Source organism: Coregonus lavaretus (genome assembly GCF_964263955.1).
Source record: "Coregonus lavaretus genome assembly, chromosome: 24".
Taxonomy (NCBI): domain Eukaryota; kingdom Metazoa; phylum Chordata; class Actinopteri; order Salmoniformes; family Salmonidae; genus Coregonus; species Coregonus lavaretus.
Window position 1 is genome coordinate 40,829,968 of NC_140011.1, and position 144,179 is coordinate 40,974,146.

Here is a 144,179-nt window from a genome sequence, read left to right on the forward strand (position 1 = left end):
CAGAATATGTAGTGGGGCGTTTGGGACGTCCCCAGTGGCTGCATTACAGGTGGAGATGGGGGATATGCCGTTGCAGATTAGGAGACAGCAGCTGGCAATTATTGGGTCAACCTACAGGGACATGGGGTGTCTCATCCTGCGAAAGGGATTTTACAGGCATGCTGGGAACATGAGCGAAGACAGAACACAAGCTTTGGGTGGATGGGTAATACCCAGGCGAAGGAGATGGGACTGTATGGAAGGGAGTTTAGTCCAACGGTAGTTATTCCTGTAAATCCACCATGGCTACTCCCGCCTCCAGTAGTTGAGCTAGAAATGTTGGAGAGATTACAGAAAGATAGGGAGGGTGTTGATCCAGCTGATTCATTTAAGAGACGTCTTGAAACTGTGTATCAGGATTTTGTGGCCATTTACACAGATGGTTCAAATGATCCAAGGACAGGATGTACTGGGTCAGCATTTGTAGTGCAGGAATGTGGGGTGGAAGTTAGGAAACGTATTACAGATCATCTGGCTGTATATACGGTGGAGCTGATGGCCATACTGTTGGCCTTGCAGTGGGTGGAGACAGCTAAGCCAGACAGAATAGTTATTTACTCGGACCCATGCGCAGTGTTAATGAGTCTCCAGTCCTTTAGCTCACGTAGCAGACAAGACCTGCTTTATGAAGTGCTACAAACCCATGGCAGGATTAAACAGATGGGTATTCAGATAAGATTTACTTGGGTTCCAGCCCATGTGGGGGTGGAGGGGAACGAGGCAGTAGATGAACAGGTTAAATAAGCACTTAGTAGTGGGGATGTTGATGTTGAAGTGTCAATGAGCAAGGCAGAGGCAAAAAGACTGATATATATATATATACAGTGATGGTGCAGAGATGGCAGGAGCAGTGGAATATAAATATTAAGGGAAGGCATTTATTTAAAGTACAGAGGAAAGTCGGGGAGGGGAGGACGGCAGGAAGGGACAGAAGAGAGGAGGCTATATTTACAAGATTAAGGGTGGGACACAGCCAGTTGAATAAGACACTAAGCGTGATAGGAAAGCATCAATCAGGAAAATGTGATTGTCTGGAAATAGACTGTGGAGCATGTATTGCTACAGTGTGGGCAGTATCAGAGGGAAAGAGAGAAGATGAGATTAAGTATGAGGGAGGAGGGGATACAGGAAATTAGTTTTAAAGAGTATATTGAGTAGAACGTCATTAGATATAGTATTACATATTTTGTCTTTTTTAAGAGAAACTGGGTTGGCAGGTAGGATTTAGTTTATCCCTGTCTCTGGCCCACACTCCAGTACGGTAGGTGGCGGTAATGCACCATAACGTTTGATGCCAACCGCCGATAAACCCCACTGAAGAACAGTCATCAGTTACTGTTGTTTGTTTCTATGCCAGACGCGGTTCTTGGTTTGTATCGGTCGTCGTTGTTATTAAACTCACTTACTGAACCTGCTTCTACGTTACAATAGGTCTAATATTGTAGCGAAGAGGGAAGTGAACCCGGGTCTTCGGCGTGAAAAGCAAACACCCTACATTTAGTAGACGCTCATATCCAGAGCGACTTCCAGGAGCAATTATGGTGAAGTGTGCTCAAGCGCACATCGACAGATTTTTCACCCAGTCGGCTCGGGGATTCGATCCAGCAACCTTTCAGTATTTGACCGTTAGGCACCCTACGCATCGCGCAAATAGGGTTATCCCACTTAACCTCCCGAGTGGTAGTTCAAAAACTACAGTTTAACAGACAACAGTTATCAGACTAAACCAAGTAGTGTCTAAGGCACTGCATCGCAGTGCTAACTGTGCCACTAGAGATCCTGGCCGCGACCGGGAGACCCATGGGGCGGCACACAATTGGCCCAGCGTCGTCCAGGGTAGGGGAGGGAATGGCCGGCAGGGATGTAGCTCAGTTGGTAGAGCATGGTGTTTGCAATGCCAGGGTTGTGGGTTCGATTCCCATGGGGGGCCAGTATGAAAAAAATAATATATATATATATTTAAAAAAGTATGTATGCACTCACTAAACTGTAAGTCGCTCTGCTAAATGACTAAAATGTAAATGTAGTTACAATTGTAACATGGCTCGTATAGCAAGGATCTACACTATATAACATTTAGCAGACGCTTTTAACCAAAGCCACTTTTAGTCATGTGTGCATAGATTTTACGTATGGGTGGCCCCAGCGGGAATGAAACCCACGACCTTTGGCGTTGCAATCGCCATGCTCTACCGACTGAGCCCTACAGGACACATATTTAGAAGAGGAATGATTAAGTTCTTTAACATTATACACACTTCAGAGTGTAGGCTTCTGGTCTACTAAGCCTACAAATTGAATTTTTAAAAGATGGTCACATATGGATCATTAGCAATTTTTTTTTTTTTTTTTGATGAAACATTGAATTTGGCCTTACTGCTATTAGCCCATAGAAACGCATTGAATAACACATTCATACAAAAGTTATGGATGGCACAGAACTAATTTCGCACTGCTTTGCTTTATCTTGGCCAGGTCGCAGTTGTAAATGAGAACTTGTTCTCAACTGGCTTACCTGGTTAAATAAAGGTTAAATTTAAAAAATCATTTGGAAGTCATCTGACCACTGAGGCTTAATGAAGATCCTGAGGCCACGCATTTCTGGGAAACGTCATAAGCCTATGTACAATGTAACAATGTAGACCAGGAGGAAGGAGGGTGAATATTTTCACCATTCCAACCCGAATATTTACACGTATAAACCCCGCCCGACATTTGACGCCTAGGCTACTCCACGCCCATTGTGTAGCAGAGATAGGGAAACAAAGCCAGCTGGTCTGCGCGTGCTCTGAGGTGGGTCGCCCTTTCAGTTTTGAGCGAATGCTGCAATCTATCCACGGTTTCTGGTTAGGGTAGGTTTTAATATTCACAGTGGGTACAGCATCAATTTAGAACATGTCTCCGGTGTTTTATTATCGTGCATGTAAACTTATTTTGACTGTAGGCTCTCTTTTTTTCTTTTTTTTTCCTACGTCATTTTGTTGCCCTTTTCTTGTTTTAACTTTAAATGTCAACCATTCACTTTTACGCAATGTTCGTCTGACAGTTTTTGCAAGGATGATGATGGCCTAACATATAGGTGGAATTTGTCTGTATTTGACTCCAGGAAAACAACAAATGCTGTGCCTCTTTCCCGCCACGCCGACCAAAACCTACAAACTGTAGAGTAAAGATGGAGGACCTTAGTCAGACGCTGGAGCTGAGCGAAGAAGAAGAAGAAGAAGAAGAAGTGGATCATGGAGATTTTACTTCCGTATTCCAAAGTAAGTGCCGATTAGGTTAGGTATTGTGTGTAATGGTGACATCCAGGATGATTCCTTCCTTGTCCTGTATTGATTAACTGATATAATCTGAACATTCTATCTAGGGCGGCAGGTAGCTTAGTGGTTAAGAGCGTTGTGCCAGTAACCGAAAGGTTGCTGGTTCTAATCCCCGAGCCGACTAGGTGAAAAATCTGTCGATGTGCCCTTAAGCAAGGCACTTAACCCTAATTGCTCCTGTAAGTGTTGATGATCACAAGTTTACTGGAGAACGGAGACCAAGTAGAGACTTTCGGACAAGGTGGATAATTGTATAATATGAGGCAGTTTATTCAGAGGTAAAGATATCTGTAAATAGCGTGCACGGACCCGTTCGTCAACCTCGTAGGGAGATATCTGAGAGCGAGCCCCTAAACATTGTGTGCTGACATTTTATACAATAAAATAAAGTAGGTTGATTCTAGTAGTTCTGATCTTCTGATTGGTCCTGATGAGTTGGTCGAGGTCACCTCCATTGCATTGGCTCTGAGTCGGGTTCTCTGTCTTCAGATGTTCAGCCTAAGAGAAGGGGTTTTTTGTGTGTGTGTGTGCTTAACAATGATGATGTGTGTGTGTGTGTGTGTGCGTGTGTGTGTATGTGTGTGTATGCCCTCAGAGCAATAACTCGTGAGTTGGGAGAACTGAGAGACCTATGGCGTGGGTGTTGTCCATAGCCACCTGCTGATAAGGCCGACAAGATAGAAGTCTTTGTGCATTGTATTAAATACAGAGGCCCAACACAAGATGGGTCATGCACAAGATTTTAGTCAGACCAAGCTACAACATTATATATTTACTACGACATAAGTCGCTCTGGATAAGAGCGTCTGCTAAATGACGTAGATGTAGACGTAGATGTAGACTATTCTGGAGTTCTGAAAGAAGAAGAGGAAATGTCGGAGTCTCCTCTGCCTGGTAAGTTTTAAAATTATCATTTAGGTGTAATGCAGTGTGAGATTTATTATTTTTTATAATTGATGGGATGACTAACTTAGAAAGAATGCATTCTGGACTGTGCTAATGTAGGTTGTGACACCTGGCAAGCTGTGATTGATGTGAAGAGCTGTTTTAGGGGGTAAAATTAGATAAGGATTTTGTCTCCAGATACTGGAATATGCTGGTTCTTTGTGATCTGTGAACCTTCCTTGGACGTAGGAATGGTGTCTAAGGGAGCTGGCTCTTCTCACTATGACAGGTTGTTATGATATGGACATATGCCTGGCAACAGGGGTGCATCAACGGATTGGCTGAGTAAGTCTAAACCACGCTCAAGTCTCCTCTGATTGGCCAGCAGAGAGGTGGGAAACTCTCTCTGTCAGAGTATTTGAGCAAGATCCTAGAACAATGGATTAGTTCTCTGGAGTGCCCTGCGAGGTATTTCAAAGAGCCCGTATATATATATACGAAACATCATATTTACCATTGAAGGTTTTTGCATTAATTAAAATAACTAGTATATCTTAGAAGTCGTGTTGACCTCTTTTGTTCCTAATACCAGATTTGAATTGACGCAACTTTGACAGCAGTAATACACAAATGTATCTACTGTACTGGACAGTCAGTCATATCACACATCTGCATGTGTTGCAAATCAAATGTTATTTGTCACATCACATTTCATATACCAAGATGGCGTAGCAGTGCGGTCGTGTTTTTTCTTCTTCTGTGTCCTTGTGTAAATAGCCAGTTTCTAGTTTTTTTTTGTATATTTTGTATATATTTCTCAATTTTACTTTTCATTCTTTAACTAAATATACTTTCCTGCAACCCGCCTCACCTAACGTGGAAAGGATTCTATTATTTCTTTATAACTTTTATCAAGATCCTTAAGTTGAAATTAGTCTAGCTGCAACCGAATGGCTACTTGCTATTAGCCACCGTTAGCCTCTTCACCATTGTCCGTGGCCTGCACTACTGTCAAATTGCGTCAATTCGAATCTGGTATAAGGAACAAAAGAGGTGAACACACGTCTTTTAAGATACACTAGTATTTTAATTAATGCAAACACTTGAATGGTAAATATGATGTTCGTATATACGGTGTCAAGTTGCGTCAATTCAAATCTGGTATTGGAACAAAAGAGGTCATTACACAGTATCCAAGTTAGTCTAGTATTTATTAATGCAAATGTTTAAATGGTAAGTATGAGAGTTCGTATACGGGCTCACTGAAATACCACGCAGGGCAGACAGAGAACTGAGCTTTTGTTATAAGTTCTTCTTTAAATACCCTGACAGAGATAGTTCCTGCTCTCTGCTGGGCCTGTCAGGATAGAGGCTAGGCGTGGTTTAAACTTACCCAACCTATCGTTGGCGCTCAGGCTGGTCCCAGCCCCTTGGCGCTCCACTGTTGTCAGGCGTTAGTAGTTTTCTGCAGCTTGTCTCAATAGTCGGCACCCATAGACACAGTTTCCTGTTCCTGAGATTTCAGTACTTTCCCACTCTAACTGTACTCTTTGTACATATGTCCTTGGGCAGTTCAACAAAGAGGCAGTGTTTGTGTGAGTGAGTCACAAGCCTTATCTCACCCTACCCCCTAACAGTTCCTCACATTAATCACAGCTTGTTATGTTAAACAATCTATATCAGTACAGCACAAACATATTATGTTTAATCATTAATGCTTTCTTATTAAGCTAACAGCACATCTAAAATATAAGAGAATAATTTCCCACAACGGGCCCACTGAAAAACCACGCAGGGCAGACAGAGAACTGAGCTATTGTTATAAGTTCTTCTTTAAATACTCTGACAGAGATAGTTCCCGCTCCCTGCTGGGCCTGTCAGAATAGAGGCTGGGTGTGGTTTAAACTTACCCAACCTATCGTTGGCGCTCAGGCTGGTCCCAGCCCCTTGGCGCTTCACTGTTGCCGGGCATTAGTTGTTATCTTTACAACTTGTCTCGAGTCAGCAACCTCAGACATAGTTTGTTCTTCTTCATTGTAGCAGTACACATGTCCTTGAGCAGTTTAACAAAGAGGCAGTGTGTGTGAGTCAAGTCTGTCTCAGCCTACCCCCTAACAGTTCCTCACATTAATCACAGCTTGTTATGTTAAAAAATCTATATGAGTACAGCACAAACCTATTATGTTTAATCATTAATGTATTCTTTCTAAGCTAGGCATCACATCTAGTTATAAGAAAATAGATCTCCACAATCCCCCTTTTGACACCCACTAGGGTGTCACTCATTAAAATACAATACAAACAAAAAAGAATCACACTTTTGTTAATAGGCAATAATGATAATAAAAAGGCCTTCAGTCCTTCCATCTACACCTAACTTGTATTAGCTTGGCTACCAGCCACCCAGGAACTTCAAACCTTCACATAAGGAAAGACAAACACAATAGTTAAAATGGATTTATAAAACATAAACAGGGAATTTTGATTCCCCCTTTAGACACCCACTAGGGTGTCACTCCACCACCTCACCAATAGCAAACCAAGGGTCATCCTCAGTCAGCTTCATCTCAGTGTCTGCATCTCCTTCTTGAGCCCCTAGGAGGGGCATCATACCAGCCGTATGCACGACATCTGTAACAGACTTTCTCAAGCAAGGAATTACACAGGCAGCACAGCACATTAATATTAGAAACACAACTACTAGGGTCAGAAATCCAGTAACCACCAGTGCAGCATACTTACCAAACCACTCCCCCAACCAGGAGAACAGTCCGTTTCCCTCCATTCCAGCCATGCTCTTCATTTCAGCTGATAGTTTATCTAAACCAACTAGGGCTTTAGAGAGACTCCCGTCAGGACTGGTATTGTTAGGGATAAACATACAACAATGGCTTACCATTCTATAGACACCACCCCTTTCTGCCTGATCTAGAGCCAACCTCTTTTTACTAAGTCATAAGAGTGAAATGGCGGATAATTGTTCAAAGATCCCTTTTGTTGCATCCCTAGTCTAGCCAATAAATCGTTGTTGGTCGTAATAGATATAATTAATCCAATCCACAATTTTGTTTGTCACCCATCAAAAGAACGTGGTAGTAAACCCTTCCCCTAATTGTTTCATAGCTCGGTATCCATCCGGTACCCCCCTTGGTATCACATCCATCTAAATAGGGCTATTCTCCTTCTTGTTAAAACTCCTCCTACATCCGTTTAATCCTTGGTTCCTGGTGACTAATTCTAACTAGCTGAACCAATAGAACCAGGGCGCACGTATCTAGCCACCCTTTTGGAATTCTCTGCCTTACACTGCCTTTCCTGGCACACGCCCACCACACATCGGTTACAGGGGCTGTAAGGTTAATTCTCTCCTGTGCTTCCGAACTTAAGTCCGTCACATTACTACTATCTCCAATTGATAATTGGTGATGTCTTTGTTTCTCTTTACCCCCACCATCTGGATGTTCAGTCCCCCTCGGTCTCATATCCCCATCCCCAAGTGTTTTTAAACACCTGAGTCTAGGAACAATCCGCCGTGAGGGCCGAACACGAATATAATAGGATTTTATAATCCCAAGTTGCTTATTGACATGTACCGCACCCGTTGGCTACGTCCCTAACCCTTATTTTGAATCTGACAGTCTGCCCTTCTCTGACTCCCATTTTGTAGGCCACTCGTCCTTGACAGTCAGTATGTCGGGTCGCTTCTCTTCTCTTTTACTTCTTAACAATGGTAAGGGCATAGCACAATTGGTGGTGGATCTTGACATATCAAGACCATTGCCGAGACTATGATGCAACTCAAGTTATCCATATTCCCAAAAACCGCCAACCCTCTCCTGTCCTCAGTCTTTCTGCTTGGTACTACCCCATACTCACACCCTGAGAACACACTACAGTGATGATAGGTCGGGGTAGGAGATCTTCGTTAACAGAGGTGATCCCCAGACCCTATTGGTCAAGTTCTTCTCTCTAACTCTGCATGTGTTCTTACCTTTTTGCAGTGGGTAACGTGGACCCAGGTTGCTCTTTCTGCTATTCTAATGGCAAAGGCAGTGACCAATATAACCTGATAGGGCCCTTCCCAACAGGCCTGCTTCCAGTTTTTCGTCTTTAGGGACTGGATGCTCACCAGTCACCTGGTTAGATAGTGGGTCACCTTCTCCTTTAGTTCACCTGTGGGGCACAAAACCTCTGACATACGGGTGTGGTTAATAAACTATCTTCACACATGTTCAGCTCTCAATTTCTATTTCTGACTGCATTCTCTTTCTAGACTGTATCCCAAAAAAAAATTTTAAAAGTATTTTGTCCTCTCCTTCGTATATATTTATTATTTAATCCTACCATCTCCTACCATCCCCCTTTTGACACATGTTTTGCCCATGTGTCAATATTACCACCTACCTAAACAATCACTTAGGTAATATTGGTAATTTATCATCCAATTGCCATCCCTTATTTATTTTTATTTGACTGTCCCTTGCTTCTTTATTGCTCCTCCCACTTCCTTTGTCTTTTATGGCGGCTAAATTCGACTTTCATTCAGTTCAGAATCAATAGTAATCCAATCAATCAATCCCTTATCTTGTAAAAACACTCATGTTTAGTTCAAACTCTGTTCTACCCCGGCTCTCCCGGGCTTGACCTGAAGACTGATGGTTGGACATGACAGGTCCATACTTAAATCTTTCAAACCTAACACAAACCCCCTAAATTTAACATAACAACCCTTTATAACCATCATATTAGGTGTGTTGTTTTTTATTTGAAAAACCCAATTTGAAAAACAAAAACCACAAATAGCCAGGCCCCACTTAATTTGGTAGCTCACTTTTATGACCTAAATACTGCCTAACTTCACTACTGCTCCCCCTAGCCCTGGGCAACATTCCAATGAGATAAGCTAATCTCTTTCTCCTGGTTATACATTTTGTTAACCTTCAATTACCATCAGTAATCTAAAGATGGTAGTACACACAAAACATGATACAGATATTCCCAGTCCTAACCCATCAATAATTGTTTGTATCAATCTAATTCCTCATAACTAATCCATAAAACCACTCAAAATTCCTCGAGTATACAATGATTATTTAATTGATTACCCTAAATCTGCTACATGTGATCTCATCTCAAATGATCCATTATCAATTATTTGATCGACCCCCTAGGAAAATCTGTCTCCCCTTCTATTGTTCCTGTTGAAGTGCTATGTCAATAGTAGCCAATTCAAACACCTCACAATTTGGATCAAAGGGTTCTACTCTTTCTCCCTCAAGGACTAGTCATGCCTTATCTTCCTCACGCTCAAAGCTGGGAAATAGACATCTGTTAGGCTTCTCTCTTTTCTTTCTTTCCTCCTCCCCTGGGTCTGCTTTGAAAATAGTTATGGCCTGTCTTACCACAGTATCTGCATGGGGCCTCACACTCTCTGGCGAAATGCCCTCCTTTGTTACAGTTGAAGCATCGACCTCCCCTGCTGTAGCCTTCACTTTTCCCTGCCTTTACCCGCTATTTCCCCAAGAGTGGCCATTAGGTACTCTGCTCCTTTCTGCTCTTTCTTGGCTCTGTCCTGTCTGTTATTCTGCTCATGATGGATTGCATGTCTCTCTGAGGCTACACAATTCAGTTATTTTCCCAACATACTCTCCGTGATCGGCCCATGGCAAAAGTGTCCTCTGGGCACCCCCTGAAACCCATTGCCCTCTAATGGCAGCCCAAACCTTACTATTCCTGTTTTGGGGTGGGTCATTCCTTCTACCGCTCTGGGTACGTCCTCTGTGTTCATGGCCTGTCTGCTAAATGGCATATTATTATTACTGTATACATCTAAGGTTGCTGGGGCCCCTTTCATTCCCCGCCAATAGATTAGGTAAGGCTATCAGTGGGTACTGGCCCCCTCCTACTCTCTCTCGCTCTCTCACTGCTTCTTCATGCTCTTCTCCCATATCTATATAGTGCCCTCTAGGAAGGGAGTTTGCTCTACTTCCTTGTTTCCTTTCCTTGCTCAAGTCTCGTATGGTTCTCTCCATTTCCTTCAGCTGTTTCGCGCCTCTTCTTACTTCCTCTTCCAATATTTTCACTTCCTTATTTCTTTCTTCTCTCTCTCTGTCCTCCCTTTACTGATTCTTCAGTTCTGTTTGGGTCAAACCCCCATCAAGCATCAGGCTTCCCCTGTCGCCGTCACCCGTCAGGCTCATACGACTTTCTTCTTCCTGTAATCTGGACATGTTCTCAACCCCGTCTCGTATAGCTCTTGCTGCTTCTAGCAGTGCCCCTACCTCCTGTCTCCGATCGCCCAGATCGCAAGCTCTCACCCATTTTTCTCCTTCTTCCTCTTCTGGTCGCTTATGATATTCGACTTTCCCCACAATATCCAGTGTTGGAGCCATTAGCTTTGGTGCCTCGTATGGGGGTGGAGACGTAGGCAGTTCTGGGTATAATCTTGGTGGCGGTTCCGTAGGAAACCTGGATCCTTCCTCCTTGTCCTGCTTCTCCTTATTGTTCTGTTTTTCTTCCCACATTTTCTTAAGTTTTCCCAACATTGCCAGTCCTATTCTTTCCTTCAGCCTTGCTTTTTCCATTGCTTCCTTGATTTTACCCCTTCTGGGTTCTCCTTCTTTCTTCCATTCCCCCTCTGTTTTCTGGGTTTTCCGCTTCAACGTTTCCAGTATTCTCCCTGGTTCGCCTCCTTCAGGCACTCCATCGGGGGATAGTATACAACCATCTTCTATCCATTCCTTATAGAGTTTCTCTCCTCGCCTGCTCCATTCCTTCCCGTCCTTTCCTCCATTAGTTTCAAGTGTGGATTTTAGAACCTTCAATATTCTTTCCGCTTCTCCACTGGTAGTCATGTTTTTCGTTTTAATTTGTAATATTCGTCCGTTATTTAATTATTTAAAGTACGTCTATCTATTTATTTAAATCAAATTATTCCCACCTAATTAGTTAAAGTCGGTGCATATTTATATTTCAACGATAAACCAAATTATTTCAGTCTAATTATTTAAAACCAGTATTATGCTATGTCAAACATCAAACGTTAAATTAAATAATAAACCAAATTGCTTCAACTTAATTATTTAACCAGTATTATGCTATGTCAAACATCAAACGTTACAGTTCAGTTATATCAGTTCAAACGTTTCAGTTTAGTCATACTCGTTATTCATTATTTTTACCTTTTTTATATTCCCAATTTACTATTACTCCTTCCAACCTCGCCTCCCCCTATCTACAAAATACTCAGCCGAACCTAGCCGTACCCTCGTAGTTACGGACCTCGCCGGTAGAACAATACTCTATGGTACCATGGTTTAACATCACATTCACCACAGGTTTGCATGTCACAATATGGTGCTTATCTACTCATAATAATTCGTATAATAATTCATAATTTAGTTCACTTACGTCAAACAGGTGTTTCACAAAATTAATTTGGATAAAGCCAATGTGCAGAACTTTAGTTATATAACAATAGGTGTCTGCTTACCTGTTTTTAGTTGTCCGGACTCTTTGTGAAACACACCGTCCAACGACAGCGATGTCCAATCAGCCGGACAATTCCCAGCAAAGTCCCTCTACCAGATCACGTCGGGGTCACCAATTGTCAAATTGCGTCAATTCAAATCTGGTATTGGAACAAAAGAGGTGAACACACGTCTTTTAAGATATACTAGTATTTTAATTAATGCAAACACTTGAATGGTAAATATGATGTTCGTATATACGGGCCCACTGAAAAACCACGCAGGGCAGACAGAGAACTGAGCTATTGTTATAAGTTCTTCTTTAAATACTCTGACAGAGATAGTTCCCGCTCCCTGCTGGGCCTGTCAGAATAGAGGCTGGGTGTGGTTTAAACTTACCCAACCTATCGTTGGCGCTCAGGCTGGTCCCAGTCCCTTGGCGCTTCACTGTTGCCGGGCATTAGTTGTTATCTTTACAACTTGTCTCGAGTCAGCAACCTCAGACATAGTTTGTTCTTCTTCATTGTAGCAGTACACATGTCCTTGAGCAGTTTAACAAAGAGGCAGTGTGTGTGTGTGTGTGTGAGTCACAAGTCTGTCTCAGCCTACCCCCTAACAGTTCCTCACATTAATCACAGCTTGTTATGTTAAACAATCTATATCAGTACAGCACAAACCTATTATGTTTAATCATTAATGTATTCTTTCTAAGCTAGGCATCACATCTAGTTATAAGAAAATAGATCCCCACACTACCCACCAGCCAGCTCTAGTTCTAGCCTGGACAATTCGTCGGCCAGTCTGCACAGCGTGCTATCGACCCAGAGCATATCGGATTTTCTGCCGGAATCACTGGACCCTAGCGCCGGATCATCCCAACCAGCTAGCTGCAACCTGTTGTTGGCTAATTACCATTGCCCCTTAGCAAGCACCAGTTAGCCTTGAGCTAGCCTCGAGCCAGGACCTTATGATCACTCAGCTGCACAGCTGATGCCTGCTGGACTGTTCCTATACACGGTACCCTGTCCTGTTTATTCTGTTTAGCCTCAGCCCAAACTTTATCGCCATTACCAGTTGTTGTCTTAGCTCTCTCTAATAACCTGTGATTGCTTTATGCCTCTCTCCCATGTCAATATGCCTTGCCTATTGCTGTTCCAGTTAGTTCTTATTATACAGTTTCATTGTAGAACCCCAAGTCCCTCTCAAACTGCCTCAAATAGTTCCTTTGTTCCACCCCCATACACGCGGAGACCGGCTCAATCGGTGCCTCCAGTGATGCTCTCTCTTTCATTGTTACCCAACGCTTAGGTTTACCTCAACTGTACTAATATCCTTCCATATCCTTTTCTGTACATAATGCCCTGAATCTTTTCTACAACGCCCGGAAATCTGCCCCCTTTATTCTCTGTACCCAACGCACTAGAAGACCAGTTCTTAAAGCCTTTAGCCGTATCCTTATTCTAGTCTCTCACTGTTGCCGTTTGCTACAGACCCCCCTCAGCCCCCAGCTGTGCCCTGGACACCATATGTGAATTGATTGCCCCCCATTTATCCTCAGAGTTCGTACTGCTTGGTGACCTAAATTGGGATATGCTTAACACCCCGGCCATCCTACAATCCAAACTAGATGCCCTCAATCTCACACAAATTATCAACGAACCTACCAGGTACAACCATAAATCCGTAAACATGGGTACCCTCATAGATATCATCCTGACTAACTTACCCTCTAAATACACTTCCGCTGTCTTCAACCAGGATCTCAGCGATCACTGCCTTATTGCCTGCGTCCGTAACGGGTCCGCGGTCAAACGACCACCCCTCATCACTGTCAAACGCTCCCTAAAACACTTTAGCGAGCAGGCCTTCCTAATTGACCTAGCCCAGGTATCCTAGATGGATATAGATCACATTCCGTCAGTAGAGGATGCCTGGTTGTTCTTTAAAAGTAATTTCCTCTGAATCTTAAATAAACATGCCCCATTCAAAAAATACAGAACTAAGAACAGATATAGCCCCTGGTTCTCCTCAGACTTGACTGCCCTTGACCAGCACAAAAACATCCTGTGGCGTACTGCATTAGCATCAAATAGCCCCCGCGATATGCAACTTTTCAGGGAAGTTAGGAACCAATATACACAAGCAGTTAGGAAAGCAAAAGCTAACTTTTTCAAACAGAAATTTGCATCCTGTAGCACTAACTCCAAAAAAGTTTTGGGACACTGTAAAGTCCATGGAGAATAAGAGCACTTCCTCCCAGCTGCCCACTGCACTGAGGCTAGGAAACACTATCACCACCGATAAATCTACAATAATCGAGAATTTCATCAAGCATTTTGCTACGACTGGCCATGCTTTCCACCTGGCTACCACTACCCCGGCCACCAGCTCTGCACCCTCCGCTGCAACTTGCCCATGCCCCCCCTGCTTCTCCTTCACACAAATTCAGACAGCTGATGTTCTGAAAGAGCTGCAAAATCTGGACCCCTACAAATCATCTGGGCTAGACAATCTGGACCCTTTCTTTCTAAAACTAGCAGCCAAAATTGTCGCAACCCCTATTACTAGCCTGTTCAACCTCTCTTTCGTAACGTCTGAGATCTCCAGAGATTGGAAAGCTGCCGCGGTCATCCCCCTCTTCAAAGGGGGTGACACTCTAGATCCAAACTGTTACAGACCTATATCCATCCTGCCCTGCCTTTCGAACGTTTTTGAAGGCTAAGTTAACAAACAGATCACCGACCATTTCGAATCCCACCGTACCTTCTCCGCTATGCAATCCGGTTTCCGAGCTGGTCATGGGTGCACTTCAGCCACGCTCAAGGTCCTAAACGATATTATAACCGCGATCGATAATAGACAGTACTGTGCAGCCGTCTTCATCGACCTGGCCAAGGCTTTCGACTCTGTCAACCACCGCATTCTTATTGGCAGACTAAATAGCCTTGGTTTCTCAAATGACTGCCTCGCCTGGTTCACCAACTACTTCTCTGATAGAGTTCAATGTGTCAAATCGGAGGGCCTGTTGTCTGGACCTATGGCAGTCTCTATGGGGGTGCCACAGGGTTCAATTCTTGGGCCGACTCTTTTCTCTGTGTATATCAATGATGTCGCTCTTGCTGCTGGTGACTCTCAGATCCACCTCTATGCAGACGACATTATTTTGTATACATCTGGCCCTTCATTGGACACTGTGTTAACAAACCTCCAAACGAGCTTCAATGCCATACAACACTCCTTCAGTAGCCTCCAACTGCTCTTAAACACTAGTAAAACTAAATGCATGCTCTTCAATCGAACGCTGCTGGCACCCGCCCACCCGACTAGAATCACTACTCTCGACGGGTCTGACCTAGAGTATGTGGACAACTACAAATACCTAGGTGTCTGGTTAGACTGTAAACTCCAGACTCACATTAAGAATCTCCAATCCAAAGTTAAATCTAGAATCGGCTTCCTATTTCGCAACAAAGCCTCCTTCACTCATGCTGCCAAACATGCCATCGTAAAACTGACTATCCTACCGATCCTTGACTTCGGCGATGTCATTGTCAAAATAGCCTCCAACACTCTACTCAGCAAATTGGATGTAGTCTATCACAGTGCCATCCGTTTTGTCTCCAAAGCCCCATACACTACCCACCACTGTGACCTGTACGCTCTTGTTGGCTGGTCCTCACTACATGTTCGTCGCCAAACCCACTGGCTCCAGGCCATCTATAAATCACTGCTAGGCAAATCCCCGCCTTATCTTAGCTCATTGGTCACCATAGCAACACCCACCTGTAGTATGCGCTCCAGCAGGTATATCTCACTGGTCATCCCCAAAGCCAACACCTCCTTTGGCCGCCATTCCTTCCAGTTCTCTGCTGCCAATGACTGGAACGAATTGCAAAAATCTCTGAAGCTGGAGACTCTTATCTCCCTCACTAACTTTAAACATCAGTTATCAGAGCACCTTACCAATCACTGCACCTGTACACAGCCCATCTGAAATTTGCCCACCCAACTACCTCATCCCTATATTGTTATTTATTTTGCTCATTTGCACCCCAGTATCTCTATTTGCACATCATCTCTTGCACATCTATCATTCCAGTGTAAATACTAATTGTAATTATTTTGCACTATAGCCTATTTATTGCCTTACCTCCATAACTTGCTACATTTGCACACACTGTATATATATATTTTCTGTTGTATTTTTGACTTTGTTTTGTTTTACCCCATATGTAACTCTGTGGTGTTGTTGTTTTTATCGCACTGCTTTGCTTTATCTTGGCCAGGTCACAGTTGTAAATGAGAACTTGTTCTCAACTGGCTTACCTGGTTAAATAAAGGTAAAATAAAATAAAAATTTGATTGGTCACATCACATATTTAGCAGGTGTTATTGCGGGTGTAGCGAAATGCTTGGTAACAAAATGGGTGTGGACTAACGGAAATGCTTACTTATGGGTAATTTTCTAACAATGCAGAGTTAAAGATTAAGAAAAAAAATATATATATATATATATATTCTTTTTTTAAAGTGACACAAATAATAAATACACAGTGAATACGAATAACGAGTAAAAATAACATGGTTATATACAGGGAGTACCTAGTCGATACCCATATGCAGGGGTACGAGGTAATTGAGGTAAATATGTACATGTAGTAGGGTTAAAGTAAACAGTAGCAGCAGCTGTATGTGGTGAGTGTGAATGACGTCGGTTTGCATGTGTGCACCTATTGTGTGTGTGTGTGTGGGCCAATGTAGTGCAGTGGATAATAATGTCCGGAACGGAGCAGATGGAATGGCATCAAACACCTGGAAACCATGTGTTTGACGTATTTGATACCGTTCCACTGATTCCGCTCCAGTCATTACCACAAGCCCGTTCTTCCCAATTCAAGTGCCATTAACCTCCTGTGATGGTGTGTGTGTGTGTGTGTTGGGGTGTCAGTGTAAGGGTTTGTGAGTGTGTGGCTAGAGTCTAGTGGGTATGCATAGAGTTAGTGCAAAAAAGCGTGAATGCAGGTAGCCATTTGATTAACTATTTAGAAGTCTTGTTTAGCAGTTTTATGGCTTGAGGGTAGAAGCTGTTCAGGGTCCCGTTGGTTCTAGACATGGTACACTGGTACCGCCTGCCATGCGGTAGCAGAGAGAATAGTCTATGGCTAGGGTGGATGGAGTGTTTGGCAAATCTTTGGTCCTTCCTCTGACCCTGCCTGTGTCGGCTCGGCCCTAATTGATGTGCTCTCTGTTACCTGGAGTTTCATGGCAACTGGTACAGGAACACAAGGAAAGCAAAGGACAACGCCCAAGGACTAGTCAGCCCTTCCCCCTCTGAGGGGCCAAAATGTATCTCTATGTTACAGTATCCAGATGACTGACTATTGTGATAGAATAATGCCATAGTATCCATGTTTGGTATGTGATTCTGACACTTGTTCACTGAGGACAACTCTGATGCATGATCTCTGTGAACTCAACATTTTGTGACGTTTTTGTTCGATGCTGTGACACCCTGTGGAGATTGGGACTCGGTATCGTTTGATTAGTCAATGGTGGATGGTTTTGGGTTGAAAGGTTACACCTTCAGATGTTATAAATGGAATGAAAAGCCTTTGTTCTCTCTTATCCTGTATCCAGTCCATGGAGGAAGGTTGATCAATTCTCATTTCCTAGGCTTCTAGGCATTTCTTTGTTCATGCTTTGTCTTGTAAGTTAACCTTAGGAGCTATATGCCTAGAAGTATGCCTTGTAATGCTTGTAACTTAAGCTTTATGCTTTGTATGTGAATCCATTCATTGTACAATGTTAATTAAATATCTGCCTTTTGATATGGACGATTCTCAGACCAATTCTTGCTAGTCAACATCAACTCATGACCTAATGCTTGTTTGTATATTTTAATTATCTTTATAGAGTCAGATAAAAAAAAAAAATTATAGGCTAATTGCTTAGTCTTATTACGAGTCACGTGATGAGTGTGTATAATATACTGTATACCACTACGTCTGCTATAGAGGATGTGTGGTGGTAGTCATTATTGTACTCTGTGGCACACTGTATACTCCCTCTTAATTAGTGTGGACCTTTTCTATATCTTCACTGAACTGAACATGCATATTGTTTGTGTTTAATCAAGCCCACATACAGTACAGTGTGCCTTCAGAAAGTATTCACACCCCTTTACTTATTTTACATTCTGTTGTGTTACAGCCTGAATTCAAAATGGATTAAATATTATTTTTTTCTCTCACCAACATACACACACTAACCTGTTTTTAGAATTTTTAGATTAGTTTTGGAAATTAAATACAGATGTCTCATTTACATACAGTGGGGAGAACAAGTATTTGATACACTGCCGATTTTGCAGGTTTTCCTACTTACAAAGCATGTAGAAGTCTGTAATTTTTATCATAGGTACACTTCAACTGTGAGAGACGGAATCTAAAACAAAAATCCAGAAAATCACATTGTATGATTTTTAAGTAATTACTTTGCATTTTATTGCATGACATAAGTATTTGATACATCAGAAAAGCAGAACTTAATATTTGGTACAGAAACTTTTGTTTGCAATTACAGAGATCATACATTTCCTGTAGGTCTTGACCAGGTTTGCACACACTGCAGCAGGGATTTTGGCCCACTCCTCCATACAGACCTTCTCCAGATCCTTCAGGTTTCGGGGCTGTCGCTGGGCAATACAGACTTTCAGCTCCTCCAAAGATTTTCTATTGGGTTCAGGTCTGGAGACTGGCTAGGCCACTCCAGGACCTTGAGATGCTTCTTACGGAGCCACTCCTTAGTTGCCCTGGCTGTGTGTTTGGGTCGTTGTCATGCTGGAAGACCCAGCCACGACCCATCTTCAATGCTCTTACTGAGGGATGGAGGTTGTTGGCCAAGATCTCGCGATACATGGCCCCATCCATCCTCCCCTCAATACGGTGCAGTCGTCCTGTCCCCTTTGCAGAAAAGCATCCCCAAAGAATGATGTTTCCACCGCCATGCTTCACGGTTGGGATGGTGTTCTTGGGGTTGTACTCATCCTTCTTCTTCCTCCAAACACGGCGAGTGGAGTTTAGACCAAAAAGCTATATTTTTGTCTCATTAGACCACATGACCTTCTCCCATTCCTCCTCTGGATCATCCAGATGGTCATTGGCAAACTTCAGACGGGCCTGGACATGCGCTGGCTTGAGCAGGGGGACCTTGCGTGCGCTGCAGGATTTTAATCCATGACGGCGTAGTGTGTTACTAATGGTTTTCTTTGAGACTGTGGTCCCAGCTCTCTTCAGGTCATTGACCAGGTCCTGCCGTGTAGTTCTGGGCTGATCCCTCACCTTCCTCATGATCATTGATGCCCCACGAGGTGAGATCTTGCATGGAGCCCCAGACCGAGGGTGATTGACCGTCATCTTGAACTTCTTCCATTTTCTAATAATTGCGCCAATAGTTGTTGCCTTCTCACCAAGCTGCTTGCCTATTGTCCTGTAGCCCATCCCAGCCTTGTGCAGGTCTACAATTTTATCCCTGATGTCCTTACACAGCTCTCTGGTCTTGGCCATTGTGGAGAGGTTGGAGTCTGTTTGATTGAGTGTGTGGACAGGTGTCTTTTATACAGGTAACGAGTTCAAACAGGTGCAGTTAATACAGGTAATGAGTGGAGAACAGGAGGGCTTCTTAAAGAAAAAATAACAGGTCTGTGAGAGCCGGAATTCTTACTGGTTGGTAGGTGATCAAATACTTATGTCATGCAATAAAATGCAAATTAATTACTTAAAAATCATACAATGTGATTTTCTGGATTTTTGTTTTCGATTCCGTCTCTCACAGTTGAAGTGTACCTATGATAAAAATTACAGACCTATACATGCTTTGTAAGTAGGAAAATCGGCAGTGTATCAAATACTTGTTCTCCCCACTGTAAGTATTCACACCCCTGAGTCAATACATGTTAGAATCACAGAATAGATGTTAGAATGGCAGCGATTACAGCTGTGAGTCTTTCTGGGTAAGTCTCTAAGAGCTTTCCATTTTTACATTTGCCCATTATTCTTTTCAAAATTCTTCAAGCTCTGTCAAATTGGTTGTTGATCATTGCTAGATAGCCATTTTTCAAGTCTTACCATAGTTTTGACTTATCTACTTAAATCTAACATTCAGGAACAGTCACTGTCTTCTTGGTAAGCAACTCCAGTATAGATTTGGACTTGTGTTTTAGGTTATTGTCATGCTAAAAGGGGAATTCATCTCCCAGTATCTGGTGGAAAGTAGACTGAACTAGGTTTTCCTCTAGGATGTTGCCTGTGTTTAGCTCCATTCCGTTAATTTTTTATCCTGAAAAACTAACCTATCTACCAATAGGTGCTATTCTTTGCAAGGCATTGGAAAACCTCCATGGTCTTTGGTTTAATCTGTTTGAAATGCACTGCTAGACTGAGGGACCTTACAATTATCTGTAAATCTGGGTTACAGAGATGAGGTACTCATTCAAAAATCATGTTAAACACTATTATTGCACACAGAGTGAGTAAATGCAACGTATTATGTGACTTGTTAAACAAATGTGCATTCCTGAAGTTATTTCGGCTTGCCATAACAAAGGGGTTGAATACTTATTTACTCAAGACATTTACAGCGTCTGTTTTAATTAATTTGTACAATTGTCTAAAAACATAATTCCACTTCGATATTATGGGGTATTGTTTGTAGGCCTGTGACATTTTTCTTCAATTTAATCTATTTTAAATTCAGGCTGTAACACAACAAAATGTAGAAAAATTAAAGGGTGTGAATACTTTCTGAAGGCACATGTAGTCAATGTATTAATATAACTACTGTATGTATCTCCAATGTGGATGGACTACAATCATTTTAGATGTACTGGAGGACTAGTTTCTCATATCATTTCCTCAAATATTTGATATCCAATTGTTTCAGGTATGTTGGGGGGGGGGGTGTAGTCAAGGAACGGTGGAGGGATTTCTGATAGACTGATAGATATGGAGGTTTTATTAAGTCTCTCTGTTTAACTAAACACTCTTTGTCTTCAGCAGGAGAGAGCCCAACCGCCACCTCTGACAGCGGGAAGAGTTGTTCTGCAGCAGGGAAGCCAGACCTTAACCAGACTAAACCAGAGAAACCATATGACTGCTCCCAGTGTGGAAAACGATTCTCACAACTATCAAACCTGAAATTACATTCCACAATTCATACAGGAGAGAAGCCTCATGTCTGTGATAAGTGTGGGAAGAGTTTCTCGAGACCACAATATCTGAAAACACATAAGACAATTCATACAGGAGAGAAACCACACATATGCTCTTTGTGTGGAAAGGGATTTTCCTTGAAACACCACCTAACATCTCACAATAGAGTTCATAGTTTGAAAAAACCTTGTGGTATTTTGGAGAAACCTTGCCACAGTCAAAGCAGTGGTAAAGACTTTACGTCATCTGGAAGCATAGTAGTGAAACCCTATTATTGCATACAATGCGGAAAATGCTTCTCTAATTCTGGAAACCTGAAATTGCATGAAAGAATACATACAGGAGAGAAGCCTTACGTCTGCCTGTGTGGCAAGGGTTTCTCACATTTAGGCAACATGAAACAACACCAGCGGGTGCATACTGGAGAGAAACCTTACCAATGCTCAGAGTGTGATAAGAGTTTTTCCCACCCCCAACACCTTAAAGCTCACCAGCTTATTCACAGTGTACACTCTCCTCCGCCTCCGCCTGCTAGTGTGTGCTCTGTGTGTAGCAAAGTGTTTTCACGGGTAGATCACATGAAGGAGCATTACCAACGTTTGCACTGTTCCGAGAAACCTCACTACTGCTCAGACTGCGGGAAAAGCTTCTCTTCAACTGGAGATTTAACAAGGCACCAGAGAGTTCACACTGGAGAAAAACCTTACGAATGCCCCCAGTGTGGAAAAAAAAGTGCCTTTTCATCGGATATGAAAAAACACATGCGGGTTCACACTGGAGAGAAACCTTTCCACTGCGCCAAGTGTGGGAGGGGTTTCTCTCAGTCAGGCGGCATAAAGCAACATCATTGCAGCACCATTTTAAAAAGGAAAATACACCAGAATGATGGACGGGCCAACTGCTTCTGACCAGAACATTGTCAGTCATTTTTTGTTTATTTACCCAACGATTCTACATGTTGAATCGGTGCAAACAGCCATCATTCGCCAGATCGGTGCAAACAGCCATCATTCGCCAGATCGGTGCAAACAGCCATCATTCGCCAGATCGGTGCAAACAGCCATCATTCGCCAGATCGGTGCAAACAGCCATCATTCGCCAGGCACCCAGCAGATGGTCACTATAACCCACCATGGTGACAGTAAGTCATAAGACGACCATACGCTGCTTTAACCGTTAATAGTCACGGTGTGACTGAGCCATAAAACCTTTCAATGTTCCAGCGCTTTGACTCTGGAAAGTGAGAGTTTCATTCAAAGTAGATCGTAGGTGCAACATTTTAAAAAGGTGCATAGTGAGGGAGAAGCCTCATAGCTGCTCCAACTGTCTTGTTTTCAATGACTAAAGGTTCACCAGCTCTCTCCCTCTAAGAACAGGAGCCTTCCCTTTACGTGCAGTGTGGAGAATGTTTCTCATGGCTATGCTTTGTATGCTGCCTCAAAAGGAATTTCTGGGGCAGTGTTGGAGGTTTTTTATTAATCATTGGGACTGATGATGATTATAAGAAATGGTTGCTCTTCGTCAGATTATTTTCCTTATAAATTAGCTGTTCTCACTTTGTTGCTTTGTGTGCTGTGTCAAAATGTATTTCTGGAGCAAGGTTTTACATCCCACTGGACACACACTGGTTGAATCAACGTTGAATTGATGTCTGTGATAAGGATTGTGATGATGATGAATGCTCTCATTCAGTTTTGTTTTCCTTCTAAATGAGATGCTACCTTAGGGAATAGGTATTAGGTTGATGATTATTAAATATTCTAACATTTGGGTAATTTAAGGTTAAATAAATGTAAGATGACATCATACATCTTATGTATATTTTTGATAAACTGTGTGGTTCGAGCCCTGAATGCTGATTGGATGACAGCCGTGATATCAGACCGTATACCATGGGTATGACAAAACATTTATTTTTACTGTTCTAATTACATTAGTAACCAGTTTATAATAGCAATAAGGCACCTCAGGGTTTGTGGTATATGGCCAATATACCACGGCTAAGGGCTGTATCCAGCCCTTAGCTGTGGTATATTGGCCATATACCACACCCTGTTGTGCTGAATTGCTTAGGTACACAATGATGTTAAATAAACCTGAATCTGAACTGAACAGAGCTTGCCAACCTGCCATGGAACCACAACCACATGGGGTTTATACAGTATAGCAAAAGCGATCATTTAGACCAGGGGTGTCAAACTCATTTTAGCTCAGGGGCCACATGGAGGAAAATCTATTCCCAAGTGGGCCGGACCGAAAAAATCATGGTATATATAACTTAAAAACAACAACTTCAGATTGTTTTCTTTGTTTTAATACGATCAACATACAACATAAAGCTGGAGCCTGAGGACAGTGTGTCCAAAATAGTACAAGCACAACATCACTATTAATCATAAAACACGTCAAGTTTATTTGAAAATTCTAAAGAAAAAGAACACACAAACACACAATGCCTCAGTGATTAACAGAACTGTTTCACAGATCACAGAACTATATCAGGGTGTCATTTCTCAGGCAGAAATGTAGATAAAAATAATGAAATCCTGTTCCCCAAACAAGTGCAAGAACCACAGAGTCAAGAATAGGTTAAATATACAAATAAAATAAATTAAAAACAATAGCACATCAACATAAAAACATATAAACATAAAGCTGGAGCCTGAGGACAGTGTCCAAAAGCACAACATCACTATTAATCATAAAACACCTCAAGTTATTTGAAAGTTCTGAGGACAAAGAACACACAAACACACAATGCCTCAGTGATTCACAGAAGTATATCACAGAACTATATCAGGGTGTCATTTCTCAGGCAGAAATGTAGATAAAAATAATGAAATCCTGTTCCCCAAACAAGTGCAAGAACCACAGAGTCAAGAATAGGTTAAATATACAAATAAAATAAAATCAATTAAAAACAATAGCACATCAACATAAAAACATATAAACATAAATCTGAAAGCGTTGCTCAAACTCCCGTAACAGTCCAGTTATTTTATCTTTGAACCGCTTCATGTCTGCAACATGTTGGGTCGCGCACACATTTTTCAGACAGGGGAAGTGAGCTGCATCACCACCGGCAAGTTGCGTCTCCCACAATAACAGCTTCAACTTGAAAGAACGTATGCTGTCATAATACTGCGTGACAACTTTGTTGCGCCCTTGCAGCTGTTTGTTCAAGTTATCCAGGTGCTCTGTAACATCCACCATAAATGCAAGGTCCGGCATCCATTCTGCGGAATGAAATTCTAACACTGGTTTGCCCTTTTCTTCCATGAACTGTTCAATTTCTTCTCGTATATCAAAGAAACGCCTCAGCACAGCACCTCGGCTTAACCATCTTACCTCAGTGTGGTCTTTCTCTCTGAGAAGGCTGTCAAACTGACGGTGATTCAGGCTTCTGGATCGGATGAAATTAACAGTTTGGATGACCACCTTCATGACGTTATCCATCTTTAATGACTTGCAACACAAAGCCTCCTGGTGCAAAATACAGTGAAAAGTCAAAAAATCACATCCTCCATTTGCAGATTGCACTTTCTCTCTGAACTTTGTCACAACGCCTGCTTTTCCCGATCATTGAGGGCGCACCATCTGTAGCCAGGCTGACAGCGCGGGACCAGTCCACTCCGACCCTGTCCAGCGCGCCGACGAGTGCGGTAAAAATATCAGCTGCTGTCGTTGTATCTGTCATCGGCACCAACTCCACGAACTCCTCGGTGACGGTCAATGTGTCATCAACTCCGCGGATGAAAAAATGGCCAGTTGTGCAACATCTGTAATGTCCGTGCTTTCATCAATTGCAACCGAAAACGCAATAAATGACTTTACTTTTTGCTTCAACTGGCTGTCCAAATCCACTGAAAGATCGGAAATCCTGTCTGCAACTCTGTTTCTTGTCAGGCTGATATTTGCAAAAGCCTGCCGCTTTTCAGGGCACACAATCTCCGCTGCCTTCATCATGCATGTTTTTACAAATTCACCCTCACTAAATGGTTTTGAAGCCACTGCGATTTCATTAGCAATGAGGTAGCTAGCTTACACTGCAGCGTCACTGATGTCTCGGCTGTGAGTAAACACAGACTGCTGTTTCTTCAGACCCGCCAACAGTTCATTCACCTTCTCTCATCTCCGCTGTCCTTGAAAGTTGTCATATTTGTCGGCATGAAGACTCACATAGTGGCGACGAAGGTTATATTCTTTCAGCACTGCAACATGCTCTGAACACACCAAACATACAGCTTTCCCATTCAATTCCGTGATTAAATAGGATGACCATTTTTCTTGGAACACTCTGCACTCTGCGTCCACTTTTCTCTTTTTTGACAGAGACATATTGGGGCAATGAGGGTGCCAAAGCACATAATGTTAAAAGTAGAAGCCGTAATAAATATCGCGGGCAAAACAAAGTAGCTCATTGGCTGCACGTGCTTGACCTACTTGCTCTGCCCCGGTATAAACAGTTTGCTTGCTTAACACAATTGCTATTGCGCCATCCAGTGGACGCAATTGGAACAGCAGTTTATTCTATTGAAAAATTGCAGCGCATTTTTATACTTAAAAAAAAAAAAAGTTGTATATTTTTTTATTTTTTTTTTTTTTTCAAAATCATCTCGCGGGCCGGATTAAACCCGTTTGCGGGCCTGATCCGTACGTTTGACACCCCTGATTTAGACAGTAGAAAGCCCCTGCTTTCTGGAATCCCTTGTCAGGGTGGTACATTTACATTTACGTCATTTAGCAGACGCTCTTATCCAGAGCGACTTACAAATTGGTGCATTCACCTTATAGCCAGTGGGATAACCACTTTACAATGTTTTTTTTTTTTTTGGGGGGGGTAGAAGGATGACTTTATCCTATCCCATGTATTCCTTAAATATATAAAGCTGTGACTGCTTTATATAACACCGATCAAGTGCTCGTCCCTGAGAGTTATTGATGTAGTGATGTCACCATCGTACATTCTAATAAATGGCACACGTCATAGTAAGCTGGAATTCCCACAATAGGCCTCTGTGTTGCGCGAGCGAGTGTCAAACTGAGGGGGGAGATTCTGAGTAAAACAACTTCTGCTAACACATTTATGCATTTATTTACGAGGTCGCTAACGTTACTTTGGCTTTCAAAGGTTGACCAAACCGATCTATCTAATATCAAAGACATTGGGGCACTATATGATAAGATGTATATATAATATATGTAATATAGAGTATATAGTATTTATTTTTTTCTCAGCCAAACAGACGAGAGTATCAATATCATCTAAATTCCCCACCTAGCAACATGGCACAAAAGTGTACACACATTTTATATGTACATTACTTGTGTTAGCATCCAAGTCAATTCAATTTCTATGAATGTCAATAAATAAATGTGTTAACTGTAAGTTACTTTGAAAGTGTCTGATAAATGACCATATTGTCATCTCAAAGTACTTTCACACAATGAAACCAAATATAGCCACTATAAACAGACATCATGCTAAAGTGCCAAAGCAACAGGTAACAGCAGTGAAAGGTGTCAAGGTACTCCCTTGTTGTATTGTATAAAGACACAGATCACTTCATAGGAGACAAACTTCTGATGCTGTGGCACAACAAGTTAGGCAGGCCCCGTGTAGCTCAGTTGGTAGAGCATGGCGCTTGCAACGCCAGGGTTGTGGGTTCGATTCCCACGGGGGGGGGCAGTATGAAAATGTATGCACTCACTAACTGTAAGTCGCTCTGGATAAGAGCGTCTGCTAAATGACTAAAATGTAAATGTTTGTCTGTTTATCATTGTACTCAAATGTCCCACTGTGAAAAAATGGGTTGAATCAACGTTGTTTCAAGAAATAAATAAATGTGATGATGTTGAATCAATGTGGAAAACTGATTGGATTCGTAAGAAGTCATCAACGTATGGGACGTTCTTCTTTTCCCACCCAACTTTTAACCTAAATCCAATAACATGGTGATATTTTTTGTTGAGTTCACGGTGAATTCACATTAGTTGACAACTCAACCAAATGTAAATTAAAACTAGATGTTGAAATGACATCGGTGCCCATTGGGTGGTGGTGTCCATTGGTGTAGTGCTGTTTTTTTTTTTGTTGATGAGGTTGGTGTTTGTTGTTAAGGGGAAACCAAGGACAGGAGCACTGGGTGGGGTCTGGCTGACAGCTCAGGTGCCCTTTGGAAGCACATATCGACTGATTGGAACAAATTTGGAAATGATACTTTGCTGCATTTGTAACATAAAAAAGCACCAATTAAAGCTTATTAAAGTTACTTTATTATATACATTTATATTATATTTAGCTGATATTTACAGTTTAAAGGGGCTCATATTCTAATTCTATTTAGGAAACGACGTTAATTTTTATCAAATCTAGAACATAATTGGACGTTTAAAAACCCGCCAAATAATAACCACAATAGTTTTTTGAGATGAAGGTTTTCTGAGCAAGGAGCAAAACGGAACGTTTCTGCAGATCCGTTCTATCTTCTGCTATGAGGCTAACGGGAAAAGGTCGTTTTCGATTTTCATTCATTATGTTTTGATTTTAGTGTCTGTGTCCTTGTTGTGTTTTTACTGTGTATTTAGTGGTGTTGTATGTATTGGTTGGTGCAATTAAATGTCCCCTTTGGGGGATTAATAAAGTACTATCTTAACAAAACATGAGGCATTAAACAGTTTTTCCCAATATAGTGGGCCAAAACCAGAGCTCACTACATTGCAGAAATAGGTTTTATGCTTTATAAGTCTGACTTTTTTTTTTTTTTCAAAATATGAAACAATAGAGCTGTTATTTATATATTTTTGATCAGTATAAAAACAAACTATTATATTATAATACAGTGCATTCGGAAAGTATTCAGACCCCTTCACTTTTTCCACATTTTGTTACGTTACAGCCTTATTGTAAAATTGACTTAAACAATTGTTTTCCTCATCAATCTACACACAATACCCCATAATGACAAAGCAAAAACAGGTTTTTAGACATTTTTGCTAATTTATAAAAAATAAAATGAAATAACAAGTATTCAGACCCTTTACTCAGTACTTTGTTGAAGCACCTTTTTTAGCGATTACAGCCTAGAGTCTTCTTGGGTATGACGCTACAAGCTTGGCACACCTGTATTTGGGGAGTTTCTCCCATTGTTCTCTGCAGATCCTCTCAAGCTCTGTCAGGTTGGATGGGGAGCGTCGCTGCACAGCTATTTTCAGGTCTCTCCAGAGATGTTCGATCGGGTTCAAGTCCGGGCTCTGGCTGGGCCACTCAAGGACATTCAGAGACTTATCCCGAAGCCACTCCTGCATTGTCTTGGCTTTGTGCTTAGGGTCGTTGTCCTGTTGGAAGGTGAACCTTCGCCCCAGTCTGAGGTCCTGAGCACTCTGGAGCAGGTTTTCATCAAGGATTTCTCTGTACTTTGCTCCGTTCATCTTTCCCTCGATCCTGACTAGTCTCCCAGTCCCTGCCACTGTTAAACATCCCCACAGCATGATGCAGCCACCACCATGCTTCACCGTAGGGATGGTGCCAGGTTCTTCCAGACGAGATGCTTGGCATTCAGGCCAAAGAGTTCGATCTTTGTTTCATCAGACCAGATAATCTTGTTTCTCATGGTCTGAGAGTCCTTTAGGTGCCTTTTGGCAAACTCCAAGCGGGCTGTCATGTGCCTTTTACTGAGGAGTGGCTTCCGTCTGGCCACTCTACCATGAAGGCCTGATTGGCGGAGTGCTACAGAGATGGTTGTCCTTCTGGAAGGTTCTCCCATCTCCACAGAGGAACTCTGGAGCTCTGTCAGAGTGACCATTGGGTTCTTGGTCACCTCCCTGACCAAGGCCCTTCTCCCCCGATTGCTCTGTTTGGCTTGTCGGCCAGCTCTAGGAAGAGTCTTGGTGGTTCCAAACTTCTTCCATTTAAGAATGATGGAGGCCACTGTGTTCTTGGGGACCTTCAATGCTACAGACATTTTTTGGTACCCTTCCCCAGATCTGTGCCTTGACCAGTGGCGGTTCTAGACACATTTTACTAGGGGGGCCAAGGAGGGGCCAGTGTTTAATCAGGGGGGCACACATAAAAAAACTGGCAACACATGATATTCAAAGATTATAAACTTTATTTTACTTTAAAATCATATGACATTTATTATAACACGTATGTTGTACAAGAGTGCAGATGCAAGAGAGATAGTGCCATAAAAATGAAAAATAAAAAAAGTACAGGGTACAAATACAGGGTTCATATTCAATGTGAACAAAACTCCAGGATACAACAAAGGGTACAACAATGTGCCATTTCCTATTTATGGAAGCCCCACTACTGTGGACAGTTGATTCCACATTTTGTTTTAAGAAAGAAAACTTTGAGTGATTTATAAACAAAACACACTACCCTGTATCCATTTAGGTAAAATAAACCAAATCAGAAAAGAAATTCAATTCAAAGAGGCTTTACTAGCATGACCATATTGACATACAGTATTGCTAAAGCACATAAACAGGGAAACGTGTTACACATTAACATCCAGTAGTCCAATAGGATGCAGACAATAAACATTAAGTTAACATTAGTTTAAAAGCAACAATCATGTCAACACAATGTAGCAATATGAACAACACTGATGGATATCAGCAACAACATGAAAACAAGAATATTACAGGTGTCTGTGTGTGTGTGTGTGTGTGTGTCTGTGTCTTTGTGTACTTCACTGTCAGTTGATGAGCAGGTGTACAAAAAAAGGCTTTACAACATATATGGGAAAGTCCATTTAGGACAGCACATTTCCACCATAGTTCACATTAGGAAAAAATGACAGCATGAATGCTCACTAAACAAACATATACTACATATACCTTTTTATACACATTTTTTTTCAGTAATTTTTTAAGAGTGAAAGGGAAGTAAGCAATCGCTCATCATAGGATCATACATATTTCAGTTACAATATTAGTTACAATATTAGTGTTAGTTAGATCATCATGTCAAAGCTGGACCTGCAAAGTCTGAACGACACAAGTGTGCAATGATTGGAGTGATTTTGTTTCTTTTTTTTCTTGCTTTGCTTGTTTTCAAAAGGAAAAATCATAGTTGGTAAAAAATAAAATAAACTTTCGTTGAAAGGTATCACACTGTATAATTTACAAATATCTAAAGAGGTTTAGTGGATGCCATAAAACATCTGTGGAGCTTGAAGATTTGTAGTACATAGATGTTTGGCAGAGATAATTCAAAAGAATAAAATAATAAACTCTATCTAACTTTTTTGTTTGCTGGGGCAAAAAATGACTTTATGTCCCTTCCTCGTTTCATGATAACTATTAGAAGAAGAAAAAACGTAGGGGCATGCATTACATTTTGTTACCTAACCATCCCTCCCTACTTAACACTGGCAGATAACCTGTTGATTACTTTACTAAAAATGTATTTGTTATCGCGATGCAACAGCCAAGACGGATGAAGTTACGTGGTTAACATCACAACATTGTGTAGACCTAGCAAGGATAGCCTACTAACATTTGGATATTTGCTTCTGCTTCGATGAGTTTGCTTAGATATGATTACATTTCTAAACAAATCGAGACCAGACATTTAAAAACTTGATTTGATTTATGTGTGAGGAACAAAAGGAACATGTAGGCTATGTGCAAGAACAACAAGTCACCTATGATATTAAATCGTTTTGCTTACCTTCGACCTTCGGGTGCGCCACTCTAATTTACCCGTGTAGAACGTTGCCGTGTAGAGCGTTGCATTAGTTCCGCTTTTGGCGCTCGCGTGTAAAATAGTTATAAATTCATAATTTTTTATTTGGTCAGCACGGGGGGGCCACAGGGGTGGCCAGGGACATTTCCAGGGAGGCACGGGCCTCCCCCGGCCTCCGTGTAAAACCGCCACTGGCCTTGACACAATCCTGTCTCGGAGCTCTACGGACAATTTCTTTGACGTCATGGCTTGGTTTTTGCTCTGACATGCACTGTCAACTGTGGAACCTTATTTAGACAGGTGTGTGACTTTCCAAATCATGTCCAATCAATTCAATTTACCACAGGTGGACTCCAATCAAGTGGTAGAACCATCTCAAGGATGGTCAATGGAAACAGGATGCACCTGAGCTCAATTTCGAGTCTCATAGCAAAGGGTCTGAATACTAATGTAAATAAGGTATTTAAAAAAAAAAAAAACTGTTTTCGCTTTGTCATTATGGGGTATTGTTTTTATTTGATCCATTTTAGAATAAGGCTGTAACGTAACAAAATGTAGAAAAAGTCAAGGGGTATGAATACTGTATCTGATAAACAGAGTCGCAGCAGTGTATATGATGATTGTATGTGAGTGGGTGTGCATGTGTGTAGAGTCAGTATATCTGTATATTATGTGTGTGTGAGAAAATGATGGAGTGAGTGTGTGTGTGTGTGTGTGTGTATTGGAATGTCTGTAGGGCCCTGTGAGTGTGCATAGAGACAGTGCAAAAATAAAACTCAGTCAACTCAGTCTGTGTAGCCATTTTGTTAGCTATTTAGTTAGGTATTTAGCAGTCTTATGGCTTGGGGATATAAGCTGTTCAGGAGCCTGTTGGTGTCAGACTTGATGCACTGGTACCGCTTGCCGTGCGGAAGCAGAGAGAACGGTCATCCTGGAGTCTTTAATGATTTCTCGGGCCTTCCTTTCACATCGCCTGATATAGTGGTCCTGGATGGCAGGGAGCTCGGCCCCAGTGATGTACTGGGCTGTCTTCACCACCCTCTGCAGCGCCATGTGATCGAGGGCGGTGCTGTTGCCAAAACAATCAGTGATGCAGCCAGTCAAGATGCTCTCAATGGTACAGCTGTATGCCAAACCTTTTCAACCACTTTTTCAACCTTCTTCATGACTGCGTGTGTGTGGACCGTTGTGTCGTCAGCAAACTTGATGATGGTGTTGAAGTCGTGCGTGGCCATGCAGTCGTGGGTGAACAGGGAGTACAGGAGGGGACTAAGCACACACCCCTGTGAGGCCCCAGTGTTGAGGGCCAGTGTAGCGGAGGTGATGTTGCCTACCCTCACCACCTGGGGTCGGCCCGTCAGGAAGTCCAGGATCCAGTTGCAGAGGAAGGTGTTCAGTCCCAGGGTCCTAAGCTTGGTGACGAGTTTGGCGGGGACATTGGTGTTGAACGCTGAACAGCATTCTCACATAGGTATTCCAGTTATCTAGGTGGGTGAGGGCAGTGTGGAGTGCAATTGAGATTGCGTCGTCTGTGGATCTGTTGGGGCAGTATGCAAATTGGAGTGGGTCTAGGGATGATGGAGTTGATGTGTGCCATAACCAGTCTCTCAAAGTACTTCATGATTACATATGTGAGTGCTACAGGGCGGTAGTCATTGTGGCTGAAGCCTCAGAGTTCATGGGAACAGGAATGATGGTGGTCATCTTAAAACCTGTGGGGATTACAGACTGGGACAAGGAGAGGTTGAAAAGGACAGTGAATACGCCTGCCAGCTGTTCTGCGCATGCTCTAAGAACGCGCCCTGGAATACCGTCGGGCCCCGCGGCCTTACAGGTGTTGAACTGATTAAAGACCTTACTCACATTGGCCTCGGAGAGCGAGATCACCCAATCCTCTCAGTCTGTGGCGGCCCTCACACCCGGCACGATGTTGTTATTGTCGAAGCATGCAAAAAATGCATTGAGTTCGTCTGGTAGAGCGGCATTGTTGGGCAGATCACGGTTGGGTCTTCCTTTGTAATCCCTAATGGACTGTAGCCCCTGCCACATGCGGCGTGCGTCGGAGCCTGTGTAATATGATTCCACCTTATTCCTATATTGTCTTTTTGCTCGTTTGATGACTCTGTGGAGGTCATAGCAGGACTTCTTGTACTTGTTCCTGTCCTCAGCCGTAACCGTAGTATACAATAGTCACGATAACAGCTGAAAACTCCCTCAGGAGGTAGAATGGTCAACATTTGACCATCAGGTATTCCTAGATGGGTGAACAATCGGTCGACACTTCCACTGCGCTCGAGTCAGCACACCAGTTGTTGTTGATGAAGAGGCAAACCCCTCCCCCTCTCTATTTCCCTGACTCCACTGTCCTGTCCGCATGGTGAATGGAGAATCCATCGAGTTGGATAGCCATGGGGGGTATCTTGTCCGAGAGCCATGTTTCAGAAAAGCAAAGAATATTGCATTTGAGAGTCCTGTTGGTAGCAAATCCGCGATGGGAGGTCATCCATCTTTGCCAGTAGAATGGAGGGAAGAGGTGGCCGGTTTTCCCTTTGCCTTAATCTCGCCATGATCCCCCCTCTCTTGCCTCTGTAACGCCAGCGTTTCCTCTTGGGTAGCCCAGAATTTACAGAAAGAGCCCAGGGCAGATGAGTCGAAGTCGTATTGATAAGTAAACATGAATAATCATATGTTGATATCACTGTCATTCTTATTGGCCTATAGCCATAAAGGCAGGCGTTAATTGGTATCCTCTGTAGCTCAACTGGTAGAGTATGGCGCTTGTAACGCCAAGGTAGTGGGTTCGATCCCCGGGACCACCCATACACAAAAAAAATGTATGCACGCATGACTGTAAGTCGCTTTGGATAAAAGCGTCTGCTAAATGGCATATTATTATTATTATTATTATTACTACTTCCTAGTGTTCTCTGCTTAGTTCTTCTTGTCTGTTGTGTGACCTGTTGTCATGTTGTCTGTACATTTTTATTGTATTTTTTAAGACCTATAAAGTGAACTGAAGAGGTGAACAAATCGTGGATTACAGTCTTTATTGGCCCATAGACTTCACTATGCCTACTAATTTGTGTAAACTATTCCTTTAGCTTAATTAGAGGAACTGGCCAGTGCTGCGTTTGTCGCCCTCTACTGGTAGTAGGTCTGGGTGCATGCAGTACATCTCGTTTCAGCACTAGGTCTGGGTGCATGCAGTACATCTCATTTCAGCACTAGGTCTGGGTGCAAGCAGTACATCTCATTTCAGCACTGGTCTGGAGCTGCGCGCAGCTGTCAAACCGAAGGAGGACAGATGATAGTTTGTAACGGAGTGACAGTTGTCCGTTGTGCCACTGACTGACCTAGTAGCCCACGGAATTTATGTCGGCCTGTTATCCGGTCTCACCCTGGATAGTTTAGAAACAGCAGTCTTGGAAAGCAAAGTGTATTGGCCCATATGGGCTATACATTTGGAAAATATATATATTTTAATAGGCTAAATAATTAATTCATGGCCATATCCTATCTGACAGTTTATAAGAAGACTATAGTTCACAATCATGGCAGGTCGTCTAAGTTTTAATGTACGCCGCTATCTCCCTCTATCTTCACGCGCTTGTGTGGCACAGCCTGGCCAGTGACCACCTGACTCCGGCGCGTGGTCGCAGCTCAACCTATAGCTCTGTCACCGGCGTGCGAGAGATAGCCAGACAGGGCCTTTCGAAAATAGACGGGACCGCTTTGATCCCTTTTCCCTATCACCTCCCTTCTCTCTCTGTCCCCCATTTCAGACCCCCTCCCTTCTCGCTCCTCTCGCCGCGTCATAGTTGTACCTCGCGCCCTCCGCGAAGTCCGCACCAAGTGTACAAAACTGGACCACAGAGAACCAGAAAAAAACACTCCAATAAGCACGGAGCGTTACCGAGAACAGAAAACTACCAAGGGAAGGGGGATAGGAGAATTCCGAGGGCGAACGACCGGTGGAGATACACAACAAATACCGAGCTGAGTGAGTTGCCTCAATTGACCTAAAGCAGCCGTGTTTTACTATCCTTAATAACCGTCGACGCCGCAGTTGAATGCTGCGACAGCTTCTTTTACCGCATTGCCAGTGTGTGCGTAATGCTGGGAAAGTCATTGATTGTGACATTGTGACCATTCTTTTTCTTCGCGGACAGTGTCGAGCTTTAAGTTGTGACTGCTGAACCAAATGGAGCACGTTGTGTAGGGCCAGAGGGAGGGGGGGAGTGCCCCCCCTTCTTTCCTTATAGGGGTAACACTATTAGGCTACTGTGGTAGGTTTCCAGATGTGTGCGTGCTTGCGCGTACGCGCATAAGGATTGTATGTATATGTGCGTACATATGTGTATTTGTGTTTATTCGCCAATATTCTTGTCATTGACAGATCAGGGAGATCTGTTTCATTGTACAATTTGGGACGGTTAGGCCCTCTCCCCAGAGCCCAAGAGGGGTAGGGGTTAGGGCTGGGGGTGGGAACGGACGGTTTGGCATGTCTATATTAGGAAAGTGACCGTGTCATTCTTCTGCTCTGTCTGGAGAGCCATGCCAGAACAGAGCAGAGAAAATAAGAGCTGAGGCCTATCACAACTACAGACAGACAGAGACACAGACAGAAAGAAAGACAGACAGACATACATTGAGACAGACAGACAGACAGACAGACAGGAGAGAGAGAGCTAGAGAGACACATACAGACAGTGAGACAGACACAGGCAGAACAATTTAATTTTAGAATAAGGCTGTAAAGTAACAAAATGTGGAAAAAGTCAACAGGTCTGAATACTTTCTGAATGCTGTGGCAAAATCATAAAGCACTTGGGTGAGCACATATCTAGCTGTTTTCTTGGAAACAGATTAAGCCTAATTCTGTAGTTCTGGATTTACAGGTACTTTCAATGGATTCAAGTCTTGGACTACTTTTTTGGCATCTACCTGATAGTAAGAGCTTAGTTGAAGGGCAGTTGTTCCTGGAAACTGTGGTTGATTGAGTCAATATCAGAACCATTATTACACCAAGGACTCATGATTGACAGGACTGGTTTGTTCATCCCCAGTAGTCCAGTATCATCAGGTGAAAAGAGACTGCACACTGCATTCTATGCTGCTCTGTGCGTTTATTTGCCAATGTTTCGGTCTCCAAAAAGGTCTCAATTTCCAAAAGTCCCCACAGCCAGGAGGTACTACAGAGAAACATAACTTGACTTTCTTCTCTGAACTGAGAGTTGTTTTACTACAGTATTTCATTTCACCTTTCAGAGAGATTGCTCAGGTCCTAATTCTCCTGGGCTCCTGTCTGCAGGGACAGATGGGTAATTTTGGATATGGGTTTTAGTGCCAGTCTATAACCTTTCTTCTGTATGTGTGTGTCCATGTATACATCCCCTTCATTTCCTTATATACAGAAAATATTCTGTTTATTATAGATATACATATGTCCTACATACTTAATTATATCTAGTATTAAGTTACATACAGACTACTGCAGCTGGCGTTTATATCTTGTCTTAATGCTTCATTCATTTCTCTTGTGGTCTGATCCCATATCTTCATCTGCTGTGTTTGTGTGTGTGCGTGTGTGTATATGTGAGTGCATGCGTGCATGTGTGGGTGTTTGTGTGGGACAATCGCACTATTTATATCTGTACTGATGGATCATCAGAGTTCTAGAATGTGTCTCCTGTGTTTTCACGGCTTACATTGTTCTGGCCCGTTGCCCAGGACAACAACATGACAACAGTACATCAGACACATAACAACTCAACTTGACTTTTGACACGTCCATCCTAGTATAACATTGTGTGTGTTTAGCAGAATGCCAAGAGGCATAGGTTGTCAATGGAAGAGGTGAGATCAGTCCCATGATTCACATGATTCAAGTTGGATTGATATTACCTCTCTTGGTCAATAAGTATTTCATGATTTATTTAATGATTGATAAATGTTTGATTGATTGACATTGCATATCTGTAACTGTCACTTCCTCATTCACTCACTTTTCCCTCCTTCACTCTTCCTCTTTCCATCTCTCTTACCCCCCACACCCCCCTCCTCGTCGCCCCTCTCACTCTTCCTCTTTCCATCTCTCTCTCCATCTATACCCCCTCCCTTCCTTGTCTCCGTAGCGATGAGTCGCAGCATCGTAAGACAGAGTAAGTTCCGGCACGTCTTCGGTCAGGCTGGGAAGACGGAGCAGGGCTACGATGACATACGCGTTTCCAAGGTGACGTGGGACAGCTCGTTCTGTGCCGTCAACCCAAAGTTCCTGGCCGTCATTGTGGAGTCCAGCGGGGGCGGAGCCTTCCTCGTCTTGCCCCTCTCTAAGGTCAGTCAGTCTGGGATTCAAACAACAACAAAGCAGGCACCCTGCCACTTCTTTTGGTAAACAGCTGAGGGATAGGGCTGGAGGTCAGTCAACCATTAAAGGGGTAATCTGCAGTTGCTACATCCATTTATGAACTTATAAATTAAATTATATATACCCATTGATTCTTGAAGAATTTAACATATAAATGCCTTATGAGCTTAGTTCAACTGTTGTACCCCATCAGAAGCTTGTTTGTAAACAAAGTAAATGTAAATAAAACACTATATAGCCTCAAAACATGGTTAAAACTATAATGTTGATATCATGGATGGTCTGTCCTTGCATCCATAGCTGTCTATGAATTTCAGCGTGATTACATTTCTCCAGCCCCATCCCTCAGCTTTTTACAGAACCAGGGGCGGGGTGTTGGCTTTGTTATTGTTTCAACTGCTGATTGCCGCTTTAAGGGATATCGGTTTTTGACCTTTACCTGTATTTTTTAACTTGTCCTGAAAGCAGTCCATGGGCCGATAGACCGTCATCCATGGTTCAGATTTGTTTCAGAAGCCACTACTAGTACTAACTTCATTTAATAGCCACTGCCAACCAAAGGGAAAACTCACCATGTAAAAAAATGTGGGACAAATTCAAATCAACAAAACACAATGCACCGACATCGCACTGTACTTTACTTTTAAAGGTAATTTATGCTTCAGACGATGTCGGTGTCATTGACAGCGAATGTGATCTCTGCTAAAGTCTGGGAAATGTCCTTTAAAAGTCAATTGCAGTGCGATGTAGGTTTGTTTGAATTCCAGCCTTGGTTTGAAGTTCCTTAGAGATGATTTAACTTAATATTTAGAACATGATGAGCTTTCTGTGCTGAGGGTTGGACAGTTGAACGGGACTGTGTTGGGAACAGCATTGATTGTGTGGATACAATTGAGGTCAATTCAAAAGTTTTGTATTCAGTCATTATTGTGTGAGAGTTCACTTCTAATCAGTGGCGTTTCGCAGGACCCCCCCCCCCCGCAAGGTCCAAGCAAGGCCCCCCGGCCCCCCTATGAGGCATAGAGAAAAATGTGAATTTTTATAGCTAATTTCATGCTATTTTACACATTTTGCCATGAGGCTGAGATAAAATACCCCCCCCCCCCTCCCCCCTCTAACTGCTCTCTACCCCCCCTCTACACCCATTCTACCCCCAAGTCTCAGGTTTCGTCCTTCTCTCTAGAGCCAGATTCACCAAGTGTTTTCTTTGTGCAACAGAGCAAAGTTCTGCACCAGTTTCTTTCCACAGGGAATAACACACATAAACAATAGATCAAAATAAAGAAAAAATATGTTAGAAGGAGATCATCTAGATAAGTATAGATTAACACAGTTCCATGTTTGTAGCTTATCTCACTCCCCTCTAAAAAACTAACAGGTTGAAACTTTGTACCTGGTGTGAACCAAACTTTTAGTCTGGCCTTTTTAGTACACTGCTCTCTCTTTAGGATACGCTGACTGACTGGAGACGATTGTTCCTACAACCAACTGAAAGCTCAGACTAACTAACCACCTGTTTAGTAAAACCTGCCAAGACAGATACTTAGAGGATTTATAAAGTTCTAGACTGCTAAGATAATAGTTGCCATTAGAGGTTAAGTTCGATTTTTATATCAGTGTTTGCCTTATGATAAAGGCAGCTTATTGTCTAAAAGTTAGCTAATTACAGTAATAGATTTATTGCATCGCAGCAATAGAGTTCCAAGCAAGCTGCCTTGTTATTCTTTTTGTGTTTGTAACAGGGAACGTATGGTGCCCTTCGTTGAGTGTATAGATGTCCTTGCTAGGGAAAGAATTCAGCTGTAACTCTTATGGTGGTGTTGAAGTTGTTGTTATCTGAGTTCTCCTGTGTGTCCCTGGAGGACAAAGCTCCCGAGGTGTTACTGTCGGTGCTGTACAGACCTTGCTCTCTTCTCAGTCTATCCTCACACAGCAAGGTGTTACCTGAAGCAGGGTTTCCATTCCTTCACTTAGACAGGGCAGGTCCTCCTGTCTAAAGGCGTCCGCATGCTTCCCAGCCGGAAGTGTTTGTGCATATATTACGACGACATTTTGTGCCGTTTTGGTTCGTTTTGGACTTCAGTGAGTCCAAAACGAACAGTTCGGCTGTTCGGACACGCAACAAGCCGAAGTTCAGAGCCGACGTCTACGCCCCTTTGTCGGTGATTGGTCAACAGTAGGGATTCATCAATAACGTCTTTGTTGTCAGTCAACGAGGGATGACTCATTTACATGCACATTTTTTCATTGAGAAATCCTGCACCAAACCTCTTAGTTAGATATAAAATTGCGTGACTAAGATCTCCTCTGCAAAAACGTCAAAATTAATGACAGCTTTCTTGAGTTATCTTAGATTAATTCGGACTATTTTGAGGAAGTGTATACTGGCTACGGCGTCTCAAAATGGACAAACAGTACTATTGCGTTCTTTTTCTAGTTTTTCAAGTGAAGGTCTTCTAAAGGAGGATGCCAGCACAGTTGTTTGGTTATCTTCCCCTAGCCTATTGGACGCCCCGCCTATGCTGTCGTCAATGTGAAAGTAACCCTTGCATAAACAGCACTCTCTCTGCTCTCTGCTGAGTTAAAGGCATGCAGGCAAGCAGCTTCTCTCCGAGCGATGCTCCGCATGGTCCTAAAGCCAGCCACCCGATACGCGAGACAGACGTTGCATTTCAATCGGGATTGGAATGATTTTATTCTACTTTCTTGTAGCCTACTTTTACATTTTTGGTCTTGAGCTAGGGTATGGAGACTGTCATCCCACTGGGCACAGAAGTCAGTTCAACGTATAGTTTTGATTTACATTTTGTTGAGTTGTCAGCTAACGTGAATTCAACGTTAAATCAACAAAACATTTCACCATGTCATTAGATGTAGGTTAAAAGTTGGGTGAAAAAAATACTAAGTTACCTTACGTTGATGACTTTTTTCAAATCCAATCAGTCACATTTTTTGGGTTGAAATGACATGGAAACAACGTTGGTTCAACCAGTTTTTGCCCAGTGGGGTACCCTGCTATACCCTGCTATACCCAACTGACACCCCTGATTCCTTGGGGGCCATCGGGCCTACAGATTCTCACAAGCGTTCGCTCTAAGCAGTGACCACTGAACAGGGTTTTGGGGCTGGGGAACATCACATTGATGCAGACATATTCTGGTCTCTGATACTGACAGTAAATCTGAACAACTGTCTGTCTATTAGTAACAGACAGAGCGAGAGCGAGAGAGAGAGAGAGAGAGAGAGAGAGAGAGAGACAGACAGAGAGACAGAGAGAGACAGAGACAGAGAGACTGCCGCTACCTCGCTCTCCAACCAAGGTGTATGAATTGAGGAGCGAATTGAAGTTGCTGAATGTCCTCTTCACTTCAGAGTGAGGAGAGTTATATATATTACAGGGCTGGACAGACAGAGGGAAAATGAGTGGGAAAGAAGGAGAGGGAGACATGGTTATACTGTATATTAGAGGGCTGGACAGACAGTGGGAAAAGGAGTGAGAGGGAGAGAGAGACATGGTTATACTGTATATTAGAGGGCTGGACAGACAGAGGGAAAAGGAGTGGGAGACAGGGAGAGAGAGACATGGTTATACTCTGGGGTACGATATCCTTAATAAAGATGAGCAAAAATGACTATAAAATAAATACAAATACTGAGTTGTATTGTATGCTATTTTCTATTGTTTTATTATATTATTTTATACTAATACATTTGCTCAGAGAAAGAGAATGTTTAACAAGTAATGTTTTTTTCTCAAAAAGGTAGGGGTCATAAATTGACACCCCTGTTTTCAATACCTTTCAATAACTCACCTTTCGAATACCACTGAGACTTTTTCTCAAATGTTTTATGAGTTGGAGAACACATTGGGAGGGATCTTAGACCATTCCTCCATACAGAATCCTTCCAGATCCTTTTCATATCCTTCGTTTGCACTTACGGACTGCACTCTTCAATTCAAACCACAGGTTTTCAATGGGTTTCAGGTCCAGAGACTGAGGCGGCCATTGCAAAATGTTGATTTTGTGGCCAACTAACCATTTCTTTGTGGATTTTGATGTGTGCTTGGGGTTATTGTCTTGCTGGAAGATTTACTTGTGGCCTAGTTTCAGCCTCCAGGCAGAGGCCACCAGGTTTTTGGCTAAAATGTCCTGGTACTGGGTAAAGTTTGTGATGTCGTTGACCATAACATCAAAGATCCACCACCATATTTTACAGAAGGTATGGGGTTATTTTCTGCTCATGCGTTCTCATTTTGACGCCAAAACCACCTCTGGTCAAAGAGCTATATTTTCATGTCATCCAACAAATGTAAACAGCTGGAGTTTGCTAAACGGCATTTGCACTTGGATTGGAACCGGTGCTTTGGTCAGATGACATGAAAATAGAGCTCTTTGGCCACGCAGACCAGTGGTGGGTTTGGTGTCGAAAGGATTACTTGTTAAACAAAATCTCTTTCTCTGGGAAATCGTATTGGTATAATATAATTTCCCCATTTTAGTTGAGGATACAATATAGCTCAGTAGTTGTATTATTTGATACAGTCTGTTTTCCTCATCTTTATCATTTCAGATCCCACTGTACATTAGAGGGCTGGCCAGTCAGTCAGTCTATATATATCTGTGCAGCTCTCTATCCACCCTGCACAGGGTCCCTGGCGAGCCAAAAGAAAAACTCCCCTTTCAACACCTCCTCACACTGCTATAAATACACACCTCAGGGGGGTAGGGTTTGTGTGTGTGTGTGTGTGATGGGGGTGAAGACACGTTGTTCACACTAACAGAAAAGGAAGCGGTAGAATAGCACAGGAAGTGACATCATTGGTCAGGAAAGCGTATGTTCTTGGCGTGTGTTTCAGGTATCAATAAAATAAAAACCACAAATGTAGTATGTGAAATTATGCATTGTGTAATTATGGTTTGAATTCCAGGTAGTCTTTATTGCAGTCCTGCTGTGCAGATTATCAGACGTTTAACATCTCAGGAACCACATCAATATTATATAGCAATCTTCTAAGATGGTGGGCATAACTTCAACATTTGTATTGCTGTTGCTAGAATGTAGAGTTTTCTAACTAGAGTGTACTATGTATATTGCAGTAATGTGATGCTGTGATGCCTGTCTGTCCTGTGTGATGTAGATGGGTCGTCTGGATAAGAACCACCCGTTGGTGACTGGCCATGCTGGGCCTGTCCTGGACATCGACTGGTGCCCTCACAACGACAACATCCTGGCATCCTGCTCAGAGGACACCACCGCCATGGTAAGGCTGGCAGCCTGTGTGTGTGTGTGTGTGAGTGTGTTATATTGCATATCATAGCTAAACATTATAATGTATCAACTGTCAGTGTTTTTAAGAACTGGCCCTGGACTGTTGTTCATCTAATGAGCTGTTAAACCAAGGTCCTGACTCTCTGTGGTCAGTATGGATCACATGGCTCTTGTCTCATGAGGAGTACTATAGTACTGTAGTGTAGGGGTGTTAGCCCCGGTGTTCTGCCTAAACCCCTTACGTGGCCTCACACTTATGACAAGGGGACTCAGTGGGAGAATAGAAAGGTGGGTGGTGTTGGAGGGATGGCATGTTAGGTGGATGGAGGGAGGTATAGGAGAGATGGGTAGGGGTGCAGGGGGGTGGGGTGCGGGCGGTCAAGAGGGGGGTGGCGGGGTTGGGTTGTTGGGGTAACGGCTGGTTGGTATTTATAAACATGTGTTAACACAGCTCCCCTGAATACCCCTCTGCCTCATCCACCAATCAGATGACAGAGCCTCTCAGGATGAGCAGGGATGAGATATCAAAGTTGTGTGTGCGTGTGTGTGCAAGGAATGTGGTTTATCAGACCTCCTAGTGCTACAGTCCACCAAGACCTTGCATCACAAGGGCAGCACAAGGACAAGTGTGTGTGTGTGCTTGTGTTCTGGGTTTTTCAAAGAGGGAACGTGTTGATGCAAACAAGGGATTTTGGCACATTTCATTTTGTGAATTTTCTCATACTTCAGAATTCACTATACGAAATAGTATGGAAAAAACATTCTATAAGATATAGTATTAGAATTAGGTCATAGCAATGTTCTTTGTGTCCCCATGTGTAATGTTATTTTGTGTCCCCATGTAGGTGTAACATTATGTGTCCCCCTTTAGGTGTGACATTGTATTGTGTCCCTGTGTAGGTGTAACAATAGAAATAGAATGAATTGAACGGGTGTCTCCATTCAAGTTAATGATTCAAGGGTTGACTGGCGGCCATTGTGAGTGTACCCATAGGAGCAAAGCAGGAAGTAAAAGCTACAGTTGGTTTAAGACATAGAGGATGATAGAGGCCTCTAGTGGCCAAACGTCCATTTTAGCGTGGGAAGAGTCATTGAGGGCTTCCACCATGCTTCCGCCATGGCATATATTATTATATTATATTATTAAAGTAGTCAAAGTAGTCAACTGGGTGGGGATTCCTATGGGTTGGAGCCTAAATGTTGCTGCCCATGCTGTCACAGACACTATAATGGCACAGATATAAAGACGAGTCCTCTGTCTATCTCTATGGTTGAAGATGACACAACGGGACCTCTCATCCAATGGGTTTTGAGAAAGAGGCGAGGAAGGAGGAGGGAAGATGTGAGGAGTATGCAATTGAGATTCTCCCCTTGTCATCTTCAAATATATTCTATCGCATGAGCCACGTCAGTTAGCATCATTTGAATGAACATTCTACATGACCATTTACATTTTTGCATCACAATACCAAGCAGCCATTGCGAGTGTACCCATGATACTTTATATAATGACGAGATGGTCTCCGCCTTGACAATGGGAGTCGTTGTCCCAAAGGCGGGGAGGCAGGTGGTCTGCTTATCGCTATATTCCCGCGTGGACACATTTTGACAGGAGTGGATCCTCTCGCTCTGCCTCTTCCTCTATGCCATGAGTCTACCCATACATAAATATAGATGTGGCATATCTCCATGAGCCTACCAGCCAAATTGCCAGGCTAAGCGGTTCCAAGCCCGTTCTAGTTATTCTATTTCTATGGGTGTAACATTGTAATGTGTCATCCTGTAGGTGTGTAATGTTATATTGTAAGGGTGCGTTCGTAAAGTTACTCTGGCTATCTACTCCGATTTCAGAGCACTCTTGTCTGAGTGTGCCAGAGCGCAGAATAACTGATGAATTTACGATCGCTCAACACCCGCTGAATATGGCCGGTGTCAGTAAACGTCGGCAAAAAAACGTAATGAAATTGTTGCCAGCAGCACAGTTAGTCACCAACGCACTGGATAACATGAAAACAGCCTAACCAGTTCTGCTAGGGCGAGAGTGAGGTTTTAAACTAATTTGTGTCTGGAAGTAGCTAGCCAACGTTAGCCAGTTAGCTTGGGTGCTGGAATGCCGTTGTGAGGTCAGAACGCTCGGATCAACCCTACTCCTCGGCCAGAGTGTCCAGTGTGCGCTCTGAACGCTCCAAGAGCGAAATGCTCTCAATTTACGAACGCCCAGAGCGCACTCTGAGCGCACTCTGGCACTCCAGATTGAATTTACGAACATTGTTTTGAACATTCGTTTTAGGACTGATGCCCGACTGAGTGTTCTGCTCAATGCATTGTCAATTGGCACTGATGAAGATTTCATCTAAAGTGCATTACAGTGGCTTGGAAATACAATTACATTTCTAAAGGAGACAAATAATTAGTAGGAAAACCTTTTGTCATTGTGATGTTGCCAGATTGATTTTAGATGCAGTGCAACGTTAGCTAGCTAGCTAAGATTGACGAGAGACCACCGGAATTTAGCTGAACATTGCACATTTTTGATGAACATTGCTAGCTAATGACAACATTGCAATCGGTCTAAAGTAAATTTGACAGCATGATAATGAGGGCAAAGTTGTTTCCTACTAAATATTTGCCTACTTTAGCAATGTCATTGTATTTCCAGGCGAAGCAGTCATTAGCCTCCGTTAGCCTCCGTTCAGAATGACTGGGCTCTACACGGCTTGAGAACGTTCATAACAATGGCATGACGCGACCGAGTGTCGGAGGTGCAACCTATAGGTGTAACGTTGTTTTGTGTCCCCCTCTAGGTGTAACATTATTTTGTGTCCCTCTATAGGTGTAATGTATTTTTGTGTCCCCCGTAGGTGTTAAGTTATATTGTGTCCCCCTTTTGGTGTTAAGTTATATTGTGTCCCCCTTTTGGTGTTAAGTTATATTGTGTCCCCCTGTAGGTGTTAAGTTATATTGTGTCCCCTTGTAGGTGTTAAGTTATATTGTGTCCCCCTGTAGGTGTTAAGTTATATTGTGTCCCCCTGTAGGTGTTAAGTTACATTGTGTCCCCCTGTAGGTGTTAAGTTATATTGTGTCCCCCTGTAGGTGTTAAGTTATATTGTGTCCCCCTGTAGGTGTTAAGTTATATTGTGTCCCCCTGTAGGTGTTAAGTTATATTGTGTCCCCCTGTAGGTGTTAAGTTACATTGTGTCCCCCTGTAGGTGTTAAGTTATATTGTGTCCCCTTGCAGGTGTGGCAGATCCCTGATCAGATGGGGACCCGGCCCATATCAGAGCCCATCGTGGTCCTGGAGGGACACTCCAAACGCGTCGGCATTGTCACCTGGCACCCCACTGCACGCAACATACTACTCACTGCAGGTACACGCACGCAGACGCGCACACAGACGCGCACACACACGCGCACACTCACGCACACACTCACTCACTCACTCACTCACGCACTCTCTCCCCCCCCAGGCAGTGATAACCTGATAATAATCTGGAACGTGGGAACTGGCGAGGCGCTCATCTCCATGGACGACCACCCAGACCTCATCTACAACGTCAGCTGGAACCGTAACGGCAGCCTGTTCTGCACCACCTGTAAGGACCGACGCCTCCGCGTATGTGACCCCCGCAAGAGAGAGGTGGTCGCGGTGAGTTGGTGAATGGAGGAAGAAATAAAGATGAGGGGGTAAGAGAGAGGTGGTCACGGAGAGGTCAAAGGTCACCGTTTCCCAGACCCAGTCTCTGTACTCAAAGTGAGTGATTCGTATTTAAAATGACGGCCATGCAAGAGGCCTCCAGTGTGGACGGGGGATAACAAATAAATAAAAACAGACAGAAGACAAGCAACAGCAAACAAACAGGGGATGTACGTGTGTGCAGGCATGTGTGTGTGTGAAGTAAAACAACATGCTTCCTTACATAAGGCAACGCAAACTAGTGACATCGGGTGACAATTATACTGAACAAAAAAATTAATGCAACAATTTCAAAGATTTTACTGAGATACAGTTCATATAAGGAAATCAGTCAATTGAAATAAATTCATTAGGCCCTAATCTATGGATTTGACATGACTGGGAATACAGATATGCATATGCAAGCTTCAAGTTCCTCGGTGTACACATCACTGACAATCTGAAATGGTCCACCCACACAGACAGTGTAGTGAAGAAGGTGCGACAGCGCCTCTTCAACCTCAGGAGGCTGAATAAATTTGTCTCGGCCCCTAAGACCATCACTAACTTTTACAGATGCACCATTGAGAGCATGCTGTCGGGCTGTATCACCGCCTAGTATGGCAACTGCACCGTCCTCAAACGCAGGGCTATCCAGAGGGTGGTGCGGTCAGCCCAACGCATCACCAGGAGCACACTGCCTGCCCTTCAGGACATCTACAGCACCCGGTGTCACAGGAAGGCCAAGAAAATAATCAAGGACTCAGCCACCTGAGCCACGGCCTGTTCACCACGCTATCATCCAGAAGGCGAGGTCAGTACAGGTGCCTCAAAGCTGGGACAGAGAGACTGAAAAACAGCTTCTATCTTAAGGCCATCAGACTGTTAAATAGCCATCACTAACCGGCCTCCACCCAGTACCCTGCCCTGAACTTTAGTCACTAGCCGGCTACCACCCGGTTACTCAACCCTGCACCTTAGAGGCTGCTGCCCTATGTACATAGACATGGAACACTGGTCACTTTAATAATGGAACACTGGTCACTTGAATAATGTTTACATACTGTTTTACCCACTTCATATGTATACAGTGCCTTGCAAAAGTATTCATCCCCCTTGGCGTTTTTCCTATTTTGTTGCGTTACAACCTGCAATTTAAATGTTTTTTTCTTTGGATTTCATGTAATGGACATACACAAAATAGTCCAAATTGGTGAAGTGAAATGAAAAAAATTACTTGTTTCAAAAAATTCGAACAAATAAATAACGGAAAAGTGATGCGTGCATATGTATTCACCCCCTTTGCTATGAAGCCCATAAATAAGATCTGGTGCAACCAATTACCTTCAGAAGTAACATAATTAGTTAAATAAAGTCCACCTGTGTGCAATCTAAGTGTCACATGATCTGAGTATATATACACCTGTTCTGAAAGGCCCCAGAGTCTGCAACACCACTAAGCAAGGGGCACCACCAAGCGACACCATGAAGACCAAGGAGCTCTCCAAACAGGTCAGGGACAAAGTTATGGAGAAGTACAGATCAGGGTTGGGTTATAAAAAAAATATCTGAAACTTTGAACATCCCATGGAGCACCATTACAAATCCATAATTAAAAAATGGAAAGAATATGGCACCACAACAAATCTGCTAAGAGAGGGCCGCCCACCAAAACTCATAGACCAGGCAAGGAGGGCATTAATCAGAGAGGCAACAAAGAGACCAAAGATAACCCTGAAGGAGCTGCAAAGCTCCACAGCAGAGATTGGAGTATCTGTCCATAGGACCACTTTAAGCCGTACACTCCACAGAGCTGGGCTTTACGGAAGAGTGGCCAGAAAAAATAAGAAAACACGTTTGGTGTTCGCCAAAAGACATGTGGGAGACTCCCCAAACATATGGAAGAAGGTACTCTGGTCAGATGAGACTAAAATTGAGCTTATTGACCACCAAGGAAAACGCTATGTCTGGCGCAAACCCAACACCTCTCATCACCCTGAGAACACCATCACCACAGTGAAGCATGGTGGTGGCAGCATCATGCTGTGGGGATGTTTTTCATCAGCAGGGACTGGGAAACTGGTCAGAATTGAAGGAATGATGGATGGCGCTAAATACAGGGAAATTCTTGAGGGAAACCTGTTTCAGTCTTCCAGAGGTTTGAGACTGGGACGGAGGTTCACCTTCCAGCAGGACAATGACCCTAAGCATACTGCTAAAGCAACACTCGAGTGGTTTAAGGGGAAACATTTAAATGTCTTGGAATGGCCTAGTCAAAGCCCAGACCTCAATCCAATTGAGAATCTGTGGTATGACTTAAAGATTGCTGTACACCAGAGGAACCCATCCAACTTGAAGGGGCTGGAGCAGTTTTGCCTTGAAGAATGGGCAAAAATCCCAGTGGCTAGATGTGCCAAGCTTATAGATACATACCCCAAGAGACTTGCAGCTGTAATTGCTGCAAAAGGTGGCTCTACAAAGTATTGACTTTGGGGGGGGTGAATAGTTATGCACGATCAAGTTCTGTTTTTTTGTCTTATTTCTTGTTTGTTTCACAATAAAAAATATTTTGCATCTTCAAAGTGGTAGGCATGTTGTGTAAATCAAATGATACAAAACCCCCCCAAATAATGTTTTATTCCAGGTTGTAAGGCAACAAAATATGAAAAATGCCAAGGGGGGTGAATACTTTCGCAAGCCACTGTATATACACTGTATATACTGTATTCTAGTCAAGTCCATCCCATTCAACTATTGCTGTATATACAGTGATCCCTCGCCACTTCGCGGTTCACTTATCGCGGATTCGCTATTTCGCGGATTTTCATAATGCATTTTTTTTTTTTTGGTGCATTGTGCTCTGCATTCTGATTCGCTAAAAACTCACTCCCGCTTCTTGTATCAAAACATGCTACGAATTGTGCTATCATTTTGTCGTCTCGTGCAGTTATGTGTACGTACATAAAACAGCTTGGCAAATTTACATTAAGTTGGCCAAATTATCTTGTAATTTCGAACATCTCCTAAACCCATAATGTCGACGAAACGGCCTGGACCGACAAAAGCACCTGCGGATGGGCCCAAACGGCGGAAGATGCTACCTATCTCAGATAAAGTTAAACTTCTGGACATGCTAAGGGAAGGTAAAAGCTATGCAGCCGTTGCTCGCCATTACGGAATCAATGAATCTTCCGTTCGTTACATAAAGAAGGAGGAAAAAAACATAAGGACGACAGCAGCAGTCAATGAGGAGGAAGGACTAACGCTTGGTCGCTTAGCAACCATGGTGCGAATGGCCACTGAACTTAAGCGAGTAGCTGAGGAATGGGACCCTTTGATGAGCCGTTCATTACAGTTCTCCAACGTAATCGATGGTGGCATGTCGGTGTACAAGGATCTTTTTGCAAAGAAGAAAAAAGAGCGACAACAGCTGCCTATCACTATGTTCTTCTCCCGAACAAACACACCTGCACCGCGGGCTTCAGAAGAAGAGAACACTGCAGAGCGCAGTCAGGATGCAGCGGCCCAGTCTGAAGAGCAGTGAAACGGCCTACACGTGAGTCACTGTATTTGTATACATGTAATAGTTGCTAATTGTAAAAAAAAAAAGTTTTCTATTTCGCGGATTTCACTTATCGCGGGTCATTTTCGGAACGTAACCCCCGCGATAAACGAGGGATTACTGTATACTATTCTATCCTACGTATTATTCAGATATACTACAAATTCTATCTATATACTGTCCATAACATCTATACATCCCATCACACACACACACAGTGGGGGGAAAAAGTATTTAGTCAGCCACCAATTGTGCAAGTTCTCCCACTTAAAAAGATGAGAGAGGCCTGTAATTTTCATCATAGGTACACGTCAACTATGACAGACAAATTGAGAATTTTTTTCTCCAGAAAATCACATTGTAGGATTTTTAATGAATTTATTTGCAAATTATGGTGGAAAATAAGTATTTGGTCACCTACAAACAAGCAAGATTTCTGGCTCTCACAGACCTGTAACTTCTTCTTTAAGAGGCTCCTCTGTCCTCCACTCGTTACCTGTATTAATGGCACCTGTTTGAACTTGTTATCAGTATAAAAGACACCTGTCCACAACCTCAAACAGTCACACTCCAAACTCCACTATGGCCAAGCCCAAAGAGCTGTCAAAGGACACCAGAAACAAAATTGTAGACCTGCACCAGGCTGGGAAGACTGAATCTGCAATAGGTAAGCAGCTTGGTTTGAAGAATTCAACTGTGGGAGCAATTATTAGGAAATGGATGACATACAAGACCACTGATAATCTCCCTCGATCTGGGGCTCCACGCAAGATCTCACCCCGTGGGGTCAAAATGATCACAAGAACGGTGAGCAAAAATCCCAGAACCACACGGGGGGACCTAGTGAATGACCTGCAGAGAGCTGGGACCAAAGTAACAAAGCCTACCATCAGTAACACACTACGCCGCCAGGGACTCAAATCCTGCAGTGCGAGACGTGTCCCCCTGCTTAAGCCAGTACATGTCCAGGCCCGTCTGAAGTTTGCTAGAGTGCATTTGGATGATCCAGAAGAGGATTGGGAGAATGTCATATGGTCAGATGAAACCAAAATATAACTTTTTGGTAAAAACTCAACTCGTCGTGTTTGGAGGACAAAGAATGCTGAGTTGCATCCAAAGAACACCATACCTACTGTGGAGCATGGGGGTGGAAACATCATGCTTTGGGGCTGTTTTTCTGCAAAGGGACCAGGACGACTGATCCGTGTAAAGGAAAGAATGAATGGGGCCATGTATCGTGAGATTTTGAGTGAAAACCTCCTTCCATCAGCAAGGGCATTGAAGATGAAACGTGGCTGGGTCTTTCAGCATGACAATGATCCCAAACACACCGCCCGGGCAACGAAGGAGTGGCTTCGTAAGAAGCATTTCAAGGTCCTGGAGTGGCCTAGACAGTCTCCAGATCTCAACCCCATAGAAAATCTTTGGAGGGAGTTGAAAGTCCGTGTTGCCCAGCGACAGCCCCAAAACATCACTGCTCTAGAGGAGATCTGCATGGAGGAATGGGCCAAAATAACAGCAAGTGTGTGAAAACCTTGTGAAGACTTACAGAAAAAGTTTGACCTGTGTCATTGCCAACAAAGGGTATATAACAAAGTATTGAGAAACTTTTGTTATTGACCAAATACTTATTTTCCACCATAATTTGCAAATAAATTCATTAAAAATCCTACAATGTGATTTTCGGGAAAAAATAATCTCTATATATATATATACAGTGGGGAGAACAAGTATTTGATAAACTGCCGATTTTGCAGGTTTTCCTACTTACAAAGCATGTAGAGGTCTGTAATTTTTATCATAGGTAAAAAAAAATCCAGAAAATCACATTGTATGATTTTCAAGTAATTAATTTGCATTTTATTGCATGACATAAGTATTTGATACATCAGAAAAGCAGAACTTAATATTTGGTACAGAAACCTTTGTTTGCAATTACAGAGATCATACGTTTCCTGTAGTTCTTGACCAGGTTTGCACACACTGCAGCAGGGATTTTGGCCCACTCCTCCATACAGACCTTCTCCAGATCCTTCAGGTTTCGGGGCTGTCGCTGGGCAATACGGACATTCAGCTCCCTCCAAAGATTTTCTATTGGGTTCAGGTCTGGAGACTGGCTAGGCCACTCCAGGACCTTGAGATGCTTCTTACGAAGCCTCTCCTTAGTTGCCCTGGCTGTGTGTTTTGGGTCGTTGTCATGCTGGAAGACCCAGCCACGACCCATCTTCAATGCTCTTACTGAGGGAAGGAGGTTGTTGGCCAAGATCTCGCGATACATGGCCCCATCCATCCTCCCCTCAATACGGTGCAATCGTCCTGTCCCCTTTGCAGAAAAGCATCCCCAAAGAATGATGTTTCCACCTCCATTCTTCACGGTTGGGATGGCGTTCTTGGGGTTGTACTCATCCTTCTTCTTCCTCCAAACACTGCGAGTGGAGTTTAGACCAAAAAGCTCTATTTTTGTCTCATCAGACCACATGACCTTCTCCCATTCCTCCTCTGGATCATCCAGATGGTCACTGGCAAACTTCAGACGGGCCTGGACATGCGCTGGTTTGAGCAGGGGGACCTTGCGTGCGCTGCAGGATTTTAATCCATGACGGCGTAGTGTGTTACTAATGATTTTCTTTGAGACTGTGGTCCCAGCTCTCTTCAGGTCATTGACCAGGTCCTGCCGTGTAGTTCTGGGCTGATCCCTCACCTTCCTCATGATCATTGATGCCCCACAAGGTGAGATCTTGCATGGAGTTCCAGACCGAGGGTGATTGACCGTCATCTTGAACTTCTTCCGTTTTCTAATAATTGCGCCAACAGTTGTTGCCTTCTCACCAAGCTTCTTGCCTATTGTCCTTTAGCCCATCCCAGCCTTGTGCAGGTCTACAATTTTATCCCTGATGTCCTTACACAGCTCTCTGGTATTGGCCATTGTGGAGAGGTTGGAGTCTGTTTGATTGAGTGTGTGGACAGGTGTCTTTTATACAGGTAACGAGTTCAAACAGGTGCAGTTAACACAGGTAATGAGTGGAGAACAGGAGGGCTTCTTAAAGAAAAACTAACAGGTCTGTGAGAGCCGGAATTCTTACTGGTTGGTAGGTGATCAAATACTTATGTCATGCAATAAAATGCAAATTAATTATTTAAAAATCATACAATGTGATTTTCTTGATTTTAGATTCCGTCTCTCACAGTTGAAGTGTACCTATGATAAAAATTACAGACCACTACATTCTTTGTAAGTAGGAAAACCTACAAAATCGGCAGTGTATCAAATACTTGTTCTCCCCACTGTATATATATACTAACGGTCAGAAGTTTTAGAACCACTACTCATTCAAGGGTTTTTCGTTATTTTTACAAATTTCTACATTGTAGAAAAATAGTGAGTGTAGTAACCAAAAAAGTGTTAAACAAATCATAATAGATTTGAGATTCTTCAAATAGCCACCCTTTGCCTTGATGACAGCTTTGCACACTCTTGGAATCCTCTCAACCAGCTTCATGAGGTAGTCACCTGGAATGCATTTCAATTATTAGGTTGCCTTCTTAAAAGTTAATTTGTGGAATTTCTATCCTTCTTAATGCGTTTGAGCCAATCAGTTGTGTTGTGGCAAGGTAGGGGGGTATACAGAAGATAGCCCTATTTGGTAAAAGACCAAGTCCGTATTATGGCAAGAACAGCTCAAATAAGCAAAGAGAAACGACAGTCCCATCATTACTTTAAGACATGAAGGTCAGTCAATACTGAACATTTCAAGAACTTTGAAAGTTTCTTTAAGTGCAGTCGCAAAAACCATCAAGCGCTATGATGAAACTGGCTCTCATGAGGACCGCCACAGGAATGGAGGACCCGGAGTTACCTCTGCTGCAGAGGATAAGTTCATTAGAGTTACCAGCATCAGAAATTGCAGCCCAAATAAATGCTTCACAGAGTTCGAGTAACAGACACATCTCAACATCAACTGTTCAGAGAGGACTGTGTGAATCAGGCCTTCATGGTCGAATTGCTGAAAAGAAACCACTACTAAAGGACACCAATAATAAGAAGAGACCTGCTTGGGCCAAGAAACACAAGCAATGGACATTAGACAGGTGGAAATTTGTCCTTTGGTCTGGAGTCCAAATTGGAGATTTTTGGTTCCAACCACCGTGTCTTTGTGAGATGCGGTGTGGGTGAACGGATGACTCTGCATATGTAGTTCCCACCGTAAAGCATGGAGGAGGAGGTGTTATGGTGTGGGGGTGCTTTGCTGGTGACACTGTCTATGATTTATTTAGAATTCAAGGCACACTTAACCAGCATGGCTACCACAGCATTCTGCAGCGATACGCCATCCCATCTGGTTTGGGCTTAGTGGGACTATCATTTGTTTTTCAACAGGACAATGACCCAACACACCTCCAGGCTGTGTAAGGGCTATTTAACCAAGAAGGAGAGTGATGGAGTGCTGCATCAGATGACCTGGCCTCCACAATCCCCTGACCTCAACCCAATTGGGATGAGTCGGAGCGCAGAGTGAAAGAAAAGCAGCCAACAACTGCTCATCATATGTGGGAACTCCTTCAAGACTGTTGGAAAAGCATTCCAGGTGAAGCTGGTTGAGAGAATGCCAAGAGTGTGCAAAGCTGTCATCAAGGCAAAGGGTGGATATTTGAAAAATCTCAAATATAAAATATATTTTGATTTGTTTATCACTTTTTTAGTTACTACATGATTCCATATGTGTTATTTCATAGTTTTGATGTCTTCACTATTATTCTACTATGTATAAAATAGTAAAAATAAAGAAAAACCCTTAAATGAGTAGGTGTGTCCAAACATTTGACTGGTACTGTATATATACAGTCATGGCCAAAATTGTTGGCACCCCTGAAATTTTTCCAGAAAATGAAGTATTTCTCACAGAAAAGTATTGAAATTACACATGTTTTGCTATGCACATGTTTATTTCCTTTGTGTGTATTGGAATAACACAAAACAAACAGGAAAAAAGCAAATTTGACATAATTTCACACAAAACTCAAAAAATGGGCCGGACAAAATGATTGGCACCCTTAACTTAATATTTAGTTGCACACCCTTTGGAAAAAATAACTGAAATCAGTCGCTTCCTATAACCATCAATAAGCTTCTTACACCTCTCACCCGGAATTTTGGACCACTCTTCTTTTGCAAACTGCTCCAGGTCTCTCATATTGGATGGGTGCCTTTTCCCAACAGCAATTTTAAGATCTCTCCACAGGTGTTCAATGGGATTAAGATCTGGACTCATTGCTGGCCACTTCAGAACTCTCCAGCGCTTTGTTGCCATCCATTTCTGGGTGCTTTTTGAAGTATGTTTGGGGTCATTGTCCTGCTGGAAGACCCATGATCTCGGACGCAAACCCAGCTTTCTGACACTGGGCCCTACATTGCGACCCAAAATCCTTTGGTAATCCTCAGATTTCATGATGCCTTGCACACAGTCAAGGCACCCAGTGCCAGAGGCAGCAAAACAACCCCAAAACATCTTTGAACCTCCACCATATTTGACTGTAGGTACTGTGTTCTTTTCTTTGAAGGCTTCATTACATTTTCGGTAAACAGTAGAACGATGTGCTTTACCAAAAAGCTCTATCTTGGTCTCATCTGTCCATAAGACGTTCTCCCAGAAGGAATTTGGCTTACTCATGTACATTTTGGCAAACTGTAGTCTTGCTTTTTTATGTCTCTGTGTCAGCAGTGGGGTCCTCCTGGGTCTCCTGCCATAGCGTTTCATTTCATTCAAATTTCGACGTATAGTTCGCGCTGACACTGATGCACCCTGAGCCTGCAGGACAGCTTGAATTTCTTTGGAACTTGTTTGGGGCTGCTTATCCACCATCCGGACTATCCTGCGTTGCAACCTTTCATCAATTTTTCTCTTCCGTCCACGTCCAGGGAGATTAGCTACAGTGCCATGGGTTGCAAACTTCTTGATCATGTTGCGCACTGTGGACAAAGGAACATCTAGATCTCTGGAGATGGACTTGTAACCTTGAGATTGTTGATATTTTTCCACAATTTTGGTTCTCAAGTCCTCAGACAGTTCTCTTTTCCTCTTTCTGTTCTCCATGCTTAGTGTGGCACACACAGAAACACAATGCAAAGACTGAGTCAACTTCTCTCCTTTTTATCTGCTTTCAGGTGTGATTTTTAGATTGCCCACACCTGTTACTTGCCCCAGGTGAGTTTAAAGGAGCATCACATGCTTGGAACAAACTTATTTATCCACAATTTTGAAAGGGTGCCAATAACTTTGTCCGGCCCATTTTTTTAGTTTTGTGTGAAATTATGTCAAATTTGCTTTTTTCCTTTTTTTTTTTGTGTTATTCCAATACACACAAAGGAAATAAACATGTGCATAGCAAAACATGTGTAATTTCAATACTTTTCTGTGAGAAATACTTCATTTTCTGGAAAAATTTCAGGGGTGCCAACAATTTTGGCCATGACTGTATATATACAAAAGTATGTGGACACCCCTTCAAATTAGTGGATTCGGCTATTTCAGCCACATCCATTGCTGACAGGTGTATAAAATCGAGCACACAGCCATGCAATCTCCATAGACAAACATTGGCAGTAGAATGGCCCTACAGAAAAGCTCAGTGACTTTCAACGTGGCACCGTCATAGGATTACACCTTTCCAACAAGTCAGTTCATCAAATGTCTTTCCTGCTAGAGCTGCCCCGGTCACCTGTAAGTGCTGTTATTGTAAAGTGCAAACATCTAGGAGCAACAACGGCTCAGCCGCGAAGTGGTAGGCCACATAAGCTCACAGAATGGGACCGCCGAGTGCTGAAGCACGTAGCGTGTAAAAACCGTCTGTCCTCGGTTGCAACACTCACTACCGAGTTGCAAACTGCCTCTGGGAGCAACGTCAGCACAAGAACTGTTCGTTTGGAGCTTCATGAAATGGGTTTCCATGGCCGAGCAGCCGCACACAAGCCTAAGTTCACCATGCTCAATGCCAAGCGTCGGCTGGACTGGTGTAAAGCTCGCCTCTGGTAGACTCTGGAGAAGTGGAAATGCGTTCTCTGGAGTGATGAATCACGCTTTGCCATCTGGCAGTCCGACGGACGAATCTGGGTTTGGCGGATGCCAGGAGAACGCTACCTGCCCAAATCCATAATGCCGACTGTAAAATTTGGTGGAGGAGGAATAATGGTCTGGGGCTGTTTTTCATGGTTCGGGCTAGGCCCCTTCGTTCCAGTGAAGGGAAATCTTAAAGCTACAGCATACAATGACATTCTAGACGATTCTGAGCTTCCAACTTTGTGGCAACAGTTTGGGAAGGCCGTTTCCTGTTTCAGCATGACAATGCCCCCGTGCACAAGCGAGGTCCATACAGAAATGGTTTGTCGAGATCGGTGTGGAAGAACTTGACTGGCCTGCACAGAGCCCTGACCTCTACCCCATCGAACACCTTTGGGATGAATTGGAATGCAGACTGCAAGCTAGGCCTAATTACCCAACATCTGTACCCGACATCACTAATGCTCGCTGCTGAATGGAAGCAAGTCCCCGCAGCAATGTTCCAACATCTAGTGGAAAGCCTTCCCAGAAGAGTGGAGGCTGTTATAGCAGCAAAGGGGGGACCAACTCCATATTAATGCCCATGTTTTTGGAATGAGATGTTCGACGAGCAGGTGCCCACATACTTTTGGTCATGTAGTGTATATATATATATTTATTTATACTCCGGACGCTGACATTGCTCGTCCTAATATTTTTATATTTCTTAATTCAATTATTTTACTTTTAGATTTGTGTGTATTGTTAGATATTACAGCACTGTTGGAACTAGGAACACAAGCATTTCTCTACACTGTCACGGATCCCCCCGGTACCATCACACCACCACCACCATGCTTGACCTTTGGTATGATGTTCTTACTGTGGAATGCAGAGTTTGGTTTTCGCCAGGCATTACTGGAACCATGTCGTCCAAAAAGTTATACTTTTGAATCATCTGTCCATAGAACGTTCTTCCAAGAGTCTTGATGATCATCCAGGTGCTTTTTGGCAAACTTGAGTCAACTTTTTGGACGAGATGGGTCCCATTATGCCTGGCGAAAACCAAACAATGCATTCCACAGTAAGAACATCATACCAAAGGTCAAGCATGGTGGTGGTGGTGTGATGGTTTGGGAATGCTTTGCTGCCTCAGGACCTGGACGACTTGCCTTAATAGAAGGAACCATGAATTCTGCTCTGTATCAGAGAATTCTACAGGAGAATGTCAGACCATCCGTCTGTGAGCTGAAGCTGAAGCGCAGCTGGGTCATGCAGCAAGACAATGATCCAAAACACACAATCAAGTCTACATGAAAATTGCTAAAAAGCAACAAATTGGAAGTTTCGGAATGGCCTAGACAAAGTCCAGACCTAATCCCAATTGAGATGTTGTGGCAGGACTTGAAACGAGCAGTTCATGCTTGAAAACCCACATGTCACTGAGTTAAAGCAGTTCTGCATGGAAGAGTGGGCCAAATTTCCTCCACAGCGACGTGAGAGACTGATAAACAACTACAGGAAGCATTTGGTTAGAGTCATTGCAGCTAAAGGTGGCACAACCAGTTATTGAGTGTAAGGGGGCAATTACTTTTTCACACAGGGGAATTGGGTGTTGCATAACTTTGTTTATGAAATAAATGAAATAAATATGTAATTGTTGTGTTATTTGTTCACTTATGTTCCCTTTATCTAATATTAGGTTTTGGTTGAAGATCTGATAACATTCAGTATCACAAATATGCAAAAGTAGAGAAAATTAGAAAGGGGGCAAATACTTTTTCATAGCACTGTACGTGTTTGTTTTGGGCTTCGTCCCCATCGTTTTTCGTGACGTACCTTGTGTTGGGTGGAGTAATAAAAACCCTAATACGTATTCCTGTGCCTGGCTTCTAATCATTATACAACATGACACCTGCAATAACATCTGCTTAATATGTGTATGCAACCAATCAAATTTGATTTGATCTGTTGGTCACAGAAAACTTTTAACAAAAGTAGGGGCATGGATCAGAAAACCAGTCAGTATCTGGTGTGACCACCATTTGCCTCATGCAGCGCGACACATCTCCTTCTCATTGAGTTAATCAGGCTGTTGATTGTGGCCTTTGGAATGTTGTCCCACTCCTCTTCACTGGCTGTGAGAAGTTTCTGGATATTGGCGGGAACTAGAACACGCTGTCGTACACGTCGATCCAGAGCATCCCAAACATGCTCAATGGGTGACATGTCTGGTGAGTATGCAGGCCATGGACGAACTGGGACATTTTCAGCTTGTGACATGGGGCCGTGCATTGTCGTGCTGAAACATGAGGTGACGCGACAATGAACCTCGTCATGGTATCTCTGTGCATTTAAATTGCCATCGATAAAATGCAATTGGTATGGGCATAGCTTATGCCTGCCTGCTCATACCATAACCCCACCGCCACCATGGGTCACTCTGTTCACAACGTTGACATCAGCAAACCGCTCGCCCACCCGACGCCATACACGCTATGGGCTCCCGAGTGGCGCAGCGGTCTAAGGCACTGCGTCTCAGTGCTTGAGGCTTCACTACAGACCCTCTGGTTCGATTCCAGGCTGTATCACAACCGGCCGTGATTGGGAGTCCCATAGGGCGGCGCACAATTGGCCCAGCGTCGTCCGGGTTTGGCCGGTGTAGGCCGTCATTGTAAATAAGAATTTGTTCTTAACTGACTTGCCTAGTTAAATAAAATAAATAAATAAAAATGCTGTCTGCCATCTGCCCGGTACAGTTGAAACCGGGATTCATCCGTGAAGAGCACACTTCTCCAGCGTGCCAGTGGCCATCGAGGGTGAGCATTTGCCCACTGAAGTCGGTTACGACGCCAAACTGCGGTCAGGTCAAGACCCTGGTGAGGACGTTGAGCACGCAGATGAACTTCCCTGAGACGGTTTCTGACAGTTTGTGCAGAAATTATTTGGTTGTGCAAACCCACAGTTTCATCAGCTGTCCGGGTGGCTGGTCTCAGATGATCCCGCAGGTGAAGAAGCCGGATGTGGAGGTCCTAGGCTGGCATTGTTACACGTGGTCTGCAATGTGAGGCCGGTTGGACGTACTGCCGAATTTTCTAAAACGACATTGGAGGCGGCTTATGATAGACAAATGAACATTCAATTCTCTGGCTACAGCTCTGGTGGATATTCCTGCAGTCAGCATGCCAATTGCACGCTTCCTCAAAACTTGAGACGTCTGTGGCATTGTGTTGTGTGACAAAACTGTACATTTTAGAGTGGCCTATTATTGCACCTGTGTAATGATCATGCTGTTTAATCAGCTCCTTGCTATGTCACACCTGTCAGATGGATGGATTATCTTGGCAAAGGAGAAATGCTCACTAACAGGGATGTAAACAAATTTGTGCACAAATATTGAGAGAAATAAGCTTTTTTTGTGCGTATGGAACATTTCTGGGATCTTTTATTTCAGCTCATGAAACCAACACTTTACATGTTGCGCTTATAATTTTGTTCAGTGTAGATATTCTGTCCATGTCGTGCAGCCCTAGCCTCAATGGGACTGCCTGTGCTTTCACAGAAGCCATGATGAGTCCTCTTTCTACCGCTATGGGTGCTCTGTACTCTGTTAGTGATGTCTGGCGTGTCCATTCTGTCCAATAGGAGAGGATGGCTCCACACGAGGGGATCCGACCAATGAGGGCCATCTTTACCAGAGACGGAAACCTGTTCACTACCGGCTTCACCAGGATGAGCCAGAGAGAGCTGGGCCTGTGGGACCCGGTAACACACACACACACACACACACACACGCACGCTCAAACACAAGTGCACGCACGTATGCGCACACACACACAGTTGACACGTACACATGCACAGGCACGCTCAAACACAAGTGCACTCACATATGCGCACACACACAGTTGACACGTATGGGCACACATGTATGCACACTCATATCTCACTTCCTCTTGAAGGACAGTGAACATTGGTCCTCTCGTCCCTCTTCTCTCATCTTGTCCTTATTTTCTCTGCTCCTCCCAGACACATTTTGAGGAGCCTATTGCACTGCTGGAGTTGGACACAAGTAACGGTGTGTTGTTACCTTACTACGACCCAGACACCAACATGGTTTACCTCTGTGGAAAGGTAGAAACTCCTCACTCTCTGTGTACAGTAACAATATTATCCATTACCTTGATACTACTACTGCCTCTATACGGCTACTACTGTAAATCCTCTCTCCTCTCCTCTCCTCTCCTCTCCTCTCCTCTCCTCTCCTCTCCTCTCCTCTCCTCTCCTCTCCTCTCCTCTCCTCTCCTCTCCAGGGGGACAGTAGTATACGGTACTTTGAGATAACAGAGGAGCCTCCCTATGTCCACTACCTCAGTACCTTCAGCAGCAAGGAGCCTCAGAGGGGGATGGGCTTCATGCCTAAGAGAGGGGTGGACGTCAGCAAGTGTGAGATCGCCAGGTAGGAGACTGCACACACACAGACGCACACGCACACACACACACACACACACAGTCACACACTCAAGTGTTTGTTGTGGCTATTCTCGAACTCTCCTCTGTTCTCCAGGTTATATAAGCTCCATGACAAGAAGTGTGAGCCCATCGCCATGACAGTGCCTAGAAAGGTAAGTCTCTCTCTCTCTCTCTCTCTCTCTCTACATTTACAGCTTGTTAAAACTTTCCCTCCCTCCTCTCCTTCTCTCCCTCCCCCCTCTCATTCTCTCCCTCCCTCCCTCCCTCCCTCCCTCTCCTTCTCTCCCTCCCCCCTCTCATTCTCTCCCTCCCTCCCTCCCTCCCTCCCTCTCCTTCTCTCCCTCCCTCCCTCCCTCTCTCTCTCTCTCCCCCCCCTCCCTCTCTCTCTCTCTCCCCCTCCACTCTCTCACTCCCTCCCTCCCCCCTCCCTCCCTCCAGTCGGACCTGTTTCAGGATGACCTGTACCCAGACACGGCGGGTCCCGACCCGGCCCTGGAGCCAGAGGAGTGGCTGGAGGGGCGAGATGAGGACCCCATCCTCCAGTCCTTGAGAGATGGCTATGTTCCCCCCAAGAGCCGTGAGCTAAAAGTGGCCAAGAAGAACGTTCTGGACTCCAGACCCACCACCAGACGCAGCATGTCCTCCTGCGACGGCTCAGCCAACCTGCCTGTGAGTCACACTCTGTCTGTCTGTCTGTCTGTCTAACCCTGACCACCAACCTGCCTGTGTGTCACTATGGATATAATCACCCCTTTATCTGTTTGTCTAAAAACTCTCATTCTCTAATTTCTCCTCTCTCTCTCTCTCTCTCAAACCTCTCCACCGGTCCCATCTCTCTCTCTCCTTTACTTAATTATTCTGATCTTTAGAAATTCTGCTTACTGTTATTTTCCTGTTATTTTCCTGTTGTTTTCCTGTAGCTGCCTGTTATTTTCCTGTTATTTTCCTGTTATTTTCCTGTAGCTGCCTGTTGTTTTCCTGTTGTTTTCCTGTAGCTGCCTGTTGTATTCCTGCAGCTGCCTGTTGTTTTCCTGTATCTTCCTGTTGTTTTCCTGTAGCTGCCTGTTGTATTCCTGTAGCTGCCTGTTGTATTCCTGTTGTTTTCCTGTAGCTTCCTGTTGTATTCCTGTAGCTGCCTGTTGTATTCCTGTAGCTGCCTGTTGTATTCCTGTAGCTGCCTGTTGTATTCCTGTAGCTGCCTGTTGTTTTCCTGTTGTTTTCCTTTAGCTGCCTGTTGTTTTCCTGTTGTTTTCCTGTAGCTGCCTGTTGTATTCCTGTAGCTTCCTGTTGTATTCCTGTAGCTGCCTGTTGTATTCCTGTAGCTGCCTGTTGTTTTCCTGTAGCTGCCTGTTGTTTTCCTGTAGCTGCCTGTTGTTTTCCTGTAGCTGCCTGTTGTTTTCCTGTTGTGTTACTGTTGTTTTCCTGTAGCTGCCTGTTCTTTTCCTGTTGTTTTCCTGTAGCTGCCTTTTGTGTTCCTGTTGTTTTCCTGTAGCTGCCTTTTGTGTTCCTGTAGCTGCCTGTTGTTTTCCTGTTGTTTTCCTGTAGCTGCCTGTTGTTTTCCAGTAGTTGCCTGTTGTTTTCCTGTAGCTGCCTGTTGTTTTCCTGTTGTTTTCCTGTAGCTGCCTGTTGTGTTCCTGTTGTTTTCCTGTAGCTGCCTGTTGTTTTCCTGTAGCTGCCTGCTGTGTTCCTGTTGTTTTCCTGTAGCTGCCTGGTGTTTTCCTGTAGCTGCCTGGTGTTTTCCTGTAGCTGCCTGGTGTTTTCCTGTAGCTGCCTGGTGTTTTCCTGTAGCTGCCTGTTGTTTTCCTGTAGCTGCCTGGTGTTTTCCTGTAGCTGCCTGGTGTTTTCCTGTAGCTGCCTGGTGTTTTCCTGTAGCTGCCTGTCCCTGACCTATCTTTCCTCTTGTTCCTTTTTTCTTCCTTCCTTTCCTTCTCCTACCTTTTTCTCCCCTTCCCTCTTTCCCTTGCTCTTTCCCCGCACCCCCCCCCCCCCCCCCCTCCCTCCCTCCCTCCCTCCCTCCCCTCTCTCCCCTCTCTCCCCCTCCCCAGCCTCAGTTGGTAGAGCGGTTGTTGGAAGAAGTTCAGAATCTCAAGGCGACAGTTCTGTCTCAGGAGAAGAGAATCTGTGACCTGGAGAATAAACTCTCCAAGTACACCAACGGCACAGCCTAACACACACACACACCAGGACAACACACTAACAGCCCACACACACAGATCAACAATGCCACCATCCACATACACCACTACACCCACTGCACAATAGCTTTACTGCCCTTATATACACAGCCAGGCCAAGATTCAATCAAAGGTGTTAGCATCAAGCACATTGCACTTGACTTTTAAAGGTATTTTACGATTGAGCTGAAATCCGCTGTGTAAACCATGAATGTGATCTCCGCGAACGACTGGGAAATAGTCTTTAAAAGGCTCATTGTCGGTAGTGTAGTTCGCAGCTCTGCAACCTGCCTTTGAATAAATCCTACCCTAACAACCCCAATAACCCCTAACTTCAAACACATATAACCCCCCCCCCAACCAACCAATGCTCAGTACCTAGAGAGAGAGATGTCAGTTAAAAATAATGTATGAGTAGGGTTGTGAGAGAGTGAGTTGTTAGTAGGGTTGCAAACTCTCCACCCAGGATTTCTGGAAAACTTCTACATTTTGTGAAAGTTACCGCAATTTTGCAACCCTAGTTGTGAGTTTGTTTTTCCGTACAGTTTAAAAGATTATTGCAGGTCTGGTTGAAGAGGTTTCTGTGGATAGGTTTTGGCATATTCACTCACATGCACGCACACATGCACTGTCCCCATCCCGATCCATCCATCACCGACCAACACTCAGTAATAACCATCCCTGGATCTCAGTCAACCTTCTCAAAATGTAAATAGTGCGACAAAGCAAAAAAGGCAACAACAAAAAAACGTTTAAAAAATATGTGAAATGTGAAAACCAAAAAAATCGAAGAAGAGTTTTGTGTGTTCTGTAAATGATTATACATGAGACACGTGATGACATCAATAAAAACAATCTTTTTTTTTTAAACTGCTTGGACCATCCTTTCCTTTTTCTCTTGTCATGGAGCTGCTTATTTTTTTATTTTTTTATTTCATGTTTTCCCGGTGTTTTACAAAATGTTCCATCATGAGAATAAATCATTTTTTCCCAGGGTAACCTGGTATTTCCAGGCAAAACCGTAAGTGTAATTATAAAGCATATAAATATGTCTGGATTTGATTTGAGCTTTGATCGGAATGAACATTCAAGCCAGATGCTACCTGAGTCAAATGAGCCCTACATTAAAGACATTTTATGAGCCCAAGCCCAAAAAAGCCCAAATGATTGTGCCGTTATCCATTACATATGATAAGCTACGCAACAAAGAAAAACATTCAAGCCCATAGATGTATAGTCTCTTGGGGAAATAAATTAAACAAGCTCCAGTAATCTTATTGAGTGTGAACTGTATTACTGTACTGTATTATATGGACTAGAATTACGCACCTCGTTCAAACCATGAAGCTGGGAGAGAACCTGTGATTCTGGTGCTGGACATGTGGTCTACAAAGTTACAATTATAGGCTAGCGATTTTAATTTTGAAATATAATAGGGCCTATTTTAATTGTGTATAATTAGCATTAGCCTACCTTTCATAATATTTCCCCTAATGTTGTGCGACGTGCGTATTAACTCCTGTGTTGCTTCATTCCTTCCTCGCTCTCCACAGTTAAATAAAATACGTTTTGTTATCCTCATCTTCATCACTGTAATGACATGCTTGAATAATATAGGACTAAATTAGATGCAGACGACTTTCACTTCTCTTCAAGGTGATTGAATCATTATGGGTCTGACTAAATATCTGCAATAGCCACATCGCGTGTTCTCTTCTTTCAAACTCCCCGCCAGCTCTTTTGGCTGCTGTATTTAAGACAAGAGCAGGCTTGCTTCTCTCTTCCTATTAGTATAAGAAATGCAACAACAACAAAAAATGTCCAATAGGATGTTCTAGTCTAGCTTTTCCTGGGACTCCACAAGAGCTAAGGAGAGAGGCCAGCGGAGAGCAGGTGCATATTGCGCAAGAGTGAAGACAGAGGCTAAGTTTGAAGCTTATGCACATTAACCCATCATTAATTAGCTAAATATCAGGCTAATACTGCATTGAATGTATTACCTAAAAGACGTAGGCTAGGACATATAGACTGTATCTATATAGCATATCTATGAACAGGACTATTGTGGGAAATTATTCTCTTATATTTTAGATGTGCTGTTAGCTTAATAAGAAAGCATTAATGATTCAACATAATAGGTTTGTACTGTACTGATATAGACTGTTTAACATAACAAGCTGTGATTCATGTGAGGAACTGTTAGGGAGTAGGATGAGATAAGACTTGTGTCTCACAGACACACACACGCTGCCTCTTTGTTAGACCGCTCAAGGACATGTGTACTGCAAAAGTGCTGACTCTCTGGACAAGTTGCAAAACAACTAAACACCTGGCAACAGTGAAGCGCCAAGAGGCTGGGACCAGCCTGTGCTCTTTTTGTTCCAATACCAGATTTGAATTGACGCAACTTAACACTATCTATTTTGGATGCAATTTGAATGGAATTGATGGAAAGAAAGACGGAGTGCTCACGTGCGCACTGATTTAAAGCAACGATATTCGAGTGGTAGGCACTTTTAAACCTCTGCAGCTGCAATAAATAAAAAAACATCTCTCCCAAAAAAATAAGGTGACCCTTGAAAGCCAGATGGAGATGTGTAAATGAGATGTGCTTTCAGATATATTAGTCCCAATATTACTGTAGCATAGGCGATGCTGCAGCAAATGTACCTGTAACAAGAAAAAAAAGTTACCAGCTGATGAGATGATACATGCATTTTCTGCGCTCCGTATGAGATTCGCTGTCTGTCCCCACCCTTAGCGTTGATGATTGATCATGCAAATAGCAGAGCAGGCCGTAGAGAAGACACATTTAGACATGGCATAAAATTGAACAGTTCCATTTCACTTCTGCAAAGGCCTTTACCGAAATATTGTCTGTTTCCATCAGGCCTGTCATGACATGTTTTATATCTGTCATGCACTCGCAGAACAGGTTGGATGGAACCCTGGTTACAGCTGTGGTGTCTAAAGAATTTATGACATTGCTAACGTTTGCAAATGGTATCTTAGAGGATGTTTATTCAGCTTAGGGAAGCATCTGGGGAGCAGTTTTATAGGGGCACCCCATAAAACAGAGGAAGTCTGTTGTGTGGAGTCATGGGATTGGTCTCTAGGGAAACCACCCATATCATGTTAAAGATTATAAATACTTGGTTGAGACAAAGGAGGACAGAACAACATATTATTTTGGGTCGTTGTTCTCCAGATGCCTGCAGATGTCTGTAAACTTACGCTGAAATCTTGTGATATAAATAAACCTTTTATAATCAAAGTAGTGTAAGCGGACTCCTTGGTCTCACAGCATAATTAGCATTATTATTTAGATACAACAGAAATGGCGACGAGGTACGTTTGGGACGTGATGCGTCTCTCCAGTGTTCCATTCATGTGCTGCGAAGTGACTCCCGCTCAAGACGCCGGCTCATAAGGTGAGATTTCTCACAATTTTGTGCGCTGGTTGGTTCGCTTGCTTATGGGTGTGTGCACTGGAGACATGTACCGTTTAAAAGACTTATGTGTGCAGATTTAGCTGTTATTTGCTGTGGGATAGGAGTCCGTTCTAAAATTCTAAATTTGTTTGCGCTGGTAACTATGCAAACAGGGGGGAGTGTCTATAACTATTGAAGAATAGAATGAAGGAATAAGGCCAAGGTAAATGTATACAAATTAGGACATTGCGAATCTATGGAAGCCCTCTAACGAGGCGATCATTAGGATGGGCCGAAAAATCTTCTAAATTCTTGTCTGTTTCTTTGTTCTTCTGTGATATGAGAGACGATAAGAAGGAGGAGACAGAGAGAGAGAGGAAGTGCTGACGAGTGCATCATGCGACAGGGTGTGCTGCAACGGATCCAGTCAAACTAAGGCCAGTACTGTTCTATTTACAAAACTTACCTTCCCATACAGGATATTTTGTGTGCCTAGCATATTTGATGTTGTGACAATTTGACAGGGACTTGGCAACAGACTGATCAATTGATGTAATTGCATATTGGAGTTTTTGTGCATAAGTTGGTTTGATTAGAGTTGTTTTGGGAATCGAGTACTGACATTATTCTGTAAAATTAAGGTCATTGGGTGCTTATTAAGCAATTGGTTTGTGAGTACTGTAGTGTTGCTGGATTACAGGTCTTTCTTTTTGGATTGCTCTGAAGTTGACTACTTTCCTTTACTTTCCTGATCGGATGTGGTAAGATTGCCACTAATTAATAAATTGGTAAAATAAAAAAAATTAAACATTATACATATATTGATTGATTAATTAATTAATTAATTGTTTAATTAATAAATAAAAAGTACAAAAAATGTATTTAAAAAGGGAGGGAACCATAAGCTATATAGTCTAAAATAATAAAATAATTCACAATAAAGGAATATAAAAGAGTTGTTACAAGGGGGAGAAACGGACATCAGATCTATGAAAGTAATTACTCCTGTTGATGTAGTACAAAATAGTAATCCTCTAGTTAATGGTATTGCAAGGTTATCTGGAAAATGGAATAAACGTTGGCCTGACATTGAACAACCATGGCCAGTGGAAGGGACTCTTAACCCTGACGTCATCAACATAATGAAAGTGCATCTGTCAATTCATAAGGCAGATCAAAAGAAAGGTAAAAAAAGGGAACAACTTAAAGAAAAGAGACAAAGAGAGCTGGGTGTTCTTAAGCTGTTTGAAAATGAAGGACAAAAACTGATGAAAGATACGAACGATAAAATAAACAAAGATAGAGAAAATTGTAAAAGAAGTGAAGGTGACAGAAAAACTAATGACAGAAGTCAGTACACCTTTCTCACATACGGATTCAGCAAAAAGCCCCCCACCTTATGAGAAAGAAGTAGAGTTTAAGGACGTCTATCCTCAGCTTCCAGTGATCATTCAGGAGGGTGATTATTGCATCAGAGATGAAGATGAACGAATAATAGAGAGAGGACAAGCAGAAACGACCATAAAAATGAATCCAAACTCCAAAAGTAAGAAGAAAACAAGATGTCTGGAAACTAAGGGTGGAGTGAGGTTCAGGAGGATGGAACTTGAAGATGATGATGATGATCAGAGTGATTCAGAAGAGATCATGGGTGGATATGACCCTGTGATCAGACGGATGTTGGCCAGAGCGGAAAGAAGGGGTGATGGATGTTTGAAGAAGAAGAATACAAGATATTCTAGTTCTGATGAAAGCGAAGATGAAGACAGCGATAAAGATTTGGAGATTAAAGGTGCTTCATATTCAAGAGGATTTTATCCTACAATGACTAGCACAGAATAAATAGAAAGAGATATAGACTGATGCGTATCATGCCTGGATAAAGCGAATAATTTAGAAGAAGTAAGAGAACTGGAACAACAACTCAAGAAGCTGAAGATACAGAAGAAAAAACTGCTGAGAAAAGGACCCCAAGAATTGGAGAAAAAGTATACATTGAGGCCAAGGAAAGAGGGCACCAGTAAGAAGATGATGCCAGTGATCATTCGAGGACAAAACCTAGAATATAAGCCTTTGCAAAATACCGATATGTCAGATATACTTGAGAAGCTGCATACTCTTCAAGATGGAGCCTATCCTTGGATTTCAAAATTGGAAGAAATTACGGTGGGAACACAGTCAGCCATAGGAGACATTAAGAGACTTTTGGCTAATCTCCTTGGGATTCCAGATATGGAAGAAATATTTCAGAGAGCGGGACTTAATAGATATGTGGGGACTGCAGTGAACGACCCTGAATTGTTGGCTGCAAGTAGGAATCGGCTGTGGAGAGCACTGAAAGATACGTTTCCAACAAATGTGCATCCTGATAACATTCTGATTGATCCACTAGGACAACAAGAAAATCAGAGAGCCTATGTGTCAAGAGTTCATCAAGTGTGGAGAAATATTACTGGAAATGATCCAGATGTGAGTCAAATTGAGCAGTCAATTTTGAGAGCTAAACTGCAGATGGGACTGCCCTCACCAGTAAGGAGCAAACTGGCAGAGGTGGTTGGACTTGGAAGCATGACAAAAGGCGTCTATACAGATCATATAGCCCATCAAGTGGATCTGTACAGGAAAAAGGAACACAACCAGAAAGAACAGGACCAAGAAACTCTCAGAAAACTCAATCAAATACAACTGGTGGAGAATAAGAAGGAGAAGAAAAGCTTTGGTTATGCAGAATCAGTGTGCACCAAATCAACAATCACTGCCACTGCTTCAACCGGACCAGTTCCAACCGCAATTGTACCAGCCACAAATAGCGGTACCAGTTGTTTCATATCCATAGACAGTTTCTGGACAGACACAGAATTGGAGAGGAAGAGGACGAGAAGGCTTAGAAAGAGGAAGAGGAGGAAGATTTAAGCCATACTTCCAGCAATCTTGAGAAGCGTGTTATGATTGTGGACAGGTTGGTGACTTTGCTGTGGTGCAATGGGCCAGAAGGAAACACAAGAGGGAATTTCAGAGGACGATACAGGAGCAAGTGAAGATCATCTGGAGGACAGGTGAACCCTTATAGGGGCAAGGAGCAAGGATTCTAGGGGTGCCCAGAAGATCCGAAAGGGGGGTGTCAGCTGGTAGCATCAGGACCGGAAAAAGATCCAACAATTGAGGTAAAAATAAACAACCGACCATTGGAAGTGATGATGGTATCAGAACATACACCTATTGCATTGTTGGGAAGAGATGCATTGTGTAAGTTGAACTGTACAATAAGATGTACACCAGACGGCTGTCTGGTAGAAGTGCCAAAGGAAAAGGTTTACCAATTGTTTATGATGACAGAGATGGATTCGTCTTCAGTATTCTGGATTGGAAATCTCAGTGAAGATTCTTTAAAGAAGGCTAAGGTTAGGAGAAAGATCACAAAGGAGTAGGGTTTTTGGGTACCATGTTTGCTTGAATAGATTGACTATATCATAGGAGGGTGGACAATCTGTATGAAAAATAATGTTTGCAGGGGGTGACTGTTATTCTTGGTTACATTCCTACACCAATAGGTGCATAAGATGTCAAACTAAGCTAAAAGATGCTCAATCGTTTGCCAAGTTCTTGTGTAAAGAAGTCATAAGCAGGTGGGGATTACCCGATCGAATATCCTCAGATAATGGGAAGGAATTTGTGGATAAATCAGTGAAATTGATGTTGCAAAAATTGGGAATTAAGCAACGTCTTGGAGCAGTTTATCACCCACAAAGTCAAGGGATTAGTGAAAAAATTAACGGTGTCTTGGAAAATCGCATTGTCAAAATTTGTCAGCATACGGGTCTAAACTGGATAGCGGCGCTTCCTTTAGCATTAATGGTGTGTCGCTCAAGTGAGTTGCGTGATCTACGTATGACACCCCATGAATTGTTAACAGGATGAATGATGCCTACGCCTTGTTTGCGAACAAGCGGAAAGGGTCCAAGCTTGGCTCTTTTGGAAGATGAAATGAGAGCGTACGTTACATATATGGCCAATTTTCATAAAAAGTTGTCCACATGTTTCTGACAGGCAAAGAAAAGAAGAGGTGCAGGAGGAGCTTGATGAGAAAAAAAGGAGTACAGTGCAACCTGGGGACAAGGTGTTCGTGAAGGTATTTAGAAGGAAGTGGTATAACGAACGTCGTGAAGGACCATTTGAAGTTGTTCGTAGGACTGGAACAGCTGTCCAGGTTAAAGGGTCTCCAACGTGGTATCATTTGTCACATTGTGTTAAAGCGCCTGGAGAAGAGGTGCCACACGCAGAGAGAGAGGATGTTGAAGGCTCAAGAGAGCAGGATGGAGATAGGGGAGAACAGGAAGAAGGAGAGATTGTCAATGTTGGGGATAACGTTGATGATAATGTTTACACTTCTGATGATGCCAGAGATGACTCTGCAATGGAGGGAAAGGAAAGGAGATTTGGGGAAATTGATTTTCAATACGTCCCAGAAACAACAGGGAATATTTCAGTGGAATGTGAAGCAGCGGAGATCACCAAGGGCAACTCTGTTACAGGAGAAGCTGGTGATTCGGTTAGACAAAGTAGGCCCAGACCAGTTAGGAGAAAAGTCAGACCAAAACGTTACGAAAACTAGGGTTGAAGTAACTCTGGGACAGTCAGCTCAGCTCCCATGTAAGTGCACGAGAGAGAACAGTGGTGAAGGGAAATTTAGAGTTCAGTGGGAAGATAGATATGGCAGGAGTTTAGATCTGTTAGGAGCAGTTGCATTGAGAAAGTATGCGTTGCTGAATGATAAGAGAAGAATGAAGATTGAGGGTGATTGCAGTATCTATATTTACAATTCCCAGCAGGAAGATCAAGGTGATTATAAATGTATTTTTTATAATCAACAGTTTGAAAGTGAGGGATTAAAGTTGGGACTGAGAGTTAATGTAGTGACACTAGTGGTGATAGATGGAAATACAAGTAAAGAGTTCAAAGCTTTAGGGAGAATGGATGAATCAACAACAATGACATCAACACTTCAGCCTATTATAACAACAGTGAGAAGCAATTCAACTCTTTCAACATTGACAGTTATTAAAGCTATAAATGTATCACATTTGATTACAAGGGAGCCAATCGCTCCAGCACCAATTTTAGAGGAAAAGACTGTCATTAGGGTTAGGATGGGTGGTACAGCTCATCTTCCTTGTAGATGTGAGAGAAGGAATGTGTAGAGGTGAGATTCCTCTCATGTGGAGAGATAATTATGGAGAAGATTTGTTGTTATCAGGACCAGAAGTAGAAGCTGTGACCCCTAGTCAAAGGAAGTATATTTTGTACAACGATATGAAGTGGAAGAGGGTTATGAGTGATTGCTCACTTATTTTGCGTAATGTTACATGGAAAGATCAGGGAGAATATATGTGTACTTTTTTAGTGCAAGCATAAAAATTTGTTCCGGCAAAGAATTATTGGTTAAAAGGCTATGTAACTCGTAAGGTGACGCTTATGATGGAAGATTTGAAGTCTGTTGAAGCTTCCACAGTCACCAAAGGAGTTCAGGAGAAGTATATTACAGTAGCCACTCCAACAGTAAATAATACACAGAGGATATCTGTAACTTTCCCACTGGAAATAGTTAAGAGTGTTAATACATCAACTAAAGCAACTATTTTAATAGCAACTTTGAAAGAGATTAATGGTACGACGGCAATAACAAATGTAGGAAATATGACACAGACACCAACAACAACTTTCCTGAAACTAAAGGATGTAGCAAGAGTGACTCAGGAGTTTATGATACGGATGGAGAGTGCTGTCAATGGTAGTAAGGATAGTGTTGAAATAGGAGAGCAGATGGTAGTAGAGAATGATGTAGATTCATCTGAAGGAGTGCAGAATACTATCATGGAGGTACAGGATGAGTTCTTTGATTTTAATGGAAGAGAAGAAGATATATCTGATCAATACCGCTCGTTAGGGAAGAGAGAAACTAAATGGAAGGCATATGGATTTGATTCTTCTATTTGGAAATTAAAGATGGATGGGCAGGTAGGAATCTTTGGTTCCAGCAGTTAACTCATTCTGTAAGATCAGTGAGGAATCTTGAGGGTCCATGCCTGTTGAGAATTCCAGCACTAGGCACATGGGGTTCTATCTTAGAGACGGTAGCTAAACCTCTATCAAGTACGTGTCAATCTTATGCTTTATCATGGCTGTTGTATCAGCAACAATCATTAACAGATACAATAATGTCGTTGTCGAAACATTTGTTTAGGCCTAGGTTTAAGTGTTCTTGGTTAAATGAATTACCCTATGTGAATTTGTTAGATGGGAAGGAAAATCAGTTAACAGCGATTCCTGAAGCATTGGAGGTGAAACCAGTGAGGGCTAAAAGCTGTTTTTGTTTTAATAAAACATATGAGGGAAAGGGTATGTTTATGGGAATATCAGATTGTGATGATTATATGATGACGTGTTTCTCCTGAGTGGCGCAGTGGTCTCGCAGCCGGCCGCGACCGGGAGACTCATGGGCGGCGCACAATTGGCCCAGCGTCGTCCAGGGTAGGGGAGGGAATGGCCGGCAGGGATGTAGCTCAGTTGATAGAGCATGGCGTTTGCAACGCCAGGGTTGTGGGTTCGATTCCCATGGGGGACCAGTAAAAAAAAAATATATATGTATTCACTAACTGTAAGTCGCTCTGGATAAGAGCGTCTGCTAAATGACTTAAATGTAAAATGTAAAATGTAAGCATGAACATAAGGTTAGTAATGAGAAATATAATGTAACTTTTTATGTTCCAGTTAGTAAGAAGAGCAGGACTTTGATGGTGAAAGATCAGCTTTTGCCTGGTAATGTGACTATTGGGAATTTTAGAGATATTTGGTGGGTTTGTGGTGAAAAAGCGTATATATTCTTACCCTATGGATGGACAGGATGTTGTTACATGTCGACGTTGAAGCTTCCATACGAGGTTTTTACCATTAAAAGAGGGGAAGCACCGGACACAGATAAATCTGAGTCTAGGTTTGGAAATAGGGTGAAAAGGGACATGTCGGAATTTCATAGTCTGGAATCCTACCATTGGAGGATAAGTCTAGGAGAGAAGTGGGGACTGGGACTTTTCCCATGGTATGGTGTAACATTTTTGGCAGATCACATTGATAATATCACCTATACTTTGCAGGGTTTTGCAAATGAAACGATAAGAGGGTTTAACCTTCTGTCGAATACTCAAAGAAGTCACAGACTGACGCTGTTGAAACATGACATGGCTCTTGACTATATTTTAGCAAAACAAGGTGGCTTATGTTTGGCTATGAATTTGACGGGGGATGATTGTTATACTTTGATCCCAGATAGTTCCGATAATATCACTAGTGTTATAGATGCATTGAAGAATATAAGGGATGCGTTTGGTAGATCTGAAGGAGCTGGATGGTCAGCGAAGGCTTGGTTGCAAGATCAGTTAGGCCCAGTGGGAGCAGTGATGGTTCAGATTTTAGTTGCAGCTCTGATAGCGCTGTGTGTGATGTTTTGCTTTTGTACTTTGTTATTGACTTTTGCGAAGGCTATGATATTGAGATGGGTTGGAGTTGTGATGCCTGGAGATAACACTCAGATGCCGTTGTGAACTGTTACTGATCTAGATGAAGATGAACAAGTGGGACTGGATGGAGTATTGATGGATAGATATCCATTTTGAATATCCGATCATTTTTTAAAAATGTTTTAAATATTAGTGTGATTTTAGTATTTTGTGATGAATCAAAGGGGGGAAATGGTATGTGATTCATTTTATATATAATTTTATATATCATTTGTATAGTTTTAGTTGATATTGATGTTTTAATTTGAATGTGTTGTTTTGCAAAAGATACTGTTTGGTCTTTTCTTTTCTTCCAGAAGCATATGGGGGAATGTGTAGAGGGGATTCAAATACTCAAACATGGACAATATGAAAGGACAATATGAATGGACTGGAGGAAGTGGAACAAGGAAGGTGTGGAAATGTTCAGATTCCATCATCAACGATGCATTGGAAGTCGACACTGCTGAGGAGATGAAGTGTAGTGGACTACATTCCAGTGTCTGCAATGATATATAGACATATTTGCATGTGTAATACATAATTTGTGTCATATTCTTTCTGTATTAATTTTTGTAGAATGATATTTGCTGTTATTGGGTACATGTGGGGATCTCAGATGTTTTTGTTTATTTTGTGGATGCTTAGGGATATTGGGTCTAGGCAGGGATAGAGAGAATCCACAGGAGGGTCCGATGGGTTGACCAGCCTGAATGTGGATGTCGTGTATTAGGATTATGCCTTTGTTAAATGTTTTAAGTGGAACCGGAGAGGACGTTAATTTTAGTATCAAGAGGGAATGTTTTAGTGTAACGCCCCAGGGGAGACTGGTGATTGGCCAGAAGAGGGAGCACCCATCTTTTTGCTTTGTTTATAAGTAGGGGCTAGACAAAGAGAGGGCAGAGCGACCATTGCAATCCGGGCCGTCGCTCTCCGGATGTCATGACATCTGTCACTTATGCTGAAGCTTGTGATATGAATAAACCTTATGATCCAAGTTCAGTATGAGCGGACTCCTTTGTTTATCAGCAATAATTGCCAGCACGTACGCGATACGACAAATGGCGCCCAACGTGGGGCTGGTCTGCATCTCTCCTCTGTTTCATTCAGCCGCCAAGCTAACTCGCTCTGAAGCCATGGCCAGAAAAGGGTGAGTTTTTTCCTCACAAGCTTTGGAGGTTGTTAGGTTGGATACTGCTTGCTTGTGTACACGGGAGGGATGTACCATTAGACCGAAGTGTGCCTCGTGTGGCGTTATTGCGGTCGACTAGGAGTCTGGTAATAATTATTCTAAAATTGTACAGCAATTGAAGGCAGATATTAACGGCAGATATTGGCAGAATAAAGTCAGGAATACGTATGCAATTAGGGCATTGTGAATCTGTGGAAGACCTCGGAACGAGGCGACTCCTTAGGAGTGGGCCATAAATCCTTGCAACGCGCTAGGTGTGTTGTCAGGTTGGTTCTGGGAACCATGAGGTGGACGGTTATATTGTAAGCTATTCTCATCTTATAGTCGACGGGGTATTTGCATGGGGTAGCCGCTCATATGATATCCATAACTTACGGCAGCATAAAGTTAGCAGGGGATAAATGGACAATGATTTAGGCACAATGCAAGGTTACTTAGGGTGTGGTAGGCCACAGTTAGCTAAAGGCTAAGGCTAATGTTAATGCTAAATGCTGGAGTGTGGGTCATGCCACATTATACATAGCGGCTAATGCTAAGGCTAAATGCTAATTGTGTTGCATGCTACATGCTAACGTGTCCTTAGAGGTCCCATTGCGATGGATTAAAGCCTCTTAAAATATGTCTGTGTGTGTGGAATTCAGAGTTCTACGCAAATGTGAGCTCTTATGTGTAATTGTTCGAGTATACGGTATAAAATAGTGAAGCTGTAGCGTAATGCTATCGTTCTATTGTCTGGGAATCGTATCATTGAATGCATTTGCGCATGCGTTTAATTTTGCGACACTACACTACAGAAAGGGGGAGTTTATGGCACGAGATTAGGACACGTTTTGTTTTACGGCACTAAACTACAACACGAGGGTATAGTAAAACTACAACACGGGATTGTGGGTAACGTGTCATATTTCTGTGGGGCCTGCGTGTCGCAGGGGGAGACAGAGAAACACAGACGAGAGAACAAAGAGGAAAGATTTGAAAATGAATTAGATCTTCTAGTTGTTACATCGGCAGATGGTTAAAGATGAAACTTGTTTTGTGACCTATTGAATTTATAAATTAGATATGAGGACAAATTATAATAAATTAAATTAAATGACGATTAAAATAAATAAAAATTAAATAAAAATGTTATTGATCTATTTAGTCCTGAGTTGATTCTTAGAGCGAATGTGAACGAAGGAATGTTGAATATGGTTGAGATAACTCAGTGATTGCAGTAACTACTAAAATCTTTTTCTGTGTCTCTGTTTTTGTCATATGAGAGGCGATAGGACGAGACGACAGGAGAGAGAGAGAAAAGGAGAGGGGGTGCTGACGTAGCGTCACGTGACGCGACAGAGGATCGAGTCAAGGGTTTGAGACTGGTCTGGTTACAAAATCGTCCCCTACAGGATGTTTGATGTTATGACAATTTCACATAGGCTTGGCAAAGACTGATCATTCATTAAAAATTGCATTTTGGAGGCTATGTGCATCACTTGGGTTAATTACAGGTGTGTTGGGAATCAAGGACTGACATTCTGTAAAATTTAGATAATTGTTTATGGGAAGTGTAGTAATGGTAGGGTTAGAGGCTTTGTTTTTAGGATTGTAGTCTGAAGTTGACTACTTGCATTTTCTTTCCTGATGGGTTGTGGTAAGATAGCCACTAATTGATAAATGGGTAGGTTAGGATGTAGAAATAAAAAATTGGTTTTAATTATTCATACTTTTTAATTGATTTTTTAATAGATTTTTTATTTTAATTAGAAATGGTTTTTGATAAAAAAATTTTTTTGATTTTTTTCATATTCATATCTTGGTTGATTTTTTTTTTTTTTTTTTGGTTGTTTGGTTTATATTAATAATTAAAGGGGGGAAGCCATAGGCTATATAGTCTAAAATAAAAATAATTCACGATAAAGGAATATAAAAGGGTTGTTATAATGGGGAGAAAAACGACATCAAGGCTATGAAAGTCATTACATCGGTTGATATAGTACGAAATGGTAATCCTTTAGTTAAGAGTATTGCTAGGTTATCCGGCAAATTAAACAAAAGTTGCCCTTCATTCTCAAACAAAAACTGATAAAAGATTCCAGCGATAAGATAAAGGTATAGAGAAAATGCTAAAGGAAGAAAAGGCGACAGAAAAACTAATGGCAGAAGTTAGTACACCTTTCTCACATACGGATTCAGCAAAAAGACACCCACCTTATGAGAAGGAAGTAGAGCTTAGGGATGCTTATCCTCAGCTTCCGGTGATCATCCAGCAGGGTGATTGTTGCATCGGAGAGGAAGATGAACGAATAATAGATAGAGGACAAGCAGAAACGACCAGAAAGATGAATCCAAAACTCCAGAAGGAAGAAAATGAGATGTCTGAAAGAGAAGAGTGAGGTTAAGGAAGATGGAACTTGAAGAAGATGATGAAGATGAAGATCAGAGTGATTGAGAAGAGATCATGGGTGGATATGACTCTGTGATCAGAAGGAAGTTGGCAAGAGAGGAAAGAAGGATACTAGAGATTTGATCTCTGATGGAAGTTGAAGGAAGAAGGATACAAGAGATTCGAGTTCAGATGAAGACAGCGATAAAGAGGAGACTAAAGGTGCTGTGTATTCAAAAGGAGTTTATCCTACAAGGACTGGCACAGAAGAAAAGTAAGAAGATGATGGAAGATGATATTTTGAGGACAGAACTTAGAATATAAGCTTTTGAAGAATCCTGATATGTCAACAGCAAGAAAGAACAGGATCAAGAAACTCTCAGAAAACTCAATAATACAACTGGTGGAGAAGAGAAGCTTTGGTTATGAAGAATCAGAGTGAACCAAATCAACAATCACTGTTACAGCTTCAACTGAACAATATCAAATGCAATTGTACCAGCCAAGGGGGGTACCAGGTGTTCCATATCCACAGCCAGTTTCTGGACAGACACAGAATTGGAGAGGAAGAGGACGAGAAGGCTTAGAAGGAGGAGGAAGATTTCAGCTACACTTCCAGCAACTTTCAGAAGACTGTTATAATTATGGACAGGTTGGTCACTTTACCTGTGAGTGCAACAAGTCAGGAGGAAACAACAGAGAACATTTTTAAGGAAGATACAGGGGCCAGTCAAGATCACCTGTTCTCCAGGTGAACCCTAAAGATTTTAGAGTGCCTAGAAGATACGAAGGGGGGTGTCAGCTGATAGCACCGATTAGAGGAGAAGAACAAAAATATCCAACAATTGAAGTGAAAATAAAAAGGACTATGAGAAGTGATGGTGAATAGTGGAAAAGCTTTTATCTGTGTTGAGCCTAAAGAGGTTAAACATCTCACTATGTAAAATTAAGTAATTAGGATAGGGATTTGAGGTAGTAAAACAGCTAATTACTCTTAAGGAACCAATTGAGCTCTGCTATAAAAATCAAAGAGAAATTAAAATAGACAATACTAATATTAGAACATATACCTATTGCAGTATTGGGAAGAGATGCATGGTGTAAATTGAACTGTACAATAGGATGTACACTAAACGGCTGTCTGGTAGAAGATTTTAAAAAGTAGGTTTTTGGGAATCATATTTGCTTAAGAAGATCATATCATAGGAAGGATGATAATCTATTAGACTGCCTATTAGACAATCTGTCTGGAAAATAAAGTTAAAAGGGGTGACTGTTATTCTGGGTTACATTCTTACACCAAGAGATTTCAGGCTAGGCTAAAAGGTGTTTAGTCGTTTGCCAAGTCTGTGTGTAAAGAAGTCAGAAGCAGGTGGGGACTTTCCCAATCACATATTCTAAAATTTGGTGGTAAAGGGATTTTGTGAATAAATCAGTTGGAAAAGGTTTTTAAAGGTTAGGAGAAAAGATTAGATTAAAATAAGTTAGGAGAACTAGGTTGAAGGAACTCTAAGACAGTAAGCTAAGTTTCAAAGTTAGTAGTAAGAGAGAGAACAGTGGTGAAGGACATTTTAGAGTTTAGTGGGAAGATATGGTAGGAGTTTAGATCTGTTAGGAGCAGATGCATTGAGAAAGTATGTGTTGCTGAATGATAAGAGAAGATTGAGGGTGATTGAGTATCTATATTTACAATCCCCAGCAGGAAGATCAAGGTAATTGTTGGTGTATTTTATAATCAAAAGTTTGAAAGTCAGGGATTAGAGGTAGGACTGAGAGTTGAAAAAGTGACACTAGTGGTGATAGATGGAAGTACAAGCAAAGAGTTCAAAGCTTTGGGGAAAATGGATGAAGTAACTAAGGACATTAACACTTCAGTCTATTAAAACAACAGTGAGAAGCAATTTAACTCTTTCAACATTGATAGTTATTAAAGCCATAAATATATCGCATTTGATTATAAGGGAACCAATATCTCCAGCACCAATTTTAGGGGAACGCTGTTTTTGGGGTTAGGATGGGGACGTTCCTCCCACATGGAGAGATAATTATGGAGAAGAAGTATTGTTATCAGGACCAGATGTAGAACCTGTTGCCCCTAGTCAAAGGAGGTATAGTTTGTACAACAATATGAAGTAGAAGAGGGTTATGAGTGACTGTTCACTTATTTTGCGTAAATGATAAGAGAAAGATCAGGGAGAATATACTTATCTAGTGCAAGCATTAAAATTTGTTCCGGTTAAGAATTATTGGTTAAAGGGCTATGTAATTCGTAAAGTGACGCTTATAATGGAAGATTTGAAGTCTGTCGAAGCTTCCGCAGTCACCAAAGGAGGAGTAGATTACAGTAGTCACTCCAACAGTAGATAATACACAGAGGATATCGGGAACTTTCGCACTAGAAGTAGTTAAGAGTGTTAATACATCAACTAGATCAACTACTTTAATGGTAACTTTGGAAGGGATTAATGATACGATGGCAATAGCAAATGTAGGAAGTATGACACCGACAACAACTTTTCTGAAATTAAAGGGGGTAGCAAGAAGGACTCAGGGGTTTATGTTACGGATGGAGAGTGCTGTCAATGATAGTACGAATAGGGTTAAAATAGGAAAGCAGATAGTAGTAGAGAACAATATAGATTCATCTGAAATAGTGAAGGGTACTATCATGGAGGTACAGGATGAGGTCTTTGATTTTAATGACAGACAAGGAGAGGTATCTGATCAGTACCGCTCGTTAGGGAAGAGAGAAACTAAATGCATGTAGTTTGATTCTTCTGTTGTGAAAATTAGAGATGGGAAGGTAGGAATCTTTGGTTCCAGCGGTTAGCTCATTCTGTAAGATCAGTGAGGAATCTTGAGGGTCCATGTCTGTTGAGAATTCCAGCACCAAACATTTTAGAGACGGTCGCTCGACCTCTATCAAGTATGTGTCAATCTTATGCTTTGTCATGACTGTTGTATTAGCAACAACAATCAGTAACAGATAAAATAATGTAGTTGTCAAAACATTTGTTTAAGCCTAGGTTTAAGTGTTCTTGGGTTAAGTGAATTAACTTGTGTGCATTTGTTAGATGGGAAGAAAAATCAGGTAACAGCGAGCCCTGAAGCATTGGAGGTGAAACCATTGAGGGCTAAAAGTTGTTTGGTTCTAATAAAACATATGAGGTAAGGGGTATGTTTATGGGAATATCAGATTGTGATGATTATATGATGACTTTGGATAAGCACGAACATAAGGTTAGAGAGGACAAATATAATGTAACTTTTTATGTACCAGGTAGTAGGAACAGCAGGACTTTGATGGTTAAAAGATTAGCTTTTGCCTGACAATGTGACTATGGGGAATTTTACAGATATTTGGAGGGTTTGTGGTGATAAAGCGTATATATTCTTACCCTATTGATGGACAGGATGGTGTTACATGTCAACGTTGAAGCTTCCATATGAGGTTTTACCATTAAAAGAGGGGTAGCACCGGACACAGATAAATCTGAAGCTAGGTTTGAAATTGGATGAAAAGAGACATGGCTACATGTCATAGTCTTCAAGCCTATCATTGAAGTATAAATCTAAGGGAGAAGGGGGGACTTTTTCCATGGTATGGTGTAACATTTGGGAAGATCATATTGATAATGTTAGTTATACTTTGAGTCCAGATAGTTCAGATATTATCACTAGGGTTATATATGCATTGAAGAATATAAGGGATGCATTTGGTAGATCTGAAGGAGCGGAAGTCAGCGAAGACTTGGTTGCAAGATCAGGTAGGCCAGTAGGGGCAGTGATGGGTTACATTTAATGGCAGCTTTGATAGCACTGTGTGTGATGTTTGTAATTTGTTACTGACCTTTGAGAAAGCTATGATATTGAGATAGGTTGGAGAGTGATGCCTGGAGACAACACTCAGATGCCGGTGTTGACTGTTCCTGATCTGGATGAAGATGGACAAGTGGAACTGAATGGATAAATATCATTTTTGATGTTTTGATCATTTTTCAAATTTTTTTTTTCAATATTAGTGTGATTTTAGTATGATTTTATGAATCAAAGGGGGGAAGTGGGTTAATGTGATTCATACATCATTTATATATCATTTCTATATTCTTAGTTGATATTGATGTTCAATTTGAAAGTGTTGTTTTGCAAAAAATACTGTTTGGTCTTTTCTTTTCTTCCAGAAGCATTTGGGGGAACATGTGGAGATTGAAATACTCAAACAAGGACAATGTGAAAGGACAATGACTGGAGGAGATGAAACAAGAAAGGTGTGGAGAGATTCCGATTTCATCATCAACAATCCATTGGAAGTCGAGACTACGGGGAGATGAAGTGTAGTGGACTACATTCCAGTGTCTGCAATGAAATATAGACATATTTGATGTGTAATACATAATTGTGTCATATTCTTAGGTATTAATTTTTGTAGAATGATGTTTGATGTTATTGAATACATGTGGGGATCTTAGATGTTTTTGTTTATTTCGTTGATGCTTAGGGACAGGGAGTCTAGGCAGGGAGAGGTCCACTATAGGGTCCAATGGGTTGACCAGCCTTAGAGTGGATATTTTTTGGATAGGATTTTGTTTGCAGGGGCTTACATGTGTATTTAATTGCATCATAGTTTCAAATGCATTTACATTGTTTATGAGTTTATCTGGAGTACTTAGGTGGTTGCCTGGGGCAGAGGGGCCGTGAGAGAATTTTACTGTCTTGATTGATTGATGGATATTTGGAAAGAAAGCTGCCAGACAGGTTTTTTGCTCTCACACTCCATAGAGATTTGTTCATATTTCATAGAAATGTATTTACACTCCATAGAAAAATGTGTTTTTGGTTTATTGTTAAAAATACTCAATAAGAGAAATTGTTATTTGTCATAATCCTATTCTTTTTGTTTTCGAGACTTAATTAGTCTCGAAGGGGGGAAATATGTGGTGTCTAAGGAATTCATGACTTTGCTAACGTTTGCAAATGGTATCTTAGAGGATGTTTATTCAGCTTAGGGAAGCATCTGGGGAGCAGTTTTATAGGGGCACCCCATAAAACGGAGGAAGTCTGTTGTGTGGAGTCATGGGATTGGTCTCTAGGGAAACCACCCATATCATGTTAAAGATTATAAATACTTGGTTGAGACAAAGGAGGACAGAACAACATATTATTTTGGGTCGTTGTTCTCCAGATGCCTGCAGATGTCTGTAAACTTACGCTGAAATCTTGTGATATAAATAAACCTTTATAATCAAAGTACAGTGTAAGCGGACTCCTTGGTCTCACAGCATAATTAGCATTATTATTTAGATACAACACAGCTAGAACTTTGTTGGAGCCTACCAACGCACATAGTGGAACGAGCCAAGACGTCCGACAATCGTTTACTACCTAAGAATTTGCCCACGATGCAGACATTTTGTCTGAGATTGCAAAATTGTGGCATAAGATGGCTAAAATCGCAGTCTGAAAAGGTCCTGGACAGGGCTCTCTGCTGTTTCTGCCTACAAACTTTGAAGAGACTATGTTCTGCTCCGCACTAGTGATGGAAAGTTCTGCTATTTTTTAAAAACTGACTGATCTTTTCGACTCGTTCAGTTAAAATAACTAATCTTTCGACTCATTTCATTCGTTTGAGTCAGTAATGCCCAGTGATCGTGTCAGGCGAAAATGATATCAAACGTTTTATCATTGCAACATTTGATGTACAGTCACATTCACTGTGGTTATCTGAAGCGTATTACCTATAGACTTCACAGCTGGTGGTGCCTCATTTTGATTAGGTTTTTCCCCATCATTTGCAGCAATGTCAATGAGCATCATCACTATTTTTCATTTGCGGTACCTCAAACTGTCGTTGATTTTACTCCTGGCTCAGAGTTTGTCTGAGTAGTGTCTTACAGATCTGCGTCTTACAGATCGACTATCTTCATTTGTCACAGAGAATTTTCCTGCGCAGTAGGAAATACAAACTAAAACCTACTCTGAGCTGGGAGTTTTTTTAGTCTTAAAACCGGTTTTAACAGGATTCCTAAAACCTTTTCTGAGACGCTTTCTGGATACGGCCCCAGGGGATTGAGAAATACCTCTTTCCATGCTCTGTTCTGATGTTCAGGACTGTTAGCATGAAACAGGATTGGGATCTGAGCTTATGTGTTTTCATGTCTCGCTAGAAGAGAGGATACAGTGCCTTGCAAAAGTATTCATCCCCCTTGGCGTTTTTCCTATTTTGTTGCATTACAACCTGCAATATAAATTGATTTTTATTTGGATTTCATGTAATGGACATACACAAAAGAGTCCAAATTGGTGAAGTGAAATGAAAATAATAACTTGTTTCAAAAAATTCTCAAAAATAAATAATGGAAAAGTTGTGCATGCATATGTATTGACCCCCTTTGCTATGTAGCCCCTACATAAGATCTGGTGCAACCAATTACCTTCAGAAGTCACAGAATTAGTTAGATTGCACACAGGTGGACTTTATTTAAGTGTCACATGATCTGTCACATGATCTTAGTATATATACACCTGTTCTGAAGGGCCCCAGAGTCTGCAACACCACTAAGCAAGGGGCACCACCAAGCAAGCGGCACCATGAAGACCAAGGAGCTCTCCAAACAGGTCAGGGACAAAGTTGTGGAGAAGTACAGATCTGGGTTGGGTTATAAAAAAATATCAGAAACTTTGAACATCCCACAGAGCACCATTAAATCCATGATTAACATTTACATTACATTTTAGTCATTTAGCAGACGCTCTTATCCAGAGCGACTTACAGGAGCAATTAGGGTTAAGTGCCTTGCTCAAGGGCACATTAACGTCATTTAGCAGACGCTCTTAGCCAGAGCGACTCACAAATTGGTGCGTTCACCCTATAGCCAGTGGGATAACCACTTTACAATTGGGGGGGGGGGGGGGTAGAAGGATTCCTTTATCCTATCCCAGGTATTCCTTAAAGAGGTGGGGTTTCAAATGTCTCCGGAAGGTGGTGAGTGACTCCGCTGTCCTGGCGTCGTGAGGGAGCTTGTTCCACCATTGGGGTGCCAGAGCAGCGAACAGTTTTGACTGGGCTGAGCGGGAACTATGCTTCCGCAGAGGAAGGGGAGCCAGCAGGCCAGAGGTGGATGAGCGCAATGCCCTCGTTTGGGTGTAGGGACTGATCAGAGCCTGAAGGTACAGAGGTGCCGTTCCCCTCACTGCTCCATAGGCAAGCACCATGGTCTTGTAGCGGATGCGAGCTTCAACTGGAAGCCAGTGGAGTGTGCGGAGGAGGGGGGTGACGTGAGAGAACTTGGGAAGGTTGAACACCAGACGGGCTGCGGCATTCTGGATGAGTTGTAGGGGTTTAATGGCACAGGCAGGGAGGCCAGCCAACAGCGAGTTGCAGTAGTCCAGACGGGAGATGACAAGTGCCTGGATTAGGACCTGTGCCGCTTCCTGTGTAAGGCAGGGTCGTACTCTCCGAATGTTGTAGAGCATGAACCTGCAGGAGCGGGTCACCGCCTTGATGTTGGCGGAGAACGACAGGGTGTTGTCCAGGGTCACGCCTAGGCTCTTCGCACTCTGGGAGGAGGACACAGCGGAGTTGTCAACCGTGATGGCGAGATCATGGAACGGGCAGTCCTTCCCCGGGAGGAAGAGCAGCTCCGTCTTGCCAGGGTTCAGCTTGAGGTGGTGATCCGTCATCCATACTGATATGTCTGCCAGACATGCAGAGATGCGATTCGCCACCTGGTTATCAGAAGGGGGAAAGGAGAAGATTAGTTGTGTATCGTCAGCGTAGCAATGATAGGAGAGACCATGTGAGGATATGACAGAGCCAAGTGACTTGGTGTATAGGGAGAAAAGGAGAGGGCCTAGAACTGAGCCTTGGGGGACACCAGTGGTGAGAGCACGTGGTGCGGAGACAGCTTCTCGCCACGCCACTTGGTAGGAGCGACCGGTCAGGTAGGACGCAATCCAGGAGTGAGCCGCGCCGGAGATGCCCAGCTCGGAGAGGGTGGAGAGGAGGATCTGATGGTTCACAGTATCAAAGGCAGCAGACAGGTCTAGAAGGACAAGAGCAGAGGAGAGAGAGTTAGCTTTAGCAGTGCGGAGAGTCTCCGTGACACAGAGAAGAGCAGTCTCAGTTGAATGACCAGTCCTGAAACCTGATTGGTTTGGATCAAGAAGGTCATTCTGAGAGAGATAGCAAGAGAGTTGGCTAAAGACGGCACGCTCAATAGTTTTGGAAAGAAAAGAAAGAAGGGATACTGGTCTGTAGTTGTTGACATCAGTGGGGTCGAGTGTTGGTTTTTTGAGAAGGGGAGCAACTCTCGCTCTCTTGAAGACGGAAGGGACATGGCCAGCGGTCAAGGATGAGTTGATCAGCGAGGTGAGGTAGGGGAGAAGGTCACCGGAGATGGTCTGGAGAAGGGAGGAGGGGATGGGGTCAAGCGGGCAGGTTGTTGGGCAGCCTGCAGTCACAAGTCGCAGGATTTTATCTGGAGAGAGAGGGGAGAAAGAAGTCAAAGCATAGGGTAGGGCAGTGTGAGCAGGACCAGCAGTGTCATTAGACTTAACAAACGAGGATCGGATGTCGTCAACCTTCTTTTCAAAGTGGTTGACGAAGTCATCCACAGAGAGAGAGGGGGGGGAGGATTCAGGAGGGAGGAAAATGTGGCAAAGAGCTTCCTAGGGTTAGAGGCAGATGCTTGGAATTTAGAGTGGTAGAAGGTGGCCTTAGCAGCAGAAACAGATGAAGAAAATGTAGAGAGGAGGGAGTGAAAAGATGCCAGGTCGGCAGGGAGTTTAGTTTTCTTCCATTTCCGCTCCGCTGCCCGGAGCTCTGTTCTGTGAGCTCGCAGTGAGTCATCAAGCCACGGAGCTGGAGGGGAGGACCGAGCCGGCCGGGAGGATAGGGGACACAGAGAGTCAAAGGATGCAGAAAGGGAGGAGAGGAGGGTTGAGGAGGCAGAATCAGGAGATTGGAGGGAGAAGGATTGAGCAGAGGGAAGAGATGATAGGATGGAAGAGGAGAGAGTAGTGGGAGAGAGAGAGCGAAGGTTGCGGCGGCGCATTACCATCTGTGTAGGGGCAGAGTGAGTAAAAATGGAAAGTGGAAAGAATATGGCACCACAACAAACCTGCCAAGAGAGGGCCGCCCACCAATTAAAAATGGAAAGAATATGGCACCACAACAAACCTGCCAAGAGAGGGCCGCCCACCAAAACTCATAGACCAGGCAAGGAGGGCATTAATCAGAGAGGCAACAAAGACACCAAAGATAACCCTGAAAGAGCTGCAAAGCTCCACAGCGGAGATTAGAGTATCTGTCCATAGGACCACTTTAAGCCGTACACTCCACAGAGCTGGGATTTACGGAAGAGTGGCCAGAAAAAAGCCATTGCTTGAAGAAAAAATAAGCAAACACATTTGGTGTTCGCCAACAGGCATGTGGGAGACACCCCAAACATATGGAAGAAGGTACTCTGGTCAGATGAGACTAAAATTGAGCTTCTTGGCCATCAAGGAAAACAATATGTCTGGCTATGTCTGGTGCAAACCCAACACCTCTCATCACCCAGAGAACACCATCCCCACAGTGAAGCATGGTGGTGGCAGCATCAGGCTGTGGGGGATGTTTTTCCATCGGCAGGGACTGGGAAACTGGTCAAAATTGAAGGAATGGTGGATGGCGCTAAATTCAGGGAAATTCTTGAGGGAAACCTGTTTCAGTCTTCCAGAGATTTGAGACTGGGACGGAGGTTCACCTTCCAGCAGGACAATGACCCTAAAGCATACTGCTAAAGCAACATTCAAGTGGTTTAAGGGGAAACATTTCAATGTCTTGGAATGGCCTAGTCAAAGCCCAGACCTCAATCCAATTGAGAATCTGTGGTATGACTTAAAGATTGCTGTACACCGGCAGAACCCATCCAACTTGAAGGAGCTGGAGCAGTTTTGCCTTGAATAATGGGCAAAGATCCCAGTGGCTAGATGTGCCAAGCTTATAGAGACATACCCCAAGAGACTTGCAGCTGTAATTGCTGCAAAAGGTGGCTCTACAAAGTATTGACTTTTGGGGGGTGAATAGTTATTCACGCTCAAGTTCAGTTTTTTTGTCTTATTTGTTGTTTGTTTCACAATAAAAAATATTTTGCATCTTCAAAGTGGTAGGCATGTTGTGTAAATCAAATGATACAACCCCCCCCCAAAAAATCCATTTTAATTCCAGGTTGTAAGGTAACAAAATAGAAAGAATGCCGAGGGGGGGTGAATACTTCGCAAGCCACTGTCGATAAAATAGCAGTTTTCCTCAAATGGCCTTATAATTATAAATAAGAACGTACCAATGTTTGAGTGTGCGTGTTGCTAGGGATGTCCAGCACTGTAGAGATCAGACACCTTTGGTTACTGACAAAACGAAGGGCTGCATGATAGACAGAGTCAAGAACCTTCAGTGTAGCGCTTGAGACATAAATAGAATCACCATAGTCCAACACGGAGAGAAAAGTACAGCTAATGAACTCCTACTAGTAGAGAACAGTGTCATCCTCATTAAAAATGTACATCAGCGGTCTCAATATGTCTCCCAATGTTGTTGATACACAGTGCATTCGGAAAGTAATCAGACCTCTTCCCTTTTTCCACATTTTGTTACGTTACAGCCTTATGGGTTCAATTCAAATGTTTTCCTCAATCTACACACAGTACCCCATAATGACAAAGCGAAAACAGGTTTAGACATATTTGCAAATGTATTAAATATAACAAATAAAAATACCTTATTTACATAAGTATTCAGACCCTTTCCTATGAGACTCGAAATTGAGCTCAGGTGCATCCTGTTTCCATTGATCATCCTTGAGATGTTTCTACAACTTGATTGGAGTCCACCTGTGGTAAATTCAATTGACTGGACATGATTTGGAAAGGCACACACCTGTCTATATAAAACAGTTGACAGTGCATGTCAGAGCAAAAACCAAGCCATGAGGTCAAAATAATTGTCCGTACAGCGCAGAGACAGGACATTTCTGCAGCATTGAAGGTCCCCAAGAACACAGTGGCATCCATCATTCTTAAATGGAAGAAGTTAAAAACCATCAAGACTCTTCCTAGAGCTGGCCGCCCGGCCAAACTGAGCAATCGGGGGAGAAGGGCCTTGGTCAGGGAGGTGACCAAGAACCAGAGGGTCACTTTGACAGAGCTCCAGAGTTCCTTTGTGGAGATGGGAGAACCTTCCAGAAGGACAACCATCTCTGCATCACTCCACCAATCAGGCCTTTATGGTAGAGTGGCCAGATGGAAGCCACTCCTCAGTAAAAGGCACGACAGCCCGCTTGGAGTTTTCCAAAAGACACCTAAAGGACTCACAAACCATGAGAAACAAGATTCTCTGGTCTGATGAAACCAAGATTGAATGCCAAGCGTCACGTCTGGAGGAAACCAGGCACCGCTCATCACCTGGCCATAACCATCCCTACGGTGAAGCTTGGTGGTGGCAACATCATGCTATGAGGGTGTTTTTCAGCGGCAGGGACTGGGAGACTAGTCAGGATCGAGGGAAAGATGAACGGAGCAAAGTGCTGAGAGATTCTTGATGAAAACCTGCTCCAGAGTTCTCAGGACCTCAGACTGGGGCGAAGGTTCAACTTCCAACAGCACAACGACACTAAGCACACAGCCAAGACAATGCAGGAGTGGCTTCAGGACAAGTCGCTGAATGTCCTTGAGTGGCCCAGCCAGCGCCCGGACTTGAACCCGATCTAACATTTCTGGAGAGACCTGAAAATAGCTGTGCTGCGACGCTCCCCATCCAACCTGACAGAGCTTGAGAGGATCTGCAGAGAAGAATGGGAGAAACTCCCCAAATACAGGTCTGCCAAGCTTGAAGCGTCATACCCAAGAAGACTCAAGGCTCTAGTCGCTGCCAAAGGTGCTTCAACAAAGTACTGAGTAAAGGGTCTGAATACTTATGTAAAATGTTATATTTCAGTTTTTTATTTTTAATAAATTTGCAAAGATTTCTAATAACCAGTTTTTGCTTCGTCATTATGTAGTAATGTGTGTAGATTGATGAGGAATAACAACAATTTAATCAATTTTAGAATAAGGCTGTAACATAAAAACATGTGGAAAAAGTCAAGGGGTCTCAATACTTTTCCGAATGCTGTATTCACCCCCCTTGGCATTTTTCCAATTTTGTTGCCTTACAACCTGGAATTAAAATGGATTTTTTTTTTTTTGGGGGGGGGGGGGTTGTATCATTTGATTTACACAACATGCCTACCACTTTGAAGTTGCAAAATATTTTTTGGTGAAAAAACTGAAAACTTGAGCGTGCATAACTATTCACCCCCTCAAAGTCAATACTTTGTAGAGACACCTTTTGCAGCAATTACAGCTGCAAGTCTCTTGGGGTATGTCTCTATAAGCTTGGCACATCTAGCCATTGCTGAATTTTAGCCTCATCTGACCAGAGTACCTTCTTCCATATGTTTGGGGAGTCTCCCATATGCCTTTCGGCGAACACCAAACGTGTTTGCTTATTTTTTTCTTTAAGCAATGGCTTTTTTCTGGCCACTCTTCCGTAAATCCCAGCTCTGTGGCGTGTACGGCTTAAAGTGGTCCTATGGACAGATACTCCAATCTCTGCTGTGGAGCTTTGCAGCTCCTTCAGGGTTATCTTTGGTGTCTTTGTTGCCTCTCTGATTAATGCCCTCCTTGCCTGGTCCATGAGCTTTGGTGAGCGGCCCTGTCTTGGCAGATTTGTTGTGGTGCCATATTCTTTCAGTTTTTTTATAATGGATTTTTAAATGGTGCTCCGTGGGATGTTCAAAGTTTCAGATATTTTTTTATAACCCAACCCTGATCTGTACTTCTCCACAACTTTGTCCCTGACCTGTTTGGAGAGCTCCTTGGTCTTCATGGTGCCGCTTGCTTGGTGGTGCCCCTTGCTTAGTGGTGTTGCAGACTCTGGGGCCTTTCAGAACAGGTGTATATATACTGAGATCATGTGACACTTAGATTGCACACAGGTGGACTTTATTTAACTAATTATGTGACTTCTGAAGGTAATTGGTTGCACCAGATCTTATTTAGGGGCTTCATAGCACACACCACTTTTCTGTTATTTATTTTTTTGAATTTTTTGAAACAAGTTATTATTTTCATTTCACTTCACCAATTTGGACTATTTTGTGTATGTCCATTACATGAAATCCAAATAAAATAAATTTCAATTACAGGTTGTAATGCAACAAAATAGGAAAAACACCAAGGGGGATGAATACTTTTGCAAGACACTGTATATCTTCTTTGAGTAAAGCTAGAATGTATTCTTTCCACATTCATCTCCTGTTTAGTGTTATTGAGTACGTTTACATGCACACTAACAATTCAATATTAAACTGATTATGACAGTAGTCATGTAAACACCTTACTCTGCTGATCGTAAGCATACGCCGATTAAAACATGGTTTTCTTAGCAATCTTTCAAATGATTATTAGGACAATAAAAATAGGCTTCCCAAAAAAAAACGTTGATTTTGATTGGCAATTTTCTACATTTATTACAGAGTGCCATTAGGTAGCCTGATTTCAGATGTGTCCACGTAAACAGGATTATTAGGGAAATTGTTCTTCTTGCAAAGCATATAAATGTTTAAATCAAACTATTATATAAAAAAAAAATCGGACTATTTACAATAATCGTATTATTGTGTGCATGTAACCGTACTCATTGCAGAGTTTTTGAATAAGCAGTATGCACGCACACACGCTGAACCCCCCCACTACACTGACACGACACAGAAGTACTACAATTACTTTATTACAGTGGAATCTTTGTCCAGTAGCCCTCTGCCAAAAAAAAACAGGAATTACAAACAAAATATAACATTTGTCTCCTAAAACTTTATTTCTCCATTTCTTTTAAACATTTTGAATCACAATTTTTCTGTAATTGTATATATTTTATTTTATGTAATCTTTCAGACATTCATCTTTTTTTCCCCCACAATCTATACAGTTGAAAACAGGTTGCATGGCATGGGAATCGGTACTGTAACTCTGAACCTGGCAAATAAAACTAATCACCACCAAATGAAAAAGAGGAATACTGATCAGACTGTACAGAGATGTAATCCCGCCTCTCCAAGGACGAACCAGAGTGGATCTCTTATTTTAATCTGTAGATCTCATCATAATCTGGCCAATCAAATTAGATCAATCGATGTAGATAAAAAACAAATGTATCTTGATAAGAGAAATAAAAACACCAACAGAAATAAAAACCATTAAAAAGGGAGGGTGTGAAGGAAGAGGAGTACAGCACATTCTCCTCAGTTTGGGGAAGAGACCGGAGGGTCAAAAAGAGAAGATAGAGAATTGTTCACAGGTCAGTGGCGAGTCTGAACTAGTAGAGACAATAAAACTCAATAGAATCCAACGGAACTCAATGGGATCCAATGGAACTCGATAGATCCCCATTGGAAATCCAAACGGAATCTAATAGAACTACTCCAGAACCACACATTCTGTGTGTGTTGATCATGTTTTTTCATTAATTTTCTTGTTTAATAGCATCATTAGAGACCATGTCAGTTATCACAGCAATTTGTGTCTTCACAATACAAGCAGTTAATTGGTCTCGACTTGGATTTGTTTTTCATTGTTTTTAAAATGTGCATTTTTTAAATTCTAAAATGTACAATATTAACAATTATTTTCCTATACATCCCACATGAAATTGCTGTTAAATCGACTATTTATATATATATATTATATATCTTTATTTCACCACACCTACTCCACCTTTTATTTAAGATCCGCTCTTCACTTGTCATATCAACCTTGATATCTATACACTTTATTTTAAAACATATATTCTCCTATACACTCTTTCCGGGGGGGTTAGGGGGGTCTGTCTGTTTGAGGAGGGGGTCGGACGGTGGTCCGGTGGGGAGAAAGGGGTAGGGGGGTAACGATGGGGTGAGCCTGAGCGGGGGGTCGACTTGAAGGGGGGTGCAGGAGCAACAGCAGCATCACCACCCACCCACCCAAAACTATAGACATATAGACTGTAGTGTACTATAGTATATACTTACGCCCCCAGACAACCTCCACCTTACACCATTCTAGAACCTCCTCACTCTCCTTTCAACATTCTGTAAACACCACGCTGAAAGTTCTCTTCTTATTCCGTAACCCCCAAATCCTCACTTCCACCCATCTTCCTTAAATCACTCTATGACTTGACCTCAACTTCCTTTACCAGTTCTATAACTCCACCCTCTCGTATCACTCTGTTCACATACACCATGCCCCATAGGTGGGGGGTCATGAGGGGGAGAATATTTGAGGGATTAAAAGGTAAAGGAGAGTGAGAAAAGGTAAGAGAAAGAGACAGTGAATATGGATCATGTGAGATCCACTATCATGAAGTGTGTGTGTGTTTAGGCCTGTTTGTATAGTAAGTGTCAGTATCCCTGTGAAGTCACATGATCATGGCAAAGTGCTGTTTTCATTTAATTCAAAATGGCCGGCCAGACCAGAGACTGACAGGGACGTGGACCTATGAGTGGCCCGATAGGGCTCTGGTGAAAACTAGTGCACTATGTAGGTCATAGGGTTGCCTCGTCGAGAAGTGAAGCCTGGGGAAGTTCATTGCTAAATAGGGGTGGGAACCCAGTGTAAATCAGTGATGCCTTGCAACACGTCAACATGGTACACCAACGGGCATGTGGGGGAGGGTTCTTGAAATGTAACATCCAATCAAAATCTTGCCGCTGGGAAGCCAGCGATACCATTCAAACCGTTCTTGCAATACACAATTCTCCAGACCGGTAAGGGAGACGTGACAACGACGTGATTTTGGAGGCTTGACAACGTGAGACTAGTCATAGGGTGTAGGCGGGAATATAACTTGTACATTCTCATTCCTGGATAAGCATTACCTCTCCAAAATGTTTTGGTCTGTATCGCCAACCTCCACTGACTGACAACCTTTCCACAATGTTCCTCTTCCTCAGTCTTTCTGTGTCATGTTCAAAACAAACCCTATTATGTTTCAGGAAGGGAAATAAGTCAATCTCAATGCTGGGTATTTATGATTTTGTTGTTTGACCTCACTGTTGGTACTGTAGTAGATATTCAGCCTCAAAACAAGTAGTGACATGTAACTGTCTATAGTCCTTACATGTAACTGTCTATAGTCCTTACATGTAACTGTCTATAGTCCTTACATGTAACTGTCTATAGTCCTTACATGTAACTGTCTATAGTCCTTACATGTAACTGTCTATAGTCCTTACATGTAACTGTCTATAGTCCTTACATGTAACTGTCTATAGTCCTTACATGTAACTGTCTATAGTCCTTACATGTAACTGTCTATAGTCCTTACATGTAACTGTCTATAGTCCTTACATGTAACTGTCTATAGTCCTTACATGTAACTGTCTATAGTCCTTACATGTAACTGTCTATAGTCCTTACATGTAACTGTCTAAAGTCCTTACATGTAACTGTCTATAGTCCTTACATGTAACTGTCTATAGTCCTTACATGTAACTGTCTATAGTCCTTACATGTAACTGTCTATAGTCCTTACATGTAACTGTCTATAGTCCTTACATGTAACTGTCTATAGTCCTTACATGTAACTGTCTATAGTCCTTACATGTAACTGTCTATAGTCCTTACATGTAACTGTCTATAGTCCTTACATGTAACTGTCTATAGTCCTTACATGTAACTGTCTATAGTCCTTACATGTAACTGTCTATAGTCCTTACATGTAACTGTCTATAGTCCTTACATGTAACTGTCTATAGTCCTTACATGTAACTGTCTATAGTCCTTACATGTAACTGTCTATAGTCCTTACATGTAACTGTCTATAGTCCTTACATGTAACTGTCTATAGTCCTTACATGTAACTGTCTATAGTCCTTACATGTAACTGTCTATAGTCCTTACATGTAACTGTCTATAGTCCTTACATGTAACTGTCTATAGTCCTTACATGTAACTGTCTATAGTCCTTACATGTAACTGTCTATAGTCCTTACATGTAACTGTCTACCCTGGTCCTCCGGTATCCCCGACAGTACACATTTTTGTTCTAGCCCTGGACAAACACACCTGATTCAGCTCATTGAGGGCTTGATGATTAGTTGACAAGTTGAATCTGGTGTGCGTGTCCAGGGTTAAAATTAAAATGTGTACTGTTGGGGGGACTGGAGGACTGGAGTTGGGAAACACTGAAGTAAAGGATTGCCAAACGTAAAGTGCTTTTTTTTTAAAAAAGTGACTCAGTGTGTGTGTAGGTCTATGGCATCCTGCACTATGGCAAACAACAGGACACTGACACGGTTTAACAGACCACGGTCCAGCTACAGTACGTTCTAACGTGGTTACGGTGGACTTTCCACTGTCTCCAGTCAGTCTATACCAGGGACGGGCAACTTTGACGGGGTGAGGGCCACAAAAAAATGTTGGAACTCGTCACGAGGGGCCGCAGTGGCTTGTGGGTCTGTGTACCCACATCTATACCCACCCTAGCCTTCTGGAGGCCCCAAGTGAAATTTTGTAAAAAACTGCTGATGAACAACCAAATGTACTATTGTAACGCTCAACACTAAGCTGAGACCCCGACTGGGTTCCAAAATATAACTTCTTTTTTGGGGGGTGAAATTTGATCCGCGGGGCTACAAAAGGGGGGCTAGTTGCCCATCCCTGGTATATACATTATCAGTGTGGAGAGAGGATGACAGTGTGGAGAGAGAAAGACACTGTGGAGAGAGAAAGACACAGACAGACAGAGAGAGAGAGAGAGAGAGAGAGAGAGAGAGAGAGAGAGAGAGAGAGAGACAGAGCGAGAGAGGAGAAGAGAAGAGAAGAGAAGAGAAGAGAAGAGAAGAGAAGAGAAGAGAAGAGAAGAGAAGAGAAGAGAAGAGAAGAGAAGAGAAGAGAAGAGAAGAGAAGAGAAGAGAAGAGAAGAGAAGAGAAGAGAAGAGAAGAGAAGAGAAGAGAAGAGAAGAGAAGAGAAGAGAAGAGAAGAGAAGAGAAGAGAAGAGAAGAGAAGAGAAGAGAAGAGAAGAGAAGAGAAGAGAAGAGAAGAGAAGAGAAGAGAAGAGAAGAGAAGAGAAGAGAAGAGAAGAGGAGAGGAGAGGAGAGGAGAGGAGAGGAGAGGAGAGGAGAGGAGAGGAGAGGAGAGGAGAGGAGAGGAGAGGAGAGGAGAGGAGAGGAGAGGAGAGGAGAGGAGAGGAGAGGAGAGGAGAGAGAGAGAGATAGATTAGTTTCCCCTATGACTCCCAACCTAGGGTGCTGTATCCACTGTGTATGCTCCCTGTATATGTGTGTTTGCGTATGTGTGTGGAAGACCAGCTGTGTGATAATGTAACAGTTGGACCTGGGTGTGTGTGTGTGTTTGGTGTATGACAACTGTGTTTAGTTAAGTGTGTGTTACACCAGTTGCCACACCAGCTGTAGGTGTACGTACCTCTCTGCTGTATGTACCTCTCTGCTGTATGTACCTCTCTGCTGTATGTACCTGTCTGCTGTATGTACCTGTCTGCTGTATGTACCTGTCTGCTGTATGTACCCCTCTGCTGTATGTACCTCTCTGCTGTATGTACCCCTCTGCTGTATGTACCTGTCTGCTGTATGTACCTGTCTGCTGTATGTACCTGTCTGCTGTATGTACCTGTCTGCTGTATGTACCTGTCTGCTGTATGTACCTGTCTGCTGTATGTACCCCTCTGCTGTATGTACCTCTCTGCTGTATGTACCTCTCTGCTGTATGTACCTCTCTGCTGTATGTACCCCTCTGCTGTATGTACCCCTCTGCTGTATGTACCCGTCTGCTGTATGTACCTGTCTGCTGTATGTACCTCTCTGCTGTATGTACCTCTCTGCTGTATGTACCTGTCTGCTGTATGTACCCCTCTGCTGTATGTACCCCTCTGCTGTATGTACCCCTCTGCTGTATGTACCCCTCTGCTGTATGTAACTCTCTGCTGTATGTACCCCTCTGCTGTATGAACCTCTCTGCTGTATGCACCCCTCTGCTGTATGTACCCCTCTGCTGTATGTACCCCTCTGCTGTATGTACCCCTCTGCTGTATGTACCCCTCTGCTGTATGTACCTGTCTGCTGTATGTACCTGTCTGCTGTATGTACCCCTCTGCTGTATGTACCCCTCTGCTGTATGTACCTGTCTGCTGTATGTACCTGTCTGCTGTATGTACCTGTCTGCTGTATGTACCTGTCTGCTGTATGTACCTGTCTGCTGTATGTACCCCTCTGCTGTATGTACCCCTCTGCTGTATGTACCTGTCTGCTGTATGTACCTGTCTGCTGTATGTACCTGTCTGCTGTATGTACCCCTCTGCTGTATGTACCTGTCTGCTGTATGTACCTGTCTGCTGTATGTACCTGTCTGCTGTATGTACCTGTCTGCTGTATGTACCCCTCTGCTGTATGTACCTGTCTGCTGTATGTACCCCTCTGCTGTATGTACCTGTCTGCTGTATGTACCTGTCTGCTGTATGTACCCCTCTGCTGTATGTACCTGTCTGCTGTATGTACCTGTCTGCTGTATGTACCTGTCTGCTGTATGTACCTGTCTGCTGTATGTACCCCTCTGCTGTATGTACCTGTCTGCTGTATGTACCCCTCTGCTGTATGTACCTGTCTGCTGTATGTACCTCTCAATCGTTGCTTTCTGATGAGAACCCAGTAAAGCCCATCTCTAAAACAGACACTTCAGGAAATGGACAAAAGAAAAACTAATATTTTACCATTAACAAACGTACAATTACCAAACTTCAGGAGCTATTATAAATAAATTTTCTTAGTCCTAGAGTCATTAAATATTGAGGGGAGTATATTGAGGGGAGTTACTGCAATATATATTTGTCCTATTTCACACATGTACCAGTGTGTATTAACACGCATGTGTGAATTGGAAATGTGTTTTTTGCATATCCCACTCTCCCTGAGACACCCTCGGAGAGTGGGGTCACGGCCAGGGTCGGCCATTATCAACGGCGACCCTGGAGCAATTGGGTTAAGTGCCTTGCTCAAGGGCACGTCAACAGATTTTTTCCCCAACTTGTTGGGTTGGGGATTAGTGTCCTTTTCTTTTACTGACCCAACCCTCTAACCACTAGGCTACCTGCCGCACCAGTGTGTGTGTCTGTAGGTGTGCATTTGTCTAGGTGTGTGTGTGTGTGTGTGTCTAGGCGTATGACAGGTGTGTGTGTCTAGGTGTATGACATGTGTGATCCGTTGGAGATCTGAGAGGTGATGCTGGCGCTCATGCTCATAGCCTGTTCGCTCCGCCCCCCTCCAGACGTCGACACTCTCCTCATAGCCAGGGGGCTGTTCCTGGCCCCCCCCGCCCCCACCACACCACCCCCACCCCCCCCCTGACTCCCCCCTCCAGAGGGCTGGTGCAGGCTCCAGGGAGGTGGGCCCCCAGCGAGCACAGGGTGACCCCACGGCTGCTGTGAGCTGGAACCCCCCTGGTGTTGGCTGTGACCATGATGAGACAGTCCGGTCCCCCCTCCTCCTCCCCAGCCCCCTGGGCTACCATGTGTCTCTGAGCCAGAGCCCTGCAGGTTAGAGAGGACCATGTTGCTGAAGCCTAGTCTCATGGACTCTGAGTCAAAGGCCTCTATCTCTCTGGCCTGGCGCTCCAACAGGGACCTGATCCGCTCCACACGCTCTTTCTGCAGAGACAGCATCTCCTCCTCAATCTGGAGGGACACACACACACACACGAACAGAGAGAGAGAGAGAGAGAGAGAGAGATGGGGAAGAGAGACAGTCAGAAACACACAGCGATGCCAACACCTACTCTATTACACACACAGACACCCCTGGTCCCTACCTTGTGTTCCAGTAGAGCCCTGCGGAGCGATACTCTCTGCTCCGCGATACTCTCTGCTCCAGCTCCCTCCTCTCTTTGTCGTGCTGGGCGTCTGTCTGCATCTTGATCTTACTCTGGTAGGCGTTCAGCAGCTCCAACTCCTGCTGAAGCTGCATCCTCAGCACCTGACACTCCCCTTCCTGGGCCTCGTCCAATCGCAGCTGGGGAGGGAGAGGGGCGGACAGAGGGCGGGGACAAAACAAAAAGGTGGAGACAAGTAGTAATTAGATCTGAAATGATTGGATAGTACTAGCAATACGGTATAAACTAGGGCTGCACGATACGGCCAAAAATGAAGATTCTTGGACTTGCGACAAAGATCAAACACTTGGAAAGAGAAACAGAAAGAAAGTGGAAAGCAGCATGGTTGTTGTTGACCTAACAGAACAGCATGCAAACGGCATGTAACAGAGAGGAGGAGGAACAGCGCTGGTTGATTGACAGGGGGCGGGGCTTGGTGTGTGTGGGAAGCAGCCGCAAGAGGAGAGAGGGAAGGATCAGACAAAAAGTATTAAAAAACTGACATTACAAAAATTGCATGCGATATGGACCACTTGCAATATGGATTGCACATGTCAATATTGCGATTTCGACGTGAATTTGATTAATTATGCAGCCCTAGTACAAACAGTAGCCCTTTGGGGTTAGGACTAGGGATTGAACATATATCCTTGTTAGGTCTTTCCGAAACTTAGTTTTTAATTTGCCTGTGTTTGATACCTGTTTAGAGAGACTACACAATGTGTGTGTGTGTGTGGTACTCACAGCCTGTGTGGACAGCATGTTGTTGATAGAGTGGTCGTACTGCTCGGCCAGGATGGCCAGTTTCCTGGTCTGCTCCTCCTTCAGCCTCTTGAGCACCGCCTTGTGGTCGGCCTTGGGAGCGCTCTCCAACAGGTGGTTCCTCAGGGCCTTGTACTGACGTGTCTGGATCTTGCACGTGTCCTGGAACTGCTTCTTAATCTGCAGCTCCTTAGACTGGGGGGAGAGAGTGGGGGACAGTAAAATAGGTGTGTGTGGAGGTGGGGGGGGGGGGGGGGGTGTATATGCCAGTGTCTGTGTGTTCCTGACCTTTAAACTCTTGGGCTGCTGTCGGACCTCCGTGACGTGTTTGCGTCTCAGCTCTCTCTCCCTCCTCTTGTTGTACTCCAGCTGATTGGTCAGTTCCGTCTGGTGCTGAGTCCTGATAAGCTCCGCCCTCATCTTCTGGATGGTTCCCAGATGTCTGAACTCCAGCTCCTGCATCGACTCGTGATGTCTGAGCAGCATGGCATGCTCCAGGTCCTTCTGGGTCTGACGCTTATTCAACTCCTGAGAGAGAGGGAGAAGAGAGAGAAGAGAGAGAGAGAGGAGAGAGGGATGGAGGGAGAGACAAGTAATATAATAATCAGGCAGGAGGAGAGAGGGGTTGAAACAGAAATGGAGGAGAGGGGGTTAAAAGAGAGGAGAGGGGGGAGGATGGAGAATAATTAAAAATAAATGGATTGCGAAAGGAGAGGAATGTTCACGTGTTGAGCAATAACCTTTCACGTACCTCTCGTGCCAGGTCCTGCTCCACGTTGTGCCTGGCTATGAGTATCCTCCGTCGGAAGCGTCGACACTCCAACTCCAGGTACTGTCTCTGTCTCCTCAACAGGTTGGCTTCTTCCTCAGCCTGACAAATCACATCAAACTTTACTTTACAGTGTGGCTCAGCTGGTAAAGCATGGATATGCAACACCAAGGGCTGTGGATCTGATTCCCGCTCAGGAATTACTAAGTTGCTTTGGATAAAAGCGTCTGCTCTGGCATATATTGTATAATATTTTATATAGTACATTTTGTAACATAAAAATGCAGTGCAAAGTACTTCACATGCATAAATGAATAATACAAGAAAAACACCATACATTTCTAGACAGATCCATGAAGAGAGTACAACAATAGAGATACCCGACTCTCATCAATTATCTAAAAAAAAAAAACATACACTTAAAAACTGGAAATCAACCAATCCTCCATCGTTAAGACAATGGAAAAATCATACGATTCATTATCTGAATATTGAAAGAGAGTGGGCGAGACGGAGAGGAACATAATGGTGCAATTTGAGGACTTGGCGGAGAGTAGTGCAGGCACTGGAGATAGGGCTGAGAACAGGTGGGTCTGGGCAGGTGTGATGTTGTTGATGTTTGTGTGCATCTGTATGTTGTCTTTTGTATTGTAAAAAATATATACAAGTACAACAGTAAAAACAGGCGAGAGACCATGGTAACATTTCACTTAAAGCATCAAGATCTTATGCTTTATATCTAGTTATAAGCATGTACAAGCCTCATAATGCCTTAAGACCAGCCTCAGAATATATCTCTACGATAAACACAGTTTAGATAATAACTTAACAGTGTTACGCTATTTGGTTATAATCGCGATTATCATTTGAGATGATAATTATACTTTGTACACTATCAGAAATCTTTACCCAAAGTCAACAAATATAATGCATTATGAACCAAGTAAGGATTACCATATGCATATATGATACTCTTTATGTTAGTAAAACAAAGTGTTGCTTTACATTTTAAATCCTGTTAACAGTTTTTATCTCGATAATTGACGTTGATGTAACTTGATAATTCATGTTGATGTAACTTGATAATTAAATTCAATGTAACTTGATCATTTGCGTTGATGTAATTTGTACTGTACCTGGAAGTGCTGGATGTTCTCCTTCTGTTTGGACAGCCACTCCTGTTTCTCCTTCTTAGGGGTCGACTGGTTCTCACTCAACTCCTACAGGACAGAGAGGAGTGAGAGTGTGTTTACCTCTTCCAGCTGCTCCTTGTGTTTCAGTGTATGTGTGTGTGTGTGTGTGTGTGTACACCTCTCGTTCCAGGTCCTGTTCCACGTTGTGTGTGTGTGTGTGTGTGTGTGTGTGTGTGTGTGTGTGTGTGTGTGTGCGCGCGCGCGAACCAGGGACCCTCTGACCACATCATCACGCCACCTACAAAGCAGCGTTCATTTTTTTAAAGCTTGTATATGGACAGGGTATGACAGCAATCCATGCTTTGGTTTTGGATTGCTGACATACCTTGTCCATAGACTGCTTACAGGGTAAAATGTCATTTTGTAATTTGTGTGAACTATCCTTTCACTTTGAACTATAAACTACTTAAAAGTAATCAGATGTGTAGTCCGACTGCTCCTAGCCTCAGTCTGGTGAAGTTCTCCTCAGGAAAAAGATCAAATTGGGCGGGGTATGACAGAAACTAGTAGCAATAAGTTGCCACTTACCAAACCAATCACATATTTACATTGGTTGAGCTCCTAACAGTTTGTGATTCTGATTTGCAACAAGCTAGCAGCATATGACACAGGCTACTAAAATGTTGTCTGTGATGGCGAAAAGGAAATGCCTCTGAGGAAAAAACGCATTTCTACTCAAGAGCCAATCAATTGCGAGCGTTGAATGCCAGGGCTCCCATTCAATCGCAAAATCTAATACTGAAGTTCCTCAGACTCCCAATAGTCGAGTCAACGAGACAAGATCTGGAAGGATGGTCACGCAAGACTAGACTGCTACGAACTCTCACATATAAGCTCTGTTGCTTAAATTGTCCCGCATCCCTCCAATTTAAATGGACCATTACCCCGAGTGCTACTGAAGCCATAGCCCTTCAGAACTACTTCTAGATTAGTTGACGTCAAAGATGGACTCTACTAGTCTACCACGCACTAACAGCTACCTAGCTAGCCGTTCCATATCAATAAAAGCTACCTAGCTAGCCGTTCCAGATTGGCTAAACTCACCCTCCTTTGACCTGGTCTCCGCAGCAACCCCAGCAGCCGGGCATAGCCCAACTGAGTGATCCGGGTCAACAGCATCAATGTAACAGTGTTGCTTCCATCCCTGTTGCTGTCCAACACTGGGCTCGAACGAGGGGCGCGAAGTAGTCCCTGTCCCTGTTCACCCACGAAGCAGCGTTACCTGTGTGTGTGTGTGTGTGTGTGTGTGTGTGTGTGTGTGTGTGCGCATATTCGGAAAGTATTCAGACCCCTTGACTTTTACAAATTTTGTTACATTACAGCCTTATTCTAAAATGGATTTTAAAAAAAATATTCCCCTCATCAATCTACACACAATACCACATAATGACAAAGCAAAAACAGGTATTTAGAATTTTGTGCAAATATATCAAAAAAATAAACATTTACATAAGCATTCAACCCCTTTGCTCAGTACTTTGTTGAAGCACTTTTGGCAGCGATTACAGCCTTGAGTCTTCTTGGGTATGACGCTACAAGCTTGGCACATCTGTATTTGGGGAGTTTCTTCCATTCTTCTCTGCAGATGCTCTCTAGCTCTGTCAGGTTGGATGGGGAGCGTCACTGCACAGCTATTTTCAGGTCTCTCCAGAGATGTTAGATCGGGTTCAAATCCAGGCCACTCAAGGACACTCAGAGACTTATCCCGAAGCCACTCCTGTGTTGTCTTGGCTGTGTGCTTAGGGTCGTTGTCCTGTTGGAAGGTGAACCTTCGCCCCAGTCTGAGGTCCTGAGCGCTCTGGAGCAGGTTTTCATCAAGGACCTCTCTGTACTTTGCTCCGTTCATCTTTCCCTCGAACCTGACTAGTCTCCCAGTCCCTGCCGCTGGAGAACATCCCCACAGCATGATGCTGCCACCACCATGCTTCACCGTAGGGATGGTGCCAGGTTTCCTCCAGACATGACGCTTGGCATTCAGGCAAAAGAGTTCAATCTTGGTTACATCAGACCAGAGAATCTTGTTTCTCATGGTCTGAGTCCTTTAGGTGCCTTTTACTGAGGAGTGGCTTCCGTCTGGCCACTCTACTATAAAGGCCTGATTGGTGGAGTGATGCAGAGATGGTTGTCCTTCTGGAAGGTTCTCCCGTCTCCACAGAGGAACTCTGGAGCTCTGTCAAAGTGACCATTGGGTTCTTGGTCACCTCCCTGACCAAGGCCCTTCTCCCCTGACTGCTCAGTTTGGCCGGGCGTCCAGCTCTAGGAAGTCCTGGTGGTTCCAAACTTCTTCCATTTAAGAATGATGGAGGCCACTGTGTTGTTGGGGACCTGCAATGCTGCAGACATTTTTTGGTACCCTTCCCCAGATCTGTGCTTCGACACAATCCTGTCTCGGAGCTCTATGGACAATTCCTTTGACTTCATGGCTTGGTTTTTGCTCAGACATGCACTGTCAACAGTAGGACCTTACATAGACAGGTGTGCCCCTTTCCAAATAATTTCCAATCACTTGAATTTAAGTTGTAGAAAAATCTCAGGGATGATCAATAGAAACAGGATGCATCTGAGCTCAATTTTGTGTCTCATAGCAAAGGGTCTGAATACTTATGTAAATAAGGTAGGTTTTTTATTTTAATAAAATGTGCAAAGATTTCTTAAAAATCTGTTTTCGCTTTGTCATTATGGGGTATTGTGTGTAGATTGATGGGGATTTTTTTTATTTAATCCATTTTAGAATAAGGCTGTAAAGTAACAAAATGTGGAAAAAGGGAAGGGGTCTGAATACTTTCCGAATGCACTGTGTGTATATATGTATATATAAGTGTGTGTGTGTATATATATAAATAAGTGTGTGTGTATATATATTATATATAGTGTGTGTGTGTGTGTGTACCTCTTTAAGCTGCTCCTTGCGTAGTTTGTACTCTCGTTTCTGAGACTCCAGGAAGCTGCTGAGTTCTTTCTTCTGCTGGACCTGAATGTGCTGCTGGAACCTCTTCTCATCGTTGGTAAAGGTCTTCGCCTGCGCGCACGCGCACACACACACACACACACAAGACAGAGAGAAAACCGCATGAACAGGAGTTGCAGGTGCAATGTATTTAGTTCTCATTGTCCTCTGTGTGGAGTGTGTATAGCAGAGATGACTCAAGGGCCACATCAGGATTTAGAAATTCAATCAATCAATCAATCAATTAATTTGCGGGCCAGAAAAAGGGCAGTAATTTTCTAAATATATACAGTACCAGTCAAAAGTTTGGACACACCAACTCATTCAAGGGTATTTCTTTATTTTTACTAGAATAATAGTGAAGACATCAAAATTATGAAATAACACAAATGGAATCATGTAGTAACAAAAAAGTGTTAAACAAATCAGAATATATTTGAGATTTGAGATTTTTCAAACAGCCACCCTTTGCCTTGATGACAGCTTTGCACACTCTTGGCATTCTCTCAACCAGCTACACCTGGAATGCTTTTCCAACTGTCTTGAAGGAGTTCCCACATATGCTGAGCACTTGTTGGCTGCTTTTCCTTCACTCTGCAGTCCGACTCATCCCAAACCATCTCAATTGGGTTGAGGTCTGGGAATTGTGGAGGCCAGGTCATCTGATGCAGCACTCCATCACTCTCCTTCTTCGTTAAATAGCCCTTACACAGCCTGGAGGTGTGTTGGGTCATGTGTCGCAGTGCTAGTTGTGCCACTAGAGATCCTGGTTCGAATCCAGGCTCTGTCGTAGCCGGCCGCGACCGGGAGACCCATGGGGCGGCGCGCACAATTGGCCCAGCGTCGTCCAGGGTAGGGGAGGGATTTGGCCGGCAGGGGATGTAGCTCAGTTGGTAGAGCATGGTGTTTGCAACGCCAGGGTTGTGGGTTCGATAAAATAATGTATGCACTAACTGTAAGTCGCTCTGGGTAAGAGCGTCTGCTAAATGACTAAAATGTAAATGTAATTGTCCTGTTGAAACACAAATGATAGTCCCACTAAGCCCAAACCAGATGCGATGGCGTATCGCTGCAGAATGCTGTGGTAGCCATGCTGGTTAAGTGTGTCTTGAATTCTAAATAAAATCACAGACAGTCTCAAGTAAAGCACCCCCCACACCATAACACCTCCTCCTCCTCCATGCTTTACGGTGGGAAATGCATGCGGAGATCATCCGTTCACCCACACCGCGTCTCACAAAGACACAGTGGTTGGAACCAAAAATCTCCAATTTGGATTCCAGACCAAAGGACACATTTCCTCCAGTCTAATGTCCATTGCTAGTGTTTCTTGGCCCAAGCAAGTCCCTTCTTATTATTGGTGTCCTTTAGTAGTGGTTTCTTTGCAGCAATTCGACCATGGGCCTGATTCACACAGTCCCACAGTTGATGTTGAGACGTGTCTGTTACTTGAACTCTGTGAAGCATTTATTTGGGCTGCAATTTCTGAGGCTGGTAACTCTAATGAACTTATCATCTGCAGCTGAGGTAACTCTGGGTCTTCCATTCCTGTAGCGGTCCTCATGAGAGCCAGTTTCATCATAGCACTTGATGGTTTTTGCGACTGCACTTGAAGAAATGTTCAAAGTTCTTGAAATGTTCCGTATTGACTGACCTTCATGTCTTAAAGTAATAATGGAATGTCGTTTCTCTTTGCATATTTGAGCTGTTCTTTTTTTTTTTTTTTTTTTTTTGTCCGGGGGGATGGATCAGCTTAATATTGCAGATAGATTGTATCTTCTATCAATGTAATTGTCTGCATCACTTCCAATCCCCCATGTTTTTTTTTATTTTTTATATATATATTCCCCTTTATTACTTTTCAACCCCACCATCCTTTCCCTACTTGGAGTAAATTAGTGAACAACAACGCCCAGGCCTCTACTTCCGGTCTATACTTACTATCTACACCTTATGGACAGAGTTAATTTTACAATAATTCTATATATATATATATATATATATATATATTTTTTTTTTTTTTTGCTCCTGAACTACTTCTACTCTCAACCTCTCCGATCATTTTCATGATGTCCATCCGGTTTGCTTCTAAATGCCATATCTTTCTAACTGTGCTCTTTCCCAAAAGCTCCCAACATACAACCTATATACTTATTATGGACACAGTATGCTTACATTATTAGCTATCTTTGTTATTATTTGTTGTTATTTGTTATTAGTCCCATCCTTCAACTCTATTCAATACCTCCCATCTATCTCTTAACACCATCCATATAGGATTTCTATTTGCCATATATATTTCAACCATACTGTGATGTTTTACAAAAGTTCTGAACCTTTCTATTCTCATTGCTTCTACAGATTGTGAATTAAAAATAAACATTTTTGCTAAAAGTATTATTATATTATTGATTGATTGACTATGACTTTTCAGATCACCCAGTAATGCTATCTGCAAGGTTAGTTCCAGGTAAATATTGCAATCCTTTAGCAATTCCTGGACCTGTGTCCAAAAACAAGCTACAAATGGACAGAACCAAAACAAATGATCTAATGATTCTATCTCTTCACAGCAAAATCTGCAGAGCTGGGAAGATTGTATCCCCCATATAAATAACATTCTATTGGTAGCAAGAATTTTATATAATAATTTAAATTGAAAGATTCTAATTTTTGAATCCGGTGTCGTTTTGCGTGTCAGTTCATAAACACTATGCCATGGGATCGGTACGTCAAAGATCTCTTCCCAACTATTTTGCAATCTATATGGGACTGCTGTCAATCCTTTGGTCCTTAAGTGAAACTGATATACTTTTTTATTTATCACAGTTTTCCTTAACCAATTATGTTCTTTAATGCAAGGCCGACAGACAAGTTCCTTACTTTCTCCCCCTTCAACTTTCCTCTTCCACTTTTGCGGTAAGGCTGCAATTATTTGAGCTGTTCTTGCCATAATATGGACTTGGACTTTTATCAAATAGGGCTATCTTCTGTATACCCCCCCTACCTTGTCACAACACAACTGATTGGCTCAAACACATTAAGAAGGAAAGAAATTCCACAAATTAACTATTAATAAGGCACACCTGTTAATTGAAATGCATTCCAGGTGACTACCTCATGAAGCTGGTTGAGAGAATGCCAAGAGTGTGCAAAGCTGTCATCAAAGCAAAGGGTGGCTATTTGAAGAATCTCAAATAAGAAATATATTTGTTTATAACTTTTTTGGTTACTACATGATTCCATATATGTTATTTCATAGTTTTGATGTCTTCACTATTATTCTACAATGTAAAAAATACACTGCTCAAAAAAATAAAGGGAACACTTAAACAACACAATGTAACTCCAAGTCAATCACACTTCTGTGAAATCAAACTGTCCACTTAGGAAGCAACACTGATTGACAATACATTTCACATGCTGTTGTGCAAATGGAATAGACAACAGGTGGAAATTATAGGCAATTAGCAAGACACCCCCAATAAAGGACTGGTTTTGCAGGTGGTGACCACAGAACACTTCTCAGTTCCTATGCTTCCTGTCTGATGTTTTGGTCACTTTTGAATGCTGGCGGTGCTTTCACTCTAGTGGTAGCATGAGACGGAGTCTACAACCCACACAAGTGGCTCAGGTAGTGCAGCTCATCCAGGATGGCACATCAATGCGAGCTGTGGCAACAAGGTTTGCTGTGTCTGTCAGCGTAGTGTCCAGAGCATGGAGGCGCTACCAGGAGACAGGCCAGTACATCAGGAGACGTGGAGGAGGCCATAGGAGAGCAACAACCCAGCAGCAGGACTGCTACCTCCGCCTTTGTGCAAGGAGGAGCAGGAGGAGCACTGCCAGAGCCCTGCAAAATGACCTCCAGCAGGCCACAAATGTGCATGTGTCTGCTCAAACGGTCAGAAACAGACTCCATGAGGGTGGTATGAGGGCCCGACGTCCACAGGTGGGGGTTGTGCTTACAGCCCAACACCGTGCAGGACGTTTGGCATTTGCCAGAGAACACCAAGATTGGCAGATTTGCCACTGGCGCCCTGTGCTCTTCACAGATGAAAGCAGGTTCACACTGAGCACATGTGATAGACGTGACAGAGTCTGGAGACGCCGTGGAGAACGTTCTGCTGCCTGCAACATCCTCCAGCATGACCGGTTTGGCGGTGGGTCAGTCATGGTGTGGGGTGGCATTTCTTTGGGGGGCCGCACAGCCCTCCATGTGCTCGCCAGAGGTAGCCTGACTGCCATTAGGTACCGAGATGAGATCCTCAGACCCCTTGTGAGACCATATGCTGGTGCGGTTGGCCCTGGGTTCCTCCTAATGCAAGACAATGCTAGACCTCATGTGGCTGGAGTGTCAGCAGTTCCTGCAAGAGGAAGGCATTGATGCTATGGACTGGCCCGCCCGTTCCCCAGACCTGAATCCAATTGAGCACATCTGGGACATCATGCCTCGCTCCATCCACCAACGCCACGTTGCACCACAGACTGTCCAGGAGTTGGCGGATGCTTTAGTCCAGGTCTGGGAGGAGATCCCTCAGGAGACCATCCGCCACCTCATCAGGAGCATGCCTAGGCGTTGTAGGGAGGTCATACAGGCACGTGGAGGCCACACACACACACACTATGTCAGCACATTCAACTATGTAAAGAAAAAAGTATTTAATAAGATTATTTCATTCATTCAGATCTAGGATGTGTTATTTTAGTGTTCCCTTTATTTTTTTGAGCAGTGTAGTAAAAAAATGAGTAGGTGAGAATGAGTAGGTGTGTCCGAACTTTTGACTGGTAGTGTAGGTCCATTATATTTCCTCCATACTTTGTCTGTTTTTAGACGTTCCAGTATAGTTCTCCAATGTAGTTCTCCAGTTTAGCCTGGAGTGTTTTCTGGTATACAGTACAGTGGGGGAAAAAAGTATTTAGTCAGCCACCAATTGTGCAAGTTCTCCCACTTAAAAAGATGAGAGAGGCCTGTAATTTTCATCATAGGTACACGTCAACTATGACAGACAAATTGAGAATTTTTATTCCAGAAAATCACATTATGGGATTTTTTATGAATTTATTTTCAAATTATGGTGGAAAATAAGTATTTGGTCACCTACAAACAAGCAAGATTTCTGGCTCTCACAGACCTGTAACTTCTTCTTTAAGAGGCTCCTCTGTCCTCCACTCATTATCTGTATTAATGGCACCTGTTTGAACTTGTTATCAGTATAAAAGACACCTGTCCACAACCTCAAACAGTCACACTCCAAACTCCACTATGGCCAAGACCAAAGAGCTGTCAAATGACACCAGAAACAAAATTGTAGACCTGCACCAGGCTGGGAAGACTGAATCTGCAATAGGTAAGCAGCTTGGTTTGAAGAAATCAACTGTGGGAGCAATTATTAGGAAATGGAAGACATACAAGACCACTGATAATCTCCCTCGATCTGGGGCTCCACGCAAGATCTCACCCCGTGGGGTCAAAATGATAACAAGAACGGTGAGCAAAAGTCCCAGAACCACACGGGGGGGACCTAGTGAATGACCTGCAGAGTGCTGGGACCAAAGTAACAAAGCCTACCATCAGTAACACACTACGCCGCCAGGGACTCAAATCCTGCTGTGCCAGACGTGTCCCCCTGCTTAAGCCAGTACATGTCCAGGCCCGTCTGAAGTTTGCTAGAGTGCATTTGGATGATCCAGAAGAGGATTGGGAGAATGTCATATGGTCAGATGAAACCAAAATATAACTTTTTGGTAAAAACTCAACTCGTCGTGTTTGGAGGACAAAGAATGCTGAGTTGCATCCAAAGAACACCATACCTACTGTGAAGCATGGGGGTGGAAACATCATGCTTTGGGGCTGTTTTTCTGCAAAGGGACCAGGACGACTGATCCGTATAAAGGAAAGAATGAATGGGGCCATGTATCGTGAGATTTTGAGTGAAAACCTCCTTCCATCAGCAAGGGCATTGAAGATGAAACGTGGCTGGGTCTTTCAGCATGACAATGATCCCAAACACACTGCCCGGGCAACGAAGGAGTGGCTTCGTAAGAAGCATTTCAAGGTCCTGGAGTGGCCTAGCCAGTCTCCAGATCTCAACCCCATAGAAAATCTTTGGAGGGAGTTGAAAGTCCGTGTTGCCCAGCGACAGCCCCAAAACATCACTGCTCTAGAGGAGATCTGCATGGAGGAATGGGCCAAAATACCAGCAACAGTGTGTGAAAACCTTGTGAAGACTTACAGAAAACGTTTGACCTGTGTCATTGCCAACAAAGGGTATATAACAAAGTATTGAGAAACTTTTGTTATTGACCAAATACTTATTTTCCACCATAATTTGCAAATAAATTCAATAAAAATCCTACAATGTGATTTTCTGGATTTTCTTTCTCATTTTGTCTGTCATAGTTGACGTGTACCTATGATGAAAATTACAGGCCTCTCTCATCTTTTTAAGTGGGAGAACTTGCACAATTGGTGGCTGACTAAATACTTTTTTCCCCCCACTGTACATGTGTTTCTGTACATCATTATCAATGTTTTTGACCAGTTTCTCTTGTGTGCAAAAGACGTTTATGCATCTCTATATATCTCTCTCTCTGTGTGTGTGTGTGTGTGTGTGTGTGTGTGTGTGTGTGTGTGTGTATATAGATATATATATCTATCTATATATATATATATCTATATATATCTATCTATCTCGGTCTCTGTGTGTGTGTATATATATATATATATCTCGGTCTCTGTGTGTGTGTGTGTGTGTGTGTGTGTGTATATATATATCTCGGTCTCTGTGTGTGTGTGTGTGTATATATATATATCTCGGTCTCTGTGTGTGTGTATATATATATATATATCTCGGTCTCTGTGTGTGTGTGTGTGTGTGTGTGTGTGTGTGTATATATATATCTCGGTCTCTGTGTGTGTGTGTGTGTATATATATATATATATATATATATATATATATATATATATATATATATATATATATCTCGGTCTCTGTGTGTGTGTGTATATATATATATATATATATATATATATATATATATATATATATATATATATATATATATATATATATATATATATATATCTCGGTCTCTGTGTGTGTGAGTTTGTCGCCGTGTGTGTATATTAATGAGGTATACAGTATAAACCCTGGATTGTGTAAAAGTATGGTCACAGTAATAAAATATACTTGGCAAAACGAAAGTAGACATTTATAAAAGCACTTCTATAGCTTCACAATCTGTTTTACAATGGATGGGGGGGGACCAAAATGGCTGCCCAGTGGTTTCAAAACAGTCAGTCATTGAGCGTTTATATACATCATTGGTATGTGTCTCTGTCTCTGTGTGTCTCTCTGTGTGTCTCTCTGTGTGTCTCTCTGTGTGTCTCTCTGTGTGTCTCTCTGTGTGTCTCTCTGTGTGTCTCTCTGTGTGTCTCTCTCTGTGTGTGTGTGTGTGTGTGTGTGTGTGTATCTCTGGCACCCCAATGGTGGAACGGGCTCCCTCGCGACGCCAGGACAGCGGAGTCACTCACCACCTTCCGGAGACATTTGAAACCCCACCTCTTTAAGGAATACCTGGGATAGGATAAAGTAATCCTTCTACCCCCCACCCCCCCCAAAAAAAATAAATAATAATAATAATAATAATAATAATAATAATAATAATTGTAAAGTGGTGATCCCACTGGCTATAAGGTGAATGCACCAATTTGTAAGTCGCTCTGGATAAGAGCGTCTGCTAAATTACGTAAATGTAAATGTAATGTATCTCGGTCTCTGTGTGTGTGTCTCTGTGTGTGTGTGTGTGTGTGTGTGTGTGTATCTCTGTCTCTGTGTGTGTGTCTCCGTACATCTTTCTCCATGGTGGCCTGGTGTCTCTTGACCAGTTTCTCTATCTCCTGGACAAAGCTGTTCCTCTGGCTCTCCAGCTCCTTGTCCAGACGGAGCCGGTGTTCATCCATCTCAGCCTTCAGCTTGTTCTCCAGACCCATCAGGTGTTTCTGGTGCTGCCTCCTCATCCTCTTATAGCCTGACATCTGCTCCCTCAGCTCACTGTCCTGCTCGTGCTCCTGCATCTCACGAGTCACCTGGGGAGAGAGAGAAGGAGAGAAAAGAGGGAGAGAGAGAGGCAGAAAGACAGAGAGAGAGAGAGGTCTGTTAACTTCCTGTTGTGATAACAGTGTCTGCTATTGTGTCACCTGTTGAAGGAGTTGAGTGGTTATTGGAATGTAGAGAAAGGGTTTCCAAACACAGATATTCAAATAACAGAACAGAATAAAAGAGAGAGACGTCTCACCAGTGAGCCAGTGTGTGTGTGTGTGTGTGTGTGTGTGTGTGTGTGTGTGTGTGTGTGTTCTCACCAGTGAGGCAGTGCGTATGGTGGCGAAGTGTTCTCTGTTGCGTTCTCTGTAGTGTTTCCTGGGGGGTTGGGCAGGAGCGGCCGGGGGCTCAGTGGGACAGCCCTGCACCTCTGGGTCACCATGGTAATCCTCATCTTCCTCCTGGCCAAGACATCATCATCATCAACATCATCATGTGTGCATATGCAGTGTGTGCATGTATATAGTGGTGTATCAAGGTGTGTAAAACAGTGTGTGTGTGTATCAAGGTGTGTAAAACGGTGTGTGTGTGTGTATCAAGGTGTGTAAAACGGTGTGTGTGTGTATCAAGGTGTGTAAAGCGGTGTGTGTGTGTGGTATGTATAGCAGTTTATACAACGGACGGGTCTAATCCTGGACGCTGATTGGTTAAAACTGCATTCCAGCCGGTGTCTGTTCCACAAGTTACCACCCGCTAAATCCATCTGACTGCGCAATCCACTGTCTCATCAGCCAAGCCAGGCAGTTTATAAACTTGATCTCCACTATAAAAAGCATCTAGACATTATCTCACATTTTTTTCATTTCAACAGCGGAGATTTGTATTTGTAACATTGTTTCAACATTGAAATTCGATCTCCAGCTGTCCCATAGTAAAGAACATGTAGGGGTCGTGAGTCGGGTCGAGATAGAGAGGCAGCTTTTCTCAGCCAGTTGAAATTATGAATCAGCATCATTTTTATGGATATATACAAAGAAATGTCAATAGAAAACAGGTAAAACGAAATGAAATGCAGCTAGTTTGCAGTCTTTCCAGCTTCAGTTTGAAGTGATTGTTTGCTGTGTTGTTGGCTAGCTCCTCTGAACAACAGTGTCCTGATGAGAGAGCACATTTTCTATGCCAGGTGAAATCGCGCATCATTAGCTCAATGTTATAGATGTATCCAAATAAATGTCATTGCTACGCAGACGACACACAACTAATCTTCTCCTTTCTCCCTTCTGATAACCAGGTGGCGAATCGCATCTCTGCATGTCTGGCAGACATATCAGTGTGGATGACGGATCACCACCTCAAGCTGAACCTCGGCAAGACGGAGCTGCTCTTCCTCCCGGGGAAGGACTGCCCGTTCCATGATCTCGCCATCACGGTTGACAACTCCGTTGTGTCCTCCTCCCAGAGTGCAAAGAGCCTTGGCGTGACCCTGGACAACACCCTGTCGTTCTCCGCTAACATCAAGGCGGTGACCCGATCCTGTAGGTTCATGCTCTACAACATTCGGAGAGTACGACCCTGCCTTACACAGGAAGCGGCACAGGTCCTAATCCAGGCACTTGTCATCTCCCGTCTAGATTACTGCAACTCGCTGTTGGCTGGGCTCCCTGCCTGTGCCATTAAAACCCTACAACTCGTCCAGAATGCCGCAGCCCGTCTGGAGTTCAACCTTCCCAAGTTCTCTCACGTCACCCCGCTCCTCCTCACACTCCACTGGCTTCCAGTTGAAGCTCGCATCTGCTACAAGACCATGGTGCTTGCCTATGGAGCTGTGAGGGGAACGGCACCTCCTTACCTTCAGGCTCTGATCAGACCCTACACCCAAACGAGGGCATTGCGTTCATCCACCTCTGGCCTGCTGGCCCCCCTACCTCTACGGAAGCACAGTTCCCGCTCAGCCCAGTCAAAACTGTTCGCTGCTCTGGCACCCCAATTGTGGAACAATCTCCCTCACGATGCCAGGACAGCGGAGTCACTCACCACCTTCCGGAGACACTTGAAACCCCACCTCTTTAAGGAATACCTGGGATAGGATAAAGTAATCCTTCTACCCCCCCTTACCCCACAAAAAAAAAAAAAAAACATATTGTAAAGTGGTTATCCCACTGGCTATAAGGTGAATGCACCAATTTGTAAGTGGCTCTGGATAAGAGCGTCTGCTAAATGACGTAAATGTAAATGTAAAAACAGCTTAAACAAATGCAGCTACTGTTGTTATTCTGGCTGCACTGTTTGACCTGACTGTAAGTTAGCCGTAGTTGGCTAGCTAGCTAGCAAGAGATAAAAACTTTGCCAACCAGTATGATAATGGAACATTTAGAACTAACGTCCACAGATAAAGAATAAAAAGACTGAACGACTAGGTCGCGTCTCCGGCAACCGAACAAACCACCAGCCGGCTTGGGGAGCAACCCGAGATTTGTGCCGAGACTATATCTCGTGGAAGGATGAAATAGTATGAATAAATGTATCAAAATAAAGTTTTATGAAAATATGTCAATCATTATATGAATATGTTGGTATCCCATTGTATAAAAGTGATAATGCCCTCGAAGCCGGTGTTTGGAGGATATTTTGGCACACTCGGGCATCATCACTTCAGTGTGTGAAGTAGACCCACCGGTTTGAGGTGTATGACAGAGCTGTTGGACATGACCGTGTGGTCTCCCTTCATCAGGTCCAGTTCACTGCGGTTGTCCTGTGCTGCTTCGTTCAGACTGTTGACTGAGCTGCTCTGGGAGCTGATAGACATACTGGGGATGGACTGGTTACTGCCCACACTGTTCACACTGTCTGTAGGACCGGCACCGTGCTCCACCTCCTAGACAGAGAGAGACAGAGAGAGAGACACACAGAGACAGAGAGAGAGAGAGAAAATAGAAAAGAGAGAGACAGAGACACCCAGACAGCGAGAGAGAGACACCCAGACAGAGAGAGAGAGACACCCAGACAGAGAGAGAGAGAGAGAGACACCCAGACAGAGAGAGAGAGACACCCAGACAGAGAGAGAGACACACAGACGGACAGACAGAGACAGACCGACAGACAGAGAGAGAGCGAGAGAAAGAGAGAGACACACACAGACGGACAGACAGAGACTCATACATTCACAGGGAGACAAACAGAGACGGATGTAGACACACACATAGAAAAACAGAGAGTGGTCAGATAGTATGTCGAGCTTCATCCCCTGGCTTTTACCTCTGCTCTGATTGGAACTGAAGATTGTATACAAACTACCCCACACACACATCTCCTCTTCCCATCACACACACACACACACACACATCTCCTCTTCCCATCACACACACTCACACACACACACACACACACACACCTCGTCTCCGTCCTGTGTCTCAGCCTGTGGTCCGTTGTGAGCCTCCTGGAATAGGATCTTCTTCATCTTACGGTACTGCAGGTTGTCCAGCTCTCTGACCGCCTCCTTGGTCCTCAGGATCAGATCCATCAGAACAGAGTCTGGACGCTCTCGCTGGACAAACGCATGCTGAGGAGGGGGAGGAAGGAGGGGGAGGAAGGAGAGGGAGGAGGGGGAGGAAGGAGAGGGAGGAGGGGGAGGAAGGAGAGGGAGGAGGGGGAGGAAGGAGAAGGAGGAAGGAGAGGGAGGAGGGGGAGGAAGGAGAGGGAGGAAGGAGAGAGGAGGGGGAGGAAGGAGAGGGAGGAGGGGGAGGAAGGAGAGGGAGGAGGGGGAGGAAGGAGAAGGTAAAGTGAATATATTAATTTAGGCCTACATAGTTTACCAGTTGGGATTTACGTAGCATTATTCTTAGGGTGTTATCACACTTGGTGCCTTTCAGCCAATTTTAGTACAGTTGGCTAATTTTTGTGTGCAGTGTGAACCCTCCAATGGAACGGAGACCTCTCAAAAGAGCCCCCGAAGCGAACCGAACTGAGATCTCGAGAGGTGGTGGTCTGAGGTCGGTTCACTTGAATTCCGCGGTCCGGTTCCCTTTTTTAGGGCAACGTGAACACAAAGCTCCCCAGGTTCGCTTGTCATTATTCCCGCACCTCACACTAGACTACTGCAACACTGTTTCCCCTGCCATAAACCCCTCACACTAGACTACTGCAATACTGTTTCCCCTGCCATAAACCCCTCACACTAGACTACTGCAACACTGTTTCCCCTGCAATAAACCCTCACACTAGACTACTGCAACACTGTTTCCCCTGCCATAACCCCTCACACTAGACTACTGCAACACTGTTTCCCCTGCCATAAACCCTCACACTAGACTACTGCAACACTGTTTCCCCTGCCATAAACCCTCACACTAGACTACTGCAACACTGTTTCCCCTGCCATAAACCCTCACACTAGACTACTGCCACACTGTTTCCCCTGCCATAAACCCTCACACTAGACTACTGCAACACTGTTTCCCCTGCCATAAACCCCTCACACTAGACTACTGCAACACTGTTTCCCCTGCCATAAACCCCTCACACTAGACTACTGCAACACTGTTTCCCCTGCCATAACCCCTCACACTAGACTACTGCAACACTGTTTCCCCTGCCATAAACCCCTCACACTAGACTACTGCAACACTGTTTCCCCTGCCATAAACCCTCACACTAGACTACTGCAACACTGTTTCCCCTGCCATAAACCCCTCACACTAGACTACTGCAACACTGTTTCCCCTGCCATAAACCCTCACACTAGACTACTGCAACACTGTTTCCCCTGCCATAAACCCTCACACTAGACTACTGCAACACTGTTTCCCCTGCCATAAAACCTCACACTAGACTACTGCAACACTGTTTCCCCTGCCATAAACCCTCACACTAGACTACTGCCATAACCCCTCACACTAGACTACTGCAACACTGTTTCCCCTGCCATAACCCCTCACACTAGACTACTGCCATAAACCCCTCACACTAGACTACTGCAACACTGTTTCCCCTGCCATAACCCCTCACACTAGACTACTGCAACACTGTTTCCCCTGCCATAATCCCTCACACTAGACTACTGCAACACTGTTTCCCCTGCCATAAACCCCTCACACTAGACTACTGCAACACTGTTTCCCCTGCCATAAACCCCTCACACTAGACTACTGCAACACTGTTTCCCCTGCTATAAAACCTCACACTAGACTACTGCAACACTGTTTCCCCTGCCATAAACCCTCACACTAGACTACTGCAACACCGTTTCCCCTGCCATAAACCCTCACACTAGACTACTGCCATAACCCCCTCACACTAGACTACTGCAACACTGTTTCCCCTGCCATAAACCCCTCACACTAGACTACTGCAACACTGTTTCCCCTGCCATAAACCCCTCACACTAGACTACTGCAACACTGTTTCCCCTGCCATAACCCCTCACACTAGACTACTGCAACACTGTTTCCCCTGACATAACCCCTCACACTAGACTACTGCAACACTATTTCCCCTGCCATAAACCCCTCAAACTAGACTACTGCAACACTGTTTCCCCTGCCATAACCCCTCACACTAGACTACTGCAACACTGTTTCCCCTGCCATAAACCCCTCACACTAGACTACTGCAACACTGTTTCCCCTGCCATAAACCCTCACACTAGACTACTGCCATAACCCCTCACACTAGACTACTGCAACACTGTTTCCCCTGCCATAACCCCTCACACTAGACTACTGCAACACTGTTTCCCCTGCCATAACCCCTCACACTAGACTACTGCAACACTGTTTCCCCTGCCATAAACCCCTCACACTAGACTACTGCAACACTGTTTCCCCTGCCATAAACCCTCACACTAGACTACTGCCATAAACCCCTCACACTAGACTACTGCAACACTGTTTCCCCTGCCATAAACCCTCACACTAGACTACTGCCATAACCCCTCACACTAGACTACTGCAACACTGTTTCCCCTGCCATAACCCCTCACACTAGACTACTGCAACACTGTTTCCCCTGCCATAACCCCTCACACTAGACTACTGCAACACTGTTTCCCCTGCCATAAACCCCTCACACTAGACTACTGCAACACTGTTTCCCCTGCCATAAACCCTCACACTAGACTACTGCCATAACCCCTCACACTAGACTACTGCAACACTGTTTCCCCTGCCATAACCCCTCACACTAGACTACTGCAACACTGTTTCCCCTGCCATAAACCCCTCACACTAGACTACTGCAACACTGTTTCCCCTGCCATAAACCCCTCACACTAGACTACTGCAACACTGTTTCCCCTGCCATAACCCCTCACACTAGACTACTGCAACACTGTTTCCCCTGCCATAAACCCTCACACTAGACTACTGCAACACTGTTTCCCCTGCCATAAACCCTCACACTAGACTACTGCAACACCGTTTCCCCTGCCATAACCCCTCACACTAGACTACTGCAACACTGTTTCCCCTGCCATAAACCCTCACACTAGACTACTGCAACACTGTTTCCCCTGCCATAAACCCTCACACTAGACTACTGCAACACTGTTTCCCCTGCCATAAACCCTCACACTAGACTACTGCAACACTGTTTCCCCTGCCATAAACCCCTCACACTAGACTACTGCAACACTGTTTCCCCTGCCATAAACCCCTCACACTAGACTACTGCAACACTGTTTCCCCTGCCATAAACCCTCACACTAGACTACTGCAACACTGTTTCCCCTGCAATAAACCCTCACACTAGACTACTGCAACACTGTTTCCCCTGCCATAAACCCTCACACTAGACTACTGCAACACTGTTTCCCCTGCCATAAACCCTCACACTAGACTACTGCAACACTGTTTCCCCTGCCATAAAACCTCACACTAGACTACTGCAACACTGTTTCCCCTGCCATAAACCCTCACACTAGACTACTGCAACACCGTTTCCCCTGCCATAAACCCTCACACTAGACTACTGCAACACTGTTTCCCCTGCCATAACCCCTCACACTAGACTACTGCAACACTGTTTCCCCTGACATAACCCCTCACACTAGACTACTGCAACACTGTTTCCCCTGACATAACCCCTCACACTAGACTACTGCAACACTGTTTCCCCTGCCATAACCCCTCACACTAGACTACTGCAACACTGTTTCCCCTGCCATAAACCCCTCACACTAGACTACTGCAACACTGTTTCCCCTGCAATAAACCCTCACACTAGACTACTGCAACACTGTTTCCCCTGCCATAAACCCCTCACACTAGACTACTGCAACACTGTTTCCCCTGCAATAAACCCTCACACTAGACTACTGCAACACTGTTTCCCCTGCCATAACCCCTCACACTAGACTACTGCAACACTGTTTCCCCTGCCATAAACCCTCACACTAGACTACTGCAACACTGTTTCCCCTGCCATAAACCCACACACTAGACTACTGCAACACTGTTTCCCCTGCCATAAACCCTCACACTAGACTACTGCCATAACCCCTCACACTAGACTACTGCAACACTGTTTCCCCTGCCATAAACCCCTCAAACTAGACTACTGCAACACTGTTTCCCCTGCCATAACCCCTCACACTAGACTACTGCAACACTGTTTCCCCTGCAATAAACCCTCACACTAGACTACTGCAACACTGTTTCCCCTGCCATAAACCCTCACACTAGACTACTGCAACACTGTTTCCCCTGCCATAAACCCACACACTAGACTACTGCAACACTGTTTCCCCTGCCATAACCCCACACACTAGACTACTGCAACACTGTTTCCCCTGACATAACCCCACACACTAGACTACTGCAACACTGTTTCCCCTGCCATAAACCCTCACATTGGTGCCACAAAAGAGAGAAGATGATGTGCAGGTTTGCGGAAAAAACATTTGTTCCGTTTTTGGATATTGATTAGCGATTGTCAAGGACGCACAGAAATTCCAAAATGTGTGTGGAGTTTTTAGTTCCGATTATTTGTTTGCAATATGTGACCTATAGGCTGGGAGCTTCATAAGCGGTTTATTCCATTGTGTGGTTTGAATAGTGAAAAGACAACATATTTGGTGAGAATCACAACATAGGGTAGAAAATCTATTCTAGCTCTTAAAGGGGCAGTAGCCTACATTGGGTGGACAATTTTCAATTACAGCATTATTTAATCTGCAGTTATTCTATTGCTATTTATTCTGTTACCAATAATATTTATATGTTAATAGTATGTTCTGATTACATTTATTTTGTCTCATATTTTAACTAAATGCAATCTATAAGCTTCCAAAATGTAAGTAGGTGTCTGAAAACACATTCTGATTGAATGGCTTGTCCTGCACTTTGTAAAACCCAGAGTCCATTGAGTGAATGTTGGAAAAAGATCTTGGTTCCTTTCTAAACATAGCGATGTGAATGCAATGAGGACTCAGTCCACAAAAATAGGTGAAGTGAACTGGCAAAAGAGTCGAGTCCTCATTCAAAGGCAAGGAGAGTGTGAATACACCCTAAAACCTCAAATCTTACGTTCAGTAGATGGTCAGACTGGGGTCTATCTTGGGGGATTTTCTGAAGGCAGGAATCAACAAAGTTTCTAAAGTAATCCGTCCTGTATAGAGAGAGGAAGGGAGGGAGGGAGGGAGGGAGGGAGGGAGGGAGGGAGGGAGGGAGGGAGGGAAGGAAGGAAGGATAAAGGGCAAGACAAAAAAAAAACATTTTGTCACAATTAAATTAAAGTAACAGTAAAATCCATCACCTACGATAACCCTAACAGTGATAACCCTAACCCTTACACACGATAACCCTTACACACGATAACCCTAACCCACGATAACCCTAACCCACGATAACCGTTACCCACGATAACCCTTACCCGCGATAACCCTTACCCACAATAACCCTTACCCACAATAACCTTAACCCTTACCCACAATAACCATAACCGTGATAACCCTAACCCACGATAACCCTAACCATGATAACCCTAACCCACGATAACCCTAACCCACGATAGCCCTAACCGTGATAACCCTAACCCACAATGACCCAAACTGTGATAACCCTTACCCACGATAACCCTAAACGTGATAACCCTAACACTTACCCACAATGACCCTAACCGTGATAACCCTTACCCACGGTAACCGTGATAACCCTAACCCTTACCCACGGTAACCGTAACCGTGATAACCCTAACCCATGATAACCCTAACCCTTACCCACAACAATCCTAACCATGATAACCCTAACCCACGATAACCCTAAACGTGATAACCCTAACCCTTACCCACAATAATCCTAACCGTGATAACCCTAACCCTTACCCACGATAACCCTAACCCTTACCAACGGCGTCCACCCACGGTGCTCAGAATGACAGAAATCACATTTAGATTATGGTCATTCATGTTAACAGAACACGCTAGTCGAGGATGCAATGACGTGTCCTTACCGCACGCTTTGAAGATGTTAGAATAACTGTCCACATTTACTTTTCCTCAGCCAACAAGGCGAGTAACGAACAGCAAAATCACTAACCTATGCATAGGCGGCGGGTGACAAGTTTAGGGAAGCAACTTTTCAACATAAAATGCACCTTTATAATAACGCCTACTATTAGTAATGTGATGAGTAGATTGGATAGTCATATATTTTAGGCTAATAATATAACTCAATCACTGTTTGCAAAAAAGACAGTTCAAAGCATGGCTGGGTGTGTATAGCATAGAGATCTGGGCTATAGGCTATATCAGATACATTTCTTCTTTCTTTGCACGGGAAAAAAACACATTTCATGCAATTCTACTACACTTTATATGACTGGAGACATTAGAATCTTTTTTAATATGACAAATTACAGGGTAGCCTACTCTGCTGACACTGACAAACAGATCAATAAAAACGAGGTTGTCCATTTAATAGGCCTAAGAGAAGGGGAGACACATAGAATATGACGTCCATCCCAATAGGAGGAGAAAACTATTGTCCAAAAACAAACTTAAGTGGCACTGACCCAACAATGATAAAGAGTGAATATGCACAGTGCGCGCTCACCAGGGATATATATGGCCAATGCTCTCCGCTGGTGCCAATAAGCTAGACTATAGCCTACTATTGTTCGCTCAATTAAGTTAAGAATTTTGATAACTATAAGACAGATTATAGTATTTTCATTGTCTTTGCTTTAAAACAATAGCCATTTGCTTTCCAAACTATGTTTTCCCACGATTTAATTTAGAAATATTGCGATTTGCCTGGCAGGGCCTCTCTACTTTTCACTGACAGTCGCAACTCAACAATCATCTATTGGGTATTTGCCGCGTGTGCGACCTTTCTTTCCGACTGTAGGCAATGCGATTTAAAACTATCCACCATTTTTTAAGGCCAGGGGAAGCTAATGATCCTCTGGGGCCAAATCATGCTTTAGTATCCTATTTTGAATGATTTGATTTATTTCTGTATAGACAGCAGGCTAATTAGGCTATATCATTTTGGCAATTTAATTCAAATTTACTTAGGGAAAGCTTCCCCTAGCCTTATGGACACGCTGCCTATGAGCCTCTGTCAATCTATTATCCCCCATAGTAGAACAGTGTACATATTCTATTGGTCAGCTTATCGAGAATGAAAAACTATTCTAAAACAGACTCTGGGTCAGTTGTGGGACGATAGATCCCAAACTCATCCAACCAATAGGCCTCGGCTACATAAAGAAAAGGTTTAAAAGCAACGAGTCAGATGCAACAGATCAGAACGTTTAGCTTAAAATGCTGATAAACTATTATTTCTTCACATTATAAGGGCAGCAACGCGGACACGGCATTAGGCTACACGGGAATGTGCATTTGGCTACCAGACAATGACAGAAAGTTGAAAACCAATAGAACATAAGAGAAATAGGCTACTAGTTTCAATGGCATGTCTTCATAAAAAGTATTTATCAAAATAATTGCCTCCACGGATTCTGGCTAGGCTACTTTGAAGCCGGGTAAAACATGCCTCATAATATGTAGTAAAACGTTCAGGTTTCAAACAATTAAGTAGCTATGTTTACAAAATCCATACTGCCTCCAGCTCATTGCAAAGTGGTGTGTGACGCACTGATGAAGCCTGCCTTCCGTTACCTATACATTTGAATGGCGAATGGGAAGCGCGTTTCAATTACCAGTTGAGAAATAAAAAGAGTAGCTCTTTTTAATCGTGGCCCAAAAACTATTTTTAAAAACAGGACTGGGTTTATAAAAGCGCAGTCTGACAGATTTTCCACGTGTGATAAGATGTATAACGAATATGCACACACGCCAATTTAATTCCACTAAATTATGCAAATTAACCCATAGACCATGACCGGTCAAATATATTTACATCAACTGTTATTCCAACAATGATAAAAAATAAAATTGTAATTATAAAAAGCATTATTTCGCAATGGGATTCTTTTTTTTTTTTCTCCCGGACAATCGGCCGGTACCAATTACATTTATCTGCGTTTCAAAACTTTTTTTTACGGCTAATGGAAACTCTAGTGTGTGTGTGTGTGTATATATATATAACACACTCACCAGTCGCTGGACTGCAGTGTAGGGCTCTCATTCTGCGCTATATGGTATAAGGCACTCATGGCGTTCATATTAAACAGAGGAGGCTTCCTCTCCGCTGCACACAAGACAGAAGAGTTACACACACACACATTAGTCACACACACTATGCAGTGTCACATACACAGATAGTGTTTACACACACACAGTATGTTGCACATATAAACAATCGAAAACCACCCACACACACCTACCTACCTAGTTCTACACAGGTGATCCCCAGGGACCAGACGTCCACCTTCCCGTCATACTGGCCCTCGTCCATGGCCAAGATCACCTCTGGGGCCATCCTGGAGAGGGGGGTGGGGGAGGGGGAGAGCAAGGAGGAGGAGGGAGAGAGAGAGAGAGAGAGAGAGAGAGAGAGAGAGAGAGAGAGAGAGAGAGAGAGAGAGAGAGAGAGAGAGAGAGAGAGAGAGAGAGAGAGAGAGAGAGAGAGAGAGAGAGAGAGAGAGAGAGAGAGAGAGAGAGAGAGAGAGAGAGGGCTCAATTACAATCACTGAACATTTAGCAAACAGAGATGGTGCATTATGGAACAGGTAGACCTTATAGAAGGTATGTAAAGAAATAAAAAAAAGTTGTCGCCACGCGGTCAAAGCTTGTCCCCCCACTGACTGTCGGTCTCTGCTGTCCCTCACCAATATGGCGTCCCCACAAAGGAGTTGGCTGGTGAGGCGATGGAGGCGGAGCCAAAGTCAGCTAGCTTGACCTGCCCTGGCTCCGTCAGGAGTATGTTACCAGCCTTGATGTCTCTGGGGGGAGGGACGGAGAGAGGGAGGAAGAGAGGTGGGGGAAGGGAAGGAGAGAGATTTCAAAACAGTACTTTGGACCACATGCTAATCTTGTTCAGTAGGTGTAATCTTATCAGCGTGTTTCTGTGTTATCCTCTAACTGTCTGGTAAACACTCACCTGTGAATCATGTTGTGGGAGTGAAGGTAGGCCAACCCCTGCAAAGCACCGTGGGTAATGGCAGCGATCTCCATTTCCTGAAGGGGATTTTTATGAACTACAAGATGAGTGAGAGAGAATATTTTAGAAAACATTTGTTAAGAATTATTTCACAAGTAAAACACACAGTGTCAAACACAGTCTAAGTTGACGACTTGACGTAGTACAACACAAATAGAAGTTATTGTTTGTAGAATGTTTTACCTTCTAGAACATCAGAGGCTGAGCCCAGACAGTACTCCATCACCAGCTAGAACCACACAGAGAACACACACAGGAAGAAAACAGGTCAATGGATATACACCTGTATGTAAGGTTACTGAAACACCTCAACGTGATTTTTAACCTCAAAATGTGTGGGAGGGTGTGTTTTTCTGTGTTTCATAGGTAGCAGCCCTCCATATACTCCACTGTGTGTGTGTGTGTGTGTGTGTGTCTTACCCATGCTGTGTGTTCTCGTAGGTAGCAGCCCTTGTACTCTATGCTGTTGGGATGTTGAATCTTCTGGAGAAACTTCACCTCTTTTATGATGTCCTGCCATTTCTAAGAGAGATATTGTTTTATTTAAAAAATAATACCTTTATTGGCCCAATAGTTCCATCATTAAAAGAAGAGAGAGTGGGAGGGAGAGAGTGAAAAGAGAGTGGGAGAAGGAGAGAGAAAATTAAGAATAAGCTATATAAAATAAAGACTTCTTTGAATACATTTCTGTGGAGACATGGTGAACCAACACACCTGGGGAAATAAGATGAGCGCAGAGTGAATACTCAGATCACTCTGAATGAACACAAAACCTACAGAGAACATTGTAGGTCTTCATCAAGTGTTTGTTCTCATATATGGCATATATACAGTGGGGGGAAAAAGTATTTAGTCAGCCACCAATTGTGCAAGTTCTCCCACTTAAAAAGATGAGAGAGGCCTGTAATTTTCATCATAGGTACACGTCAACTATGACAGACAAAATAAGAAAAAAAAATCCAGAAAATCACATTGTAGGATTTTTTATGAATTTATTTGCAAATTATGGTGGAAAATAAGTATTTGGTCAATAACAAAAGTTTCTCAATACTTTGTTGGCAATGACACAGGTCAAACGTTTTCTGTAAGTCTTCACAAGGTTTTCACACACTGTTGCTGGTATTTTGGCCCATTCCTCCATGCAGATCTCCTCTAGAGCAGTGATGTTTTGGGGCTGTCGCTGGGCAACACAGACTTTCAACTCCCTCCAAAGATTTTCTATGGGGTTGAGATCTGGAGACTGTCTAGGCCACTCCAGGACCTTGAAATGCTTCTTATGAAGCCACTCCTTCGTTGCCCGGGCGGTGTGTTTGGGATCATTGTCATGCTGAAAGACCCAGCCACGTTTCATCTTCAATGCCCTTGCTGATGGAAGGAGGTTTTCACTCAATCTCACGATACATGGCCCCATTCATTCTTTCCTTTACACGGATCAGTCGTCCTGGTCCCTTTGCAGAAAAACAGCCCCAAAGCATGATGTTTCCACCCCCATGCTTCACAGTAGGTATGGTGTTCTTTGGATGCAACTCAGCATTCTTTGTCCTCCAAACACGACGAGTTGAGTTTTTACCAAAAAGTTCTATTTTGGTTTCATCTGACCATATGACATTCTCCCAATCCTCTTCTGGATCATCCAAATGCACTCTAGCAAACTTCAGACGGGCCTGGACATGTACTGGCTTAAGCAGGGGGACACGTCTGGCACTGCAGGATTTGAGTCCCTGGCGGCGTAGTGTGTTACTGATGGTAGGCTTTGTTACTTTGGTCCCAGCTCTATGCAGGTCATTCACTAGGTCCCCCGTGTGGTTCTGGGATTTTTGCTCACCGTTCTTGTGATCATTTTGACCCCACGGGGTGAGATCTTGCGTGGAGCCCCAGATCGAGGGAGATTATCAGTGGTTTTGTATGTCTTCCATTTCCTAATAATTGCTCCCACAGTTGATTTCTTCAAACCAAGCTGCTTACCTATTGCAGATTCAGTCTTCCCAGCCTGGTGCAGGTCTACAATTTTGTTTCTGGTGTCCTTTGACAGCTCTTTGGTCTTGGCCATAGTGGAGTTTGGAATGTGACTGTTTGAGGTTGTGGACAGGTGTCTTTTATACTGATAACAAGTTCAAACAGGTGCCATTAATACAGGTAACGAGTGGAGGACAGAGGAGCATCTTAAAGAAGAAGTTACAGGTCTGTGAGAGCCAGAAATCTTGCTTGTTTGTAGGTGACCAAATACTTATTTTCCACCATCATTTGCAAATAAAATCATTAAAAATCCTACAATGTGATTTTCTGGATTTTTTTTTTACAGGCCTCTCTCATCTTTTTAAGTGGGAGAACTTGCACAATTGGTGGCTGACTAAATACTTTTTTCCCCCACTGTACATACTGAACGATGTGTCTGTCTGTCTGTCTACTGGGGTGGTTTTCTTCCTACACAGATTAGGTGTAATCTGATTACAGCTAATCTGAAATTAGGAGGAGAGCGAGGCGAGAGTGAGTGTGTCTGAGTGCCATGGGGTGACCTTGGAGTGTGACACAATGTGTTCAGCTCACATATTTCTATCTGAGTGTGTGAACTCAATCTGGTGCAGCGCATCATTTCCCAAGTGTACCGTCTGAGACTTGTTGTCCTGGTTGAAATAAACTTAATAAAGACAGAAAGGAAGTAATGTGTTGTAGTCCGTCTCACCTCGTTGGACTGCTTCCCGCTATAGGACATCTTCTTGATGGCCACCACCTCAGTAGTTCGCACATCCCGCGCCTTAGACACAGACAGAGAACACACAGGCCTTAGACACAGACAGAGAACACACAGGCCTTAGACACAGACAGAGAACACACAGGCCTTAGACACAGACAGAGAACACACAGGCCTTAGACACAGACAGAGAACACACAGGCCTTAGACACAGACAGAGAACACACAGGCCTTAGACACAGACAGAGAACACACAGGCCTTAGACACAGACAGAGAACACACAGGCCTTAGACACAGACAGAACACACAGGCCTTAGACACAGACAGAGAACACACAGGCCTTAGACACAGACAGAGAACACACAGGCCTTAGACACAGACAGAACACACATGTGGAACAGCAGGACTATTACAGCACAGGAATCTGTGTGTGTTTGTGTGTGTATGTTTGTGTGTGTGTGATGTGTATGTTTGTGTGTGTGTGTATGTTTGTGTGTGTGTGTGATGTGTGTGTTTGTGTGTGTGTACATACGAAGTAGACGGCTCCGAAGCTGCCATGTCCTATCTCTCGGAGGTCAGAGAACAGTTTCTCGGGGTCTTCCTTGAAAAACAGCTCAGCTACCTCCGGGTCCTTCAGACTGCCCACCCGCACAGTGGAGGGCATGCTGGGTAATGTAGTCTGCTGTCTCCCGGCAGGGCGGGGGCAGGGGACTATCTGGCTGTTGGAGCGCGGCTGGGTCTACGCCAGAGCAGCTGACAACTCATCTGCCGGAAGGGAGGGGCCAGAGGGGCAGGAGCATGGGCACCTGGAGCTGGGGGGGGGGGGGGGAAATAGAAATAATACATTGGTGTGAGGGCAATATGTATCATTCAAAACTGACAAGTATTGTAGGAAGAGTATGAGGGGGAAACAGCTTTGTTACTCATCACAGAGAAACATTGGATCACAGAGAAACATTGGATCACAGAGAAAACATTGGATCACAGAGAAAACATTGGATCACAGAGAAACATTGGATCACAGAGAAACATTGGATCACAAACATTGCCTCTCACTCAGCTTAACCTCATCCACAACCTATTGTGCACAGTGTGGGAGTGACCACAGAATTCTATGGGAGTGACCTAACGCAGTAAAATATGTAATTTCATTTTAGCGAATCACGACTGCGAGGCTAGAGGAAAGTGATTGGTTGGTGGATTAAGCCAATGCCTATACATTTGACATTAAAATGTTCAACCCTCACTACATTAACTTAAACCTAAGAATTTGTGGAAAGTTCCTGGAATTTTCCATCCAGTAGACCTTTAAACTATTGGACTGGGCTAGCAGAAGCACTGCACATACATCATGTGGATTGATCATTGATTTAACATCCAGGTTTAAACTAGGCTATTGCCTTAATGAGAGAGAAGTGGGGTCAAAGTGCAGTGAGGGATTCAGTGTGTGTGTGTGTGTGTGTGTGTGTGTGTGTGTCATTGAGTCACGTATTGATGCGTGGTGTGTGTGTGTGTGTGTGTGTGTGTGTGTGTGTTTCATTGAGTGTACCGATAAGTGAAGTGTGTGTGTGTCAGCACTTTGAGTTCTTCTGGGACTGAAGCATCAGCCTCTGATGTGCAAATCACCACAGCAACCACACTGTAGTACCACAGCAGAGCTCTCATTAAAACACACACCATTAGGGATGAGAGAGAGACAGAAAGACAGAGCGAGACAGAAAGACAGAGCAAGACAGAGCGAGACAGAAAGACAGAGCGAGACAGAAAGACAGAGCGAGACAGAAAGACAGAGCGAGACAGAAAGACAGAGCGAGACAGAAAGACAGAGCGAGACAGAAAGACAGAGCGAGACAGAAAGACAGAGCGAGAGACAGACATTTTGTGTTGACATTTGAAAATGTCTTTATTATTTTGGAACTTTTGTGAGTGTAATGTTGACTGTTAATTTTTGTATTGTTTATTTCACTTTTGTTTATTATCTACTTCACTTGCTTTGGCAATGTAAACATGTTTCCCATGCCAATAAAGCCATTGAATTGAAATCGAATTGACAGAGAGAGAGTGCGAGAGAGAGTGCGAGAGAGAGAGAGTGCATGAGAGAGAGAGTGCATGAGAGAGAGAGTGCGAGAGAGAGAGAGAGAGTGCGAGAGAGAGTGGAAGAGAGAGAGAGTGCGAGAGAGAGAGAGAGTGCGAGAGAGTGCGAGAGCGAGAGAGAGTGAGTGCGAGAGAGAGTGAGTGCGAGAGAGAGAGAGAGAGTGCGAGAGAGAGAATGCGAGAGAGAGAGTGCGAGAGAGAGAGTGCGAGAGAGAGAATGCGAGTGCGAGAGAGAGCGAGAGAGAGAATGCGAGTGCGAGAGAGAGCGAGAGAGAGAGAGCGAGAGAGAGAGAGAGCGAGAGAGAGAGAGCGAGAGAGAGAGAGCGAGAGTGAGTGAGAGAGTGAGTGAGAGAGTGAGTGAGAGAGAGAGCGAGAGCGAGAGAGCGAGTACGAGAGAGAGAGAATGTGAGAGAGAGCGATAAGAAAGAGTGAGAGATTTCTGAAAATTAGGGCTATTAAGTCAATAACACCCTTCAACATCAGCTGACAAAAAGAGCACATTATACAAATCAAATTGTATTCGTCACAGGTGAACAGTGAAATGCTTACATACGGGCCCTTCCGAACAATGCAGAGAGAAATGATAACTTGGCTATATATACGGGGTATGTGCAGGGGTATGAGGTACAGTGTCTTGCAAAAGTATTCATCCCCCTTGGCGTTTTTCCTATTTTGTTGCATTACAACCTGTAATTTAAATTCATTTTTATTTGAATTCCATGTAATGGACATACACAAAAGAGTCAAAATTGGTGAAGTGAAATGAAAAACGTAACTTGTTTCAAAAAATTCTAAAAAATAAATAACGGAAAAGTGTTGTGTGCATATGTATTCACCCCCTTTGCTATGAAGCCCCTAAATAAGATCTGGTGCAACCAATTACCTTCAGAAGTCATAAAATTAGTTAAATAAAGTCCACCTGTGTGCAATCTAAGTGTCACATGATCTGTCACATGATCTCAGTATATATACACACCTGTTCTGAAAGGCCCCAGAGTCTGCAACACCACTAAGCAAGGGGCTCTACCAAGCAAGCGACACCATGAAGACCAAGGAGCTCTCCAAACAGGTCAGGGACAAAGTTGTGGAGAAGTACAGATCAGGGTTGGGTAATAAAAAAATATCTGAAACTTTGAACATCCCACGGTGCACCATTAAATCAATTATTAAAAAATGGAAAGAATATGGCACCACAACAAACCTGCCAAGAGAGGGCTGCCCACCAAAACTCACAGACCAGGCAAGGAGGGCATTCATCAGAAAGGCAACAAAGAGGCCAAAGAACCCTGAAGGAGCTGCAAAGCTCCACAGCGGAGATTGGAGTATCTGTCCATAGGACCACTTTAAGCCGTACACTCCACAGAGCTGGGATTTACAGAAGAGTGGCCAAGAAAAAAGCCATTGCTTAAAGAAAAAAATAAGCTAACACGTTTGGTGTTCGCAAAAAGCCATGTGGGAGACTCCCTCAAACATATGGAAGAATGTACTCTGGTCAGATGAGACTAAAATTGAGCTTTTTGGCCATCAAGGAAAACACTATTACTGGCGCAAACCCAACACCTCTCATCACCCCGAGAACACCATCCCCACAGTGAAGCATGGTGGTGGCAGCATCATGCTGTGGGGATGTTTTTCCATCGGCAGGGACTGGGAAACTGGTCAGAATTGAAGGAATGACGGATGGCGCTAAATACAGGGAAATTCTTGAGGGAAACCTGTTTCAGTCTTCCAGAGATTTGAGACTGGGACAGAGGTTCACCTTCCAGCAGGACAATGACCCTAAGCATACTGCTAAAGCAACACTTGAGTGGTTTAAGGGGAAACATTTCAATGTCTTGGAATGGCCTAGTCAAAGCCCAGACCACAATCCAATTGAGAATCTGTGATATGACTTAAAGATTGCTGTACACCAGCAGAACCCAGAATATTTATGCACGCTCAAGTTCTGTTTTTGTCTTATTTCTTGTTTGTTTCACCCCCCAAAAAAATTGTGCATCATCAAAGTGGTAGGCATGTTCTGTAAATCAAATGATACAAACCCCCCAAAAATCAATTTTAATTCCAGGTTGTAAGGCCACGAAATAGGAAACATGCCAAGGGGGGTGAATACTTTCGTAAGCCACTGTAATTGAGGTAGATATGTACATATAGGTAGGGATATAGTGACTATGCAACAGGATAGATAATAAACAGTAACAGCAGCATATGTGATGAGTCAAAAGTGTTAGTGCAAAAATGGTAAATGCCGATAGTTAAATAGTTAACCAAATAGCTACCCAGACTAAATATTTAGCAGACTTTTTGGCTTGGGGGTAGAAGCTGTTCAGGGTCCTGCTGGTTCCACGCTTGCCGTGCGGTAGGAGAGAACTATCTATGCTCTTCCTCCTGGTATAGAGGTCCTGGACGTCAGGGAGCTCGGCCCCATAGATGTACTGGGCCATACACACTACTAGGGCTGTTATGGTGACCGTATTACCGCCGCACTGTCAGTCACGAGTCACGAAGGCAGTCAAATTCCACGTGACCGTTTAGTCAGGGTAACTAGGCTTCTCCAAGCTCTGATGCTGTTGATGGTCATTAGTAGCCTACCAAACTTGCTAACTGCCTGGTACTCAGTATTCTATTGTCCCTCTAATCACTATGACATCAATGCAAATCGAATCGAAAATCGAATCAAACACTTAATGAGAGCTCATGTTGCGCAACATTTCTATAGGCTACGCAATTGCCTGAGAAAACAGAGTATTGATGGCCTCTATTAAAAAGAGGAGGATGCCATCAGCTTTCTATAGGCTAAGCCAACTATATTTATTTAACAACTTTCCTAATATTAAGCACATTGCTTCTCTTTACAACAGGAGTATAGCCTACCTGGCTGGCATGAAAATGAACCACGGGAAAAGAGTCCTCCATTCGCTATTTAAGTGCATAGATTACATGCATTTTTCCCCCTGACCCTGTTTTGAGACAGGTGCATGATAATGTTCCATTCTAAATCAAAACAAATTTCTCACACACACTGCCAGTCAAAAGTTTGGACACACCTACTCATTCAAGGGTTTTTCTAAAAAAATTTACATTGTAGAATAAGTGAAGATATCAAAACTATGAAATAACACACATGGAATCATGTATTAACCAAAAAAGTGTTAAACAAATCAAAATATATTTGAGATTTGAGATTCTTCAAATAGCCACCCTTTGCCTTGATGACAGCTTTGCAAACTCTTGGCATTCTCTCAACCAGCTTCATGAGGTAGTCACCTGGAATGCATTTCAAGTAACAGGTGTGCCTTCTTAAAAGTTAATTTGTGGAATTTCTTTCCTTCTTAATGTGTTTGAGCCAATCAGTTGTGTTGTGACAAGGTACGGGGGGGGGGGGGGGGGGGGGGGTCCGACTCATCCCAAAGTCGAACAGCAGAGTGAAGGAAAAGCAGCCAACAAGTGCTCAGCATATGTGGGAACTCCTTCAAGACTGTTGGAAAAGCATTCCAGGTGAAGCTGGTTGAGAGAATGCCAAGAGTGTGCAAAGCTGTCATCAAGGCAAAGGGTGGCTTTTTGAAGAATCTCAAATATATTTTGATTTGTTTAACACTTTTTTGGTTACTACATGATTCCATGTGTGTTATTTCATAGTTTTGATGCCTTCACTATTATTATGTAGAAAATAGTAAAAAATTAAGAAAAACCCTTGAATGAGTAGGTGTGTCCAAACTTTTGACTGGTACTGTGTATTATTTAGTATATGGTATATGAAATGATGGCCGAAACATTATGTACAAAAAAAGTTTGGATCTGTTTGAAGAAAGAAAAGTACATTTACATATTAATATTAAGCAGTTGTGCTATGAGTTGTTATGGATGACGATGAAGGGATCTCAAAACCACCTGACAAATTGACATCCAATGTTGAGACGACCCATTCTCACCATCAGTAAGGTCATGCGCACCACTTTCAAAGACAGAGGCCATGCTTACAGTTCTAACCCCAGTTATTGCTAGTGGAATGAGCACTGTGCTCATCAATGCATGCTACGGTGGGTTGAACTGGAAAATGATCATATATTTTATCGATCACTGAAAGTAACTAATCAGAAAGATTAAGTAAATCTAATGTATAATAACAGTTGTGAAATTGATCAAATTAAGTTGGATCAAAGCAATTTCTTTGATGCTGGACTTTTAATATATTAGTGCTTGTAGAACTCTAAAAAGATACAGTGAGGGAAAAAAGCATTTAATCCCCTGCTGATTTTGTACGTTTGCGCACTGACAAAGACATGATCAGTCTATAAATTTTAAATGGTAGGTTTATTTGAACAGTGAGAGACAGAATAACAACAAAAAAATCCAAAAAAACACATGTCAAAAATGTTATCGATTGATTTGCATTTTAATGAGGGAAATAAGTATTTGACCCCTCTGCAAAATGTGACTTAGTACTTGGTGGCAAAACCCTTGTTGGCAATCACAGAGGTCAGACGTTTCTTGTAGTTGGCCACCAGGTTTGCACACATCTCAGGAGGGATTTTGTCCCACTCCTCTTTGCAGATCTTCTCCAAGTCATTAAGGTTTCGAGGCTGACGTTTGGCATCTCGAAACTTCAGCTCCCTCCACAGATTTTCTATGGGATTAAGGTCTGGAGACTGGCTAGGCCACTCCAAGACCTTAATGTGCTTCTTCTTGAGCCACTCCTTTGTTGCATTGGCCGTGTGTTTTGGGTCATTGTCATGCTGGAATACCCATCCACGACCCATTTTCAATGCCCTGGCTGAGGGAAGGAGGTTCTCACCCAAGATTTGACGGTACATGGCCCCGTCCATCGTCCCTTTAATGCGGTGATGCATAATGTTTCCACCTCCATGTTTGATGGTGGGGATGGTGTTCTTGGGATCATAGGCAGCATTCCTCCTCCTCCAAACACGGCGAGTTGAGTTGATACCAAAGAGCTCGATTTTGGTCTCATCTGACCACAACACTTTCACCCAGTTCTCCTCTGAATCATTCAGATGTTCATTGGCAAACTTCAGACAGCCCTGTATATGTGCTTTCTTGAGCAGGGGGACCTTGCGGGCGCTGCAGGATTTCAGTCCTTCACGGCGTAGTGTGTTACCAATTGTTTCCTTGGTGACTATGGTCCCAGCTGCCTTGAGATCATTGACAAGATCCTCCCGTGTAGTTCTGGCCTGATTCCTCACCGTTCTCATGATCATTGCAACTCCATGAGGTGAGATCTTGCATGGAGCCCCAGGCCGAGGGAGATTGACAGTTATTTTGTGTTTCTTCCATTTGCGAATAATAGCACCAACTGTTGTCACCTTCTCACCAAGCTGCTTGGTGATGGTCTTGTAGCCCATTCCAGCCTTGTGTAGGTCTACAATCTTGTCCCTGACATCCTTGGAGAGCTCTTTGGTCTTGGCCATGGTGGAGAGTTTGGAATCTGATTGATTGATTGCTTCTGTGGACAGGTGTCTTTTATGTAGGTAACAAGCTGAGATTAGGAGCACTCCCTTTAAGAGTGTGCTCCTAATCTCAGCTCGTTACCTGTATAAAAGACACCTGGGAGCCAGAAATCTTTCTGATTGAGAGGGGGTCAAATACTTATTTCCCTCATTAAAATGCAAATCAATTTATAACATTTTTGACATGCGTTTTTCTGGATTTTTTTGTTGTTATTCTGTCTCTCACTGTTCAAATAAACCTACCATTAAAATTATAGACTGATCATTTCTTTGTCAGTGGGCAAACGTACAAAATCAGCAGGGGTACAAATACTTGTTTCCCCTCACTGTAGATATATTATACATTTTAAAAAATGTTGGAAATATTCTAACGGCTGATGCAAAATATTTGCCTCAGTTTTCTAAGTAGAACAATATGTTTTACGGTGTGTACAGGATGAACAGCCACAACTGACCATCAACATACTATTATTCACACCCCTTCAACGGAGAAAGTAGGCCTAGAGATCAGAAGCTGTCAACCAATCTCCACAGCAGTTCAGGCCTCAGTGCCTACAGTACACTACAGACACAGTCACAGCAGAGAGAGTAGAAGAGAGAGAAAACTAAGAGGATTTACTCCTCCATACTGTTCACACACACACAGCGTCCATTAGTTCCTCTGTCATTAGGATAAAGCCAGTGTTTAGCCTAACTCTCACTATGCTACCACATCGCTAGTCAAATCAACGTTTATTGGTCGTACAGTTTAGCAATGTTATAGAGGGTGCAGTGAAATGCTTATGTTACTAGCTCCTAACAATGCAGTCAAATGTCAAAAAGTACACAAATAATCAAAATGTTTAAATAAAAACACAAGAAATGGCAGAATGAATCCAATGAACAACCCAAATAGCACTGTAACAGTTAAAGTTGGTAACGGAATAGCCTACAATGTTTTTTCAGCTCAGATTTACTCACAAGGCATTTACATTACATTTTACATTTAAGTCATTTAGCAGACGCTCTTATCCAGAGCGACTTACAGTTAGTGAGTGCATACATTATTTATTTATTATATTTTTCATACTGGCCCCCCGTGGGAAACGAACCCACAACCCTGGCGTTGCAAACGCCATGCTCTACCAACTGAGCTACATCCCTGCCGGCCATTCCCTCCCCTACCCTGGACGACGCTGGGCCAATTGTGCGCCGCCCCATGGGTCTCCCGGTCGCGGCCGGCTACGACAGAGCCTGGATTCGAACAAGGATCTCTAGTGGCACAGCTAGCACTGCGATGCAGTGCCTTAGACCACTGCGCCACTCGGGAGAGGCAATGGCATACAACGCAGCATAGGCACAGCCTATAGGCTTAGTGTTTAATTTTTTTTAATACAGTATATTTTTTACGTATTCATTCAGGTTCACAGTGTGGACAGAACAGAGGTCCCCGTACCGAACAGTTCAGTACATGTACCATTACAGCCTTATCAATTACTAACTTAATTGAACGGGGGGACATCACCAAATTCACTGGGGACTCATTACATACTACTTGTCAGACACTGATACTATATACTGAGAACTGATACTGTATACTGGTTGTTGGGGTGGGATTGGCATGGGGTCCATGGTTGGCTTTTGAACATTCCTTTGGATTCCTCATGTCTAACACAATCAGAAAAAAGTTTGGTACAAATCAGTTGTTAGGTACTATATTTATTGAATATGCATTCAATTAGCTTTATTTCTCAGAGATCAAATGATTAGGTCAACAAAATAAATGTTGCAGGAATGCTAATCCTATCCGTTTCTAACCACATAAATGATTTCAGAACAATCTGAGTTGGTGGGTGTCGAAATCCTCCTGCTTTTTGAGTTGTAACGACCCTGCACAGTCCTGGATTGGACTGACTGGGTCACTGTATGGGGCCTGGGGTGGACTGGCTGGCTGAGAGGGTGTTTCTGGGCATGTCAGTGTTTTACTGGGACAGAGGCTGCTCTACAGTGGGTTATGTCAGGTGGGGGCTGGTATAGAGCAGGGGGGGGGGCATGACAACAACACTGATCCATGTGGACTGTACTGTGTGGCGGGCTGAGAAAACAGCCTTTACCCTACTCCCTCCCTGATCCCTTTTTCCTGGGAGACGCATAAATCCAATAGACTATAGTACAGTCAGTGACCAGGCCTAAAGCTGTTATAACACATACTGGAACACCAACAGGCTATGATGCTACTTACCCATGTAGCTAAACTATGATGCTACTTACCCATGTAGCTAAACTATGATGCTACTTACCCATGTAGCTAAACTATGATGCTACTTACCCATGTAGCTAAACTATGATGCTACTTACCCATGTAGCTAAACTATGATGCTACTTACCCATGTAGCTAAACTATGATGCTACTTACCCATGTAGCTAAACTATGATGCTACTTACCCATGTAGCTAAACTATGATGCTACTTACCCATGTAGCTAAACTATGATGCTACTTACCCATGTAGCTAAACTCTCACTGGTCTAGTGATGGACAACGATTCAATCATTGAGGACTTAGTCTGTGGATAACTACCTTATATCACTGGTTGTGATATAGCCTTCTGTACATTCAGACTCCTAGAAAGCCAAGTGCTTGAATACAATGTTGTTAATAAATGCAAAAGGTTTGCATTGTTAACGAAAAATAGTGTTCTTGCTTTGTCATTACCAACACTTAACCTGAATGTGTAGGAAGGAACATGATTGGGAGACGTTGCCAACTTACATTTATGATGCTATTGTCTAACAAATGAAAACAACATAATGGAAAAAACAGCTCTAAATAATGATTTAGTACAGTTTGTCACCATTTGGAGTGTGCAATACTGGCGAACTGCCATAGTCAAGGCCGAGAGAATGTTACGCAATGTCAACACAGAAATTAGGAATGTGACTCACGTCACTGCCTGCAAACCAGACAGCAACCGCCAGGAATGAATGCAGGCGTACAAGGAAGACATACCCGAAACGATCATAGATTTGTCAAGCTGCTTGTTGGCTGTAAACATTAAAACGTAGTAACAGTTAGGAGATAACTAGTCCTATTTCAGTTTACAGTTTAGACTGAGTGGTTGACATTGATCGTGAAGCTGCTGTGTTTCTGATCGCCTCGGTTTTGTGCCATGATTTACAGTTGAGTTACACAGTGAGAAAAACCACGAGGGAGTGTCACAGCAAAACTAGCTACCTAGTTACATTAGAAGAGGATTCGCTAGTTAGGTAGCTGGCTAGTAAAACAACTGACGTTAGCTTGATAGCTAACGTTACAAGCCAGCATTTATCGCTGGACGAACGTTAACTAGCTAGCCACACACAAACTTAGCTAACTCGCCATGTCCTTCCCAGCATCTGTCTTGTCAGTTAGCTGCCATTTAATTGTTTACAAGTTATAATGAGACATTCGCATAATAGCTTACCAAAAGTTAGCTAGTGAGTTACTGTTGATTAGCCATGTAGCTAGCTAGCCATGTCCATTTGTTATCATTCCCCAATTCACAAACGTTAGAGCAAAGATTCCTTTCTGACTAAAGTTAGCTCGATGACATCCACCTAGCTAGCTAACATTAACCATCCACATCGTAAGCGTACTATTTCTTTGTTAACTAGCTACAGTATCAATGCTGTTGTCTAACCAGCTGATCAAGTTGTCTAACTAAGAAGCCTAGCTTGATGGCAAGCTAGCCAGATAAACACATTTCTCACCAGCAGAAGTTGGCTTGAATGTACAGCGGACACTTACCTGTCAGAGGCCAGGTTCAAGTAGAACAACGGGAGCGAATGTCCAACAAGGCAAGGTAGGACTCCGGGCAGGAGTCTGGAGCACAGATTTGAGTTTTGATTGCTAGCCTTTTCTAGGTTGTGCGATGCCGACTCGTTGTGTGCGGTCAACCGAAAAACAAGTGTGATGTGGTTCAATATGTGTAGAGTAAGGCCAGTCGAGGCCCTGAAAATAACTACTGATAGCTTGGTAATAAACCAGTCAGCCAACGAAGTTCTCCACTCCTCCCAGTCAGTTTCCAAAGATGGCGGCGGAGAGATTTCACCTCCTCCTTACTACCGTGACAATCATGGTGCAGAATATGTCAAAACATCCACAACTCTGTTAAAACTGAAAAGCGACAGTAAACCCTAGTTCCAACTAAAACGATTAATGTGCCGCACTTGGGTTGCCTTGTCGCTGTTTACCCCCGGGTGGGTGCTGAAGTTACTGTCCCCTCCTCTCCGTGCTAGCTCTCCCCCTTCGAAACATCCAGCCAAGATCCGCAATCTGAATCCCCATTGACAGACGGGCGGTATGTTCAAGTTGGCGGGGCGTGACAACGCAAGAGGGAACTCGTAGTTGGTTATGAGTACAGCATACAAGTTGCTGCTGGTGGTGGTGGTGGTTGACAGTCAGGGTAGATTCACACATCATGTTCTGAATACCCATCAAAGGATATATAATTAATTTTCTGTTCTCAAATGTTCAAGGCTACTTCAAAATTCAAAGTAAGCATACACAGTCCTCTTCATTGTCTGGAAACCCGACATTGAATTGCATTGAATTCTACGTCAGGCAGAAAATAGCTTTTGAATCAGAAACATTTCCTCTCATGACCTCTACAAGCCAGAATGTTGAATACAATTACATTTTAAAGTACTTTACCAGTTGTCTGTGCGGTAGGTCCTTTTGTCGGTAGGAATGTGAGACAATATATCCACAGGAAAGTATAATTACATAAACTTTTAAAAGTGCTGGTAGGGCCTTCAGATTTCTATCACCTGATAATCATTTGATGCATAAAAATACATGCACCAGACACATGCATACTTGCCGAGCTCGTGCACGTGTTTACATGGTTTTGTGCATGTTTCAGGTGAAAGGAATCTGAATGCACTACCAGTGTTTTGAAAAGTTGATGTAATTACACTTTCCTTTGGATATGTCTCACATTCCTTCTGCCAAAAGGACCAACCGCATGGACAACCAGTAAAGTAGGTTAAAATATCATTTTATTCAACATTCTGTCTTGTAGAGGTCATGAGAGGAAACTTTCCTGATTCAAAAGCTCATTTCTGCCCAAAGTAGAATTCAATGCAATTCAATGTTTGGTTTCCTGGCAAGCCTCTTCATATCTACACTACCATTCAAAAGTGTGGGGTCACTTAGAAATGTCCTTGTTTTTGAAAGAAAATCAATTTTGTTGTCCATTAAAATAACATCAATTTGATCAGAAATACAGTGTAGACATTGTTAATGCTGTAAATGGCTATTGTAGCTGGAAACAGCAGATTTTTAATGGAACACAGACTGACAGACTGACAGACAGACAGACAGACAGACAGACAGACAGACACATGCAATAAAGCATATACACTACCGTTCAAAAGTTTGGGGTCACTTAGAAATGTCCTTGTTTTTGAAAGAAAAGCAATTTGCATCAGCAATTGTGGGTTCGATTACAGGCTCAAAATGGCCAGAAACAAATAACTTTCTTCTGAAACTCGTCAGTCTATTCTTGTTCTGAGAAATGAAGGCTATTCCATGTGAGAAATTGCCAAGAAACTGATGATCTCGTACAACACTGTGTACTACTTCCTTCACAGAACAGCGCAAACTGGCTCTAACCAGAATAGAAAGAGGAGTGGGAGGCCCCGGTGCACAACTGAGCAAGAGGACAAATACAGAGTGTCTAGTTTGAGAAACAGGCGCCTCACAGGTCCTCAACTGGCAGCTTCATTAAATAGTACCCGCAAAACACCAGTCTCAACATCAACAGTGAAGAGGCGACTCCGGGATGCTGACCTTCTAGGCAGAGTTGCAAAGAAACAGCCATATCTCAGACTGCCCATCTTAATCTTTTCTTTTTATTGGCCAGTCTGAGATATGGCTTTTTCTTTGCAACTCTGCCTAGAAGGCGCTGTTCTGTGAAGGGAGTAGTACACAGCGTTGTACGAGATCTTCAGTTTCTTGGCAATTTCTCGCATGGAATAGCCTTCATTTCTCAGAACAAGAATAGACTGATGAGTTTCAGAAGAAAGTTATTTGTTTCTGGCCATTTTGAGCCTGTAATCGAACCCACAATTGCTGATGTTCCAGATACTCAACCAGTCTCAAGAAGGCCAGTTTAATTGCTTCTTTAATCAGCACAACAGTTTTCAGCTGTGCTGACATAATTGCAAAAGGGTTTTCTAATGATCAATTAGCCTTTTAAAATAATAAACTTGGATTAGCAAACACAATGTGCCATTGGAACACAGGACTGATTGCTGCTGATAATGGGCCTCTGTACGCCTATGTAGATTTTCCATAAAAAAATCAGCAGTTTCCAACTACAATAGCCATTTACAGCATTAACAAGGTCTACACTGTATTTCTGATCAATTTGATGTAATTTTAATGGACAAAAAAATTGCTTTTCTTTCGAATACAAGGACATTTCTAAGTGACCCCAAACTTTTGAACGGTAGTGTATATTCTTTATTGCGTGTGTGTCTGTGTGTGTCTGTGTTTGTCTGTCTGTCTGTCTGTCTGTCTGTCTGTCTGTGTATGTGTGTGTGTGTGTGTGTGCCCTGAGTCCTTAGTCTTGCTGAGCTCCTTAGCTGATTACGATCTAAGTCTTTGCCACAAATAGCCCAAATAACCTACACACACCCATAGTCCTGACTGAGCTTCAGCATTCACTAAACATCTGTATGAACACTTACAGTGCCTTGCAAAAGTATTCATCCCCCTTGGCATTTTTCCTATTTTGTTGCATTACAACCTGTAATTTAAATGGATTTTTATTTGGATTTCATGTACAGTGAGGGAAAAAAGTATTTGATCCCCTGCTGATTTTGTATGTTTGCCCACTGACAAAGAAATGATCAGTCTATAATTTGAATGGTAGGTTTATTTGAACATTGAGAGACAGAATAACAACAAAAAAATCCAGAAAAAACACATGTCAAAAATGTTAGAAATTGATTTGCATTTTAATGAGGGAAATAAGTATTTGACCCCTCTGCAAAACATGTACAGATGTACAGATCAGGGTTGGGTTATAAAAAAATATCAGAAACTTTGAACATCCCACGGAGCACCATTAAATCCATTATTTAAAAAATGGAAAGAACATGGCACCACAACAAACCTGCCAAGAGAGGGCCGCCCACCAAAACTCACGGACCAGGCAAGGAGGGCATTAATCAGAGGGGTCGCTCTGGATAAGAGCATCTGCTAAATGACTTAAATGTAAATGTAAAGAGACCAAAGATAACCCTGAAGGAGTTGCAAAGCTCCACAGCGGAGATTGGAGTATCTGTTCATAGGACCACTTTAAGCCGTACACTCCACAGAGCTGGGCTTTACGGAAGAGTGGCCAGAAAAAAGCCATTGCTTAAAGAAAAAAATAAGCAAACATGTTTGGTGTTCATCAAAAGGAATGTGGGAGACTCCCCAAACATATGGAAGAAGGTACTCTGGTCAGATGAGACCAAAATTGAACTTTTTGGCCATCAAGGAAAACGCTATGTCTGGCACAAACCCAACACCTCTCATCACCCCGAGAACACCATCCCCACAGTGAAGCATGGTGGTGGCAGCATCATGCTGTGGGGATGTTTTTCATCGGCAGGGACTGGGAAACTGGTCAGAATTGAAGAAATGATGGATGGCGCTAAATACAGGGAAATTCTTGAGGGAAACCTGTTTCAGTCTTCCAGAGATTTGAGACTGGGACGGAAGTTCACCTTCCAGCAGGACAATGACCCTAAGCATACTGCTAAAGCAACACTTGAGTGGTTTAAGGGGAAACATTTAAATGTCTTGGAATGGCCTAGTCAAAGCCCAGACCTCAATCCAATTGAGAATCTGTGGTATGACTTAAAGATTGCTGACCACCAGCGGAACCCATCCAACTTGAAGGAGCTGGAGCAGTTTTGCCTTGAAGAATGGTAAAAAATCCCAGTGGCTAGATGTGCCAAGCTTATAGAGACATACCCCAAGAGACTTGCAGCTGTAATTGCTGCAAAAGGTGGCTCTACAAAGTATTGACTTTGGAGGGGTGAATAGTTTATGCACGCTCAAGTTTTACATTTACATTTACGTCATTTAGCAGACGCTCTTATCCAGAGCGACTTACAAATAGGTGCATTCACCTTATAGCCAGTGGGATAACCACTTTACAATGTGTTTTTAATTTAATTTAAATTTATTTTTTTTTGGGGGGGGGGGGGGTTGGAGTAAAAGGGGGGGGGGGGGGGGTAGAAGGATTACTTTATCCTATCCCAGGTAATCCTTAAAGAGGTGGGGTTTCAAATGTCTCCGGAAGGTGGTGAGTGACTCCGCTGTCCTGGCGTCGTGAGGGAGCTTGGGCTGAGCGGGAACTATGCTTCCGCAGAGGTAGGGGAGCCAGCAGGCCAGAGGTGGATGAACGCAGTGCCCTCGTTTGGGTGTAGGGACTGATCAGAGCCTGAAGGTACGGAGGTGCCGTTCCCCTCACAGCTCCATAGGCAAGCACCATGGTCTTGTAACACATGCGAGCTTCAACTGGAAGCCAGTGGAGTGTGCGGAGGAGTGGGGTGACGTGAGAGAACTTGGGAAGGTTGAACACCAGACGGGCTGCGGCATTCTGGATGAGTTGTAGGGGTTTAATGGCACAGGCAGGGAGCCCAGCCAACAGCGAGTTGCAGTAATCCAGACGGGAGATGACAAGTGCCTGGATTAGGACCTGTGCCGCTTCCTGTGTAAGGCAGGGTCGTACTCTCCGAATGTTGTAGAGCATGAACCTACAGGATCGGGTCACCGCCTTGATGTTAGCGGAGAACGACAGGGTGTTGTCCAGGGTCACGCCAAGGCTCTTCGCACTCTGGGAGGAGTTGTCAACCGTGATGGCGAGATCATGGAACGGGCAGTCCTTCCCCGGGAGGAAGAGCAGCTCCGTCTTGCCGAGGTTCAGCTTGAGGTGGTGATCCGTCATCCATACTGATATGTCTGCCAGACATGCAGAGATGCGATTCG

General features: G+C 43.2%; 2 protein-coding genes and 1 pseudogene across 3 annotated transcripts; 1 reads left to right on the forward strand and 2 right to left on the reverse strand.

The window, feature by feature from the left end:
• The first annotated feature begins 2,826 nt into the window (after nt 1-2,826).
• LOC311100148 (coronin-6-like) lies at nt 2,827-64,034 on the forward strand. The gene is made up of 12 exons (XM_084140925.1): nt 2,827-2,891; nt 3,146-3,302; nt 36,754-36,953; nt 42,127-42,249; nt 45,496-45,625; nt 45,725-45,903; nt 60,172-60,291; nt 60,553-60,657; nt 60,837-60,982; nt 61,091-61,148; nt 61,435-61,665; nt 63,042-64,034. The coding sequence occupies exons 2-12, from the start codon at nt 3,212-3,214 to the stop codon at nt 63,162-63,164; spliced, it is 1,506 nt and encodes a 501-aa protein (XP_083997051.1). The 5' UTR covers nt 2,827-2,891; nt 3,146-3,211; the 3' UTR covers nt 63,165-64,034.
• Nucleotides 64,035-96,161: 32,127 nt separating this feature from the next.
• Nucleotides 96,162-97,655, reverse strand: LOC311099880 (uncharacterized protein; the record flags this gene model as incomplete). The annotated part of the gene is made up of 3 exons (XM_084140602.1): nt 96,162-96,912; nt 96,981-97,405; nt 97,650-97,655. The coding sequence occupies 3 exons, from the start codon at nt 97,653-97,655 to the stop codon at nt 96,162-96,164; spliced, it is 1,182 nt and encodes a 393-aa protein (XP_083996728.1).
• LOC311100288 (serine/threonine-protein kinase TAO1-B-like) lies at nt 97,404-139,419 on the reverse strand (annotated as a pseudogene). The gene is made up of 21 exons (XR_014615730.1): nt 138,936-139,419; nt 128,148-128,427; nt 127,606-127,677; nt 125,343-125,444; nt 125,106-125,151; nt 124,863-124,959; nt 124,591-124,704; nt 124,154-124,245; nt 123,920-124,013; nt 120,885-120,966; nt 115,757-115,924; nt 115,040-115,240; nt 112,686-112,826; nt 112,176-112,412; nt 104,267-104,395; nt 101,320-101,403; nt 100,166-100,285; nt 99,703-99,942; nt 99,397-99,609; nt 98,593-98,792; nt 97,404-98,458 (listed from the first exon to the last, which is right to left on the reverse strand). The product of XR_014615730.1 is annotated as a serine/threonine-protein kinase TAO1-B-like (transcript).
• Between the last annotated feature and the right edge of the window lie 4,760 nt (nt 139,420-144,179).

What these genes read in the sequence shown, in the direction of transcription:
- LOC311100148 (XM_084140925.1), top strand. Translation starts at nt 3,212, where the DNA reads ATGGAGGACCTTAGTCAGACGCTGGAGCTGAGCGAAGAAGAAGAAGAA. An exon ending in TCGTCTTGCCCCTCTCTAAG is followed by an intron (nt 36,954 to 42,126) that starts GTCAGTCAGTCT and finishes TGTGTGATGTAG; the next exon opens with ATGGGTCGTCTGGATAAGAA. An exon ending in CCATGACAGTGCCTAGAAAG is followed by an intron (nt 61,149 to 61,434) that starts GTAAGTCTCTCT and finishes CCCTCCCTCCAG; the next exon opens with TCGGACCTGTTTCAGGATGA.